At 41.2% G+C, this 135,199-nt stretch overlaps 21 protein-coding genes and 1 pseudogene across 28 annotated transcripts in view; 9 read left to right on the top strand and 13 right to left on the bottom strand.

Moving 5' to 3' along the window:
• The first annotated feature begins 6,349 nt into the window (after positions 1–6,349).
• LOC102710317 (sugar transport protein MST3) lies at positions 6,350–10,714 on the top strand. Its single transcript, XM_015839683.2, has 3 exons — positions 6,350–6,574; positions 6,666–6,988; positions 9,429–10,714. Exons 1-3 carry the CDS (start codon positions 6,442–6,444, stop codon positions 10,533–10,535), a joined length of 1,563 nt encoding a protein of 520 aa, XP_015695169.2. The 5' UTR covers positions 6,350–6,441; the 3' UTR covers positions 10,536–10,714.
• A 46-nt stretch (positions 10,715–10,760) lies between these two features.
• LOC102715403 (probable serine/threonine-protein kinase DDB_G0278509) lies at positions 10,761–15,883 on the bottom strand. Its single transcript, XM_006657331.3, has 5 exons — positions 15,716–15,883; positions 13,693–14,099; positions 12,082–13,555; positions 11,835–11,981; positions 10,761–11,506 (listed from the first exon to the last, which is right to left on the bottom strand). The coding sequence occupies exons 2-5, from the start codon at positions 13,747–13,749 to the stop codon at positions 10,986–10,988; spliced, it is 2,199 nt and encodes a 732-aa protein (XP_006657394.1). The 5' UTR covers positions 13,750–14,099; positions 15,716–15,883; the 3' UTR covers positions 10,761–10,985.
• A 93-nt stretch (positions 15,884–15,976) lies between these two features.
• On the top strand, positions 15,977–24,200 carry LOC102715125. The gene is made up of 16 exons (XM_015839334.2): positions 15,977–16,292; positions 16,979–17,388; positions 17,531–17,756; positions 17,849–18,097; positions 18,188–18,303; positions 18,445–18,540; positions 18,630–18,717; positions 18,980–19,209; positions 20,112–20,296; positions 20,446–20,645; positions 21,036–21,368; positions 21,471–21,572; positions 22,092–22,389; positions 22,903–23,051; positions 23,149–23,433; positions 23,562–24,200. The coding sequence occupies exons 2-16, from the start codon at positions 17,087–17,089 to the stop codon at positions 23,757–23,759; spliced, it is 3,057 nt and encodes a 1,018-aa protein (XP_015694820.1). The 5' UTR covers positions 15,977–16,292; positions 16,979–17,086; the 3' UTR covers positions 23,760–24,200.
• A 297-nt stretch (positions 24,201–24,497) lies between these two features.
• LOC102710037 (probable disease resistance protein At5g45440) lies at positions 24,498–26,072 on the top strand. The gene has a single exon (XM_006658140.3). It carries the CDS (start codon positions 24,560–24,562, stop codon positions 25,892–25,894), a length of 1,335 nt encoding a protein of 444 aa, XP_006658203.2. The 5' UTR covers positions 24,498–24,559; the 3' UTR covers positions 25,895–26,072.
• A 2,044-nt stretch (positions 26,073–28,116) lies between these two features.
• LOC102714841 lies at positions 28,117–30,615 on the bottom strand. Its single transcript, XM_040526435.1, has one exon. The coding sequence runs from the start codon at positions 30,583–30,585 to the stop codon at positions 28,147–28,149; it is 2,439 nt and encodes an 812-aa protein (XP_040382369.1). The 5' UTR covers positions 30,586–30,615; the 3' UTR covers positions 28,117–28,146.
• A 4,264-nt stretch (positions 30,616–34,879) lies between these two features.
• LOC102709755 (kinesin-like protein KIN-14N) lies at positions 34,880–39,376 on the top strand. The gene is made up of 16 exons (XM_006658139.3): positions 34,880–35,139; positions 35,592–35,736; positions 35,819–35,928; positions 36,013–36,132; positions 36,231–36,434; positions 36,534–36,743; positions 36,816–36,890; positions 37,010–37,156; positions 37,239–37,362; positions 37,463–37,572; positions 37,859–38,020; positions 38,099–38,298; positions 38,443–38,524; positions 38,604–38,708; positions 38,806–38,910; positions 39,012–39,376. Exons 1-16 carry the CDS (start codon positions 34,933–34,935, stop codon positions 39,177–39,179), a joined length of 2,274 nt encoding a protein of 757 aa, XP_006658202.3. The 5' UTR covers positions 34,880–34,932; the 3' UTR covers positions 39,180–39,376.
• Positions 39,377–39,664: 288 nt separating this feature from the next.
• Positions 39,665–40,680, bottom strand: LOC102709476 (photosynthetic NDH subunit of lumenal location 3, chloroplastic). 3 transcript variants are annotated; one of them, XM_040526158.1, is made up of 2 exons: positions 40,306–40,680; positions 39,665–40,222 (listed from the first exon to the last, which is right to left on the bottom strand). In XM_040526158.1, exons 1-2 carry the CDS (start codon positions 40,571–40,573, stop codon positions 39,807–39,809), a joined length of 684 nt encoding a protein of 227 aa, XP_040382092.1. In that variant the 5' UTR covers positions 40,574–40,680; the 3' UTR covers positions 39,665–39,806. The 3 variants fall into 3 exon arrangements, with proteins under 3 accessions (XP_040382092.1, XP_040382093.1, XP_006658201.1); XM_040526159.1 differs by having other exon boundaries at positions 39,665–40,219; XM_006658138.3 differs by having other exon boundaries at positions 39,665–40,207; positions 40,306–40,677.
• An 848-nt stretch (positions 40,681–41,528) lies between these two features.
• On the top strand, positions 41,529–42,343 carry LOC102709190 (leucine-rich repeat extensin-like protein 3). The gene has a single exon (XM_040526440.1). The coding sequence runs from the start codon at positions 41,554–41,556 to the stop codon at positions 42,046–42,048; it is 495 nt and encodes a 164-aa protein (XP_040382374.1). The 5' UTR covers positions 41,529–41,553; the 3' UTR covers positions 42,049–42,343.
• A 1,278-nt stretch (positions 42,344–43,621) lies between these two features.
• On the bottom strand, positions 43,622–45,613 carry LOC102708911 (annotated as a pseudogene).
• A 6,962-nt stretch (positions 45,614–52,575) lies between these two features.
• LOC102708633 (mavicyanin-like) lies at positions 52,576–53,276 on the bottom strand. Its single transcript, XM_006658135.1, has 2 exons — positions 53,114–53,276; positions 52,576–52,991 (listed from the first exon to the last, which is right to left on the bottom strand). The coding sequence occupies exons 1-2, from the start codon at positions 53,274–53,276 to the stop codon at positions 52,576–52,578; spliced, it is 579 nt and encodes a 192-aa protein (XP_006658198.1).
• Positions 53,277–57,619: 4,343 nt separating this feature from the next.
• Positions 57,620–58,980, bottom strand: LOC102714568 (peroxidase 39-like). The gene is made up of 3 exons (XM_006657329.2): positions 58,606–58,980; positions 58,362–58,527; positions 57,620–58,268 (listed from the first exon to the last, which is right to left on the bottom strand). The coding sequence occupies exons 1-3, from the start codon at positions 58,978–58,980 to the stop codon at positions 57,856–57,858; spliced, it is 954 nt and encodes a 317-aa protein (XP_006657392.2). The 3' UTR covers positions 57,620–57,855.
• Positions 58,981–61,571: 2,591 nt separating this feature from the next.
• On the bottom strand, positions 61,572–63,580 carry LOC102708353 (peroxidase 1-like). Its single transcript, XM_006658134.3, has 3 exons — positions 63,173–63,580; positions 62,884–63,049; positions 61,572–62,437 (listed from the first exon to the last, which is right to left on the bottom strand). The coding sequence occupies exons 1-3, from the start codon at positions 63,578–63,580 to the stop codon at positions 61,935–61,937; spliced, it is 1,077 nt and encodes a 358-aa protein (XP_006658197.1). The 3' UTR covers positions 61,572–61,934.
• A 5,637-nt stretch (positions 63,581–69,217) lies between these two features.
• Positions 69,218–70,210, bottom strand: LOC102714301 (peroxidase 1-like). The gene has a single exon (XM_006657328.1). It carries the CDS (start codon positions 70,199–70,201, stop codon positions 69,218–69,220), a length of 984 nt encoding a protein of 327 aa, XP_006657391.1. The 5' UTR covers positions 70,202–70,210.
• Positions 70,211–73,473: 3,263 nt separating this feature from the next.
• Positions 73,474–75,120, bottom strand: LOC102714023 (peroxidase 1-like). Its single transcript, XM_006657327.3, has 2 exons — positions 74,736–75,120; positions 73,474–74,607 (listed from the first exon to the last, which is right to left on the bottom strand). The coding sequence occupies exons 1-2, from the start codon at positions 74,976–74,978 to the stop codon at positions 73,828–73,830; spliced, it is 1,023 nt and encodes a 340-aa protein (XP_006657390.1). The 5' UTR covers positions 74,979–75,120; the 3' UTR covers positions 73,474–73,827.
• A 5,829-nt stretch (positions 75,121–80,949) lies between these two features.
• Positions 80,950–85,544, bottom strand: LOC102708074 (gibberellin 2-beta-dioxygenase 5-like). The gene is made up of 2 exons (XM_006658133.2): positions 85,360–85,544; positions 80,950–81,978 (listed from the first exon to the last, which is right to left on the bottom strand). Exon 2 carries the CDS (start codon positions 81,967–81,969, stop codon positions 80,950–80,952), a length of 1,020 nt encoding a protein of 339 aa, XP_006658196.2. The 5' UTR covers positions 81,970–81,978; positions 85,360–85,544.
• Positions 85,545–94,935: 9,391 nt separating this feature from the next.
• On the top strand, positions 94,936–98,705 carry LOC102713475 (DDRGK domain-containing protein 1). Its single transcript, XM_015839702.2, has 8 exons — positions 94,936–95,129; positions 95,208–95,289; positions 95,373–95,500; positions 96,117–96,218; positions 96,301–96,462; positions 96,855–96,911; positions 97,958–97,994; positions 98,118–98,705. Exons 1-8 carry the CDS (start codon positions 94,998–95,000, stop codon positions 98,318–98,320), a joined length of 903 nt encoding a protein of 300 aa, XP_015695188.1. The 5' UTR covers positions 94,936–94,997; the 3' UTR covers positions 98,321–98,705.
• Positions 98,585–104,546, bottom strand: LOC102713751 (glutamate receptor 3.5-like). Of its 3 annotated transcripts, XM_040525675.1 has the most exons (4): positions 104,018–104,546; positions 103,607–103,917; positions 99,356–101,385; positions 98,585–99,250 (listed from the first exon to the last, which is right to left on the bottom strand). In XM_040525675.1, exons 1-4 carry the CDS (start codon positions 104,110–104,112, stop codon positions 98,789–98,791), a joined length of 2,898 nt encoding a protein of 965 aa, XP_040381609.1. In that variant the 5' UTR covers positions 104,113–104,546; the 3' UTR covers positions 98,585–98,788. The 3 variants fall into 3 exon arrangements, with proteins under 3 accessions (XP_040381609.1, XP_040381611.1, XP_040381610.1); XM_040525677.1 differs by lacking the exon at positions 104,018–104,546 and having other exon boundaries at positions 99,356–101,430; positions 103,607–103,694; XM_040525676.1 differs by lacking the exon at positions 104,018–104,546 and having other exon boundaries at positions 99,356–101,435; positions 103,607–103,686.
• A 4,326-nt stretch (positions 104,547–108,872) lies between these two features.
• On the top strand, positions 108,873–111,798 carry LOC102707788 (la-related protein 6C-like). 4 transcript variants are annotated; one of them, XM_040526164.1, is made up of 9 exons: positions 108,873–109,390; positions 109,550–109,644; positions 109,745–109,816; positions 109,949–110,028; positions 110,277–110,358; positions 110,539–110,586; positions 110,725–110,793; positions 110,902–111,072; positions 111,153–111,798. In XM_040526164.1, exons 1-9 carry the CDS (start codon positions 108,937–108,939, stop codon positions 111,447–111,449), a joined length of 1,368 nt encoding a protein of 455 aa, XP_040382098.1. In that variant the 5' UTR covers positions 108,873–108,936; the 3' UTR covers positions 111,450–111,798. The 4 variants fall into 4 exon arrangements, with proteins under 4 accessions (XP_040382098.1, XP_040382099.1, XP_040382097.1 ...); XM_040526163.1 differs by having other exon boundaries at positions 108,874–109,384; positions 111,141–111,798; XM_040526162.1 differs by having other exon boundaries at positions 108,875–109,390; positions 111,141–111,798.
• A 4,004-nt stretch (positions 111,799–115,802) lies between these two features.
• LOC102707508 (tobamovirus multiplication protein 1-like) lies at positions 115,803–118,889 on the top strand. Its single transcript, XM_006658131.3, has 10 exons — positions 115,803–116,074; positions 116,166–116,256; positions 116,443–116,495; positions 116,586–116,678; positions 116,769–116,840; positions 116,993–117,111; positions 117,213–117,276; positions 117,984–118,037; positions 118,288–118,365; positions 118,472–118,889. The coding sequence occupies exons 1-10, from the start codon at positions 115,928–115,930 to the stop codon at positions 118,562–118,564; spliced, it is 864 nt and encodes a 287-aa protein (XP_006658194.1). The 5' UTR covers positions 115,803–115,927; the 3' UTR covers positions 118,565–118,889.
• A 457-nt stretch (positions 118,890–119,346) lies between these two features.
• On the bottom strand, positions 119,347–122,976 carry LOC102713196 (RNA-binding protein L-like). The gene is made up of 7 exons (XM_006657325.3): positions 122,716–122,976; positions 121,933–122,371; positions 121,128–121,183; positions 120,906–121,036; positions 120,447–120,543; positions 120,299–120,367; positions 119,347–120,213 (listed from the first exon to the last, which is right to left on the bottom strand). Exons 1-7 carry the CDS (start codon positions 122,911–122,913, stop codon positions 120,211–120,213), a joined length of 993 nt encoding a protein of 330 aa, XP_006657388.3. The 5' UTR covers positions 122,914–122,976; the 3' UTR covers positions 119,347–120,210.
• A 2,419-nt stretch (positions 122,977–125,395) lies between these two features.
• Positions 125,396–130,488, top strand: LOC102712917 (uncharacterized GPI-anchored protein At1g61900). Its single transcript, XM_006657324.3, has 8 exons — positions 125,396–125,527; positions 125,717–125,887; positions 125,981–126,565; positions 127,588–127,833; positions 128,019–128,030; positions 128,862–129,002; positions 129,710–129,754; positions 129,920–130,488. The coding sequence occupies exons 1-8, from the start codon at positions 125,491–125,493 to the stop codon at positions 129,997–129,999; spliced, it is 1,317 nt and encodes a 438-aa protein (XP_006657387.2). The 5' UTR covers positions 125,396–125,490; the 3' UTR covers positions 130,000–130,488.
• Positions 130,489–131,298: 810 nt separating this feature from the next.
• Positions 131,299–135,199, bottom strand: part of LOC102712644 (leucine--tRNA ligase, cytoplasmic-like) — a 5,489-nt gene continuing 1,588 nt past the window's right edge. The window contains exon 2 of the mRNA XM_006657323.3: positions 131,299–134,778. Coding sequence (XP_006657386.1) covers positions 131,487–134,774 — 3,288 coding nt within the window. The 5' untranslated portion in view covers positions 134,775–134,778 and the 3' untranslated portion in view covers positions 131,299–131,486. The remainder of the gene's footprint in view (positions 134,779–135,199) is intronic.

Raw genomic sequence — 135,199 nt, 5'->3', positions numbered from 1 at the left:
TAGTTAACGTCAATGTTATCGTAAAATTATAATTTATAACTTAAAAACACAATAGTAGTAGTTTTGTGATAAAGATTTTAAATCTGTAGTTTTCTAATAAGTCTGTGATACACAATATTAAATATATGGTTTTACAATAATTCAGTCAAATATGTGTAGCTTCGTAAAATTTACTCCAAATCATACTTAAGTAATTAGTATTCTGCAGGATCATCGATCGATCGATCACTGTGTGAAATGGTAGCACCTAATTTAAGTCGCAGCCTACATACTATATTACTTGCTAGCTGACACAGCCTTATATCATGGGAAATTATCATCTAGCTCATCTTGGTGACGCATGCCTTATCCACCTTACATGTCTGTATCTCTAGATTATTGCTGTTGCTACCTTATTTTGCGCTGGCGTGCTTTGGTTCAACGGCTAGGCATCCGCGTTGCTATGGGTCCGTTTGACACAGCTTTAGCTCCCAACTCTAACTTATCTGGAGCCGTAGTTATGCCAAACGGTACAGATTCTACTTTTTTTAGCGGAGCTAGCGGAGCTGCTCCTAAAAAATGAACTACAAGGGTGGAGGTGGGTTTTTGCAACTCCACAGCTCCACTCCACACAAAAAACCCACTACTCTTTGTTATTTTATTATAATTACTTGAATTTACCACTCATGTAAGACTATATATTATTACTAAACATTTATATTACATGTTTACTGTCATATAGGATTTTGTAACCATATAGTTGTGTTGTTCAAATTTAAAAAATAATCGGTATTTAATTATATAAAAAAGAAACATAATTAAATTATGGCTTAATCATGACTCCATATGATCCACAAGTGTATTTTATCAGTATATTCCGTATCATCTCTTTTAGGAGTTCTGGAGCAGAGCAAGCTAGCCAAACAGTTCTGATCTGCTCTCCAGCTCCCACAGAAACAGCTCTCACTGGAGTTGGAGTTTGGAGCTAAGCTCTACCAAACGGGGCCTATATATAATAGCTCACTAATAATCTAAGCCATGAACCATCTTGCATCTCCTAGCCGTTCTACATACTAGTATACTATTATGTTTTTCGATGGATGACATTGTTAGTCATTATATGTGATCATCTAATATGCCCCTCGAAGGATTGTAATTCGTTTATTGTTTTAATTCAATGATCTGATTTTATTATATTATATCGAGAGTATGTGTAGTAAAAATTTTATAAGAGTAAAATTGAAAGTAAAATATATAACTTTGCAATAAATTTATGTGTTATATCTCATATTAAAGATAAATTGATAAATATATCTTACAAAGTTTGAAATAAAATATTTAATATACTTATAAACATAAATAGTTAAATCTGGAATTTATACTGACAGTTACCATAATTAAACATCGTACCGACAGTCAATGATCAGTACGATTTTATCTATTCAAAAATGAAGACAGTATTATATTTATTTATTCCATACTTGACATATAGCTTGTCCTGATTACCTGCCGCATGAGCTCCGTGATTCGTGTAATAATCTCTAGTGTTAATAATTAGTATTAGCAAGCTTCAACGTCAACGCATGGTAATTAATTGCCCCACAACTAGCGCATATATATGTGCTCTCCATCTCCAATCGTATCTGTACCTGCAGGCTGCAGATCATGCCTTATATATATATATATATATATATATATATATATATATATATATATATATACACACACACACACACACTGCTTCCATGTTCTTCTGTTTCAAAATATAAATAAATAGAGAATTTGATTTTTAATATCGAAATATGAATCATTTTCATTCAAAATTCTTCAAATTTTATTCTCACCTCTCCTCTTACCCACAATCCCTCCATTTTATCAAGGGCACCACAATCTTTTCTCTGCTCTACATCCTAAAAATGCTTACACTCTGTGACGAATGTATTATTAACTATCTACCGGCTGACTGTTTCATATCAGAACTTAAGGGAATTAACTATATATTCAACGAGCTATTTTCCAATATTAAATAATTAATACTACTGCCTTTTTCTTTTTCGTTTCTCTTGGTTGGTTGGATCGACAAACGAAGCACTAACACTCACCAATATTTAGCTAGGCACCGTACGTGTTGTTTTAGAGATGGTTTTATGTCTTACATATTCCTTAACTACAACATTTTGGAAAATGCATATACACCATTGTATTGTATAAATCGAGAGAAAATATATGCCATTGTATAAAATCTTTGATTAAAAGAAAAGGCAAAGAAATATTTGCTAGTGGAATCGATTATTAATTATACTCTCACCTATACATTAATGCAATGACAAAAAAGAGTTCCTTAATTAATCATTGCATCATTATTCTGTGATACCATGCATGCATGGTGGATCAAGAGAGCTTTTCGAACGTTAGCTCCACTGGCCAAGTAATTAAACGATCGACTTCCAAATCTTGAATACTACTCCATGTACATGCATGTTCATGACTTGCTAGTGCTTGATTTGTTAATCTATGTATCCACATGCATGTCGGGAACCACGAACAGTACAGCTTTGCAACCGGGTTGGTTTGAGCTGGCCGGAGCGATCGAGTGACCCACCAGGTTAAGGAATTAATTAAACTGGCGCATGTTGGTTGACAAATCTAGATATTTGTTGGCCGTTACACATAACTTTTCTGGTAGCCTGACCTATTAATTTAGCTATCTCCTATGTTAATATAATTCATATGTCATTCGATCCATTCTCCACTTCCTTGGACCATCTTATATAGGGCTTGTTTGGATCCAGAGATTTAAACTTTTTAAATCCTTTTTTATATCGAATGTGTTTGGATGTTAATTAGGAGTATTAAATATAGACGGATAACAAAACTAATTGTATAAATAAATGTTATTTCATTAGACAAAATTTTAAGCCTAATTAATTCACAATTAGCAAATCTTTACTCTAGCATCACATTCGCTAATCATGGACTAATTAGGCTCAAAAGATTCGTCTCGTGAAATAGTCCAGAGTATGGGATGGGTTTTATTAATAGTCTATATTAATACTTCTAATTAGTGTCGAAACATTCGATGTGACACAGGGACTTTAAAAAAAGTTGGAGGAAAAAAAACACCCCTATAGTGTTGTTATTTCAATCGATGATAGGGTTAAAGTTTACACTGGCGAACCTGCATGCACGGAGGGGTTCCCAGTAACCCCTTTGAAAAAAATTAACTAAAGTTTATGAATTTTTATCATATATTCATTCATCCGATCTAAATTCAAATACCCATGGCACCCCCTCTATTTCGCTCTGGCTTCGTCCTGAAAGTTTATGATTTGCTATATATATATAGAGTATGGAGAAGCGGCTAAATGCCTAAATGTGACAAAAAAATGGGTGGTACCACACTGAAACCAATACAACCCTATGTGTTTCATGTTCTAAGATGATGTCTTGACGTTTTCTAAGTCATTTTTTTCAAGTTTAACTAAATTTATAAAAAAATATAGCAATATTTTAAATATAGAATAAATTATCAAAATGTCTTTACTAATTTGTTACATGTTGATGGTGTCGTGTAGATATTGCTATATTTTTCTAGAAATTTGATAGAACTTAAAGATATCCGACTTAGAAAAAAAGTTAAAAACGATTGAAACGGAGGATTAGCTGATATATCCCATTCTTTGGTTTGGGATTTTCCTGCTGCATGTAATTTTGAACATATTAGCACTGGGCCATATATAGATGATTAATTTTAGGTTTTTATTCATCCATTGATATCTACTTCAATTCATCCATATAAGACATTCTAGTTATGACTAGATTTATCTATTAATCAATATATATTGTTTATATGTATGTCTAAATATAGGCAATGCAAAGTTTTATATTGTGATCCCAACTGATGTAATACTCTGTTTATTTATTTGACACAGTTGCCTGTTGGATCTATATTTAACTTTTTTAATATAATAGGATGGTCAAATATAAACCCAAAAGTCAACGGTGTCAAATAAAAAAAAAGTAGAATGAGTATTTTGTTGAATAGTCCCACATTGGTTGTGGAGGTGCAATGGACCTAGGATATAAGTAAGAGAGCCCCTCACCTCAATGGCTAGCTTTTGAGGTGGGAAAGGCCCTTTACGATCCTACAGGTGGTATCAGAGCCTGACTAGTTTAACATCTCTGGCCCGATGGACACAGTGGGTGAAGGCCTGATGGACCGTAGGGTGCCTGGTTGTGGAGGGGCAATAGACCTAGGATATAAGTGGGGGAGTCCCCTTTACGATCCTACAAGTGGTATCAGAGCCTGGTTAGTTTAAGCTTTTGAGGTGGGAAAGGCCCTTTACGATCCTACAAGTGGTATTAGAGTCTGGCTAGTTTAACATTTCTGGCCCGATGGACATAGTGTGTGAAGGTCTGATGAACCGTAGGGTGCCTGCGGGGATGCGGGACCTATATACCTGATGGACCGTGGACCGTGGGCTGGTGATAGCCCGGATACGGTGAAGGGCGGTGAAAGGCTAAGGGACACCAATATGTGAAGAGGAGATTGTTGAATAGTCCCACATTAGTTGTGGAGGGTCAATGAACCTAGGATATAAGTGGGGGAGCCCCTCATCTCAATGACTAACTTTTGAGGTGGAAAAGACTCTTTACGAGTCTACATATTTATGAAAAAAAATAGGAGTATTTATTTCAGAAGATTAATTTGGGTGGAGGCGCGGTGTGGCTCGATCTGACCGAGATGGAGGAGGAGGAGGGAGTTGATTAAGATTTTTTTTTTTGCCGTGAACTAATAAGTCGTCGTAAGTGAGACAATATGATGGATATGCTGTTGGGTTTTCTTATCGAACGGATATCATTATGTATTTATCTGTTGTTGACTCATGATTATATATCAAATTAACAGGAATGACAAACAAAAGGTTCATACGCATCCATGCATATGCAGGTAAAATTGACAAAATTAATGTAAACAGAGGAACACGTACGATCCTTTTGCCTGACGGAAGAGCGCGTCGATCATGTCATCATCTTCATCAATTGGAAAAAAAAAACCAAACACACACATGCATATATATGTACATGTCACCATCTAACCTGCTTTTTTTTCTCAGTACACGCACGTAACTACTATCTAGGAATCGGACCCTTTTTGAGCTAGCGTACGTATATATATACAGACCTGCCTTTTGTCATATACTCTGAAAACCTTTTCTAAGAATTAAATAAGCTAACTTATTTGCTGTACATGTTCTGAATGAGAACAATCACTTCAATGTGAATATTGAACGAATAAACACGGCACGATGGATATATACTATATATATAGATGTTCAGATTTTCTATATTCGATTTCAATAGAGCGGCCGAATTTTTGGACCTTATACCCGCCGGTGGACTTGTATTAGTATATATTCTAATTGTGTTAAATTAATCGAACAATTTAATTTGTCCATGTGAAGGAAAACGATGATCGATCGATCGAGTTGTTTGTATGATCGATGTATCAATAAACTTGATGTATGTATATATTGTTTATAAGTAGGGGGAAAAGGGCAATCGGATTATTGCATATTATAAGCGTCAAGTTGGAGGTGCAATTTGAACGGATAGATGGATGCAGCATGGATGTGTGTGATCGAATTATATAATGATCGATTTTGCAAAATATATAGTGGCTAGCTACTAGCAGTATACACGCATGTGAAACCAACGGGCAAAATGACGACGGTTGAGTCAAAGCCTGTTACTAGTTTGCGACGCAACTAAGCTAATAATTAACAAGCGGCGCCAGGATTGGATTTGGATTAGATCATTGCTCCAACTCAGCATCTCAAAAGTACAGCATATACACGCACCAGCTCACACTGTACGTTAATTTAGCTAGCAATTAATATGTGCGTGCAAATTAACATGAATGCAATTGCAAGCAGCATAAATTCATGGTCGGCCCTGATCTTAATTAGTTAACATGCTACAGTGTTACTACTCCAGTAAATCAAGCAAGCAATCAACAAGCAGCTTTTGCATTGCTAGCGCGTCGTTGTTAGCTTGCACTGACCTCCATCTCAAGCGTTGACTTGATTACACAATTGCTTGGATATACTAACTGTGTATGTGGTATCTAATTAATAAACAATAAGTTTGAATTATCTGCTCAGATGCCATGATGCATACACACAACGCACTGACGCAAATTAAGCTAGCTAGATAGAGAGACAGACAGACGGAGGTGGCAACACGAAATATTAATCAGATGATTGATACAATTAATGAGATGGCTAGCTATGAATTAGCAGCCACAGGCAGCATCTATAAAAGGGGGAGCCCGTCGTCGAGACCCTCTCATCCCTCTTCGTCTCAACGAGCCTCTCTCTCTCGTTTCTACTAGCTAGCTAGCTAGACAGACGAGTGAGAGAGGTACGTAGCTCCGATCTAGCTGTCAGTTAGTTAGGCAGGATGGCCGGCGGCGCGGTGGTGAGCACGGGAGCGGCCAAGGACTACCCTGGCAAGCTCACCCTCTTCGTCTTCTTCACCTGCGTCGTCGCCGCCACCGGTGGTCTCATCTTCGGATATGACATCGGTATCTCAGGTAAACTAGCTACTTTAATTAATTAATTTGTTCATCGATCGATCTCGAATTCTCGATCATATATATATATATGAGAATCTGTCTGGTGCAGGCGGTGTGACGTCCATGGATCCATTTCTGAAGAAGTTCTTCCCGGAGGTGTTCAGGAAGAAGCAGGCGTCGAACAAGAACAACCAGTACTGCAAGTACGACAACCAGCTGCTCCAGACCTTCACCTCGTCGCTCTACCTCGCCGCCCTCGTCGCCTCCTTCTTCGCCGCCACCGTCACCCGCGTCCTCGGCCGCAAGTGGTCCATGTTCGGCGGCGGCCTCACCTTCCTCATCGGCGCCGCCCTCAACGGCGCCGCCGAGAACGTCGCCATGCTCATCATCGGTCGCATCCTCCTCGGTGTCGGCGTTGGCTTCGCCAATCAGGTACCCTACCCTACCCACCTGTTAATTTGGTTTACCTATTAATTAACTACTTACTTAATACTGATCAGAGTTAATTGCATGCATATACGTATTATATCAGTTTAATTAATCATGAAAATACTTAGTCTATATGTTTTTACTTGGGTATCAATGAGAACACGCAGACGCTCGAGCGGTCTCGATCGTGTGATGGTTACATCGTGAAGAAAATTAATAGATGTATATACATAAATTAATTAAAGGTAGCCGGCGTCTCACATGTGTTAAGTTAATGGAGCAATCCATCCAATGAAACAAAAAAAGTTAAATAAACCGGCCAGTTGCATGCACCACCAGCCATCATTATTCTACTGTTATATGACATCGATTCCTTCCTTGACCATGACTATGTAATCCTATAATATACTATATACTTTTCCACAAAGGAATCAACGAAATATCCATGGGTGAGAGATTTGGTAGCTGCTGCTAGTTTTGAACAATCAAATTAACATATATATATATATATACTATATATATGCCTTAAACTTTATATCATGCCAAGCTGGGCATCACCTTATTACATGTGCAAAGTCCAAAGTGGTAGGCTAGCTAGCCATGGATTTCATTTATGTGAATTAATTAATTTATCAAGTACTACTAAACGTCCCTAGCTAGTATCTCATTTTCATAATAGTCCTTGTGAGAAGGAGGCCCACTGCACCCAATTGTTGGATAGATGGATGTTGATATATATGCATATATATAATGTGTGTGCTTCCCAAAGTCCAAGCTGGGGGTACACATCCATGTTTACTCTCCAAGCTAGAGAGGTTGACTGATTTGTTTGTTTATCACTCTCTTCATCAGTAGCTGGCCATGATTAGATTACTTGTTCCTATGGCCACTTGTGCTCATATGTATGCATCATACATATTGCTGCTTTGTCTCTTGCTATGAGCTGTGATTTTGACTCTCTTAGCATATTACTATACACCTCACATGGAAGATATTAACTAGGAGTACATGGCCATTTGATGAATAATTAATATATATTGGCATAAATAATTTGTCTTCAAAATAAAAGAGCGGGTATATATATATCTTGCCCGAATTATGGGCAATGCATGCTGGCATATCCACTCTTAATTAATAAATGAGAATTTGTTTAAGTAAGGTCTAACGTGAGGTTCAACCGTAAGATTCTTTGAGTCCCAAATATATAAATTAAGAGATAAATTAATTAAAGCCCTCCATTTCCGTAGCATCATCTGTTCTTAATTAGTATCTTATTGTTTAAGGCATCGACACAGTAGGTAAAAATATGAATATTACTTGTAGCATCACCTTTTCTAATCACATATTCATAAAAATATATTAAAAATAACTAAAAGAAAGTGATTTCCTGGTATGTGTCTGTATATATATACTACTACTATAGTTTTATCAAATATCCATATATTTTTCTTCGCATATGATCAATTCTCGCACTGAATGCATCGGTGGCATGCAAGCTGTTAGTTTGATAGTTCATCCATGATCCATTCACCCAAGATTCCCGTGGAACTGAAGCCACCTTTTCTCTCCCTTTTTTGTTCAATTAATCAAAAGCAAAAGAGAAGTACGTACGTGTTGATGCATGTGAAGCTGATATCTAGTATACGTACTAACTTTGAATTTAAGCACGCATCGGTAGCAAAAAGCTAAACTTATCCAGATAACTCAAAACCTTTTTTTTCCCATCATCGATCTGGCTAGCAAAAAGGAACTGCATTCATCTTAGTCAGAGGCTGCAATTAATAATCAATCAATTTGTAAATGTGGACGTCATTGTAGGAAGGAATAGTAGTACAATGTGCATTATATTATGGGATAGATTTGGACTAGTCGTCTCTAGTCTAGTCGTAGTACAGTACTATCTTGGAATTACGAATTAGAATTGTACATCACTTGCAGTAGCAGCCATTGCTTGGCTTTCTTAGATTGATCGCATCCGGATTAACGCAAGACTTGTTGACTTGCATATGTAGTTAGTTACAGCCAGCTAGCTAGCGTACGTCCTTTTCAGCAACGAACAAGACTCGATCTCTCTCTGAAAATGAATAACAACATTGGAGTATTAAACTTTTGGAATTCAACAAAGTGACATAATATCGATCGAGATATGTTGAATCTAGGGATAATATAAAAAAAATTATATATGCTCTTTTCTGTTAAAATTTTCATGTCTTTGTCAATCGAGATCGTCATATCGCTTGCTAGGTAGCGAACACAACATTAATTTCAGTTCATTAAGGCAGACAATTAATGAATATATAATGTTGTTAACTAGGTACTACTCGTAGCTAGGCAATACTAGCAAAAATTAATTAATTACAGTATAATGAAGAATAATATGGTGATGGTGATGAAGTAAGTAGGTAATTAATTGAGTGAGTACGTGTACACTGATGTGATGCAGTCTGTGCCGGTGTACTTGTCGGAGATGGCGCCGGCGAGGCTCCGGGGGATGCTGAACATCGGGTTCCAGCTGATGATCACGATCGGCATCCTGGCGGCGGAGCTGATCAACTACGGGACGGCGAAGATCAAGGCCGGGTGGGGGTGGCGCGTGAGCCTGGCGCTCGCCGCCGTGCCGGCCGGCATCATCACCCTCGGCGCGCTCTTCCTCCCGGACACGCCCAACTCCCTCATCGACCGCGGCCACCCGGAGGCGGCGGAGCGCATGCTGAAGCGCATCCGCGGCTCCGACGTGGACGTGTCCGAGGAGTACGCCGACCTGGTGGCGGCCAGCGAGGAGTCGAAGCTGGTGCAGCACCCGTGGCGCAACATCCTCCGGCGCAAGTACAGGGCGCAGCTGACCATGGCCATCTGCATCCCCTTCTTCCAGCAGCTCACCGGCATCAACGTGATCATGTTCTACGCGCCGGTGCTGTTCGACACGCTCGGCTTCAAGAGCGACGCGTCGCTCATGTCCGCCGTCATCACCGGCCTCGTCAACGTCTTCGCGACGCTCGTGTCCATCTTCACGGTGGACCGGCTGGGGCGGCGCAAGCTGTTCCTGCAGGGCGGCGCGCAGATGATGGTGTGCCAGGTGGTGGTGGGGACGCTGATCGCCGCCAAGTTCGGGACGAGCGGCATCGGCGACATCCCCAAGGGGTACGCCGCCGTGGTGGTGCTGTTCATCTGCGTGTACGTGGCCGGGTTCGCCTGGTCGTGGGGGCCGCTGGGGTGGCTGGTGCCGAGCGAGATCTTCCCGCTGGAGATCCGGCCGGCGGGGCAGAGCATCAACGTCTCCGTCAACATGCTCTTCACCTTCGTCATCGCCCAGGCCTTCCTCACCATGCTCTGCCACATGAAGTTCGGCCTCTTCTACTTCTTCGCCGGCTGGGTCGTCATCATGACCGTCTTCATCGCCCTCTTCCTGCCGGAGACCAAGAACGTGCCCATCGAGGAGATGGTCCTCGTCTGGAAGTCCCACTGGTTCTGGAGCCGCTTCATCGCCGACCAAGACGTCCACGTCGGCACCAACCACGTCCACGTCCAGACCAAGCTCGCTGCTGCTTAATTTTAGTTCATCATCTACCTCGTCTTCTCTTCTCTTCTGTCTACCATCAATTCCTATTTGTTGTGTACAGTAGTAGTAGATGCCTCTCTCTCTTTCTACCTGCGTGTTTCTTCGATTCATCCTGTCTCTGCCTTTCACTGTCAGCTACCACTATTAATTGTTATACACCGCAACATTAATGAAATGAAGCTTCCATTTCATGTTTTCACTGCGACATTACACATATGTTCCTTCCATTCAATTCAGGACAAGAATAACAATAACAGTAGCAGAGTACAGTGTTGTGCCAAAGAAAAAGATTGCTTTTTTTTCCCACAATAATCAGGGAGGAATTATTCAGCAACGATGACCGCACCATTTAATTTGTCTTCAAATGCACTCACTCAACAGCAGCATATATGCTTGAGCCATAATAAGGATATTCTTTCTTACTGAGCCTTTCCCTCCATCTCAACCGGCATGCTCCATCAGTCTAGACCCTGAAGCTGCCGCGGCCATGCTTCGCGCCCTTGGATGATGCTTCAGAAAAGAGCCCGAGGAACGCGCATGCCGTGAACTCTGTGCCTTGTAGGAGGATGTGCCTGTGCCGGCCACCAACCTGGAAGATTTACGATCCAATCTACCGGTACGGTGGGAAGAGGAAATTTTGCGGGTATGACGGTCGGAAACCTCTTTCGAGCCAGATGCTCTGACAGGGTTCTTGTTGTAGACAGCAAGGTTTGGCAAGAGACCTAGCAGGTATTTCTTCAGGTGCTCATCACCTACATTCTTCTGTGCTGGATTGCCATCTAGGTTTACTGCCTCAAGAGAATTGTAGTTTGCAGCCAGCTGGCCCAGACCCTTTGATGTGGAAATCTTGTTGTGGCGCAAGTCCAGAACCTTTAGCTTCAGAAGACGGTGAAGACCATCTACCTCACTGATCTTGTTACCACACAGATACAGTTCCTTCAGAGAAGAACAGGAGGCCAGACCTAACAAACGCTCAGAGCATTAAGTCAATAAGAAGAGAGGAAATCCTGTTTAATAATATTGTCATAACACAAAAGTTGTGATGATCCTTTTCATTTTTCAGATTTTTTAACAATCAACATAGTGAGCAGAGTATTACAACGCTCAGTAAGAGCACACTAGGATGAGTCTTTGTATTTCAGATACTCCAACGATCAACGTTTGGTTCATTACTTGGACAGGCCAAATTAGACTCCGTCTACCAACGCATGAAGGAACATTTGTCATACGGCATATAAACAAAAAATGCATATAAATAATGAGAGGAGTAAAAGATGTTAGTATCAATACCGTGGCCAATTCTGGATATCCTATTATAGCTGATGTCCAGTAAGCGTAAGCGTGTTAATTCTCTAAGGCCTTCAATTGTTGAGATATTATTCTTTGACAGGCTTAACATGTGAAGACCCCTTGGAAGAGCTCCTGCAGTTATTCGCACTGCACAGGAATACTCAAAATGTTAGATTCTTATGATCATATATAACAACTAAAAAGCACATTGCAGTGACTAATGAAGCATGGAGAGAAAAGAACACACCGATAGAATTCCCAGATAAGTTCAACAGGCGTAGGCCTGAGAAAGTACTCAACCTTGGGATTGCAACCAAGCCAAGGTTTGCTAATTGCGCTGATGAAGAAGTAGAAGTCAATTTTGAAATATAAGTATAAGCTATCTCCATTCCAAGAGGACTTTTAGCATCAGGCCGGATAGCAGGAACACCAGTCACCGGCTCACTATATTTTGTCAACACAGAGTTTGAATTTTCTCCTTGCTCCTCGACAAGGATGCCATCGTCAATATCGATTTGGTTGATCCAATCTTCGATCCTTTTAATGCTAAAAGTTCTTGGGGTGAGTTGATCTGGGTCCACAACTAAATACTGATTGACATTAGTTTCAGTTTCGTTGTGCTCAACTTCTTTGCTAATGTCCCTTGAATCACATAACTTTAGATCACTCACATCAATGACAAGTGATTCATGGTAGGGAGTGCTATCTCTGTTACACAAGTTATCTTTTCTCTCTTGATCTAGAGATTCATTGATGCTGCAATCATTATTGGAATGGTGACAACCATCCCCTGTACCTGAGTAGTAGGGGGTAGCTGGATCAACAGATTGATCACCACTTACATATTTCTTATCCCAATATTCATGAATTAGCACCCCATCCCTAACAAAACTTTCTTCTGCACTTGCAGAGGACCTTTGACCTCCTTCAGCAGCATCAGAGCAACCTATTGAACCATTCCCCTCAAAATTCATTGTTTCATAGACATCTGGGGAAGGTCCACCAAAATGTATATCCAAATTTGATTTAGAGTGATGTGGCTCATCGCTATTCATGTACTCGGCCTTCTCACAACCCACCAAACACAGATCTTCATAAGACCTGCAACGAGGCCCTAGTATCTCAGAATCAGCAGAACCTTCTGTACCACAATTGGAATTATTCTGAAATATAGCAGATTGTGATCTTGGAAATTTGGTTTGTGTATAACCTGTGTAGTGGCTATCAGAGTCAGCAGCATTGCCAACTGAAGGTTCACAAACATCATGACTGATCAGGTCAGATGAGGCATTCTCTTTGCCCTTGGTGTTCAAGTTAGCAGAATCTTGAACAGCTGAATTGCTTTTCAAACTAGAGCAATGACATTTGTGGTCACAGTCAATAATATCACATTTGGCACCTTCACTAAGATGATCATGATCCTTGTGAAGCATGTTTCCAAGAGATTGACTCTTCTTTAGGTGACCAACCTCCTTGCCATCATCAGAGCATGCATATCTATTCAAATCTTCAGAACTCCAGCATTCTTGATGAGAAGATGGGCTAGTATCATACTGCCTATTAACATCTGAATGACCATTTCTGTCTGTCATCTGGCTTGGACTTGCTGATCCAGAGTTGGACTTCACTGTTTGATCCTGAGAATCCATCTGTGAAACAGCAAGTATGGTGTTCTTCTGTGAAGCACTAAGCATGGCTTGTTCAGCTGGCAGAAAGCGCTCCTATAAAAAGTATAAAGAAAAAAAAAAGGAGTTGTTGAAGCCAATTAGTCGAGACATGCCAATCAATACAATGTTTTCTTCAGGGAAAAACAACGAAAAATAAAATAAATTAAAATGTAACAAGTAGTTTTCTATACCTTTGTTCTATGATGTGTGGTACTGGTCGAGGATGAGAAGCAGAAAAACCTAACCATAAGTCAACTCTGACGGCAATCACAAGGACAGCACAAATAGAGTTGACCTAATCACATTGCTAAATCAAAGGACTATCTTGGAAGAGAACCAAGCTCAGCAAATGTATGTGTCACATCTCAGCTATTGTTGGAAATTAACCATAATCAAAAAGACCTTCCAATGCTCGGCGTAATCTCCAGATGTAAGATGGGCTTTTCCCCAAAGGCAAGGATAGGCTGATTGTACAGTAGTTGCAAACCCACACCCACTCAGAGGTGCGAGATGTGCCTGACCTCTTGATATCTGCCAGGCTGGACGAAAGATTAAGAAACTAGACAATTCCAGAAGGATGCATGCAGCTTGCACAAACCTGCAAATAGATAACACATTGTGTATTACTATGAGTGATCAAGAAAACTTGATGAGAAATTTCCATGACATTCAGCTTTTACCGTATTAGCCATAAAACAATAGCCCAAATTGTTTTGTTCTTTTTTCACTGGGCTGGTGAAGAAGCCGACCAAGTTTATTAAGATAGTGAGAAAATTGGTATTACAAAGATCAACAACATGGTCGCTGAGAAGAAACTCCCAGCATTAGAACAATGCTAAGAGACATAAATCACTGTCACAGGTTGGGAAAACCCCGGCAACTACCGATATTGTTTTGTTCTATAATGCTTATAAACAGTGGTGATTATGCTTAGCGAATGTTCAATTATTAAAGGAAAGCACTCTGTATTGGCCTCAATACCCAATAATCAAAAACTAATGCTCAGCTGAAACTGAAACCAAACAAGTCCAAATTTACTCTGATCACTTGTAGGGGTCCAGACCTCCACAAAGGGGGAGGGAGTCGACTGAACATCTCAGCCATTGGCAGGAATTTCTCCCACATCCGATTCCCAATCTTGTTCACCCCAGATGATCGTGCTGGGTAAATTGTGAAATCGTACGATCGTATAAGGTGAGCAAAAGCCGCTTGCACGCAAGAAAAAAAAAATACACTGCCATAGAACGCAGATTATTGTGAACTCATCCTAAGACAGGTGCTAATTGCAAAGTGCTGACCCACTAAATCCTTAGCAGTATGAGATATAAATGAAAAGGGTTTATATTCTTATTGATTCCATCGTTGGACCCAATCGCAATAATTAACGAGATTTGAGAGGTTCTGGACCGAAAGCTCCCCAACACTGTCTCATCTCGTGAGCACATATATGCCTCTCCCCCTGAGTGGCTGCAGATGCGCCACCAAACAGATTGTCCCGGCGATGGCGATGCCTTGGGTCCATCGACCTCCCCGTTCCTGATCACTGGCCACTAATAGCGATTTGCACGAGTGGTGCACTGACAATCTCATGTACAGTACAGTAAAAAAACAACACCACTTTCTTTTGGTACAGTGGTTACCATCATCATCATTATTAGGAAGGTAAAACACCTTTCTCAACCTCAAAATCTGATCATGAATCAATAATAAGTTCAAAAGCAGATTCTTTTTTTTTGTTTACATATGTGGAATTAAACCAAGAGAGACATAGATTTGTACTGAATAAAAAGCTACTCCTAAATCTCAATGATTCGTCCACGAAAAGGTGTACAGCTAGATCCAAAAGTTTCATGGCTTAGACATGGACAAGGAAGAAAAGTGACGAATTTGCGCCAAACCCACTTAAGCTGCCCTCTAAAAATTCGATGCGATAAGGTCTTGGCATTTTGTTTCCAGAAAACAAAAGAAAGATTCTTTCTTCTTTCTTGGCATCGGTTCAGGGGGAATAGAAGTACACGCATGGTAAACTGGCCTGAATCTGATGGTGGCAAAATCAGTGAGAGGAGAGACCGCGGATCGATTTGTGAGCAAACAAAACACAGGTCCAACGAAGCAGATGAAACAGAAATCTGGAATCTAACAGCACAAGTCCTGGAAGAGGAAGAACAAGGCAGAGAAGAGGGAGGGAGGAGAGGCCCGAATTTCTGTACATACCTTCCTTCTTCTTCCCCCTTCCTTGCTCTCCTCTCCGTTGGCTTTGCTAGTCGGGGCTGGGTGTGAGGTGGAGGACGGGGACGCTCGCGGGCAGGAGAGGAGACCCTGATCGATCGATCGATTGGATGTTTGGATCTGTAACCAAGCTTCTTGTTTGTTTTCTGGGCAACGCGAGGACACGGAGGGAGAGAGAGAGAGAGAGAGAGACCGGGTAAAGGAAGGTTTTTTATTTTTGGTGGTGAGGAGAGGACGGACTGAGGGCGTGCTTTGGGCTGGGCCGGATGGCAGGTGAGGTGAGGTGCAATGCAAAAGCATCTATCTAATCTGGCCTTGTGGATATTCCCTTTCCTCTCCTCCTCGACTCTTCTTCCTCCCTTGGCCAGCCAGCCTCTCTTCTCTTCTTCTCTTCGCATCGCATCGCATCCCATCCCATGGAAAAGGCGAATCAGTCGAGATCCCTCGTACTCCCAAATCAAACGCCACCCACGCGGACGCAGCAACCGTCCCTCTCTCCTGCGGCCTCCGCCATTGCCGCCGATCTCCCACCGCATTCCTGCGGCTACAGCTCTCTGCTCAGGTGCTCTATTTTTCCTTCACCTGCTATACGTGCCTTCTTGCATTGCTCCTACGATATAATCTTGCGCGGTTCATGTTGCAATGCAATTTTGTCTCGGATGCCATGCCTGACACACCCACACTACCACTTGTTTTTCATTTTTTTTCCTTCTTCTCGCTAAATGCTGGTTTCAGAATTCCTAGGCGCCATTTTTAGCACTATTGTAATTAATATTAACCCCAATGAATGAATCTGGTGTATTTTGTGAGATGACACCACTCCTTTTGTCCTTTGGCCGGTAACATGCGTATAAATTATGATGTTTTCCCCCTTCCGAAAGAGTTACTACTAATTAGGATGGATTGTGTTTTTTTTTTAATCTCTTCGTACAGCAATGAAAAAAATAAGACATATGTTCAAACTTGAAACTGAAAGAGTTGCTTCGGTAAAGCAAAAGGCATAATAAGTTTATTATATGCTCTTATTGATTTTGAGTAGAAGCACAGTTCCTTGCTTTTGCCCGGTTGACTCTATCTACAGTCTGGCAGTATCGTACATTGCGTTTCTCTCTCTTTTTTTTGGTTTGAACTTGCGTATTTGCGCATCAACGGTTGCACTTGGATTGGATGCAATCATGCAACCAACTACGAACTTCAATCATCAACCTTGCTTTTTGGCTGAAATCTTACATTGTTTCATACGCACAGAACATGATTTCAGCATCAAGCTTCCAGTCTTGAAGGAGAAGTTCTAGCGCAACCACCACATTTCTCTGGGTAAAAAAGCTATATATTGTTTAAAGCAAGACTTATTCGATGGGTTCAGACAAGCAGAGTGGTAGCCCACTACTCGGAACCCTCAAGATGAAGAGGGTTCGGACGATCCTGACACATACATATCCATATCCTCATGAACACTCAAGGCATATCATGACTGCAGTCATAATTGCGTGCCTCTTTTTCATCTCGTCTGACAATATGCATACCCTCATACATAAACTGGACAACAATATCAAGTGGTGGTCCATGTATGTTTGTCTAATTGGTTTCTTCTATTTCTTCTCTTCTCCTTTTCTTGGAAGAACTATTCAACCGAGTTACTCAAATTTCAACCGATGGTATGTTGTCATCTGTTTTATGTCTCAAGGACTAAATATTATATTCTTTGGCTTGTCTTTATTGCTCCACAGAAACTTTGTGCAAATGAATAATTAAGTTGTTAGGGTAAGTGATTCTGTCACTTATATTGCACAATTGCAGGTATGTTGCTTGGATTTGCTTCGCATCGTTGTATCATCTTCCTAGCTTCCAATCAATGGGAGTTGATATGCGCATGAACCTTTCACTTTTTTTGACGATATATTTCTCATCTGTCCTTTTCATCATCGCCTTTCATATTGTTTTTATTGGTCTCTGGTACATTGGACTGGTTGCTCGCATGGCAGGAACAAGACCTGGAATATGGACCATATTCCAGAACTGTACTGTAAGTTTACTGAAAATTAGTTTTGTTACTTTTTATTGAAAAAAGTTCTCTCAGATTTCTCATTGGAAGATTATTTGTTGCATTTGTTTCAGGTAATCAGTATTGCTTGTTGTGTGTTCTACAGTCACTGTGGGAATATTGCTGTGCACAAAAGTAAATCTTTTGGTAGGAATTCCGATCCAAATTTGCTTGCTTTTCTTGAGAATGAAAAGGGAACCACCTGGATATCAAATTTTCTCCGTATGAATGAGTTAAAAGATCAGATATGTTCATCTTGGTTTGCTCCAGTTGGATCTGCAAGTGATTATCCTCTTCTATCCAAATGGGTTATCTATGGGGAGGTACCGCTGGCTTCTCTTCATCTATTCTTTCTTTCATGTTTCCAGCTTACAATATCCATGTTACACTTATTTGATCATGTTATTCTCCAGTTAGTTTGCAGTGGATCCTGTGCTGGCCCTTCAGATGAAATATCTCCCCTGTACTCATTGTGGGCTACATTTGTTGGCCTTTATATTGCTAATTTTGTCGTGGAGAGATCAACTGGGTATGTGTTTATTGTTTTGCACTGTGCATGTTCTTATTGATGCACTATTTCTTAAAATGGAAATTAGTGATATGTTCTTTCCAAAAAAAAAGTTGCTTCCATATATTCACTCCTTTTAATTATGCACCACAAATGTTTCAGATGGGCTCTTACACACCCATCCACTCTATTAGAGGACGAGAAGCTTAAGAGACAAATGAAACCAGATTTCTTGGACATGGTACCTTGGTATTCAGGGTAGGGCCTTCTATGTTCTGACAACAGCTATTCAGGTTACAGGTGAGTCCAATGGGAAAATCTGACATCTTTGGCTTTGCTTTATGTAGGACATCAGCTGATTTATTCAAGACTGCATTTGATCTTATGGTCTCTGTAACTCTTTTTGTTGGGCGATTTGATATGCGCATGATGCAGGTAAGGGTGCTTGCTCTGAAACTTTTGCTCAGTATAAGATGCACAACATGAATGTAAGTTCTAAGGTGCTCCAGATCACAATTTCGATTCATTTCCTTGGTTCCTTTCACTGATCTTTTTTTGTTGTTGTTGTTGTTGGTCATGGTTGTCTGATTTTAACACTTAAAATTTCACCTTGTATTATGCCACTGTGTGTGTGTGTGTGTTCAAGCCTGATGGCATGTAGTTGGTCTCTCAAACTTTTTATAACATTGTCTTATAGGCCGCAATGAAAAGAACAACAGATGAAACTCAGAATGATGACCTTTTGTATGACTACTTCAATGAAAGAGAAGACCTTTGGTTTGACTTTGTTGCAGACACTGGTGATGGCGGAAATTCATCATATACAGTTGCCCGATTGCTAGCTCAACCATCCATTCAGACTGTAATTGGTGGCTCTATGCATACTCTTCCACGTGGAAATTTGCTTCTTATTGGTGGAGACCTTGCGTAAGTTTACAGCATATTTATCAGATTTTTTTCCTTTGTCTGCAGCCAATTAATCCATACAAAATCATGATGCATTGTTGTTTAGCCAGTCAAATCACATGATTGATTTCATCCTTATACCATGGGAAATCATACAGGCTAAAGCTCTTGTTAAATGTTTGGAGACTCAGGCTGTTAACAGCATGGATGAGTTCTGTAGTTGTTTTTGTATGATTTTTTTTTTCATTTTCTCATTGAAATATTAACTGCATCCTTAGTACTGAACTCCTTACACTTCATGGTTGATAAACTCAATTTGCCGCCTGTTGGTGGTCTCGTTTCTTATGTTCTGTCCAAGTAACAGCTTCTAATGGATAAGCTTCTTGTAGATGATAGCAAAGGCTCAAGTTTTTTTCTAATATTATGATTACTTGTGCCTGGTGTCTGGTTAACTCTCACCCTCTCCATCTTCTCCATACAACTAAGACTCATGGTAGTTTCTGGTTCACCATCAGAGATAAGGCTTCACCTTATCTAGGCACATCTCAGCATTTTTGGAAGCTCTATAAATCGTTTGGACTGTTTCTTATCATTTGCACACCATAACGGCGTTATCACATATTTCATTATCAATCTGGGGTTGGCTCTGAATTCTAGCATTGAAGTCACGTGACTCCAATGAATCCTCCTAGACCTAGTACAAATTCTTTCAAATTAACAAATGGATAATTACACAATTTTTTTTCCTGAATTCCAGTGGTCCACCATGAAGTATGTGGAACTTAGTCCATTGTAGTAATGCAATATACAGTGACCCAAACCCATCGTCATTTACATATCGATAAGTGGTTCTTCGTTCAAATTAACAAATGGATCTTGTGGTTTCTGTTTCCTTTAACTTTCTGTAATTTTGTAATATACAGATATCCAAATCCATCATCATTTACATATGAGAGGCGCTTCTTTACTCCTTATGAGTATGCTCTGCAACCTCCACCTTGGTATAGAGCTGAACATATAGCTTTGGACAAGCCTGAGGTTCCTTATGGTGTATCAAAGATGAAAGATTATGATGGACCACAGTGTTTCATAATTCCTGGGAATCATGGTTTGTGCATATTTAACTCTTAACTTGATTAATATACTACACCACATTCTGTTTCCTTTCCTTTGGTCTCTATGACAAGTTTGTAAAGCAGGTACTGCATGCTTATTTATACGAAGTTCATTTCATGATTTTCGTTCCATTTATCACAGACTGGTTTGATGGGTTGCACTCTTTTATGAGATATGTATGTCACAAAAGTTGGTTAGGTGGGTGGTTTCTGCCTCAGAGGAAGAGTTATTTTGCATTGCAGCTTCCCCAGGGTTGGTGGATATTTGGACTTGATCTAGCTCTTCATGGTGACATTGATGTATACCAATTCAAGTTCTTTGCAGAGCTTTGTCGGAACAAGGTGCATTGACTTTTGTTCCATTTATATATTCTGTTTAAGCTGGAAGCATGCATTTGCTTTTATTGCCATTACATCTGGTTTACTGTTGTACATGGCATTCTTTTAAAATTGCTTCAACCATGTATACTGCCATTAGGTGGTTAATAAACACAAAAAAAAATGTCAGCATAATTTTTATTCATGTTTTAATCATAGGCCCTTTTGCTTTTTAGGTGGAGAAAGATCCTTGCATATTACTTTGTTATCATTTAATTTTGGTTAGTTTCTGATTAATGAACTGCTAATCATTTCCAATATTAGTTTCAAGAACATCAGAATCCTTGAATGTTGGCACTATCTTTTTTTCATTTCCAGATTTTGTTGATTCACTACATTCCTGAATTTCTGCAGATTGGAGAGAATGACTCTGTGATTGTGATGACGCATGAGCCAAACTGGCTTCTTGATTGGTATTGGAAGGAGACTACAGGCAAGAATGTTTCACACCTAATCCAGGAATACTTGAATGGAAGATGCAAACTTCGTTTGGCTGGGGACTTGCACCATTTTATGAGGCATTCAGCTAATCAGTCAGACAACCCTACTTCTGTTCAACACTTGCTTGTGAATGGATGCGGTGGCGCCTTTTTGCACCCAACACATGTTTTCAAAAATTTCAAGCAGTTCTCTGGCACTACTTATGAGTGTAAGGCTGCTTATCCATCATACGACGACTCTAGTGGGGTATGGTGTTCTCTATGATAATGGAATCTCTGAAATTTATAGCTTAACTTTGTGTGTTGTGCACAAGTGAAATAAAGGAAACTATATCAACTAAATATGCAGATTGCGCTGGGTAACATACTAAAGTTCCGCAAGAAGAATTGGCAGTTTGACACAATTGGTGGTTTTATCTACTTCATACTGGTATTCTCAATGTTCCCACAGGTCAGTTCCATATTCCATTCACTCATAATTTTCTTCCTTGATTCATTTTGACTTACAAATCTATAAAAGAGGGGCTTCCTTTTTAAGAAATTAACCCTGGAAGAATTTATAGGAAACCTGCTGCTGGATAGGTTTGAATTGGTTGAAAGCGATCTTATTGATGCTTCACTCCGTTGCTTTCTCTCTTTTGGCAAATTTACTTGACTTTTGTTGTTGACCCAGTTGCTCAACATACTCAATTACTATAAAATGTTTTGCTGTGCAAATCTCAGAACAGCAATGTTGCATTGCTTAAATTGTTCTGCTACCCTCCATGCCCCTTTAACTGATTCCATTGTTATGCTCCTTTTTTTCAAAATAAAAAAGAATGCATTTAACCACCTGGTAATTACTTGGAAAATAAATTGACCAATATTACAAATTCTACTCAAACTTGGTGACAGCAACACATTGATACTCTTTCATGGTAATAATCTTTATATAATCATGACTAATTGATCCTGTTTCTGTTTGTTCCAGTGTAATCTTAGTCACATCTTAAATGAAGAAACCTGGTCAGGGCGTATGGCAAGCTTCTCAAGTACAATATGGAGTGCTTTGCTTTATATTTTTGAACACTCCTATGTCTCTTCAGTAGGAAGTCTAACTTTATTACTGGCATCATTTTCATTTGTACCATCCAAGCTCTCACGGAGAAAAAGAGCTATCATAGGTGGTCTGCATGTTTTGGCCCATCTCACAGCAGCTCTGCTTTTAATGTTGCTGCTGGAGCTGGGCATTGAAATTTGTATTCGGAATCATTTATTGGCAACGTCAGGTGTTCCATCTCATTCTCATATCTACTTCCAACTTCGTATTTGCAGATAAAAATTCTTATCGCGGGTCAACATCAAATTGCATGTTCATGCTTAGGATATGCCTTTTAATATATGTAAAAAATGCTTATGGAATCTTTCGAACTCAGGATACACTATTTATGGGTTTCTACTGTATTAGACTGTAAACATTGGATATTTCATCCCTGAAAGCCTTGTAATTTGATGTGTCTAGAGGAAATTAAAGGCATAAGAAATTCCTATGCAGATATGCTGGTTGTGCGTGCAGACATGTCATATGAGTTTATTTGACAAAACTATGATGCCATATTCGGTGTCCCTGATAATATACTTTGGCCTTTTACTCTAAGCACTGCACAGAAAGTCTAGTGGGTGATGCAGCTAGGATCCTATTATTTGTCCCAAATTCAGAGATTTGCTTATGTTGTGTTTCTTTGTCCAAGAGAAATTCAACTTAAAACTGAAAAATTAACTGTAAATCCATTTTGTTGTAGGTTATCACACATTATACGATTGGTATCGGTCAATGGAAAGTGAGCATTTCCCAGACCCAACTGGTCTTCGTGCTCGCTTGGAGCAATGGACACTTGGATTGTACCCAGCGTGCATAAAATACCTTATGTCAGCCTTTGACGTTCCTGAGGTAGTAAATAAAGAGTCTCAGCTTGGAAGCAACTATAGTTTCCATGAACATTTTGTGTATTTTACTTACAATTATGAAATCATGTATCTTTGTACAGGTCATGGCTGTGACAAGAATTAATATATGCAAGAATGGGATGATGTCTCTTTCTCGGAGTGTTCTGATGATGTACTACACTTCCGTGTTTATTTATTTCTGGATTTTCTCAACTCCAGTTGTATCCCTCATATTTGGTAGTTACCTATATATATGCATCAACTGGTTCCACATACACTTTGATGAAGCCTTCTCTTCACTTCGTATTGCAAACTACAAATCGTTCACAAGGTTCCATGTTAAGAAGGACGGTGACCTGGAAATATTCACCCTTGCAGTTGACAAGGTAGCAATTGTGTTGATGTCATCCATTCAGAACTTGAATTTCAAAACCAATTGATCCGTATAGCCTGATCATATAAGCGTTGAACTGTGGATAAATGTTTCTGTACTCTGAAACAATTCGATGAACAGGTCCCAAAGGATTGGAAGTTGGATCCCAAGTGGGAAGCAGAGGAAAGAAGGCCTCATCAGCTGAACCATCACCGGAAGCACCCCAGCAAGTGGAGGTCATCCTCTTCTCCAGATCCTGTGACGTCGGTACGGGTTGTCGACCATTTCACCATTGCAAGAACAAGAACACAGCAGATCCCAACACCTCTTGCTGATTAGATACCGCAATTGCTACAGAACGTAATTACTATACTAGCTGTGCGTGCGCGATGCTAGTCTTTTGGATCCCAGATCCAGCTGACTTAGGCAGGTGAGCTGTGTAGCCTGCATTTTAGAGAACTGGAGAATTACAGAATACATAGAGTTAGTAAAAGGAGATATGATTGGTAGATCATCAAAACTGTAAGCCCTGATTTTGTTCTATGCCTTCAAGTACACTGTTGGTTGCTTCACCTAGCTAGCATGGTAAATAAAGTCTGGTTGAAAACTAGACAGGAACTGAAGTGACCATATGAGCTGCTGATCGATCCGTTGCTTGGATGCTACTCGTCTTATTGGTGACCACATTTTGTACAAATTAAAGTTGCATGTTGGACCAAAGTGCTGACGCTGTAGCCGTGTGGCCTGTATGTGAAGAGAGGCATAAATCATATAATCATGGCAGCTGCATGCAGAAAAGAAGCTAGTAGTTTGCCCGGGACTCTTGCTGTTGAGCATCTTAGCTTTGCTCGTGGAGCGAGCAAGCATCTCCAAAATTAGCGATGCTATCTTAGCTTGTTCGACATTCTTGCTGGTGTTGAGCTATGTTGCTTGTTTGATCCGCTATAAAATGGGATCGAATGCTGCAAGCTCCGAATTCAATTGAGCTCATCTCCACAGCAGCAGTGCAAGTGTGCAAGCAGCTACACCTGAGGAAGAGAGAAGTATATATTAGTAGCTGCCTGAGCAGAAATTCAATGGCGGGCGAGCAGCAAGTGCAAGCTGAAGGTGGCAGCAACGAGCAGGAGCTGCAGCGTAAGATGGAGAAGCTGGTCGCGGACTTCGACGAGGAGGTTGACAAGCCGGAGTTGCGCCACCAGCAGGAGCTGTCGGAGCTCTTCGGGATCCTCAGGGTCAAGAATGGCGTCGTCTCGCAGCTGCCCCAGGACATGAAGGACCAGCTTGCCGCTCTGCTGCCCGAGATCGACGCCGCCCTCAAGCAGTGCGTGCCATCGCAGGAGGAGGCCGCGCCCGGGAAGAAGACGACGAAGATGAAGAAGGCGGCGGCGTTGAATATGGCCGACTGCATCCCCTGCAAGCCGAAGACTCACGAAGACGACGACGCCTCGCCGTCGTCGGTGGTGGCGCCGTTGCTGAAGCGGACCAGGGACATTCTTGGCGACTCCCCTGCTCCTGCAGCGGCAGCAAGGGCGGAGGAGGACGTGTTGTACGAGTGGACGACGAGCTACGTGGACGAGGAGAGGCTATACGGGTGGGACGAGGAGGCGAAGGACGTGGCGGACGGCCTCGCCGGCCCCGAGGACGGCGGCGACGACGACGAGGCGCCGCTGTTCAGGGCGGCGGGCATCTTCGGCATCCACGGCAGCGGCAAGACGGCGCTGGCGCAGAAGGTGTTCATCCACGACCGCATCAAGGACACCTTCCCGCTCCGCCTCTGGGTGTGCGTCGGGCCGTCGGAGCACGAGGACAGGTTCAACCTCCTCTACCGCATGCTCGACAACCTCGGCCTCGACACCTACAAGGTCGAGGAAGTCGTCAACAACTCGGAAGCCGTCAAGAAGCACGCCGACGCCGGCAACCACGCCGCGGCCGAGGAATCCAAGATCGGCGTGCTGCTCTTCATCCTGCACGCGACGCTGGCCAAGACGTCGTACCTGATCGTGTTCGACGACATCCGCGCCTACAGCGACTGGTACACCAACCTGTTGCTGCCGCCGCCGACGGACGGCGAGTGGACGGAGCGCCTGGCCTACGGCCTGCCCAAGGTGAAGAAGAGCGCCGTGCTCATCACCTGCCGCAAGGAGGAGCACGCCAGGAAGATGGTGCGCACCGGCCGCGTCTTCCACCCGCCGCCCCTCCGAGGCAGCGAAGCATGGATGCTCTTCGAGCGCGAATACGTGGTGGAGGCCAGGAAGAAGTGGCAAGGCCGAGGCGAGTACAGCAAGGAGGACGACAGGCTGTACGAGGAGCTGGAGGGGATGCAGAAGGAGATCGTCGGCAAGTGCCTCGGCCTGCCGGTGGCCATCGTCGAGGCCGCCAAGGGCTTCGCCCTGCTCGACATTGAAGACGACAAAACTCGACCGCGCGCTGCTACTGCTAAACCGATAGACGATGCCGACGCCGGCGAAGCATGAAGCGTGACTCGCTCTGATCGATCCAATTTAATACTCCCTTCCCTGCTTAATTTGCATGTTCCTCGCTCGATCATATCCTGCCTCATCTTCCAGCTACTGTACCCAGCGATCCAATTCTCGCTACTCTGTATTTTGTTTCTACGTACGCATATTGCATGAAAATATTTTTTTTACCATCACCGAGAAAATACCTAGATGCATAAAATTACTAATTTAAAATTTTGGCAGGTGCTGAGTTCTATACTAGTAGAAAATATGATATATTCTTCGGTATGATAAAATTCACTTTGGATTTATGAGGTTTCGCGTTTGTGAGGGATAAGTTTAGAAGAAAACTTATCTTACGTAACTTTTCTTTTTTTAAAAAAAAAAGCTTCTAGAGAATCGGTTTTGCTTTCACTGAAAATTACGAGTTCTGTAATCAAATTTCAATCATCTAGAAATTAATTAATGTAATGATTTGTAGTTTGGTATGCATGAAATCGATTAAGGGTCTGTTTTTTAATTAAGCTACTAGATAAAATGTTTTGTTACTGACTAGTTTTTTTAATTAAGCCCGGATCCTTAATCAACAAAATAGCACCTTAATTGTTTTCATCTTTATTGGACCAGATTGGGTTTGTTCGTCTTGTTTGCACAAAATGATTAGGGCCATGTTTAGATCCTTCAAATGGCAAAAGTTTTGTATTTTGGAGCACTTTTTGGCAAAATGTATCTAAACACTAGAGTAAGAAAATAACAACTTTGCATTTAGCATTTGGCAGTCTAGAGTAGCAAATTTCAAAAGACGCATAGGGACGCGGACCACCTCTCACTTTTGCCAAAAAAATGACAACTTTTGCATACCTCTAAACACTAACTTGCAAAAATGCAATGACAAAACTTTTATCACCAAAACTTTTGTCATTTACCATTTGCTATTCCAAATGGATCTAAATAGGTCCTAGGTTTGTTAGCAGCGAATGATTATTTTGTATTTTGTCATCACAGAGTAACTAGTTTTGATAGAAAATCTGTAGTTGGGTCTGGGGACGTAGTTTTTTAGCACACGGGTAGATGTCCACCCGTTGATTGCATGTCATCTAAATAGTCATAAAAAATTTGATAAGATATATTAATATGAGTTATATTACTCCACAGACATGCAAGTTTAAATTCGACTTCTACGTGTAGTAATAAAAATAATTATGAATGTGCATATACTAGTTTTAATTTATTTTTGTTTTTTTTTGCTACAACTTGTATAAGTTGAATTTACACTTATATGTTTGTGGAGTGATATAACTCATATTAATCTATCTTATTAATTTTTTTCATATTTCTATGACTATTTAGATAACATACAAGCATACTGTAGTATGTAGTATGTGTGCTTAAAACAGTTTCTGTTGGTCTGATGCCATCATAAAATGCTTGGCTTTCCACTTGCCTTGTTTTACTGGGTTCTACCGATACTTTAATTTGCAAAGCTTCCACCCCCAGCCAATAGAACTATGGGCAACCTACCTCTGAATCCTCTGCATGATATACATTTGCACTTTTTATCATCAGGCAGGGATCTTCTTTCTCCTTTCTGTAAAATAGTACGAGAGGTCCGGCCTAGCTAGCTGGGTTTTTTTCCTACTCACTACAAGATGAAAACAATTAATGTCCAACTAGCTATATATGCACCCAAAACAAAAATAGCTCGTTATGCCACCGTCTATCGATCATTAGTGTTCTACTGTAGATTTTGAATTATTATAGACCTAAAAACATGTTAATTCTGACTAATTACATTCCTCTATGGCTAGTAGAACAAAACTGATATTTTTAGGCTTTTTTGTTATTATAAAACTAAAAAAAATCAGCCAAGTATCACATGGGGCCCACATGCAATAGGATACAAAGAGAATTGTTGGGTTCTTTTGGGTCAGATTATTTCTCAGCTTTTACGCGTAAACTTTCGGAATGGCCAAACGGTGTATTGTTTTTTGCTATGAAATTCTATATAAAAATTCATCGTCCGTAAATTTTTAATTTTATTGAAGTTAATTTTATCGTTTATACTATTGAATATTTATCAAAATGTTAAATGATCTTTCATCTTTCATATATAAAAAGTAAAATAACACAACCAAAAGACACACAAAACGAAGGCAGAGATAAAATAATATTGATCAATATGCATGGACACACTCGTTGGTGTACGATATAAAACTGAATGGAAAATAAATAGATAGATATGCAGGCATGCATGGTATGGGTGGTGACTACTGGTCGTGGACAATGAGCTTGGCCTTGGCTTCTCCCTCATGGATCCGGTACATGTCACCTATCCCCATGTGTGCCATGAGAAACCAGACGAGGGTGATGAGCTCGCCGCCGCGGCTGAGCTGGCGCACGTGCGTGCTGCCATGGCACCTTCCGGCCGCATAGGTGAGCATCTCCATCCAAACTCCGGCCACCACCCTCCACATGGTGTCGCCGTCGAGTTGGCGGAGCACCTTGGCCAGGATGCAGGCGTCGAACAGCACCGACTTGCTCAGGTCGCCCTTCACATCCGCCGGCTTCTTGGAGGTGTTGACGGCGAGCAGCATCCGCTGGGTGTCCTGGTGGCCGGGCTCCCACGCCGCCGCCGACTTGAAGAGGCGTTTGGCCTCGGCGCAGGTGTCCCGGTAGCGCAGCAGGCCGATGCCGGCCGTGGCCGACAGCATCTCCGGCTGCCTGACGAGGAGGTACAGCATGTACTCCGATAGGGTCTCGCTGATGGATCTCAACCCATCGATGTCACCACCCGTGTCAGCGCCTTGCCGTTCGGAAGGGGAAGTGGAAGGGGAGGAGCAAAGGTCGGTGGCGATGTGCCACAGCAGCAGAGACTCATCAAACTCCCTCCGCACACTGTCCTGCAGGACGTGTAGCAGCTCCTCCACCACCGCCTCTCCTCCTCCAGCTTCATCGTCATCTTGATCTGGTGGTTGTGTTACGACGACCTTGCAGGTTAGCTGCTCCTTGATGATCTCCTCCTTTTCCACGAGGGTCCCTTGGCCACGGTTGTCGCACAGCTTCTTCATCTCGGTGTAGTCGGAGTCCTTCACTGTTTGGGCCGTCTTCTTCAGCCCATCGAAGACATGTTCGAGGATGTGGACGACAGGCTGCTTCGTCTCCTTCTGCCACCACCAGCAGCAGCAGCGCGACCTCTTGTCGTCGTCGTCGTTAATATGCCTGCAGCTCACTGGGCGGCGCTGGATGAAGAAGAAGTCATCCAACGTCTCCCTCAACCCCACCTTGTCGGCGACATAGATGAGAGACGGCATCACGCGCGGGTGGGTCGTCCACCGGCAGCACCACCACCGGCCGGCAATGTCCTCCTTGGGCTTGCCTAGGCAGTAGCTGATAAGGTTCAGCTGCGAGGTCCGCTCCGACCACCGCTTTGTCCGCCGCCGCACGGCCCTAGACACCCGAGCAAGCCATTTTACAACAAGCTTATTATTCTCCTGTGGCGGCTTGCTCTCCTCCAGGTACACCAGCATTCGGCTGGAGGACAGCAGCATGAAGAAGGCGGCCGCGTCGAGCGCCAGCCCGCCGAGCAGCAGCGCGTAGGTGATGCCGCGGTCCACGGGATGGATGCCGGCCTTGTCCAGCAGCACGAACAGCACGGTGGCGACGACGAGGCAGGCGGTGGCGACGGCGCGGAGGACGCAGCCTCGCCTGGTGTGGGACACGGGCGCCTTGGTGTACACCATGTTGTAGATGAAGTTGAGCTCCACCTCCACCACCTCGAACGCCGTGCTGGCCGTCACGTCTTGGCGATCCAGGAAGTAGGCCTGGCTGATCCTGCGCTCCTTGTAGCTGAGGATGAGGTTGACGAACAGCACCCGGAACATCTGGAAGAAGTCGTACGCCGTGGCCTCCAGGCTCTTTTCGCTGGCAATCACAAGCCGGACATCCTCGCCCTCCTCTAGCTCAGCCTTGGCCTTGCTGGCCTCTCCGTCGGCGATGACGACCTCGACCAGCAGGCCGGCCTTCTGCTTGGAGTCGAACTCCGTCATGAGCTTGGCGTAGTTGGGGCCCGGGTTGGGGTCCCCGAGGATGTTGTTGCGGAATCCTGAGACGCTGCCGGAGTAGAGCGAGAAGGTGCGCTCGCCGTACTTGATGATGCCGACGACGAAGATGAGGGCGGTGGCCGGGATCATGGGGTTGCTCCTGATGGAGCAGGAGAAGACGACGAAGGCGGAGAAGAGCTCGAAGAGCAGGCCAATCAAGTGGCGCAGCCAGAGCTCGTTGTCCTCGAGAGAGTAGGCGGTGATGGTGTCGGGCCCGCCGAGGTGGAGCAGCAGGAACGGCGTCCAGAAGGCGAAGATGGGGGGGCTGCCGCCGCCGCCGCCGCCGCCGCCACCGGGCCCGCGCTTGAAGCCGCCGGGCGAGGACAGCAGGTGCGCGTTCTGGGAGACGGTGGAGGAGGGAGCACCACCGTTGCTGTTGCCGCCGATGTTGCCGAGGTTGTTGAGGAGGAGGCCGAGGCCGAGGTCGGCGACCCAGTCGGCGAGGAGGTAGCAGGACCAGACGGCGAAGCGGGGCAGCGGGTGGGAGGAGCGCTTCCGCATGGGCCCCACGAAGATGAGGAGTATCTGCAGGGCGAGGCTGAGCAGCATCGCCACCCGGATCTCCCAGTCGCTGTCGTTCTGCGGCACCGGCGGACTGAAACCCATTGATGACGTCGCTTCTTCTTCCTCCTACAAACTCACTCGATCGTGCATGCGTCCAATGCCATCCATGCACATCGATGCACCCATCCATATATATACACACACAACACAATGACACAGAGTGTGTTGTGTTGAATAAATGAATTAATTTACTTGAGACCCAAGCGATCCGCGAATGATTTTTGTTTTTTTACTTTTTCGGACGCCAAAAGGAAAGCGATTCCCACTGCGCAAATGATCGATGCATGGCTCTAGCTTACACATCATATATCGAATAATAACTCCCTTTTTTTCTCCAAAGGAAAAGACAAAGGGTAATTAAAGTGAAAGTAACTAATTAAGATATTTTAGACCACCTCCTGCCGCTGCTGCTCCACTTGGACCACTTTACTACGTCGTACGAACTAGATTAACTCATGCGCACCACACGACTAATTAATAGACTAATTTTAAAATCACTGCAATATCAAATTCATAGTTGCCAGGATAGTTTTAATTAAATATTTTATTCATATTCATAGATAATTTAAACTCTATAAAGTTAAATTTAATGAAAATCATTTTTATACAAATATCATCATATGCATCTTTCTGTCTTCTTATAATAAATGGAATTTTGTTGACCCTTGTACATATCAATGGAAGAAATAACAAAGTGAAATTACTAATGAAAATTTTCATTAGTTGTGTTTATTGTTCGCTATTATCAGGAGGTGCACGTATCTTTCAATGATTTAAAATATATTCTACAACAATTCATTATTTGATATATCAATATATTTACTTATTTCACATGAAACATGGTGTTAACAAAATATTCCTAGAACACTAGATGCTCAATTCTATATACAAAGATTTATCTCTAATATTACTTTTAGTGATTTGACTATTTGAGCGTCCAACAATAATGGTCTAGACCCTCGGTCGATCTTACGTTTAGCGCAATTAAAAAATTATGATCAATATACATTGCATATTTGTATAAGTTTTAGAATTCAAAATTATATATTTATCTTTATATAAAGCCAAACATATAGAAAGTGCTTCTAATTGGAAATATGTATATAACATACATAAACTCTATAATTGACCAGATGATTTCTAATTTAAAAAAAATATGTTATATGGAAAGTTTTCATATGGAGATGATTTTAGCCGTTGAATTTGAATAATGATGAATGAAGGATATAAGAATGAGTAAAACATGTTTGTGCTCTAGGGTAGAGGTGATATATGGGTTCGAGATAGATAAGATGGTAAATTATTAAACACCACGTTAGAGAGCGGTAAATTCTTAAATACCTCAGTACTCCTATGCTAACCAATCCATCATTTTCTTTTTTGAACCTGATCAATCATTCTGAAAGAAATCTTAAATACTATGTCCCCCTTTTCTCGCGTATCATTTTAATAATTATATATTTTTTAAAAAATATGATAAGATGAATTAATATTGGGTATGTCTCTCCACAAACATATAAGCTCAATTATAATTTCATGTTGTAACCTAAAAAATTAAATTAAACTAAAACTAGTATAATACTTAGGCCACGGTCTTCTCCCCATTTCTAACTAGATTCGCTCGTTTTTCGTGCGCACGATTTCCAAACTACTAAACGATATATTTTTTTACGAAAATTTTCTATAGAAAAGTTGCTTAAATCATATTAAGCTATTTGACAATTTTTATAGCTAATAATTAATTAATCATATATTAATCTATTACTATATTTTCTGTGTCGGATAACTAACCTCTATTTGAATGCAGCCTTACCGTAGAAGTCAAAATTTGAACTTGCATATTTATGAAGTAATGTATCTCATGTGTAATTCAAATTGTTATTTTTTAAAAAAAATATGATTATTTAGATGACATGTAAGAAACAAGGGATGTAAACACTTTGCTCGTACTAATATACTAGTAGTAACTAGGAATGTGTGTGATCGCTGATTCGACAGATCAATACATATCAAATAATTAAAGCATAAATTACTGAAAAGCATGGTAAAAAATTTAGGACAAAGCTAATTTAACTCGCAAAGTGGAGAGTAATCTCCACGCATGTACAATGTACTCTCGGCAAAGAAACTTAATTTGGACAGAGGTTTGTCTAGATTTGTTTATACAGGGGACACATTCTCTCATATGTTAAAATTTTCCTTTGTACGGAAGGAGCACGTATAGCGTGCTGCTATGATGCGTGTTCTTTGATTTGGTTGCTTTCATAGGTTTCTTTTTTTGAAAAAAAAACTTTTTTTCTTTTTAGATAACTTCTCGTTTCTGTTTGGAATTTTTCTTTACAGCACTAGCTACATCTGCTATTCTAGTCGTGTTCGCTACAAAATGCAATGGCTCCCTTTTTTTACATCCACCGTACCGCTCTTGTTTCAAACACACCATTCAAACATTTCTTAAAAGTAAAACTTGAAAACTTAAATACATTACGGTGTACATGAAAGTACTATGTAAGGGCTGCAATGTTTAATTGCATACTCGGTATTAGTGTGGGTCATAGCGTCGAACAAATGTTGTTTCTTGTAGGCTTCACATTATTTAGCTACCAAGTGATAAATAAAGTGGGGTACATGTTAAATATCATGTGATCTAAAAAATATATGAATCAGTGAAAGGGATAGTAGTATAATGGTTACAAGGACTTTAGTAGCACCTGATGTTCTGAGATCAACTCCCTCCCTGTTGGCAATTCTATTATTTTAATGGCTTTATGTTTTCAGTGGTAGTCGACGTATCTATCAAGCGAACATCGAAGAGGGATTTGATGGTCAGTCGCCGGACTTAATTTGATAAAAATTGATGTATATAATATTTTGAATGACACGTGAGAGGGATGTCCTCGACCCATTCGATCCATAGGCCAAGACACCTTTAACCTGTCGGCCTCGTTCGCAAGACAAAAACCACTTTGATCAGGTGAAGACGGTGTCGGTTAGGCAAAGACCATTTGGACTATGCAAAAGACCATCCAAAGTGGGCCATTCAATTTGCTATAGAAATATTTCTATATATGTGTGAGTGATATAGATATAACATATCTCATACTAATATGCTAACGTATTCGTGAAAATACCATATATCCTATTTAATACGGATAAGTATTTTAACTTTGATGATAGAGGAAAGTATTCACGCTTAAATAAGAAAATATAAGCTAGTTCAATCCAAGCACGGTCCAACCTACATAGCCATATTAGTAAAAGCACAATTATAATTTTTACTTGGAGAAGTCGTAACTGATGGTTAAATACTAAGGCCTCTATATAAGTTTTGGGAAAAGATAGACTAGTTTGGCTACCTACTTACCGAAAGCAAAAATAGGTAAACTTTTATTTAAATAGAATTTTATTTGAAAAAGTTAGACATGCAACTAGGGATGACAATTTTCCCCGCGGGGTGGGGGGTATTTTGGCCCATGGGGATACGGGGTTAGGGCCTGGTTTTGGTCTGGACCGGGGCCGGGGAAGACTTTACATCTGCTAGTAACCCACGGAGACCCAAGGATGCATATTAGACCTTGAAATGAATGCTCAATAAAGCAACAACCCACTTAATCAAACCCTACCCCCACTCTCTAGGTTGCTCTACTTCCTCTCTCTCCGTCTCACCACTCTCACTTGGCGGTGGCGGTGGCATGGAGGGGCGGCAGGTGGCGTTGGGACAACCTGGTGGTCGATCCGATGGTGGCATCGTGGAGGGGCGACGACTTGATGGTCGTGGTCAAAATCCTCGTCTCCGATGACTTTGCAAACTATCCTCGTGGGTGAGCTGGAAAGAGGAGTGAGTGACTTTTCAAGCGGCCCTTGGGAGTGTACAAAACATTCACGATGAGAACCTTAAGTGTGTTGCCTATAAAATCAACACCCTCTCAAACACTCACGACTTGCCGCTGTTATCAACAAGCTTTTGCCATACTGATATGTCGTCCAACTAGTGAGCGTTATATATATATATATATATACTTTTTTTAAAAAAATATACTTTTTCAAAAAAATATACTTTTTCTTTAACTTTTAATAAAAACCATATAAATAAAAATAAAAAATTGGGCAAAGTTGAGGCCGTTATCGGCCCAACATGACATGGCAAAAGAAAAAAAGGGGTAATGTAGTCCACAATACTATTGTGGCTATGGCCGGGAGGCAAGAGGCCCAGTTAGAGGAGCGTCGGTCCCGGTCCCACCCAAAATTTGAAACCTCCGCCCTTCCCTTCTCTTCTCTTCTCTTCTCTTCTCTTCTGTCGCCGCCCCGCCCCATTTCCCAAATCCAAATCCTTCCTCTTCTCTTCTCTTCCCTTCCCTTCCCTTCCACCGCCGCCCTAGCCCTAGATCCGCCATGTCCACGCGCTCCGGGATGCTCCACCTCAAGGAGAACGCCGCCGACGCGCAGCCCGGAAAGCGCCAGCGCATGGGCGCCCGCGCCCCGCTCGCCGCGGCCGCACCCGCGCCCGACCCCGACCCCGCCATCCACTTCTCCAGGAGGGACGATGTCCACGCCCTCCTCAACGAGAAGATGAAGGGCAAGAACAAGATGGACTACAAGGTTAACCATTCCCCCCACCCCCTCCTCTGCTACTTACTCTCTTTTCCCCTACCATACCATTCCCTCCCTCCCTCTGGATCTCCTCTTCTGCTGCTTACGGATACAAATCGCTCTTCTTGCTCTTGCACTGCTATGCTACTTTGGTAGTTTGGGCCGCCTCATTTTCTATACACTCTCCTCACCTCACCCCACAAGGGCAAGCTAGAGAAAAATACAAGAAAAACCTTCCAACAGTCTACACGAACACTTTTTTCTGTTTTCTAAATGGGAAATTTGCAATTGGGTGGATAATCCCGAGGAGGCCACCTTGTTTACCATAATTGAATTTGTCTACCTTCTTGTTACCACTTCAAAATGTCAACTGCTCTTTATAGCGCTGATTTCATATACTCTTGCTTGGTCTACCCTGGCTGATTTTTTTTTCTTTTCGCATGCTGTGTTTAATTCCGCAGGGAAAGAGTGAGCAAATGATGGAGTACATAAAAAAGCTACGGGCTTGCATCAAGTGGCTGCTTGAGAGGGAGGATGCTAACCTGGCTGAGATTGGGAAGCTCAATGCTCTACTTGAGGCTGCAGAGAAACATCACTCTGAGATTGGTACCGACCTTTTCATTTCATCGTCATCAAACCCCTGTGTTCTTGTTCATTCTACTCACTGAATTTATGCCCTGTCATCTAGTGGCTCAGCTGAAAAGTGCAATAGAAGAATCAAAGGCAATAAATGAGGAGCTTCAGAAACAGTATGCTTCCTTAGAGGACAATCTAAAGAGAGTGGAGGCTGAGAAACTGGTGGGTCATTTGACTTGTGTGTTTGGTTAAGCTCCCTCTTGTTGCTCCAGGAGTATTCTGTGATACCAATATTTTTAAATGCAGGATGCCCTTAGGTCTTATGGAGATGAAAAGGAGGCAAGGGTTGCTGTAGAATCTTCCCGAAATGAGCTTTTGGAAGACCTCAGAAGAATTAAGTTGGAGGAAAAACGTCTGAGTGATCAGGTCTTACTTTCTTTCTAGAAAGCTTCATTGGACAATAAATAATGGTGCGTTTTCCATTAACTATCAATTGCACTTCATTTGTCTTTTGGCTCCTTTAGATCAAGATGCTTCAGGACACAAATAAGAGGCTTCAAGAATACAACACTAGTTTGCAGCAGTATAATAGCAACCTCCAGGCCGATGCAACCAAAAACGGTGAAACAATAGCAAAGCTTCAAAAGGAGAAGAACACTATGGTAGAAACAATGAATGGTTTGAAGGATCATGCTAACTCAGTAAAGATGCAGCTAGATTTGGCAAAGGTAAGTTTCAGACTTGCAATAGGAGTATCAGTACATTTTAAAATATCCTGCTGTGTACATGTATTCTGTGGTAACAACCAATGCTGCTACTCCTTGCAGTCTTCTCAAAATGAAGCGCTAAAACAGAAGAATGATCTGTTAAAGGAGGTTGATAGTCTCAGGAGTGAACTTCAGCAAGTAAGGGAAGATCGTGATCATAAATTAACTGAAATACATTCTCTGTTGGGTGAGATAGGAACATACAAGGAAATGACAGGAAAGTCTGTAGTAGAATTGGATAATGCCATGACAAGAAGTACTGTCCTTGAGGTATGATTTCCTGCTCTAAATTGTTGAATGTTAATTACCTCAATCCAAGTATCTAAATTGTTTTCAATGCAGGAAACTTGCTCATCCCAAAGAGAGAGGATTAAAACATTGGAGCTGCAGCTTGCATCAGCTAACGAAAAGTTAAAGGTAACATTCAATTATAATTCCTATTTTGTTCACATGGGTATCTGCAAGCTTAAAGCTTTTCACTGTTTCAATGTATTATATGCAGACTTAACCTAAGGGCTTTTTTTTTTTTAATGTAGAGATCTGATTTAACAACTATGGAGACAATGACTGAGTATGAGAAGCAAAAAAGAGCGTTGGAGGATCTGCAATCACGACTTGAAGAAGCTGAGCAACAAATTATGGATGGAGAGAAATTGCGGAAGAAGCTCCATAACACAATACTTGTAATGACTTTTTTTTTTACAAAAAAATTGCCGCTATACTTTTAGAGTTCCTACTGTTGTTTACAAGAATATTGTGCTTCAGGAGCTTAAAGGAAACATTCGTGTGTTTTGTCGAGTACGGCCTTTATTGCCAAATGAGTCAGGAGCTGTTGCTTATCCAAAGAGTGGAGAAAATTTAGGTCGTGGCATTGACTTGACCCACAATGGTACGGTAACAATTGTCATGATCCTTTTGTGCTCTGTACCTTAATATCTGGATATCTTGGAATATTTATCTCATTCTAACAATTTTTGTTTTTTCTCCAGCTCAAATGTATTCCTTCACATTTGATAAAGTGTTCGATCAGTCAGCATCACAGGAAAATGTGTTCATTGAGATTTCTCAGCTAGTACAAAGTGCGCTTGATGGATATAAGGTAACATTACTTCTTGCTATGTTATGAAAATTGCAAAAACACAACCTAGTTATAGGGGAAGGGAAAAAAGGTGCTAAATCTCTTCATAAAAAAGCTACTACATTACATTTTTAGGGAGACGGACAAAATGCCATGGATTATGGAGTTTATGCTTTCACTTGTCTACCTGGAACTAGGATATAGAATTAAAGTGCTACTAAATCACATTTACCTTAGGAAAGCAGTGTCATTTTTTAAAAGGCTTCAATATTTATAATACATTCTAACTAATCTGAAAATAACTCAGGTATGCATATTTGCATATGGCCAAACTGGCTCTGGAAAAACATACACCATGATGGGACATCCAGAGTTACCTGACCAGAAAGGATTAATACCAAGATCTCTTGAACAAATCTTCCAAACTAGCCAGGCTCTTATTTCACAGGGTTGGAAATATAAGATGCAGGTGAGCTTACTCATTTCAGCCTTTCTTTATAAATTAGTAAAGGTGCCGTCACCCTAATATTTTCTTTTGGACTTCTAGGCCTCCATGTTGGAAATCTACAATGAAACCATACGTGATTTGCTAGCCACTAATCGCACAGCTATTCAAGATGGCGGAGCTTCAAAGTACAGTATTAAGCATGATGCCAATGGTAACACCCATGTGTCAGACCTCACAATCGTCGATGTATCAAGTATCAACGAAGTTTCTTCACTCCTCAGGCGGGCTGCTCAAAGCAGGTTACACCTCTAGTTCTTTTCAGTGTCTTATCCTTCATTAAATTCGAAAGAACAGTTTCTTCCAAAAATAAAAAAAAATCATAAGAACAGCTGTATAGAAAGAAACCGCTCAAGCTGAAAAATAGCTATATTATTTGTTTTCAGATCAGTTGGAAAGACACAGATGAATGAAGAATCATCGAGAAGTCATTGTGTGTTCACGCTTCGGATTTTTGGTGTCAATGAGGTAGACCGATAATCTTGTGGCGCTAAACTGACGAATGCTTGATATTTCTTTATTCATATGTGGATTGTTTTCTCTTCAGGGTACAGATCAGCAGGTGCAGGGAGTGCTCAATCTAATTGATCTGGCGGGTAGTGAGCGACTTAACAAGAGTGGAGCAACTGGAGATAGGCTGAAGGAGACACAGGTGATTTTTCTATATCAGCTTTTCTGTTTTACTCGCTTGTAATAAGTTGTAGTCTGCACTGTATAACCTCTGTTCTGTTCGGAATTCCGTTGCATAGGCTATTAATAAGAGCCTGTCATGCTTAAGCGACGTGATCTTCTCCATTGCAAAGAAAGAGGAACACATTCCATTCAGGAACTCAAAACTGACATATTTGCTACAGGTAAACCGTCAACACTCAGCTAAGAACATGTGCAATATATACTTTTGCACGGTTAGACTTATATGCTAACAACCTGAACGGTTTTGTTCCCTTGGAAACAGCCGTGCCTTGGAGGAGACTCGAAGACGCTTATGTTTGTGAATCTATCCCCGGAGGTGTCATTCACAGGGGAGTCGATTTGCTCGCTTCGGTTTGCGGCTCGAGTGAACTCTTGCGAGATAGGGATCCCTCGGCGTCAGACCCAAATGCGTAGCTTGTCACAGGGATGAGTTGTCGAAGAGTGGCCATGACTAATGTATTTGCGTGTGTTGTTCGAGGGAGGGATGCAATGGATCATTTGCATCCCCTCCCCCTGTTCTGGTTGTGATTGAAGCAATTTGTTAAGAGGTGTGTGGGCGTGTATATTCTGATTCTGATTTGATTTGTGTTGTGGGGTGTATGAAGATTGCTTGCAGATACTATCTAATTTGTGCCTGCACCAATGTTGTAGACATAGCATGCATTGCGCAAACATGTGATTGAGGTTGTTTTTTATTTTTAAAAATATTGCTTGGCTGGCAGAGGCATTGCTGTGGATGAAGAAGAAACAGTATACTCTTTTCATTTATAGTTTTTTTACCATTCGTCTTATTCAAAATTTAGTGCAAATATAAAAATTTATAAGTAATACTTAAACTACTTTTAATAATAAAGAAAATAATAAACAAAATAAATAATATTTTTAAATTTTTTTTGAATAAGATGAGTAGTCAAATATCGTAAATCACTTATAATCAATCTAGGACAGGACAGAGGGAGGAGGGAGTACATTTCATTCATATGTCTAGTAGATTCATAATGTATATTATATGTAGTAATATAGTGTAAGCAGTAGCAGCAACAATGAAGAAGAAGGGCTAGGCCATTTTGGCCATGACCTCGTGGAGGATGGTCTTGGTGTGGGCGTAGGAGGCGGCGATCTGGGCGTCGTCCTTGGTGGCGGTGGCCCGCTGGAGGGTCTCGAAGCTGTCGAAGAGGCGGGTGGCGAGGTCGAGCAGCGGCGGGCGGAGGTCGGCGGCGGCGGCGGAGAGGAGGGAGTCGAAGTCGTAGTACATGAAGGTGGACTTGAGGCGGAGGTACTTGGTGACGTAGTTGGCGCGGTCGGCGTGGTTGCCCAGCAGGTCCTCCAGCGCCAGCAGGTCGAACGCCGTGCTCCGCAGCCTGTACGCGTGCGCCGCGTAGCTCTCCCCGATGTCCGCGATGTATATCCCGTTCCTCACGAACGTCCGGCTCCCCGTCTCCGCATTGTTCAGCTCCTCTGCCATCCATTCTTCTTCTTATCAACTCAACTAACCCAGCCCAGTCTACTATTCTACAAGAATTAATGATATATGTACTGCTACTACTACTACTCACTGTTTACAATCTTCTTCACCGGCAACGGGAACTCCGTCAGCCACCACCCGTTGTTCGCCGGCTCCTCGTCGGCGGCCAAGGCGGCATTCTGCTGCTGCTGGACAAGTGTCGCGGCGAGGCCGAGGCCGAGTCCTAGGGACACGCAGGCTGACCTCCGCCCGGCGGAGGCGTTGCAGTTGCACTGGCACACCACCAGGAGAAGCCGCCTCCGTGGACTTGGCCGGAGCGGGCTGGCGGCGGCGGTGAGGCCTGGATACGTGGTGGCCATGGGGAACGGCGGGACGTGCACTCCAGCAAAGGGAATGGATAGCACGCGACGAGAGGATATGGCAGTAAACAACAATATCCACCAAAACTCTCCTTCGTCTGCCTCGCAAAAGTGCACCAGATATTTCTCTCTCTCTCTGTTTTTTTTGTTCTTCTCCGGAGAAGTATTTTCCTGATTTTTCTTTAAGTTATTGACCATTGTAACATTTGTTTAAAAAAAAAGAAAAAAGTCCATCCAAATACTTATTTCCGAAACCACAGTATTGTTTCTGATTTGTCTTCTCGAGAGGGTTTTGTTATATCAACAGGATAGGTGTGGCAGATCATACTGCCACACCAGCACACAAGATGAGATGTCCTGATGTATATTTTAAAAATAGTATCCGAATTATTTATTGTAAAATATATATTGAATATTTATATTTAATAAAAGAATTCTATTTCTCTGTGAGGCTTTGGCAAGAGACGGTAGTAAGCTATCAGACCAAACGAAATATTTGTAAATAAAAAAATAATTTATAAATGATACGTTTCTATATATGTTTTCACATCAATCTAACAGTGAAGACGGAAAAACAAAATATCAAAATCTCAAAATTTATCTTATAAGTAAAAAGTTAAAAGGACAGGGGCGCTACAAATCCTACAATAAAAGCCAAAAATAGTGTGCTAAAATGCTTGCTAATCCTAATGTTCGGTACTTGAAGTAGGTACAGCACAGGTGTTGAGCGAGCGACACATCAACACCAATAAATCCATATCGTATTTATTTACATCTGTTGTGCTTACTGCAACTACACAAGTAACCGTGGCCGCTCGTTTGCTCCATCTAACGGCCGCACTTGCTCCTTTCACTGGAGTATACTACAATTACACCGCACCGCACCGCACGGGAGGAGCATTGAAGCGGCCGCCGGTGAGACGCCGGCCACTGCACTCTCTTCTGTTCCCTCCCGGTGGCGGTGGACTGCAAGGAGAGCGATGGCCATGCGGTGGTGCTTTGTCGGCAAGGCCACCAAGATCTTCTTCGCCGTCTTGGCCCTCCTCGCCGTCGTGGGCGTCGTCCTCGCCTTCCGCGCCGTCCTCCACCGCGCCAAGGCGCGCTCCAACTCCGCCTGCGCCGCCGCCGACGAGTGCCAGCCCATCCTTCCCGAGCCCGTCCCGCAGCCCTCCACCGCGGCCACCGCTCCGCCGCCACCTCCGCCGCAGCAAAATCCCACCTTTCCTCCACCGGACGCCGCCTTGCCGCCGCCGTCCCCGCCACTGATGGGGCCTCCCCCTCTGCAACCGCCGCCAGCATCGATTGCGCAGCCCCCTCCGGCATCCGCGTCACCGCCGCCTCCCGACGCGCTGGTTTTGCCGCCGCCTCCACCGGCGTCAATGCCGCCCCCCGCTGCGCTGGTGCCGCCACCGCCGGCGGCGTTACCATCGCCTCCGCCGCCGGCGCCGGAGGCGCCAAGCCCGACGGCGCCCTGATGCATTGCATGCCGCCGATTCTTCATCTCAGATTCAGAGTGAGTACTGTAGTGTGTGATGTACTGGAGATTCAGGCTAATCAATCTTGGTGGGATTCATTTCCAAAATTTTGGCTTGCTTAGTTGAGTTCATCTCTGATGTTGCGTTGATTACACTGTACAAAGCTGCCTGACAATTTTTTTGTTCATCCGTCAAATTCAATTCAGTTGTTGAAATTCTGTTACCTGGGCATCTCACCTGGTTGTATATTGATTGAATTGCCCAATTATTATATCGAGGCGATGACTGATGTCTGACCGGCATTGACAGTCCTTGGATCCTGGACATCCCTGTCCAACATAAACAGTATAGCGTGCGTCAGTTGCAATTGATCTGAAATGAAAATCGAGGGCATTTCTCTCTCAATTCTCAAAGAAAAGAAGGCAATTTCAAGTAGAAAAATGAACTGTAAAACCATTTTCATACCTGCAGTTGCAGATGCTGCACAGTAAAAGTCAGCAATATGTCATGCCATTTCCCGGTTCTTCTTCCCCACTTGCATGGTGGATAGCATGAGCCTACAGGGTGGCCACTACACTAGTACAAAAGTGAGATCCATTCTCCATCCATTATTTTCCTTGATCTGCTTCCCACCCCTGTAAAATTTCAGTTACAGGTGAATTTTTCTGGGAAGAAGTGGCAAGAATGGGCCAGTGGCTTTCCTTTCACTCATCGACTTGTCTCATGCTCTTGAAGAATCAAGAACAAAACAAGCAGCCAGTGCACACATGACATGTAAGGATGGAATCATTTTCTTCCTCGCAAAACAACAGAAGTTGGTGTCACTTTTCATTAGTTTCCACCAGTGGATGAGATGCATCACCTGTAGCATTCCCTCTGTTTAGCTTATTCTATACATCCATCGCATTCTAGGATCGTGCAGTCATGAAAATGTAGAACCATTTCAATGTATTTTTCCATAATAAATCTACCAGTGCAATCCCAATTCAGCCAACCTGCATAGAAAAAAAAACACACATAATGGTAGAGAGAGTTTGAAAAAGTTTTGACCAATATAAAACCATATATACCAGTACTACCAAAGTGTCATATACAGTTGTAAACAGAAAACATGCACGCATGCTGTATCTCCTTTAATTTAAGAACCTTCAGTTCTTCACCTCTTGTCCCTCGAAAAGCTAATCAGCACAAATCAGGAAGGCATAAGAGGTCCATTTTTGCAAAGGAAGCCAGTACGCATGCATGCACAAATCAAAGGGCAAAACCAACCGCCGCCTGCCCCTTGTAAGTAAGATACAGATAATCTCATACACAGTACTACATAACAAAAACAGGGAACAGTAATGCTAAACAAAACTTCTTTGTCCTTTTCTTAAAAAAATAGTCTTTTATCATAAGAGTTCATAAAACACTACTGTCGCATTGCATTTGCATATGCACATATGCAAAGATATCTATCTGGCATCATCTACTAGCCAGATCGATCGATAAGCAAGCACGCAGACACATGACTGGACACCAGCAGTTGCAGGGAAATAAAATGTAGGAGAGGATGAATCGTTCGAGCTGGTCGTCATTCGTGCATCCAGGGCTGCGAATTAACTAGAACGTACGATGCTAGGATAAGCTGGGTGGAGCTCCAGTCGTTGCCCAAGACATCGGTGACACCGAACTGGTCCGGGTCTATGGAAATGCATGAGCTTGAAAGCACGAAGTTGATGATGCTGATCTCGTTGTGGTTGCCGGTGAAGTTGAACATGAAGAAGCGCCTCAGGTGGCTCAGCCGGCCGGGCATGTCGTCGAAGAGGAACTCCGGCGTTTTAGGGTACTGCTCCCGATGCACATCGATCGATATATCCATGGGATGATCCAGCTAAGATCAACATCATCACAATTGTACGTTAATTGCAGGTGCATTATGCATGCTGTAGCCATGTAGTAGGATATGTACTATGGCCCTGTTTAGATCCTTCAAAATAGCAAAAGTTTTACCATTTTAAAGCATTTTTTGGTAAAATGGATCTAAACACTAGAATAATAAAATGACAACTTTGTATTTGGTATTTGAGAGTAGCAAATTACACCAAAAAGTATATAGGGACATGGACCACCTCTCACTTTTGCCAAAAAAATAATAACTTTTACACGCCTCTAAACACCAACTTACAAAAATACAATGCTAAAACTTTTGCCACCAAAACTTTTATCATTTGCCATTTTAAATACCTCTAAACAGGACCTATATAGATATAACTTTTTCCCTGTCCTTGAGAAGGTACCATTTTTTTCTACGTAAACTTTGATATCTTTAGATACTAAAAGATATAAAAAATAGTAGTACCTCTCGGTATGTCTTTTGCTCAGATGATGACCGACCGACCTCGTTGGTGATGAAAAGGCTCCTGAGGCATGGCGAGCTGCGCAGGAGGTGCAGGACGATGCCTGCTTGGCCTTCGTTTGGCCACATGCCCTCCACTCTCAGTGTCTGAATCCCCAACTCCGGCAGCTCGATGCAGTCCACGATCCTCGACAGGTACTGCGTTGCAATCATCATATATAGATTACATGTGTCAATTAATTAACACAAATACAGTGACTGACGCAACACAAGCTAGTACGTAACGTACTTCGATGCACCAGCCGGAGATGGCGAGCTCGACGACGCCCTGGAAGCCGGACATGATGCGACTCATGTTGCTCCCCACGTTGAAGAAGGGCATCACCTGGAAGGATGCAAACATATGGTAGAACCACGTCTTGTCGTCCATGAGCAGGCTCACCTTCCTCGCCGCCAACCTCCTCACGCCGCCGCTCTCGAGGGCCACCACGTTCCGCCCGGAGAAGACGAACTCATCCACGTTCGGGGCCGTCACCTCGAACGGCACCGTGCCGTACCCGCCGCAGCCTTCCAACACCACCCGCCGGAGCGACGGGCTGCCGATGACGATGCCCGCGGTGTCCTCCCTGTGGGCGAGAGCGGTGAACCTCAGGTGCAGCATCTCCAGCAACGGGCAACCGTCGATGAGATTCTGGAAGTGGGTCGAGCTGTTGAACCCCGTGTGCTCCAGGGAGAGCCGCCTGAGCACCGGGAGATGGACGGCGCCGTCGTCCAACCCACGAACGGCGGCGTGCAAGTCCAGACGCAGGTCCACCAGCGTCGTGCACCGGAACAGTGACGGCGGCGTGTACATGGCGGCACCGATGCTGACGTCAAGCCTCTCCAGGAGGTGGTGGTCACGGGACGCCAGGCGGTCCAGCCAGGCAGTCACCCTCCGGTCACCGTCGGTGTCGTAGCGGGTGTGCTTGAGCGACATGAACTTGATGCCAGGGCCGGAGTGGTTGAAGACGACGCGGTCCACGTGGGCGGCGAACGCGGCGTCGCGGTCGACTAAGTGATGAGGGATGCTGGAGGCGTCGAGGTCGTAGGCCTCCATGGTTCCATCCCCATCCACGCGTCACGGAACATCCTCGACACCGCGGAGGTGAGCACGGCGTCACCGAGATCAGGCAGGAGCATCATGATTAACTGCAGGATGCACAGAGGCAGATCGTTGATGGACGCCATGATCGAGTCCTGCATGCCAACGCAACACAAGTGTATTGATTAATTCTCACCACCAACCTGAAAATAATCAACACCAAATTTCATAATGTAATTTGCGACAAGTAATGTGGATATGTGATAACCAACCACGTATGAAATCTGTGATCAGTGCATTACAAATTTAAGCAAGGGATCATTGCAGTCACTATATCATAGCTGATTAACTGATATATAAGCTGGAAAGAAGAATGATACTTGTTACAAATTCGAATGCATGGTAATTGTCTACATGAATTTTATACCCGTCAATGTTAACGTACTAATCTCTCCAAGAAAATGTAGGATTGTTAGAAGCCTAGCCATGCCATACCATGCCATGTCACCGATTTTGAAAAAAAAAACTTGCCTTTTGGCTAATTGCATAGACAACCATGTTAAGTTGTTACGGGCTTATTTAAGCTAAGCTTGACTTGCCTGACCCGGCAGCGTACCATGATAGGCTTGGGCCTACATTTTAAGGTCAGAAAACCCAAAAGTCCTTGAATGGTAAAAAAAGTAGTCAAAAGCATGAAAAGTGGAGAAAACTAGGCCTAAGAAAGCCCGGCATTTGGGCAAGGCTTGGCTTCGTCTTTTAGGTTGCCACTGGACTCAAGTTTGACTTTTAGGTTAGGCTTTTATAGGCTTGGTCAGGTGACATTTGAACATGTATGTCTCGTCCACTTTAATATTATGCTAGGTTGGTGTAGCCATATGGCGTCTTGCCTCAACGTAGCCATTGGTATGAAACCATCATATCAACAAACTGGGAATGGGCTACCTAGAAATCTTTATATGCATGTTCACAACTTTGAGCCTTGTGTTGTGGACATCACATCCTCATGCTCCATTTCCCATATATATGGTACATATTATATTGCTTCTTCCAAAGTAAAGGTATATTCATTATTAAGGAAGCTTCACGTTAGTTCATTAAGAATTAGCTTGTTTTACCACCAAGTTTTCTTCATTGTCCATTAGACCGTGCGCCTCTTTCTATTGTTTCCAAGTTGACATTGATGACGGTTGAATACATGAAGGAAAGTATCTAATGTATGCCGCCTATCTGAAGAAAAGAACTTCTCAATGATTTATCCTTTCGTGCATCCATGGAATTAGGTGTAAATAGAAGAGGGCTCACAATTTCATTCATATGTCTTTGAATTCTACTAATTTCCTTTTATGCATTGCTCCTATTTTTTGCTCAAATACAATCTATAGTTATATGGTTTGTTTGATAAACCCTCAATATAGTTTTTTTTTGCAAGCCCTACTATATATTGCACATCCAAAATTTCTACCTCTATCATTCGATAACTTTATATTTAGATATGGGAGAACCCATATGGAAGGCATCCTATAATATTTTTCTCCCATAGTTCAAGGTGTAAGGAACTCAACTAAGGTTAACCTCAGGAAATTCCTAATTCACTTTGTTTTGTATATCTTATTGTTTCTTCTTGTATCAACAAAGTGATAATGAGAAAGTGACGTCAACAATGTACATTCCATTACTATACCAGACACGGTACAAAAAGTCTTACATGGGGATTGGAAACCCTCAATTTAGTGGTATTGACGATGGTGGTAATATGAAACCTAAGGAAGAATGACAAGGACTTGAATTTCTTCGAGTGATACAGAAAATGCTAACTATACATTTTTGTACAAAGAGTGTCGGTTTTACCAAAATACCCTTATTTTTTTTTGCCTCAAGACATTGGAACTAAAATGCCTCTCTATCGTATTCTCTATAGTTGAGCTAGATATCATGTGTGCTTATGACCATAGGGTCTAAGCATGTATGTATTTTCTCTTTGTGAAATACCTTCTTGGGCTTAACTTAAACACATCATCTTGCCAACATGTTGCTTGATCATTCGTGCCAACATCACATTTCCTTGATTGGTTTGGCCCCACACATGTAACATTTTAGTTGACTTCAGATGCACATTTGGCCAAACAATTTTTGTTGGTAAATGTGTCTAAGATGCTTACCTTTTCCTGATTGAGGGGAATCAACCATGATAGGAGGACTTGATAGGGGGGGGGGGGTGTCAGGGTTCAGGGTATCGGGTGCACATGCTCGATATTCTCATTGTCGGTTCCTTAAGAAACAACTCGACAAAGCAACCAAGTACAAAATGAATTCATGTTTTTATTAAACTTATGTGTACTTCATTTTTCTTGGTTTTTGAGTGGTATTCATGAAATGAAACCACTTGGAAGTGGTATTTGGTCGATGAACAAATTTTGAAACCTTACTTCCTCTATGAGGGAAGAGTACATCATGTGATCCTAGTGTATAATAATCCTCAATGCCCTTATTTTCATAAAGAAACTCTAAGGACTAGAAATGTCTTTATATCATTATCTGTCGGTAGTTGATCTTGACGGGAGGTGTGCCTAACACCACCAGATTGAAGGTCTTCGTGCGTCTTGCTCATCTTGACTTCATGCCGACATTGTCCTTTTCTTGATTTGTTTGGCCCCATATGTGTGAGAAATTACTTGGCCACCATAGGAAAAGCAACATCCTTTATGAAACCTCAAATCCATATATGGTCAAATGTTCTTCGATGATTTCAACGTGTGTATGTCTGAGACAAAACCCATGCTAGGGGATTGTTTGAAAGCTAGCCCTAGGATATACTTCTCTTGGTTTTATGGTCAAGTGAAAGCTTTTACGCTTTTCAACCATAGATTCTGATAAGCCATACATGTACAGTGGGCTTAAAGATTGAGTTGGGACTCATCAGCAACACTGGCATATGAGTTGTCCTTTAGGTCTTAGGGGTGGGCCCTATCTTGGTCATGGCCCAATAATAAGGCACTAGGCTACTAGACCAATCAATGGAGTACCCTAAATTCATCTATTAGAGTGTAATGATTGGGCAAATATAATAGAATAGACTATCCTCTAAATACACAAAATGAATCATGGAACACATGTTACTTATTCTTCATATGAGACATACTTTAAGGGTTTCTTGATTAGACACCTAAAATTTTAATGAGCATGCATATGGCTCCATAGTATATACAACTTACCCCTATCATTAATTTGTGCAAGAAAGAAATTGTGTATATGTTATTGAAGGAAAAATGAGGCATAATACAAGTACACCTACAGATACCCAAATCTAGTTGCAAAGAGTGTGCACAACCACCTAAGATGAAGCAAACAATTTTCTATGCATTGCTTTGATACACAAAATGAGAGCAAATCTAATTAATTGAAAGTATAAGAAAGCACTCGGATGTAAAGTGAATAAATTACGAATTAAATAGGATAGACCTTATACCCAGCTGTACTTTATGCATGTTCAGTGGCCTTTTATGACTAAAGTAGCCAAATTTGACTCAATCAAAAGATGCTAAGAACTCATGCAATCAATAAGGTATTAAAAACAATACTATAAATGTAGTGCCAACACATATTAATAACTCACTATACTGATGTGGATTGCATGTCATTTATGGAATATTTTCTAGATACACATATTAATAACCCATTATGCTGATGCGGATTGCATACCATTTATGAGATATTTTCTAGATACACATATTAATAACCCACTATACTGATGTGGATTGCATGCCATTTATTGGATATTTTCTAGATATGTCAAGCATTTAATTCCAAGATTTCGAATGAATGGTATAGATTACATTGGAATTAATACATTCCTATGATAGAATTGTATGCATTAATATTAATACTACAACGTGTATACCTCGTCAGGTCATTCATTACGTATATTCCTAGCCATTCAATTAATTTATGTATAGAAAAATTATCACATAATATTTTGTTATAGATGAAAGAAAAAAATGATAAGAACATTAATATATACCTTGTATTGGTAGAATTGGGCAGGGCTGATCGGAGAACCCAGACTTACCTTAGGATCTCATCACCTCTTAGTGGGTTCAGCCGACTCCCTTCTTCTCCGTGACTGCCTCTCTTCTCCCCCTTTCGTGCATAACGCAAGGGCGGCACAACACAATGCAAACCAACCCTAGCTCATCGGCACCGATGGATCTGCAGCATTCGAAACCCATCAGTATGTCTGTGCAGGTGAGGTCCACTGCCCCCTCTCTCTTGATTATGGAAAAACTCCACCGAACGTTGTCATTTTTCTATTTTCTTTTTGATTTTTTGACAAGTTGGTAGGGAAAACACAATAGGCATCATCATGCAAGATCCTACTTGTGTTTGGAGTTCATGAAACTCCATCTATGCTGGTTCTTGCGGATGCGTGTACCTACACACAAGATGATCAAATGATTGTAGTATGTTTGTATGATCCAGATTCAAACCATGCTACATCTGCAGATGATGGATAACTTGTTTGTTTTCAAAATTTCTTTTACATATTCTAACCACTCATGATGAGGGGCAATTTGTTTTGCTCTATGCTAGCTATATTGTGGCTTAAATTTTGCACCAGCATGATATAATACAAATTTTATATGTGTTGCTCTAGATTGTGGAATTGAGATATCACTCAAGCCAACGGATGTCATCCAGTGCAGTGAATGTGGTTGTCGCATCTTCTACAAGAAGCGAACCTGCAAAGGTACGATAACTCTAAATACCATTACTTAATTTATTATTGTGAAATTTCTTGTGTTATCGTTGGCTAGCTTCTGCACATGTGGAGTATATTTAATGGAGTAGTACATGATACATTTTAAAAGACATGGTTGTCTTTTGCAACACACATACATGTAGATTAGCTTTATAACAAGTGCATGTAAAAATTTGATTGCGAGCATCAAATTAATTTATATTCAACTGATATGAAGGCCAAGTGATCTTACTATGATCACAACGATTTTTCAAGATTCTTATCACAACTATTACATATTTGTATGTGGTATTCTACAAGAAGAATGTCCTTGGAAATGTTAAACTGTTGTAAGCATGCAAACCATGACAATCAATTCCAACTTAACATGGAAAAACATTGAAATTAGCATATCGTATATCTTTCCTAATTGCTGATATACTAATATACTATCTTCCCACATTGCTCTAGACCTCTATGTTTTTAGTTTGAGCTATCAAACCATCCTGGGGTGAGTTGGTCTATTATTGGATTATCCCATTTTTTCTATTTGTGTTTAGTTTTCACCATTTTAAGAAAAGTATGGAACCTGCAATTGTCATCTGCTCTAAATATATATGCCATTTTTAATAAAACATATTCTCCATTTCTCTTTTTCTTTTTGTTAAAATTGATAACAACCAACCATATGTTTGTCTCATATAAAAACAAGACATTTCTAGCTCTATGTCATGCTTTGTTCTTACCTTGGTCATAATGCTTAGACTAAGTTAACCGAGCTGTCAGTGAGATACCACTCTGAAAGAGCTCGGATTTTAATCTTATGTTAGACCCGCGGCCAAGGGACAGTCTCAGGTAGACAATTTCTATGGGGCGTAGGCCTCCCAAAAGGTAACGGAGGCGTGTAAAGGTTTGCTCAGGCCAGACGGACATTGGTCCTCGAGCGCAAATGCAGAAATTGAACGGTATCATGTTATCTCTAAGGTTCAACAAGCTCAGTGGCCACACAAGAATCACATAAAAACTGAATACTGATGTTTTATTGATGGCTTGTTTAGTTTGGACTGAAAAATTTATTTAAAAGGAAAATGGCAGGAGTTCTGCTTATTCTATAAAGAAGGTAGAAAAACAAGAAATATTTTTACAGTATTATAGATTCAGAACATATATAGTTTACATCTGGCTCTTTGTTTGTGTGATGCATTTATCCTTGCCTTGCTATGCTGCCATGTCAAATCATTCATTTTGTGTCTTCTCATTTTGGCAGCTGTTCAGTATGAAGCGCGCTAAGGACATGGGAATCAGTACCATTTGCTATTAGTCATGCTCTTAAGCAAAGTAATGACTATTGAGTGTCCTTAGAAAAATAAGCATGGAAAATTAATGTGGTGTGCAATACTTATATGTCGTGTGTCTCCCATGGACTTTGGCTAGAATTGAATATCTTGAGCTCTGGAAATTAATAGATTGTGGATTTATATTATTGCTCCTAATTAGATTTTGCAGGTATTTAGTTTTGCCTGCTAGGCAACAAGCCAACAAAATGGTCTCTAATTGCAATGCAATGTGAAGATGTGTCGCAGGCATTGAATGAATGTTTTCCATCATTTGTGTATTATTTACACTAGCTATTTAGAGATCTTGTCTTTGATCCTTCACTGATCAACATTAACTTTTAACAAGAGCTGAAGAGCATATATATTGAGCATCTCGGGCACACATAATAGTGCATAGACATTCTAGTGTAAAAATTGAAGTAGGTTAGCATCCTTGAGAAAATATCTCAGTGTAGCAAAATTTAAACTAAAAATTTGGTATTTTGAGATACTTTCTCAAGTCCCACAAAATTTTATAATTTCCAAAATTTCTTTTTTTTACAAGCGATCCTTGTAAGAAGAGGTTCTTATGCTGAAATTTCTTTTTTTTTCCCGAAGTTTCAAAAATTTTGGAATTTCAGTCACCTTAGGTATACCCATTATGGAAAATTTTAAGGTTTCAAAAAACTCTTCTGAAATAGTAAACCTATACATAGACCTGGAGCACATATTAATTAAGTGATGTAAACTGCATGCACTGCAGGCTTATAATGATCAATTGAATGATCATGTATATGTTGAAAGAATCACAATATGTCGATTTATTCCGTCGAGAGAGATAACAAATTAAACATTCATACACTAATAATTAGATACACACTGGATCAGAAGGCAAAGAAAAAGAAGGAGCAAAAATGCCTGCAAATTTTGTCAACAGCTAAGCAAGCATTGACAATTTTCTCAACATCTAGGGGAGTGGCATGATTATGGAAGGGATTAAGCAGCCCAAAAAATAAAAATAAATTGAAGATGCAATTAACTAATTAATGGGGGCGCCTCACATGGCAAAGAAGGCCAAGGCCATTCCTGTGGCGACCGCCGCGGCAGCCTTGGCGCCGTTCATGGAGATGGTGGACGCGCCAGACGCCGCCGGCGCCGGGGCCCCGGTGGGCGAGGACACTGCGGGCATCTCACCGTTGGGCGAGGATGCAGCGGGAGGCATTGACGGGGCGGTGGCCGGAGCGACGGCCTTCTTGTGCCTGGGCTTGGTGGCGGCGTCGACGGTGACCTCGAGCTTCATGCCGGCGGCGCAGTGGCCGGGCAGGCCGCAGATGAAGTAGCGCTTGCCTGGGGCGGCGAGCTTGATGGTGCTGCTGCCGCCGGTGTAGGAGGCGACAGCGTTGGCGGGCGAGCAGGCGTCGTAGTCGGCCTTGCTGACCTCGAGGACGTCGTGCGAGGGGGGGTAGGTGAACACTGCATATTTGCATTTGCATTTGCATTTGCATGGTGATTAATTAGTGATCGATCGATCGACATGTCATCTAGCTCCTATAGTATTAGTACGTAGGTGTGAATTAATTGGTATGATAGCTTACAGATAGAGTCGCCCTGGGAGAACTTCTGGGAGGCGGACCAGGCGTTGTAGTTGCCGGTGGTGTCCCAGGCGCCATTGCCGCCCACTGGGTGCACCACCGCGGCGGCGAGCTGCGCCAGAGCTGCCATGGCGACCACGGCGACCAACACCTCAGTCTTCGCCATACACACGGATCGATCGATGTATAAATCTCAGCTTGCTAGCTTGCTTGCTGCTGATCGATCGAGACGACTGATTAATTACTAGACTTGTGGTTCCTCCGGGCTCTCAGGCTGCAGCTAAGATAATAAGCTTAACTGTATATATAGAGTGATGCAATTAACTAACTAAAGCGCGAGGTGGTGGCTGCTGAGAAACACCGACAGATCGATCGATATGATATGCCAACTGCATGGGATGGGGGTTGGTACACATACGCGGCATACTGCATTGACCACCCTTATTGTCTACAGTACTCTCCTATGTCAGAAGACTACGGAACGGCTACCGTTCTACCATGAAATAGGCATATCAAAGTCTAATACATATGTGTATTAATTCTCAATCGACAAACACTGTTCATGTGAGCAGCGGATCTATTAACAGAGGACAGACGAAAGAGAATTAAAAACCCATGACATTGATGTCTACTTTTGACCCTTCCTTCTCTTCAATAATACTAAAAATTTTATTGGGGAGGGGGGCTAAGGGGGCTTCAATGGCGTAAATCGGGTAGGGGGTTGAAGCCCCCTAGCCCCGGTGATAAATCCACCCCTGCATGTGAGTGAAACAGTAAAAAAGTTCCATGAACAGTGATATAAACACCACAGACATATTATTTTTGATACTGTAGCACTCAAATATGGTCCGTCCAGTTTTGATCCAACGATCGAAAAACATTCCAATTCCATCAGATCAGTTTGATATCTAGATACCAGGCTATCTCGTTTCAACAGTACGCCGTTTTCTAACATCTTTGTATTACACAGTACTATGTTACTAGCTCACATGTTGAACTTAATTTTCCTAACAGAAATACTATGGTGCTCCCTACCGATACTCGGTAGTCAGTACAATCGATCTAGACTCAATTTATATGGGTATTTTAGTACTTAACTAACTCAGTGATTAAGGATAATATTGGTATTTACGATTTTACCAATTCTCGTAAGATGTTTTATTAATTTACCCTATCGTATTGATACCTAGCATGTTATCGATGGTATATTTTTCTATAGACAGACAAATGTATGATTTTACCTCTCTAAGCCTATTTTTTAGATAATATTATGTCCCTTCGAATTTCTACTGCTGAAGATGATACGACAGTAAGAATAGATTTAAACCGTTCGATAAAAATAAATTAATAGTTCAGATTTATTTCTGCTACTGGTAGTAGAGATTACCGTAACGGGGTTCTTTTCCTAAATTAGGAGTATTGAATAACACTGCATATATGTATTAATCTGCGCAGACACATATATATGTATTTCTTCTTCCACCCGGCTACCGGCTTCCACTTTAATATATATAATTCCTTCCTTCCAGAAAGGCAGGCATATGTAATGATCGATCCATGTGCATATGCCTGCATACATGATGCCTAATACCAAACCAACATGGAGTATAAAACATGTCATCCCATTAATTGTTAACATAAACACCAATTAATAGTATTGACCTACCATACAATGTATATATCTAATAGATATAATTAAACCGGTTATTATGGTCTGCAAATTGATTTACATTAATTATTCTTTAGTTTCTACTCCACCGCGGCCGGCCGTTTGTCTGGGGCATAAACATATACATATGCGACATATATATGTATATGTGTTTCAAAGTCCAAACCCGACCAAACGCGCTAACATGGAGACCAGTTAGAGATTATAAAAACTATAATCATATTGTCCTTTTGTTTAAATGTTCCCACGTTAGTTAGTTTGGTTAATTTCTTTTGGGCATACATGCATGCATGTACGAAAAAGTTAATGCCTTCCACAAATCTGCGCTGAAAATTAAGAGCTAAACTTGACCTAACTACTAATAAACTAACAATGCAAAAAAGACCAATAAATTAACAGTGCAAATTGACCAATATATTGGAAGCCAGGCAGCTGAGTGCAGGAAATACATGGTGCTGTGCAACTACTTGTTAAGGACTATACTAGTGCAAGTGTAGAGCAGGGTCGTCGTTGATTATAATTAAGCACCCAAATTTGGCGCCACGAATTACTTGCCTGCAATAACATATAATATAGGCTTCGTTGGCATATATCGGTCCCTAAATATTTGATGCAATTGATTTTTTTTATATATATTTGACCATTCGTCTTATTCAAATTTTTTATAAATATGTAGAGCTATATATGCATAAAAATATACTTAACAATAAATAAAATAATATAAAAATAATTAGTAATTATGTATATTTTTGAATAAGACAAATTAATGGTCAAAACGTTTGCTGAAAATTAATGATGTTAAACATTTAGAGAAAAATGTAGCACTATGTAGTAACAAGCAGATTGATCATGCATGTGAGTGGCGATGCTGCATTGGTATATATATACTCCTATAAACGTGTCAACTCGATTGATCAGGCTGTGACTGTGAGATTATTGGATGAGTAGTTACGTTAGCTAGAGGCTAGAGCTGCCTTCATTGCATTGGCTTTTCTGGGGTAGGAAGATTCCTCTCCAAATGAAACATAATTAATTAACAATACAGCTGTGAGTTGTTAAGCCAGACAGACAGACAGCTAGCTAGCTGCCTGGGTGATGCATGGACCTTAATGCAATGAAATGGGAAAAATTTTTTGCCTGACATCCATATGCACACATATATAATTTTCCCTTGGCCTGAAAACTTCAGGTGCCAATTTTCTGAAATTAATGTGCCGTCCACTGATTGAAAAAAGAAAACAAATTATAATCTAGGAGTTTAGTTTGTACATGGAAATAGTTTATGATTGTTGTACACACATATAATTGTTTATACATGGAAATAATTCTAGTAGAATTTTGTGTGAACATGCAAAAGCTGGCTGGCTGCCTGTAAGCCTGGAAAAGGCAAATTAACGATTATAAATAACGGTTGAGTGAGCTGACACTGACAGTATACATTGTAATATTCTATTTTTTTGTCCGTACATATATGGAGGCCCATTCTATGCACAAATTCGTGGACACGCGCGTGGCCCAACCCAACTCACGCGTCCAACAACAAGAAGAAGGTTGGGCCTCGAGAATTCTCGCAGAAAAGCCCAACAGATTCCTTGCACATTTTATTGGGCTATATCGATTGGGCTCATGGTTTTCCTTACTGCAGTAACCGGTGTCCCCACGAGGCCCCGGCATGGGTTACCAGCGGTAGCACCCTGTGAATTTGAACCAAATTTAAAATTTTGAAAATCTTTGTGGAAAAATTACAAAAATTCCTAGGAATAAATATGTATTTGTAAAGCAATTTGGCGTTAAACTTTTTTGAAATAATAGTCATACTATCAAATTATAAAGCAGAACCGAGTAAATAGGAAAAAATTAAAACATTTTAGGAGACCACCTGCGTATGCGGCATGTTCTCACTAATATTTGTGACCAACCATATATATATCTCTATTCGCGTCATGGAGAATATTTGGTTATATGATTTTTTTCCTGTCGTAGACAGTATAAACCTTGTACTAATTGATATCATATTATGGTCCATGCATGAATTGCAAATTTGAATTCTAGTTGGACGATTTATCCAATGTAGCCTACACCCGTTGGCTTCGGTCGGACGGACGATCAACGATGATTAACCAGAGTAGGGGGCTTCCTGCAAAATGTACGCATTTGTAAGCACCGGAGAGAGGTGGGAGATTTTACAAGGGCCCCCTTAAGTGGATAAAACACCCGCCTGCGTTAAGGGGGCTGCCTGTAAAATCAGCAGCCCATTATATTTTAAATGCTCATGACTTGCCATGGTGTCAACAATCGTTTGTCGTGTTAGATATATTATCTAATTACTGAACGTTTCATATGTATCACCCACTGGCTGGCTGTGAGAGGTCTAGTTTATTAAGTCTTTTCAAGGAAGAATCTATTTCTACTCATCTGGGAAAACAGAGTGATTATTCCTTTTTGTTCACTTATTAATTGCCCCACGCTTTGTATTTTTCCTAATTTTATCTGAGAACAGAGTACACCTTCCTAATTAATTTCTGGTGTCTCAAACATATTCAATATTGTCCTGGAATCGCTGTAATTTTAGTTGGGAAAATATGGGCATATAAAGGACGAGAACATTCCTTCCACACCCTTAAAAATTTTAGCCAATGACTTTCACGCCCCCTGAGTTTGGTTTTGTTCCTTACGTATGCATCATGAATTTTGATTCTGATCCTTCCATACTCTTAACAGTTAGCCATTAAATGGTGTAGAAAGATCAGCTCTACCTTGGATATTTAAAGAAATGTAATAGTGAATGGACCAAATTAGGTTATAGGAGGAGAGCCATATCTTTGTTTTGAGCGTGGAAAACAATATAGAAATCCGGGAAATTAAAATCGATTACCAACAAACGTGGAACCAACTAATACGTTCCAAAATGTCTTTAGACTTTTAAAAGTAGAAATCCGGCAAAACAAGAGATCGAGGCACAAATAATAATGATGATCGTCGAGCGCCAGAACACGACGTACGTCAATGGTGGATTGGCTAAAAGAGAAATGAATCAATCCAATTCCAATCAATCTTTGATTAATTGATGGGAGGATCAGTCGACGTAGATGCCGCAGGTGGCTCTGATCTGGCCGTCGGTGCCGGTGAGGACGCCGACCCTGCCCATGTTGACCATGGAGACGGCGAAGTCGGCGAAGAAGGTGTTGAGGTTGGTGTCGTTGGTCATGAGGCGGACGTAGGCGCCGGCGAGGCTGTCGTCGAGTAGGGCGGCGTCGGAGCCGAGCAGCGCCTGGTGCGCCGCCACCGACTTGTAGTAGCCGTTGTCGAACTTGACCGGCGTCAGAGGGTCCATGGGCTCCACGCTGGCCAGTTTCCCGGGCTTGCACACCGCCGCCAGCTGCTTGGCGTACGCCGGGTCCAGCGACGGGTCCTGGTCGCCGGCGCCGGTGAAGTTGTAGAGCCGCTTGGAGAAGGAGGAGCAGTGGGCGACGCCCAAGGTGTGCGCGGCTGCGTGCGTTATATATAATAGATTGCATGCATATATATTAGTAATTCATTCGATGGATCCGTTTAGCTAGCTGGAGGTTCATGCGTGCGTACCGGAGAGGACGACCATGTCCTTGAAGGTGAGGTTCTTGACGCCGAAGTAGTGGGTGAGCACGGTGACGTTGCCGTCGGACGGCGGCAGGTCGCGGAGCGCCTCCGCCAGTTTGGACACGTTGCCGTCGCGGCGTCCGGTCTCCACCTGGTACAGGGGGCCATCGCTCTGCAGGGCACGGACAGCTCAGGTCAAGTCGAGCCATGGAGTATAGTCATGGAGAAAGAAAGACAATTAAAAACGTACGAAGTAGACGGCGTCGCGGGCGGCCATGGCCATGATGTCGGCACAGGAGACGAGGAGGGGGCAGGCGGCCTCGACCTTGGCCTTGACGGCCTCGATGGCCTCGTAGCCGCGGACGGTGAGGTTGGGGTCGGCGTCCTTCTCGGCGGTGGAGTTGTGGGAGTTGAGCATGAGGGAGGCGTCGCAGCCGCGGACGAAGCAGTCGTGGAAGTGGAGGCGGAGGAGGCCCGCGCGCAGCGTCGTGTCGTTGGCGAAGATGGACTTGAGCTCCGCGCGCACCATCTCCTCCACCCCTGGGCACGACGCGTTGTAGAACCCGTACTGCAGCTGCGCCTCCGCCCCTACCACCACCATCATCGCCGCCACCACCACCACCATCCTCCTCACTGCTGCTCCTGCCATCGCCATCATGCCCTTCCTTCCTTCCTTCACAATTCTTAGTGATCTTGTGTGATATGCATGCTTGGTTGCCTATTTATAATGTTTGCACCTTCATATCTACACCTAGCCTTATTAATTAATTAATTAATTGTTAATTAATGATCGAAAATGCCCGGCCGGCCGGTTCAACCAGAACTATATATATGTTCACTATTTCGATTAGATCAATGGAATTAATTAGAAACTAACTGTATATATATTCCGTCGATGGCAGTTGACTTTGATGATCGTTCGATTATTTGGAGAATATATACATACAGAGTTCATGGTCGCCATGACATGAACAACATGCAAGCCATTATGCATGTGCACAACGGAGACTCCATCTAAATTGGCCTCAATATTGGGGGATGAATTACCAGCTATACTAGCTAGCACAATGCTTACCAGCTCGGGATTAATTAGACACACTTGGTATGAGCAAGCATGCAGCCCCAGTAATATATCTATCTAATGTAGTGGCTTGCAATGCTCGCTGGATTATGTCCTGGATTTCGTGTTGTTGAGGCATTCTCTGTTCATAACAGCTGCCCTGTCGTGCTACATGCATGTTTGTTCTTGGACTTCCTAACCGATTGTTACGGAGCCCACGAACAATTTTATTTTTAAAATAAAAATATGTGGATTTTCTTATTCCTACAATAGTACAAACGCTGTTCTTCAACTTCGCTGTTACAATTTTTATCGTTGGACATTTATTTTGGTCTATCTATGTACATAGAAAAGTACTATGCATGTATATATCTGTCAATACAAAAAATAAATTAATATAGTTTTGGTTTATAACTATTCTAGTGGCAAATGTTTTGACATTTAACATTTATCTTCTGTATAATTCAGAGATAATTCACTTAAGAGAATCTGCCAAGTGAATTTAATTAATATGTAGTCCACGGTTGTGATATGGAGTACTATGCATATGCCCCTTCAACTTCAACGCCAAACAAACGAGCAGAGGAAACAGAGGACATGCTTGTGAGAACGAGAACAACAAATCTGTCATGCTTACCAGCTCTTGCTCGGTCCCACGTTAAGCTTTTTGTTTATACTTATGTATCTCGTAGGTCTAAATTTAACTTTTAAAACTTATAATTAAAATTGGTTTTAAGGTTCTTTACCGTACCTTATTTTTCAATCTTCACCTAAGAATACATATATATAAAATTTTTAACCATGAATTACTTTTTAATCATTAATGAGTCGATCAGTTTTTATCATAAAGTTTAATAGCCAAACATCCACACGCCGTTAACCCGTTCGGATTTCATATATATATAATTTTTTATCATATCATCTTTCTAGCTACAACTTATAAGATGATTATTTTTAAGTAAATATTTTTTTACTAGATACATTATATGTTAATTTTTATGTATACATTTACTTATATATAAACTTTCTATATATTAAGAAAGTACGGCTTGTCTGCTATGTATGTATACAAGGCTTCCGCACGTACGGCTTGATGGGGCCCGACGATGCACGTATACATATACATACATCCTTATCACATATACGCATGCCCTCCACGTACCCTGTGACATCCCTATCTTTTAACTTCTGTTTATATTTATTAACAAAAGATTAAATTTTTAATATTAAATTTGAAGTTAATTTTAGTGTTTTTCCATCGAAATTTATATTTCTATCTTTAAGATCGCTAAAAACATACGTATATAAAGTTTTATTCATATTTTTTGTTTGCAAATATGTCAGCTCTAACTATGGTATGGTTTCATCTTGTTAGTTCCACGAGCTTCTTCTGATTTAGCATATCTTTGCTAACGAAAAATGTATTTATTTATGGAGTTTTCAGTGTTGGCAGTTGTTGGATAAATTGGCCTAAAATGTATTAGTGAAGGGTTTGGATCGTGTTGATTGAAAGCCGGATCGTGTCGTCTGTGTTAAGTTTTGCTAAATTGATAGTTACCATCACTTGAAGGAAGATCCGACACTCCGTTGTCATCGAGTTGGTTTAAAAATTTTCTGATGAACCTATATGCGGTTGATTATTATATGCTTGTCTCGAAGTTTGGGCTCTCATCTCTAAGGGCTGTCACGTGGGGCCCCCAGTACCAACGTCGGCCCCATAACCAGGAGGAAAATTTCTAGCACCAAGTGGCTAGGCATAGAATTAGGCATGCATGCAGGCAGATCGTTGGTTTACTTCTGTTAGAGAGTTAGTTTCCTTTCATCGTTGGTTCCGTTTTGTTAGAGTTAGTTTCATTTTGTTAGCAGACCACGGGCCAATATAATCCATGTAATCAACGCTCTTTGGGATCAAGAAAAATAATTTCAATCCTAATCTCCTCCCTCTCATCCGAATCTCGCCTCCTTCGTAATTAGGAAGCCAGGCAACAACCCTGACGCCTTTAACCGTCTAGACTATGAGCTCCGTAGCCGAGGACCCGCTGTCTTGGGCATCGACGCCCTTCACAAGGGCACTCGCCAAGGTTGTTACCGTTCAAGAAAACAACCTGTTTTCAATAATAATATATCCTGTAAAAGAAACTCTGAAAAAACAGCAAACGAGTGGCTGACGGGCCCAATTCATTATTCCCAACAAGTTAAAGCAGCAGTACGTACATCCACGAAGTGTTTGGTCCTTAATTGCCGGCCAAAGGCTACAGTCACAATCAGAAATTTAATCATCTCCCCCCAAAAACAAATTTCTCCCTTTGAAAACTATATAAGCAAAAGCACCCATAGATATATAATAGATTAAGGGAAAGACAAGGAAATCATTTTGTGTAAAACAAATAAATCCTGAGCGACGACGAACGAACAGTACGTTTTGACAGCAGCATGTAGTTTGTCCAAATAATATAAAGTCGTGCAATATATGAGCAGAGGCGGCAGGATGAATATATATGATGTGTGATCGGTCGAGATCAGAAGAGCAGCACGAGGGCACCCGCGAGGAGGAAGAGGAGCGAGCCGGCGAGCGAGGTGGCGATGGCGGCGGCGGAGGTGGAGGGCGAGGACGAGGGCGGGTTGACGGCGGAGCACTTTTGCCTGATCTCGCCGTGGGAGTGCGTGAGCACGCCGATCTTGCTCATGTTGACGAAGGAGACGATGAAGTCGCTGAAGAACTCGTCGTCGGAGGTGGCGTTGGCCTGGCGGAGGACGTAGGCCCTGGTGTCGGCGTTGAGGAGCAGCGCGGCGTCGGTGGAGAGGAGGCCACGCTGCGTGGCCACCTGCTTGTAGTAGTCGGTGTCGAAGGTGGCGGGGCTGCCGGGGTCGAGGTCGACGAGGGTGTCGGCGTCGCCAGGCTTGCAGAGACCGCGGAGAGCCGCCGTGTAGTTGGCGTCGAGCGGGGGGTCGGGGACGGAGGCGTTGCCGTAGAGGCGGGGGGAGATGGTGGAGCAGTGCGCCTTGCCGATGGTATGCGCACCTGCCATTCCATTTCATTCCTTTTTGATTTAAGCCCGGCCCATAGTTAAGTTACGACACGATGGAAGCCCGGCCCAACAGGAAGCCCTCAGTTGTAGTTGTAACCACAACTGAGAGATATTTGATTTAATTCATTATTATATAAGTGGCGTGGGTAAATCAGTACTACTACATAACCAAGATCGATCCTTGGCTGGCGGTGAAATGAAAATCGATTTTTATATTATATATATTGGGAGGAGTATGTACATGTATAAAATAAGAGCTTTTTTTTATCATTTTTAAAAATATACTCCGATGATGTACCATATTTTTTAATTTATTATTATTTGTATTTAAGATACTAAAATTCTACATTAGAATTTTTTAAAAATACCTCAAGATATTTTTTTAAATATTAAAAAAAAAGACCCATATAATAATAGGAGTACGCGCGCGCGTATATACCGGAGAGGACGACAAGATCCTTGGCGGTGAAGTTGAACTTGGCGAAGAGGGTGAGGAGGTCGGAGACGGTGGCGCCGGGGGCAGGAGAGTTGGGCCCCACATCGGCGGCGTTAGAGGTGTTGCCATCTCTCCGCCCTGTCGGAAGTGGGATGTACGGCCCTTTCCTCTGCAGGTAGTACATATCCATCCATATATATTATATATATATATGTATCATTAGCTATAGCTAACTAGCTAACTCCGACCAGGTACGCGCGGCGCGCACTCGACTCGATCCGGCAATACGTACCAGGCGCACGGCGTCGCGGGCGGCGAGGGCGAGCGTGTCGGAGCAGGAGACGATGCCGGGGCAGGCGGCGTCGAGCTTGGCCTTGATGGCGTCCACCACCTCGTAGCCGCGGACCCCCTTGTTCAGCGGCGAGTCCTTCTCCGCGGTGTGGCCCGGCGTCGAGTTGAGCAGGATGGAGCCCTCGCAGCCGCCCACGAAGCAGTCCACCGAGAACAGCCTCAGTATCGCCCCGCCCACCTCCGGCGACTTCCCCAGGATGTCCGTCATCTCCTTGTACACCATCTCCTCCGCCTGCGGGCACGTCTTGTTGTACGCCCCCACGAACACGTGCGCCGCCGCCGACGACACCAGCCCTACCACCACCACCGCCACCGCTATGCCTCGCAATCCTACTACTCCCGCCGCCATTGCTCCCGACCCGACCTCGATCGATACCTACCCAGTAGCTAGTAATTGCTTAATTTGGATGATTGATAGATCGATGGAGACCTTAGGTTGTGGCAGGGGGGAGGTATAAATAGTCCACCATTCCAACGACTAATGCTTTTAATTAATTTAGCCCATATACTTATATATGTATATGCGGCTACTTGTTGCAACCAAGGATTTTATAAACCAATATGTACATGCACCCATTATCCACTTCAGTATTGATCGATGTACCTAGTACCTATCTTATCATGGCGTCATGCATACGCATGCAGCGCCATATACATGGTTTCAAGATGAGAAATCAACTTATTCAAATTTAGAAACTGATCGAGTTTTCTTTACCTCTAATAACTTCTAAATTATTTTCTGAATCATAACTACGCATTCACACAACTTAGGTGAGAATCATGCCACTGTTTAGGGAGCCAAAAAGTTTAGGAGAAACTCCTAGCTAGGTGAGGAATTTAGAGGTGATTTAGAGGTTCTTTTTACCTAAATTTATTTTTTTAGTTTTAGCTTTTATATCCGCGGGGGATACATACATCCACCATCGGCGTTCTTCGTTGTCGACTGATGAGGCGGTGTTCCTTGTCGGACATATCCTTCCTGCGCTCCGAGTTAGGAGATGCGTACCCCCACAATTAGGTGCAGAAATTTATTTTTCAATATTGATATTTTATACGGTCATATCTGTAGATAGATTTTAGTTTTATCATATTAAGAATCTTTCATATCTGTAAGCCATATTCCTACTATATAAGGGGGTACGGGGCACCCTAGGGGACACGCAATTACACATCATCAAATACAATCTCAGTAGGACTAGAGCATTATCGCGCCAGCCAAGAGCCTGGGTAAATCTTCATCTTCAAGTATATTTTTAAGTATGTGTATATAAAAATTTTATATAAAAATCAGTTTTCGTTTTTAAGTATGTGTATGAAAAAGCCAAACAATCAATGTCTAGCTTCTGGAAGCTAGACAGACCCATAAAGTATATTTTTAATTTATTGGCTACCTATTGGCAACTTATTTAGCATATATGCAGTCATATATACTTAGCTAGCAGGGGCGGATCTAGCATAGGGATGGTGAGGCTCGAGCCCTCACTATGCCTGTTAAGCTATTGGAGTCACATAAAGACTCGTCTAAAATTTTATAACAAAGATCAGTAAAAAGGGGTTGAAACTCTGTTTAACTCGTTCGGACCGTTCTAATCTCGTTGTCTAGATCTGCCACTGTTAGCTAGCTAGCTGGAAATTAAATTAATTAACTCGATTGGTAGCACTAGCAGCAGTTGAATCAATACGTACGAATGGCAATTGGTGTACGTAGTATGTAGGTACGTACGTCTGGATGGATGATCGAGTACGTAGTACTAGGTACTTCGCTTTCTGTACTTGCAGCTTCTCTCGCATTTGTACTACACACGCATCTTCATATATGATAGGAGAATGTCAACGAGAACTGCTCCAAACAAATTAAATACACCAATTATATGTGCGTACTTGCTATTACCATATGGAAAACGATAACCTTGTTTAATCCGGCCGATGACCGTGCACCCAGGGCATGTTCAATAATAGAGTTTATTACAGACTCTATCTCAAGCCACGTCAGCAATAAGAGTTTATTTTAAAATAATATGTATGAAGGTAAAGTCAGGTGTGGTCTTTTCATTAATACAATAAAATATTTTTTATTAAGCTAGTTTCCTTTTTATACATTCTTATGCAGGAAAGTTTCCTTTAATAAATACTAAGAGTCAACTCTAAGCTATTGTCACGTATGACAACAGCTTTTCTCTCTTTCCTTCACGTCACTAAATTTGCTTACGTGGCGATTGAGAGAGTCAGCTAATAGACACCTTTATACGTGCGCCCTTATATTTGTTGTAATAGTATTAACCGTATCGAGTGTCGACATAGTACATATTAATTCTACAAGAAAAATATCTATTTATTTATAGCTGCAGGGCAATTATAGAACACACTTATTTAATATACAGCATGAATATATATTAATTTGGCATGCAATTTGTTGCTAGCTCTGCGTGGAATTAAACAGTTAAATATCAAGTTGATCCCAACATCAAACGCTGCACGGCTGTAGGTCAGCTCCCGTCCATTTCAGCTTAATTATCCAATCAGCTGTACGTCTGCTCGATCGTTCCTATTTAACCTGATGACTATGGATGAAGATCTATATATGTCGACCTCCCGCTCTAAGGATAATTTTACCGTATTTAAAGTTGATGAGTATGGGTGAGATCGGTCCTTCCAAGCTTTAGGGTAACATATATTGATTTTACCATCCCTTAAAAAAAATAATAACATCCGCAAATTTATTTTTCTAACATAAAACTTTGATGCATATAGAAGAAGGAAGATACCTAAAGTTACAGAATATTTTTATAACCTCTTGGTCCTTTTAAAGATTGTAAATTTCTGTACTGTAAATTAATTTCTACTTGGATAGATACTAGATGCATATGTACGTACACGTACGTACATCAGCATTGTGCAGCTTTAATTAAGAAACTTAATGGTTAGTACAGTAGCAATTATATATATAAGCACACATATTATTATATATGTTTCCTTCCGGCAAAAAGATTCAACCATATCTAGCTATTTTCTTCGTGCTGGTCAGCTCCCATCCATTTCAGCAAAGTTCAGCTTAATTCAATGGATCGATATATACTAAACATGCATGACGTGCGCGTATATACAGGCTAGAGTACTTAACCCTAGCTATCAATGTATGTATGTATCTATGAATCTATATTGATCGATTAAATCAGCACCCACGCGCGCGCAGCCAAGTTCACAAATAGAGCATTTTTTAGTAGATATTTTCTACGTAAAATTTAGTATCTTCTGCTACCTCCGTTTTAAAATGTAAAATGTTTGACTTTTTTAATTGCAATGTTTAACCATTCGTTTTATTAAAAAATTTAGTACAAATATAAAAATAACAAATTGTGGTTAAAGTTATTTGATAATAAAGTAAGTCACAAGCAAAATAAATGATATTTTCATAATTTTTGAATAAGACGAATGATCAAATATTGTAATTAAAAAAGTCAAACATCTTATATTATGAAACAGAGGGAGTAGTATCTAAGGTACCAAAAGATACCAAATTTTATAAAGAAAACAATATGATACCTCTCCTGGTACATTCTCAACAATGTTAAAATTGCTTTAACAAATATCTTACTTCATGTATGTATTTTCACTCGGACGGAATATGGAAATAGACAGATGAGTATATATGGTGGCCGCCACCCTCCAAAATAGCTATATAATTAATATATCTATCAACTTCAAACCATCATTTTCTTATGGAGTCATCTATTGGTGACAACAACTTTTTTACTAACTTGCCATGCGTAGTTATTTGACCGACCGGCGAGCACTCTCATGCGTGCGTTTACCCGCCAACACATTTTTCCTACGTACAAAATTTCCATATACAAATTAACCTTATACATATATTTTTTAGTGAATATAAATTTTTAATGTAAATGTTTTTTCTACTAGATGCTTTATATGCTAAATTTATATGATGCCCTGTTTGTGTCCATCTAACTTTTTTCTAGTTCCTGTCACATCGAAGGTTTGGACACTAATTATAAGTATTAAATATAAACTATTAATAAAACTTATCCCATACTCTGTACTATTTCGAGAGATGAATCTATTGAGTCTAATTAGTCCATGATTAGCGAATATGATGCTACAGTAAATATTTGCTAATCATGGATTAATTAGGATTAAAAATTTATCTAATGAAATAGCCTTTATTTATGCAATTAGTTTTGTTATCGGTCTATATTTAATACTATTAATTAATGTCCAAACATCAGATGTAATAAGAACTTAAAAAAAGTCACTGGATCTAAACAACCCCTAATCTAAACTATTATACAGCGCTCTGAGCGCTACGTAATACATAGCGCGTGACACACCCCAACCAACCCAGGCCCCACCACCCACCAATAGAGCAACCACCCGCTTATACAAAATGCAGTTAAATTTTAACTATTTAAATTACTTGCGGGTGCTTTGAATAAAATGAGTTAAGTTTTGACTCTTTTCGATCAAATTTCAACTAACTGAAGCACGAATACAGGCCAGTGAACATCAGTTAATTTTTAATTAAACAATCAACATATTGTGCAATACCTGGGCAGTTGGTTTTGAGTTAATTTTTGACTCAACCGCAACACCATGCTACTTGATATGGCACAACGCGATTGGATAGTCAGTTAATTTTTAACTCTTCAATCAGTAATAGCACACATTCCTTTCATGTTGTCATCAGTTAAATTTTAACTCCACACTATATCGTACTAAACACCCCACGCATATATAAGTTATTTTTTTTTAACTCAACACTCGAATATGTCAGTTATTTTTTAACTCAACTAGCTTTTTGTTGGGGGTGGTGGTGGTGGTAGGGAGGGTGGACTGACGTGGAGGGTGTATTTTTTGTGGAAGTTTTCTATAGGAAAGTTGCTTTAAAAATCATATTAATCTATTTTATAATATTTTATAATTAATAATTAATTAATCATATACTACTACTGTGTTTTCGCGCCAGATCCTTCTTGCCTAACCGAACACGTCCTAAAATACTGACGATGTTATTACTAATTGACAGTATTTTATTAGTTAAGGAAGCCTATTTATATGAATGTTGTTAAATAAAGGCCATGAATCAGAGCTGGCCTATAACAGTACAGGGAGGTAACATAGATTGTTTGTTTCCTTCCCTAAATCAAATCAAATCATGTAGGCCCATTTGAGTGCACCACGCCGCCAACTCTATCTCTGTGGAATGTGGACGGGCTTTCTTTGGGCCTTACAGAACATGATATCCTTTATTATATATACAAATGAAAAAGTTAATTGCGATCCTCTCGCCTATCGATCGCTCTTCAAATGAATCTCGATATGTCGGATTCAAGTTGGCCGGTCCTTGCATCCATCTTCTTCCCACAAATTTTATTAATTAACGGTAGTACCAAATGAAGATAAACATATTCATCCATCGCTCAATAAAATAAATATGTTTTATATGTGTTCATATTTTTTTAGACTAACAAGAACTTATAGTGAATGCCAAAATATTTTATAACATGAAAAAGAGATATTTTTAATGATTATAAAATTTGTCATATAAGAATATACATACTATCCGTTTCATAATGTTTGCACACACACATATATAGAGAGAGATTAATAGAAAAGTTAGAAATAGCTAACAGTTTTGGAATATGAAACCGAGAGACCATTATAGTACTTTGTCCACACTCTCTCAAAAAAAAAAGGATCATGTTTCCACAACACAAGTTTGATACTCTGGATTAACAATAGCTAGTACAAACTACATGTCACAATAAAAGGAATACTAAATCAATAATTATTAATCCTTGCATGCAATGCATACAGGTCGACGGAATTAGGAGAAAAATGAATTGAAGTGAATAATCCGAAGGAACAGTAGATGCACTAACTAATATACTACTGGTAGCTAGGCTAGCTAGTATTCATAAGCAAATTTAAGCAGAAGAAAGATCGATCGAGTAGTCCAGCTAGCTGCTAGCTAGCTTGAGTTGACGACGTTGCACTTGAGCCTGATCTCCCCCTGCTCGCCGGTGAGCACGCCGATGCCGCCCATCTTCACCATCGACTCGCCGAAGTCGCGGAAGAAGTGGCCGTCATACTTGCCCGTGCTGGCCTGCCGGACGTAGGCGCCGGTGAAGGGGTGGTCCATGAGGCACGCGTCCGACCGGAGCAGCGCGCGCCTCCTCGCCACCTGCCGGAAGTAGCTCGTGTCGAACGTCGTGAAGCTCCCGGGGTCCATCTCCGCCGTCACGTTGCCGCCGTCGTACCCCGTGCACTGCTTCCGCAGCCTGTCGGCGTACGCGACGTTCAGCGCCCGGTCGGCGTCGCCGCCGTACAGGCGGTCGGCGAAGCTGGGGCAGTGCGCCTTCCCCAGCGTGTGCGCGCCGGAGAGCACGACGAGGTCCTTGACGTCGAGGCCCTTGGCGGCGAACGACTCCACCATCCGCGTGACGTTGCCGCACAGCGGGGGGAGCTGGCCGGCGCAGCTGGCGGCGGTGGAGGAGCGGCCGTCCCTCCGGCCGAGCGGGACCTGCCAGAAGGGGCCCTTGGCGAGGACGACGGCGTCGCTGGCCATGAGGGCGAGGAGGTCGGCGCAGGAGACGGTGGCCGGGCATGCCTTCTCGAGCTTGTCCTTGACGCGGGCGAGGGAGTCGAAGCCCCGGAGGGTCTTGTTGGGGTCGGAGTCCTTCTCGGCGGCGTTGGCGCCGGTGGAGTCGAGCAGGACGGAGGCGTCGCAGCCCTGGACGAAGCAGTCGTGGTAGTGCAGGCGGAGCAGGGCGGCGGCGAGGTCGGGGGAGGCCCGGATGATCCTGGCCGTCTCCCTGAAGATGATCTCCTCCGCGTGCGGGCACGTCTCCCGGTAGTACCCCGTCCGCAGCTGGGCCGCTCCCTGTGCCACTAGCACTAGCAGGAGCAGCACAGCTACCATCACTACTGCCATGCGTCTGAGCGGCGACGCCATTGATGAGTAGCGAGCTTGTTAGCTGCTTCAATTCAGTCGATCTGCACTGCGCTCACTGTGTGTCAGTTAGCAAGTATAATATACTGAGATCGAGTTAGGTGGTGTGTAGATTGAGAAAATTTTCAGGAGAAGTGTCACGTTAAATGTTTGATTGGATGTTGGAAGGGGTTTTCGGACACGAATGAAAAAATGAATTTTACGGCTAGCCTAGAAACCGCGAGATGAATCTTTTGAGCCTAATTAATCCGTTATTAGCACATGTTGATTACCGTAGCATTTATAGCTAATCATGGGCTAATTAGGCTCAAAAGGTTCGTCTCAAGATTTCTTTCATAACTGTGCAATTAGTTTTTTTTGATTCATCTATGTTTAATGCTTTATTTAGGTGTCCAAAAATTTAATGTGATGTTTTTAGAAAAATATTTTGGGAACTAAACCAGGCCTTAATGCATGCTCTTCGTTCGAGATCCATCAATCAGTTGACTTTGCTGATTTAACATGAAGGAATGGAAGGCCCTCCCTGCTGCATATGGTTGGCTCCCTACTCTTGGCTGGCAGAATCATATCAAGATAATAGCTACAGAATTGATAGAGTATCTTTGCGTTGCCGTTACGCTGGCCGGTGATCTAGTTAGCTATCTACCTACCTAGGTTTTAGCATGTTAACATAGCTAATAACAATTAACATGTTGCTAATTAATTATTAGGATGGTCTGCTGAATTATACCACCTCCGTTATAACGTAAGATGTTTGATTTTCTAGTTGTAATGTTTGACCATTCGTCTTATTTAAAAATTTAGTACAAATATAAAAAATGACAAGTCATACTTAAAATTCTTTTAATAATAAAGTATTCCCTTCGTCCTAAAAAAACCAATTTTTTAGTTTTTGTGTCGAGAGTTTGACCATCCGTCTTATTTAAAAAAATTCAAGAAATTTAAAAAAATAGTCACACATAGAGTACTATTCATATTTTTTCATCTAATAAAAATAAAATTATTAATCATAAATTTTTATGTAATACTACCGCTTTAAATTACATTACAATACAGGTATATTCAGGGAAGTACTGTAGCTTTTATATATTGGGCCCTTAGCCTGCACAAAACAAGATAGGGCCTGCTGGGCCATACTGGCAGCCTACCTATTATAATGTACGGCCCGCGTGTAAGCCCATAAACATGCTTGCAGGCCGGTCAAATCAGTGTCACGTACCTGAAGAGAAATAAGTTCAAATTTTACGTCTAATCCCTAAACTCCAATAAAAAAAATCTTCACCCCACCGGTGGGAGCACTTCGTTATTAAAAAAACAGTGGGAGTACTTTGTTATTAGCTCCTGAATGTGTCATGGTTATCCTTTTTCATCATGAGCTCATTAATAATTGTCCTAAAAAACATAGAGTAAGTCATATAAATAAATATATAGAGCAACACTACTAAATACGTTGCAAATTCCAATTTGCCATCACCGGTAACGACCGACTTGGATTTATTAATGTCAGATTAATAAATTACACTATAGCCGGGCAGTACGTAATTTGAATTAGACAAGCATAGACACACACAGTTTAAGCAAGTCAAATTTGCATGTGGTGCTCGATGCATGCATGGTTAAATATGTTACCATGCATGCACAGATATGCACTAGTGATATGATATCGATGGGATCGATGCATTGATCGAAGCATGCGAGGGAGGGAGGTAGGCAAGTTGATTAGATGAAATAATAGAGTTGTGGGGCCGGCTAATCCAGTCGACTTGACCGCAGCTAAATCTTCAAGTCAATTACTATACACACTAGCTTGCATATGCATGCATCCACCAAGCAAGGCTAGCTGCATACTGGAGTTCTTGCAAATAATCAATGTACTAGATAGATAGCTCGGCTAATCGAAGGTCGTGAGGCTGCCTGCCGGGGTCCATCTCGGACAGCACGACTCTGCCGCCGTTGCACCGCGCCCTCAGCCTCGCGGTCGAGTGACGGGTCAGCTTCGCCGGCGCCGGCCGGTGAAGTTGTAGAGGCGGTCGGCCGGCGTAGGATGGGCAGTGCGCGATGCCGATGGTGTGGGCGCCGGAGAGGACGGCGAGGTCCTTGGCGGCGATCGAGCTGCGGGATGGCACCGTAGGAGGGGGCAGGCATATATGCAGCTCGGCGGCAGCTAGCGCAGGAGGCGCGACCGTCCCTGCGCGCGGCCGAGCAGGACGGGCCGGTGGAGAGGACGACGGCGTCGCGGGCCATGAGAGCGAGGATGTCGGCGGCCGGCCTCGAGCCTGGCCTTGACCCTTTGGAGCCCCGGAGGGTCCGGTTGGGCGGGGCGTCGCGCTCCGCCATGTGTTCCGTGGGTGAAATCAGGAAGGAAGGAAGGAAAGAAAGAATGGATGAATGGATTAGATTTGGTTGGGTACCCTGACGAAGCGCAGTCGTGGAAGTGGAGGCGGCGAGGGTGGGCGCGTCGGCGATGATCGAGGACGACCATGGGGCACGCCCACGTCCAGCCCAACCCCAACGGCCAACATCGGCCGCACTACAAGATGTTAATTCGGATCATATATAAAGCCGCTCGAGACGGCCATTGCAAGCAGCAGTAGCAGCATCGTCTTCGACGCCGACTTGGCGGCCATGTCTATATATCGATCTATCTATATAAATTCAAGTCGAGGAAGTAGTAATTAAAAGCTAGCTAGCTATAGAAATGGAATGAGAGATCGACAGATCGAGAGGATATTGTCGTATCGTACATGCAATGCATACGTACATCCCTCTGATCGAATCGACCGGCCGTACGTATTTATTCTGTAAATACAGGTCGCGCGCGGGCCAGGAATTACGTATAATTCACATGCCGTTTATTATTCCACTACTGTTCTGACACTCCTGATTTATTGTACTGAGTACAGCTCTTCACTTGTGACTTAATTAACTGCACCCCAAGACTGAGGAAGCGCCCTAGCTCTAGCACAATTAATTAATTCAACTGCTCGAAACTAAATTAACTATTAATTGATCTAAATCTACATGCATGTGCAACTGTGTCCAGTTCATTGGGTTGGAAAACTTAATTCGTACTAACCAATTAAGTAAGCTTGGGATTTTCTCTAGTTCGGAGGAGACGTACCGAGCCAATTCAAACGACGTGAGATTAGTAGAGCAGTGAGTACGTGGAGTGGAGTGGAAGGCAAAAATTCTACCAGTTGTGCCAAAGTACGATTAATTTTCTAACCTTGACTATTGCTCGAGTATGATTTTACTCCCTCAACCTCAATTCAGCACCAAACATTTGAGGTTTGTATTGAATGTTGTTGTGATGTGAATTGGAGATGAGTGTTGCATGCTAACAGAATATATACTAGTGACAAATTGCGAAAGTATATTTTGTTGTCACGTTTGTACTTATTACATACATTGATTCATGAATCAACAGAGAAGAGTTGAACAACATGCATACCACGGACGCACTCCAAAAACAAATTTAAAGCCAAAACATGAAACCCGGCCATCGTCCGGCAGTCTATACGCACAAACCAAACCAACCAGATTAATAAACATTTGCAAATTAATTACGTCGAAGCATTAGCGTTCATGGAGATGGATGGATGGATGGATGGATGGATGTAGTCACGTCGTCAGTGATTATTGATGGCGTAGCACTTGGTCCTGATCTCGCCCTGCGACCCGGTGAGCACATCAATGGTGCTCATCTTCACCATGGAGTCGGCGAAGTCGCGGAAGAACTCGTCGGCGAAGTGGCCGGAGGCCTGCCGCTCCACGTAGGCCCTGGTGACGGGGTCGGTGAGCAGCGACGAGTCGGAGTGGAAGATCCCCCGGCGCTTGGCCACCAGCCGGTAGTAGCTGGCGTCGAAGGTCAGGAAGCTGCCGGGGTCCATCTCTCCCAGCGTCGTGTTGTCGCTCAGGCTACGGCACCTGGCCTTCAGCTTCGCCATGTACGCGCTGTCCAGCGCCGGGTCCACGTCGCCGTCGTTCTCCAGGCCGGTGAAGTTGTACAGCCGGTCCGAGAACAGCGCGCAGTGCGCCGTGCCAAGCGTGTGGCCGCCGGAGAGGACGACGAGGTCCTTGACGTCGAGGCCTTTGGCGGCGAACATCTGGGCGAGCTGGGTGAAGTTGGCGGTGGGCGGCGGCAGCTGGTTGGTGTCGTTGGCGATGGACAGACGGCCGTCCCGGCGGCCGAGCGAGACCGGCCAGGAGGGGCCCTTGGAGAGGACGACGGCGTCGCGGGCCATGAGGGCGAGGACGTCGGCGCAGGAGACGGTGGCCGGGCAGGCGGCGTCCAGCTTGTCCTTGACCCTCTGCACCGTGCCGAAGCCGCGCAGGGTGAGGTTGGGCTTGGCGTCCTTCTCCGCCACGTTGCCGGCCGTCGAGTCGATCAGCACCGACGCGTCGCAGCCCTGCGCGCAGCAAGTCATCAATCATCCATCATGTATATCAAATGAGTATATTAATTATGATGCCTTGCAAGAATATATATATATTAGCAAGCAGTGATCAATCGACCGACCGATGAGTAAGTACGTACCCTGACGAAGCAGTCGTGGAAATGGAGGCGGAGGAGCGGGCCGGCGAGCGTGGGAGTCACCGTGAGGATCTCCTCCATCTCCCGCCGGACGATCTCCTCCACCTTGGGGCACGTCTTGCTGTAGAAGTCCATCTCCAGCTGGGCCGTCGTCACCGCAGCACAGCTGCACAGGGCCAGCACGGCGGCCGCCATGATTGCCGACATCCTGCTGTTGATAACCCGGCCGCTGCTCCTCCCCGCCATATTAATCGCAGCAGCTATCTATATACTGGATTAACTTCTTCTTCTTCAGTGTACAAATTAAAATGTTGGAGAGACGATGGCTCGCTGGATATAGATGCAACGAAGCTGCTTCTATATATATACACACTACACTTGCACCCATGACAGCCCAGCTAATCGAACTAGCTACTAGCTATTGATGATACATACATATATCTTGATTGTACAGTATGTCTTCCTATCTAATTAACGACGCTGTGTCATGCATGAAAAGTTACTCTCAACTCCAAATTATATTAAGTACTGTACGCGTGGATTTTTCCATATATCTCTCTCTTTGTCTGGTTAATTAACTAATACTTTGTAGATTGAACGATGGATGCATGAATGCATGCAGATATAATTTAATCGGAAAGAATATATAGGAGTGACTGATCTTTCTTTGCATTTGCATTTGCAAGTTCAATAGTATAGCCAACTATTAGCTCCAATTTATCTATAGTTAATCTAACAGCCAATTCATACAATAGTTACCTACAAAACATTAGTACATAGTCCCACATGTTATACACAGACTCTGTCTTAGAATCCGTGTGCAGCTGGCTACAAATTAGAGCAAGGCTAATAATATAGCCAACAAACTGGCTATAAGACTTCTTATATTCTTCTCTTAGCCGACCCATATACTAGTTAGTTTTTCATCATTAATGCATGACCCACATGTCACTGTCACAGAGTTTTTTTGTTTCCTGTGCCCGGGCTAGCTACAAGCTTACAGCCTGTTTACACTCTCTCTCGTCCCCTCTCTCCTCCACATAAGTATTTAGCCAGCTTATAGCCTGCTATTATACTTCTTAGTAGCCCACCTCTCTTCTCTCTATTCCCTTATCTCTTTAAAATATGATTATAGCTGGCTTATAGCCTGCTAATGTGTCTGCTCTTAAGAATGACGTAGTATACGGCCACGAAAACCATATAATGCATGTTTTTTTTCTAATTCGTATAGATCGAATTTAATCTTGCATATTAATTTGTGAGTGATAAATCTTACGCTGATTACTCTATGTTACTTGTTTTTTAAGAAACAAATTGATGAATACATGAAAAAAACAAATAATTAAGGGACATCTGGCAATTAATAAGATAGAAGAATGAGCTATATATGACGGGTGGGCAGAAGAATTAATATTAATATGATTGACGGATCCTATACTTTGGTTGGTAACCTGAAGCGATCGATATTACTTTGCAGGAGGGGTTTACAAACAAATTAATTAAGATGACGAGCAGTGCAAACTAAGATAGATACGATACGACGCATATATGCAGCTACAGTTTTTATTTCTCGATCGGTTGATGATATGAACTCAGGTAAGGTAGGTATAGGTCGTAGGTAGCACAGTTAAGTCGTTGGTTGAGATGTCGGAGGAGAAATGAAGCGTACGTTTACAGTGAGAGTGAGATGGATGGATCGATCGAGTTCGATCACGTTATAGCAGGCAGGCGCAAACTGCATGCAAAGGCAGGCAAGGCAACAAATTAATATGGCGATGCCCCAGCAGAAAAAGAGAAGGCCGGCCGGCAGGCGTGCGAGATCGAGATCGACTACGTTAAGCCTGGTTCTAATTGCGTGCTGGTTGGTGCCACGTACGTACCTTCCTATCCAAATTTCAGATTATACTAGTACGTACTAACTAACTAGCAGGCTTATACGTACACGCCTATCAAAATACAATACTAAAATTTGGCAAAATTAAGAAACAAAAATTGCCCTCCAATGAATTTGTCATACTTTTGTCCAACTCCCTTGTTCACTCGATATATAGATTTGGCAAGCTAGAATTACATATTATTTATCTTTTATTTTCTTTTTTTTTTTAAAAAAAGAATTATAGTTTAATATTAGAAAATTAAATATGCATAATAGACTTCCAAGATAGTGGTGGTATCAACAAAATTAATGATCCAATCCGTGAGGTTACGTACGTAGGTAGCAATCCGTGGGCTTGGACTTCCCGTGCCCTGCCTGCGATCTCATGCATCTTACCAGCTGATCGATCAGAGACCAGCTACCTACTCCTACTCCTACCATATGTCTGCACGTACGTACACTCTTCTGTATAGTTTGGTGTCGATATCGATCCATCTGTTGTTTCAGGCGACCGCCGGCCGTAGCTTCCAAGGAAATACACCAATTAATATAGGGTCCGTCTAGTAATTAAATATTTGAAAATTTTAAATCCATCAACCAAACCAAATTAGTTATGTTATTGGATGATAATCTGAAGCCATACACGCAAATCAAAAAATCTCATACTCGCCCTTCCCTCCAGCCCCCTCGTACATTACGCGTGTGTTTGACGGAAGAAAAAAAATCAAACGTTTGATCAATAATAAAAATAATTAATATACATCCTTAGTATTTAATTAACAGTAATACCGAGTAAGCAGGGTCAGTGCTTACCACATGAACATGAATGAAGAACCAGCTTACACATCCATGACTAGCATGTCACATGAATTATTTAACAAGAACAAATCATCCGTAACTAGTTCAAACATGAATGCTTTAACCAATAGGAATCAAGAATATTAAAATAGGAGTAACACTGTGGGTATGATATAATCTCGAAACAAGAATAGCATGAAACCATGATCAAATATAGACAATTACATGATTATATAATAGGGAGTAAGTTAGGCAAAGCAATCCATCACATTTAAACCCTCCACACCTGCGGAGCAAAACATTATATAAAACATCTATATACTACCTCCTACCACTACTTAGAACATTTAAATTCAACAAACCGAGTTAATTTTTAATGTTCCATCGACCCATATTAACATACGTATGGTGGTCCATATCTTGTTTTATAATAACTCATAATCCATCTAATGACAAGTGACAAATGGTAGCACTTTGTATATTTACAGAAATTTTCTACATCGTTTGTTTTGGAAAGAAAATCATGTTAGGCCTCTATCAATCTCAGTTAAAGGAAAATGAACTGTTGTGCCGGTTCCTGACCCAGTCAGCAGGACATATTTTAACATTTCTCCTAAACCATTGATCCTAATCATGTGAAACCAGCGCCGTTATAAGTATAACGACGATGAATACAAACTTCATTTAAGTTACCTAACCTAAATCTCGATGACCTGATCCTAGATTTAAAAATACAGTCCAAGAATTTAATTTGTGGTACGAGTGAACAAAGTGATTTCTATTTCAAAAATAAATTACTATGGAGTAATAGAAATTTACCCTTGCAGAAGAGAACCCAATATCGAGATAGAAAAACACATATTAAAAACCACCAAAAAATATCTCTAATTGATGAGTCGGCGCGCGGACGACGGGACACAATTAACGTTGACTAGTGAAACATCCATGTTAGTTTGTTCTCCATGCCTGTGAACCATTTGCAACAATTCTCTTTCGTTATATAATATAAGACTTTCTAATTAATATATAGATTTATTCATATATTAATATATATATATATTATATGTGTATATATTTATTAGTACAAATATAATAAGATTAAAATTATGTTACGTGGAACAGAGAAAATACTGCACTCCATCGATCCGACTCCCGCCTACGTTGGCTATCAGCTGACACGGAGAAAAACTCCTTAGTTCAGATTATTTTATTTTTTTAGAGGACTACCCTTCACAACTCACCAGAACTTTTTTTGTTTCCTATCGTTTATACCATGCAAATCAGGTATTGCTACTGGGTTCCGATCGAACGCTCCGAAACATCGAATTTCTAACTTTCCAATCCTTTGTTTTGTATATGAAATCCTACGGTATTAATGTGTTTTCCTAATCCTACATTTTTCCTCTTATAGTTTCCGAATGAGCTCTAAAGACTAAGGTCTCTCTTCGTATGTTACTATTCCTGCATGCAACAACGTTTTCTTTATTAATTAATGCACCTCTAAACGTTTTCCTTTTTTATCCATGGCAAAAAAAAACTAAAATCCCTCGTTGACTACCTGAAAAACTATATATCTCGTATCCTTCGGGTAATTTGTAATTTTGGATCACGCTGTATTAAATATGGAGTTTTGAAATATTTGGTCAAAGTTTATATAGTTTAAAGCGAAATATATCTAGCTATAATTCTGATTACAATATAATACTGATCCGATTACGTGGCCGCATGATTTCAACTTATGGCTTGCTAGCTACTCTGAAGTATACATAATTAATTATTTTTTACCGTAGCAAGTTGCTTGCTAGTATAATTTAGTGGTTATTACAAGTTGCATGGGCTGATCGATTGACCGTCAGCCAAGTGGGCCTCCGCCTGACGATCGTGCTGGGCTTTTCAATTCATTTCTGCCTGGCAGGCCTAACTTAAATAGTCTCTCTAGCTAGTTTGGCCCACATGACAATGTAATAATTTTTCTTTGAAATAAGTCCACCAGAGGTCTATAAACTTGAATACGAGTTTGTTTTTCGTCCCTTAACCGCTTTCTGAAATGTGTACCTCTAAACTTAGAGAATCCATTTAAAAAAGGTCCCTCGACAGTATTAACCTATTTTTTGACCGGTTTTGCTGACGTGGCGGCCAGTGGGTCCCACAAGTTAGAATTTTTTATTTTTACTCTCTCCTTCTCTCCCTTCCTCTCCTCTCTTCTTCCTAACTTCCTCCTCCACAGCGCGTCGGCGGGGGTGGGGACGGTCAGGCCGACGGCGACGGCGGGCAGAGGCCTCGCGGGAGGGAGGGCCTGTGGCGGCCGGGCTGGCGGCGCGGGAAAGCACCAGCCGACGTGCGCGTCGGCAAGCGCAGGAGGGCGGGGGCGGCGGCAGCAGGCGAGGGCGCATGCGGCGGCGGCAAGCGTGGGCGTGGGCCGCTCGGGCGCGGGACGACGACTATTGACGCTGAAAATAACAACAACGATCACACACGTAGGCCTGGGAGTCGTTTCTCAAAATGCTCTAGTGCAAGATCTAAATTCTTAGAATGTACGGGCGTGCTAATCAGTTTGATCCTGTAACTGACAAGATAAACACTAAAGCAAGCCGATCGGCTATTGAGCCGATAGGTAACTAAATGTTCAGCCGATCAGACGTTGGTGTAACAGCGTTTAGCCGATATGCTGAGCGATCAGCTGTGAAAAGCTTGGATCGGCTAGAAACTTGATATAAATAGACTTGAGTCAAATATTAGACCAACGCAATCCGCCAAGTTACATGTTGATCTTAGTCTATCGGACGACCTCATATAACCAGATCGAACCAAACATACATAGATTGGACTTAACCAAGACAATATGCAGTTGAGCACGATATAAATATAGGAAACACGAAGATCAATAAGACTAATAGATAAACTGATGAATTAATTACTTGGAATAATTTAAATTAACAATGAATGCTTTGCTGCGATCGGCTAAAACCAATTTGCGTCTAATTCTCGCGAGCCGATGCAACATAAATAACTGCCGATCTAACTAAATGAAGCTGATTGGTATAAAAATAACACAGTAAGACAATCCACTACTTTATTGATGTAAATATGATAAACATGTAGATCGGTAAAGATCATCGGCTATAAACGAAGGACGATCAATCGAGATCTATAAAATATCTAACTTAGCTTACTAGGAGATCGGACCAAACCGAGACAGTTCAAGATTACGCCTAACAATGTCAAGCTAGATACTAAACAAATCTAGATCGCTATCAAGTCAATGAGCCGATGATTGATAACTTATCGGTTGGTACTCCGATATAAACGATGAACAAAATACATCGATCTCATATAAACCATCTAATAAACGCAATCTAATAGATCGGACTGAACCGAGACAGTATTGGATTGAATTATCAAATAGCACATATTAAACCAACATAGATCGTTAAAGTGATCGACCAGATCAACTTAAGATATCGAAGTAACTCAAACTAAAACGAATGAGTAGGTATCTGGTGATGCATGAGATGATGATGCATAATATGATGGATGGATGGATCAGGAGGAGTGAAGGCGAAAGCGCTGCAGGCCAAACTTCCGGCCATTGCTCCTCACGTCCTCCGTGATCTGCTTCCTGTACTCGCCGAAGGTGAAGCTCCGGTAGAGGCCACCGCCACCGCCGCGGCTGCCGATCACCGTGTCGTAGGAGGGGCAGAGGAAGAAGGCCATGGAGAAACGCTCCACCCTGGCGTTGGCCATCACCCTGTGCTCCACGCTCCTGTACAGGTCGTTGCTCCACGCCTGCAGGAGGTCGCCGACGTTGACGATGAGGGCGCTGGGGTCCGGCTTCACGGCGACCCACCGCCCGCCCATGAGCAGCTGGAGGCCGCCGATGGTGTCCTGCTGGTGCAGGATCGTCAGGAAGTCGCTGTCCGTGTGCGGGCACAGACCGAAGGCGGCGCCGCTGTCCATGGCGCACGGCGGGTACCGGTTCAGCCGCAGGAAGCACGTCTCCTCCCGCATCGTCTCGCCTCCCACTCCCACCCCCAGTCCCATGCCTCTCGCCAGGATCGTCGCTAGCTTCTGCGCCAGCTTGTACATCGCCGTCGACACGTCCTCGATCACCGCCCTGCAGCTGCTGCTCCCGTGCTGCAGCTTGTCGTTGCCGCTGGGTGCCGGCGTCATGGGGATGTGATAGGCCTCCGACCACGACAACTGCTCAAGGCACCTGGCCGTCGGCGTGCCCCAGCGGTAGCTCTCCGGCGAGAAGTCGAGCAGCCTCTTGTTCACCTTCTGTTGGAACGGTCGCCGGAACACGGCCACCTGCGCGGCGTGCAGCTCGCGGAGGAGCGGCTGCGGCACGCCGTGGTTGGTGACCTGGAAGAAGCCCCACTCCGACGCCGCGCGTACGATGCCTTCGCGGCACCGCTCCGCCGACTCGCCGTCGCCGTTCAGGAGTGCGAGGTCGATGACAGGGAGGTCGCACTCGTTGCCGTCGACGGCAGCGTCCAGGCGAGCGTCGACGAAGAGGTGCTTGTACGTGGCCATCAATGGCGGGTTGGAGTGGTCGTCTTCCATTAGCTCCGCCTGCAATATTCCGACGGTCATGTCAAAGATTAATTATATATATATTCTTGCACATGCTCTACATATATATACACACACAAAAGTATAATATGAGTATATACGATCGAGACATATATATCGTGCTGTGCCAAATATAATTCTAACAAATTAAACAACTGCTTAATTAATTAGGAGAAAGGCATCAAGCAAACTTGCATGCATGCATCGCGCGCTATATATGGTATGTGTATTTGTCTTGTTCATTATTGTATCATCGTACACGTCAATATAATTAAACATGATGCATGTACTTATATATTATATACAAGAGCAAGTATAATAGTAGACTATAAGTTGGCTATAAGCTGGTGTGGAAGAAAGAGGTAATAGAAAAAAAGTGGGGTTGGCTCTCATGCAAGAGCTAGCTATACACCAACTCCAAGAAAAATGAATTAAATATAAAGGTAAGAGAAAGAGATAAGAGATAAAAATTATAGCCAATCTATCATATGTGTTGAATGTAATATAAGCTTATAGCTAGCAAGTTGGCTTTACTATTAAACTTGCTCTAAGTTGGCTATAAGCTGATGTGGAGAAAAGAGGTAATAAAAAAATGATGGGGTCGACTCTCATGCAAGAGACAGCTATTCACCAACTCTAAGAAAAATACACTAAATATAAAGGTAAGAGAAAGCGATAAGAGATAAAAATTATAGCTAACCTTATAGCCAATCTATTATATGTATAAGTTTATATATATTATATGTATAAGTTTATAGATAGTAAGCTGACTTTACTATTAAACTTGCTCTAATATATACATGCATGGTAGGGACTAGGAATATACAATTGCTAGCAGAATCTCTCCCAAATGTGTTTTCATATGTAGGCAATTAGGAATAGTATAATTAAGGTAAGAACAAGACGATATCGTTGTAGGCAACGTTTCCCAGAATCTACGCCAATTCTTCAGTCTGGTAGAGTATGATATTAATTCTTTTTTGTCTCATAGGATAAGAGCAGGTACCATAACAGGACTATAAGCTAATTATAAGCATATTTTAAAGAGATAAAAGGGAAGATAGAAGAGATATGACCTACTAATTTGTAGCCAGCGGCAGCACGGACTCCAAGACACATTGTTGTATGACATGTAGGACTATGTATTAATGTTTTGTAGGTAACTACTATTATATAAATTGACTATTAAATTGACTATAGATGATTGAGGTTATAATAATGATCAGGTCCGTTCTATCGGTAATAGCCAGAGCATGCAGCTGCTCCTATGCAGGCAATGGCAGTACCGCCCGTTGCTACACATGCATATATTAACTAGTCCTAGTTTTCGACTTTTTCGCCAATCTAGATACTAGTGAGGTCGATATATATCGTTGATTCGTTGATATATATATCATGGATTCATGTGATCACGTACGATCGAATAAACAGTTATAATTAACCTGGCTGTACTTAATTACTATCTATGTTCTAAAAATATAAGCAATTTTAGCTTTTTAACATATATGGAGTACTAAAAAATATCCCCTTTTAGTCACTTCGGTGGTCAACTTTTAAATTTTAGATTGATTATATTCATTGGAATGATTGAAATCACGAAAATCAGTGCAAAAATATTTATAAATTGGCATAAAATTAAATCCTATAAATGCTTATATTTTGAGAGAGACATCGAGATCCACCAAGCATGCATATGCATGGAACCTAGTTGTACCTAGTTAACATGTACCGGTAGTATATTCGCATGGATCATGACGCTGTTGAATTTTTGACATACCTTTGTGCATTCGTCTTATTCAAAACTTTCGTGAGAGTATGCAAAAATGTAAGGTATAACTAAAATAAATTTAGCAAAGAACTTGATCACAACATAATAAATACTAGCTAATTACATAAGTTCTTAATAAGATAAATAGTTAAACGTGTGTCAAAAGTCAACGATGTTATCAATTAAAATAAGGAAGCAGTAATTCTTCTCTTTGTCATAAGGAATCATGTCTATCAAAACTATATATATCATATCTATGAACATCAATAATAAATAAGTAAATATTAAAATTACTAGTTAAATATTCATCCGTTGCAACAAAATTGGAGATGGAAACAAGATTTGGTTTCTTTCTATGTTGTTTTTCATTTTAGGATTGGTCAGGTGAGGGGGTTTCTTTCTTCTAAATGATTAAATGATTAGGGCATGTACAACGGTAACTATTAGTTGTCTCTGCTCATTGCCACATGAGCAAATTAATACGATGATATGGAGAAAAGAGAAGTGAGGAAAGAGAAAAATGGTTGTTATGCATGGCAATGACTTATAGTCAACTCTTAGCATTTATTTACAAAATTTTTTATGAAAATATATTTATGAAAATGGTTCTTTCCATTGCATGGCAATGGAAAGAGAATATTTGCATGTCCTATGAGAAGTGTGAAAATATCCCACCCCCATCTACAATATAATCTGTATTCAAGTTAGGAACCTGGAAAAAATGTTCTTGTCAAACCGAATAGAAGAAGCTATGCATAAGGCCTCCTTTGGAATGAAGGATTTTTGTGGGAATCAAACTAGCTAATTAAGCCCTACCGAAATCCTATAAATTCCGTGTGTTCCCAAGGATCCTAGGCAATAGACGTGGTGCCAATACGGAGTACTAATTAAAAGAGAAGCATGAAATAACATTTGGAAAACAAATAAAATGATGTTCATTAATTCATTCGATCGTGTCAATAGTTCCCATTTTAAGTCTACAATGATATTTTCAGTGTTACACATATATAGAGTTTCTAAAAAGTTTTATAGGTTTTGCTAGGGCAGCAGACATATGAACTTCAGAAATAAGGTCTTAATTACGTAACTATAAAGTCAATTTTACTGTTCTAATTAAAGAAGATATATTGAAAAGTGTCATATTTTGGTATGTAAAACTTGGTACGTCTCTCTAGTATGGAGTATATGGATCTAGGTACTAATACTAAACCTTTTTCACTAAAAATCGAACACATATAGTTATTTTCTTTAGCAGTGTAAAATTTAACGGTGGCATGCAGCAGGGATAATGACAAGATAGGTGGCATATATATGCAGCTGTTGTTGCAGTTTGCAGCACATGATGAAGAGCAGCAGCTAACCTCCATGCTGACTGAGTATATATACTGTATGTTTTTGTTCTCAATCCACACATGTAGCAGTCCATGCCAAGTGAAAATATACATACACAGTAGTATTATGTGTGCACAACTGAAGGAAAATATATATAAATTAACATGGACAAACATATACTCCACTATGCAGCTAGGGAGAGGGATTAGATCGATGAATAAAATAAACTTAATTAACTGATCAGATGTAGGAGTATTGGTTAGTAGTAGTATGGATCAAACCTGGGTAGCTGCAGCTGGACGGCCGGCCGGCCGGGCGGGGTGTAGATCGATCTAGCTGTTCGCTATCCTGCAGGTATATACTATATACATATACATACATACACTGGAAGACTATGCTATACTGTACTAGTTAGCATCTCATATACGGCCGGACTAGCTAGATCATCGATATAATCTCATCAATCCTTGCATGAGATTGTTGTTGTTAGCTACTCCAGGAAGCTACCTATGTACCTGATAGAACTGGCTTTGTTTTAATTTGTGTGGTACGTAGTTTCAGGTCTGTCGTCGTCAGGTGTATATATAGGCTATAGCTAGCAGCTACTGTAGGATAAATCAGATGGTGTTTAGTTGCTAAAATTTTTTGGCAAAAACATCTCATCGAATGTTTAATCGAATGTCGGAATGGGTTTTCGGACACGAATGAAAAAACGAATTTCACGGCTAGCCTAGAAATCGCGAGACGAATCTTTTGAGCTAATTAATCCGTTATTAGCACATGTTGGTTACTGTAGCCCTTATGGCTAATCATGGACTAATTAGGCTCAAAAGATTTGTCTCAAGATTTCTTTCGTAACTGTGCAATTAGTTTTTTGGTTCATCTATATTTAATGCTTTATTTAGGTGTCCAAAAATTTGATGGGATGTTTTTGGAAAAAAAAATTTAGGAACTGAACAAGGTTTGAAGGAACGAACGAATGTTCCAAAATTTTTTTTCCAAAAACATCACATCAATTTTTTGGACACCTAAATAAAGCATTAAACATAGATAAACCAAAAAACTAATTGCACAGTTACGGAAGAAATCTTAAGATGAATCTTTTGAGCCTAATTAAAAAGTAATTAGCCATAAGTATTACAGTAACCAACATGTGGTAATGACGGATTAATTAGGCTCAAAAAATTCGTCCCGCGGTTTTCAGCCGGAATCAGAAAAATTATTTTGTAATTAGACTATGTTTAATATTCGAAAACTCGATGGAATGTTTTTGTAAAATTTTTTTGCAAAATAAACATCACATGAATTGAAGCAGCAGCTAGTAGCTAGTAGCTAGCTAGCAGCAACCAATAATTGCAAGGTACGTAGTACGTACTAGCTCACGAATGAATGAGCTAGTGAATTCACATGTACAGTGGAGGAGGAGCAAATTAATTAAGGCACCCCAGCTGCAGGATGCATGGGAGGTGATTGCATGGCTGAAAAATGAATGAATGAATGGAGAAGGAAGGAAGGAAGGCAACTAGAGTAGCTAGCTAGCTAGTTTAAACGTGTGGCTTTCCGCCTGCGAACGTTGATACCCGCGCATCCTCTCTTCCTCCATCCCGGCCTCCCGATATATATCATCCTCGACTTTTATTATTTAGTTAAGTATTTTCCTTCATTATCGATATTTATATTTAGTTAAGTACAACATTATAGAGGTAAATTAGTTATATGAAGAAATAACTTAAATACCTATCTTTAAATAAGTAGATGGTACTATTCTATAGAATAAGATGTATATATGTAAGGTCAATTGGGTTGATAGTTGAATATGAGATTGTTGATGAGATAATTTTCAGTATTATATAAATTCACTCTTTGTAAGATTAATTTGAATTTTAGAAATATACTAATTATAGATGGGGTAGTTGCCCCTAGCTAATTAATTGCCTTTAATTTACTACTCCTCCTGCTCATGTGCAGTGAATATATGTACTTACGGGTGGGAATTTACAACTCTATTTAATTTTTAAAAAATAGCTTAGTTTTTATATTTTTAATCTGACTCTTAAATTTTATAGGTAAAATGGTTTACGTCGTTACCACGCCTACTCGTGCTCCAGTATATATCTTGTTCAACTCGATCCGTGCATCCATGGATTTCTCAACAATAAGACCAATGTTGTGTCCGTCTAAATTAATTACGCCATACGTATATTGGATTTGCATATTATAGTAATCGGGGTAGGAGCATTATATATGTCATTGATTAATTAGTTGGTCACTTTAGCAGACGTCTCATCACTCAATCACATCGGTCCATCATCGATCAGCTACTCCTGCCTTCTAGTATCTATCTTCATCCAGAGCGCGAGCCGGGTAGCTCGGCTATTAGCTTTTGCATTGGTGATCAGCTATCCTTGATCAGATATAAGTGGCTGTTAATCAGTCTCTTAGCTATACTCTACTGGATATGTATGTCGTCATGCCGACCTAAATTGACCCTTTTTCTTCTACCATTGGCCCGCCCAAGATATTCTGCATATGCATGCAATCCACATTACTCCTATTAGATAGCTAAAGCCTACTCTTATTGTGTAAAAAAAAAAGCCTACGCTTATTATTTTACCTATATTTATAAGTCAAAATTCTATTTTATAACTTAATTAGAGTTTATTTTGATACTTTTATCGAATGTTATTTTTTTGACTTTTCTTTTTAATTAGGTTATTATAAATAAGTATATAAAAGGTTTTACCTATAAATTATTTTCGTTTGTAAATATATCGTTTACTCCCCGCGTAACAGTGCACCTTACCACTTCACTCCTACTGTGACCGTGTTCTCTTCCTAGCTAATTATTAACCTCGAATCGATGACATTTTTTGAATTAAGTATTTATCAATAGAAATTTTTAGATTTTCTCTAATTCTTAACCGCAAATCCAGCTGGTACATCAACTTACTAACTAACTGGATCATATCTCTCCATGGTATAGCACATATTGTATACTATATTAATTCTGGGTGATGCATCTATATAGCCAGCTCATTAATTAATTAGCTACCAAATGAGAGCTAATCGATCACGTGAGAAATGCTCCGACAACACGACCTAGCTCGCTCCCTAATATGGGTACCTTTGCAGTCATTACTGTAAAAATCGAAAAAAATAGGAAAAGACACATGAATACCTGCAGCATCTGCTTATAATGTACAGTAATATGTTTGTGTTTGGTTTATTTGCTGACAAAAAAATGTTGGGTTTGCCGACACATGTAGAAGATGTGACTGCATGCTGACAGCAAAAGGTCGATAGCTAAATAAATATTCGCGGTAGCTTGGTATTTATCGTTTGATTTTTCTTATTACCGACTAAAGGTGGATAAGGAGAGGACAGCATTTAATCAACATATATATGCTACTTTTATATTTATTGATAAAGGTAACACAGACACTAGTAAACAGAAAAGCTCTTTTATACCTTTAAAAGAGAACAAAAGGCGCACGATTTTCCGGGCCCACGCATATATATGAATACATATATGGATAAGCACGGACTTCCACACGTAATATGTGTATGATAAGTAATTAAGAACGGATATTAATAGTGTAATATATGTTTGATAGATAACTATGGTATGAATTGACTATTATACCTATTAGATTGACTATAAATGATTTAGATATAGTAGTTGGCTATATTATTGAACTTGCTGCAAGGCAACCAGTAAGAAATATCTGATGTTAACCTTACACCAACTCTTATCCATATAAAAGGAGTCTCGTTGTATGAGGGTGGGAAAAGGTAGAAATTAACGGTATAAGAGTTATTTTAGTTGATTAATGGCTAGTGCATTATTTAATACTTTCTCTAATTAAAAATATTTGTTGTTTAGGGTAAAGTTTGGTCAAATTTCTAAAATTCCGATCATCGATAATTTCTTAAATGCTTAATTAGTTTAAATATAAGACAAATGATATACATAGATCATGCTAGAAAGTATTATCAATTTAATTAATTTATTATAACACAAAATTGATTGTCGAATTTTGAAGTTTGACCCAATCTAGTTTAAACAACAAATATTTTTTAACTGAAGTGAGCATCAATTAATTGTTGTAAAGGAACAATATCTCTAGACAATGGTACTGCCTAGCTAGCGCACAGGAGCCCGTACTATACTAAGGCCACGTTCTTGATTACGCCAAGTAACCGGCGCAAAAAATATAGCAGAGAATTAATATATCATTAATTTATTAGCTATATAAATTTAAAATATAGATTGATATGGTTTTTAATAAACTTTTCTATAGAAAATTTTCGCTAAAAATACACTGTTTAGCCGTTTGGGATACATGCACGTGAATAACGAGAGAACCTGGCTTATTAAGGCAAGCAAATGAGCGTGGTCTAAGTTGTTCGCTATATTATATTAATATTATTTTTAGCAAGGTTAAAAAACCCATGTTCATTCTCAAGAGTATAAATTACCTTCCCAAAAAAAGAGAAATTACCGTGATAATTAATGCCAATGAAACAATCAAATAATTTGCAAAAAATTCTTGTGTGCTTCATAGAAATTCTTGAACACATATATACATGGTTGTAATGGCAGATCATTGACATGCATGTTCAACATATATACATGGTGTTTCATCTGCATGTGTTAACCCTTCAAAGCTAAAGTTTATTTACTACTGCAGATTAGTGGCCACAAAAAGACGTGCTTCGCAAATTAAATTAACTTGGTACTTGATCTCCCAAACCACACACAACTAGGGTAGTATGTCACTAGGATTTGGACACGCGAATGTCATTATCTTCACTACATCACGCACCAATCGAGTTACTGCTAAAAAAAGCTTCCATTATTATTCCTTAATTACCCCTTTTATGACATATTTCACACTCTCATTGGTTCCTCAATTATATATATCCATCCATTGATCGGCTTAGGTCATCCCTAACCCTCCATATCATCTAGTTTTCATAACATTAAATACATTACCACATAAGCAAAAATTTTACGTGGCAAGGGAGTTAATGAGGAGAGAGGAAAAAGATGAAGAAATCATTTCTCATATAAGAAATCATCTCTACACAAGAATCAAAAAAAAAACAAAGTGTAGGTGAATAAAAGGAGAGAGAAGAGAGATGATTGGATGAGAATTTAATTTGAAGACATCATCCATTAAATACATATTTTCTACGCACGGTGTCTATATGACATAACAAGTACAATAGTTTTTGGGTTGGGAGTGGCCTTAAGATTAATTGGTGAACCGTTGAACCATATGAGAATGCATTAATTCACAGTCAAGCTAATTAATTAAGCCAGCCTTAGTTAATTATATATAGTAAATGGACTCAAAATTAGAGAAAGCTAAAAAATGATTTAAAAAATTTAATAACTTTATCTACTTTGACATCATTTAATTAACTATATATATTTAACTAACTAACTAACTAACTATATATATATATATAGACACACACATCGCTATCACTTTTATTCATGCAATCATGTGTATATATATGTGTCAACAAAAATGTGTACGACCAGTAAGAAACATAAAAGGCTATGGTTGATGGAGGCCGAGAGGCGAGGTGAGGCTGAGACGAAACAACATTTTTCGTGGAAAGTCAAAGGTCCTCTTAAATGTTTTATGTGACAGCTAGCTAGCTTAATTAGACATGCATATTTCTTCCAATTACATTAATTCTGGGTAGCGATTGCCGACATATATATGCATCCAATCTCGCTCAAGATCGAGTATCTGTTGTAGAGGTTCGAACAAGGCAAATTACACATCGCCCACATCTTTATCGGTCGATCGCAGCCTGCCTTTTTACATAATTAATGCCGCTCGCTGTACTCATTAATGCAGAAAGCCACAAATCACCCATTACAACCTTTAATAAGATGTGCACACCTTTTATCGGTCTAACTGCGCTGAGTTACAACTCACGGGCTGCTCCATAAGTCGGTGTCCAAAAACATATCAAATCACCTCTAAAATTTGATTTATATGACACACTAGATTCTTGTAGCACGTAAAAGAATTTTATTTTTAGAGATTTTTAAGTATTTGTTTGAGATTTTTAAAAGTGTCTGTACTATATTAATAAAATAATCAATGTGTTATGTATCACTTTTAAAAATCTCAAACAAATACCTAAAATCTCTAAAAATGAAATTTTTGCGTGCTACAAGATTTTTTGATACAAAGAATCTAGTGAGCCATATAAATATAAATTTAGAGATGATTTGATATGTTTTTGACCCTGACTCACGGAACAACCCATGAGTTACAACTCACCGTAGCTTATATATATATATATATATATATATATATATATATATATATATATATATATATATATATATATATATATATATATATATATATATATATATATATATATATATATATATATATATATATATAAAATGCCGAACAAGAGAGTACTGAATCGCAAGCAAGCTAGAGCAGTGTAGGAAATGAAATGTAAGACTCCATTTTTCACATATACCCTAATATTGCTAATGAAGTCTTCATTCGTGCATGTCGAGTAAATACCAACTAGAGATGGATAGAAAAAGACCACGATCGATAAATTCAGTCTCAAGTGGTAATTGACAGAGAATTTTAATTGTTCAGCCGGGTTACCCAATTAAACTGAATTTTGGCTCAATAAGAAGCATAGATGGCATAGTAAATCATATAGAGTGCAGATGCAGTTACATTGTGCTATATTTTCGTCATCCTCCACCTCCACCATTCGGTCCCTGTTACATGTGCCAACGCATTATCCTCTGACAGTCGATCGACGCCCATGACTCATATCCTTTTGGTTGAAGCCCACGCCGTCGACTTCTATCATCTTTGACTCTATCCTACACTCAGAAAAACGATAGACACTAGTTAGTTGAGCAGAGCATCAATCTGACATAAAAAAGGGCGTGGGCCTAGCTATGACAGAGGATGACGAATCCATCTAGATTCAATGGCAGCTAGCATTAGAGGTGGTCGTAGACCTCTAGATATTCAATTGTAAGTTGCGATGGAGTTCTCTAGTCTAGATCTAACATCAACAAAGGAGTTTACATGCCTTTCGATCCAGCACCCCAACACCTTAGAGTGTTGACTATTGGCCCCATGCCTCTTCCTCGTTTCCAGCCAGTCTCAGCACCTCTCCGACGCTCATGTGATTTTTAATGATTTTTGCTATTTTTTATCTATAAAATTCTTATGTAATTGTATTATATCCTGAAAATTTTGGTTACGACCAATCAGTCTTTAGATTCTGGTGACCAAAGTTTTATAAAGACCAAAATATATACTTAGTCTAACAGAATGCCCACATCCCTACTCCTGATGGTACTCCTCTCCAAAGTATGACTTTCCCCAAGAGCTGCTCTCATCACATCTCTCGATAAAATAAAGACTAAAGGGTTGTCCACTCTTTTACGAAAATAAAGTAGACGACTATCATAATTTGGCTTTACCAAATATAAAAATTGGTGCAAGTACGTATAAATATCAGTCATGCTTAAGGTAGATTTAATCATAAAACACACAACAAAATAAATACACAGTTTTTTGATGTATATATGTTGAGACACCGCGTCTAAAAAGTTGACAATGTTATCTATATATGAAAACAAAGGGTACGTGCGTGCGAGTGTTATTTGGGCAATCAATTTGATGTTTACTTATTTGCAAAAGCAGGTGTGTTGAATTAAAAAAAAACGATGATATATATGCCAGCTTATTAATTACATTTGGCATGCATAGTCTGCTCACACACAGGTGTATGGCTGTGAATATATATAAAATAAATTAAAGGAAATTATAGCTTGGCTTGTACTGCCTCTATATTTTTTTATATGACACCGTTGACTTTTAGATCACGTTTGACCTTTCGTCTTATTAAAAAAATTATATAATTATTAATTATTTTGTTATAATATGATTTATTATTATAGGAACTTTAAGTATGTTTTATAATTTTGTATATTTACATATAAATTTTGAATAAGACGAACGGTCAAACGTACATTCAAAAGTCAACGGCGTCATATAAAAAATACGGAGGAGTACTAATTAATTAAATCCAAGAAAGAAAGAAAGAGGCTTGCGGAAGCAGTGATGCATTGCACCGATCATCATCATCATAAATTTCGGTTCCGGTCGTTTTGTGCATATATATGCACTGATCGATCGAATGGAAGAAGAAGAAGCTCAATTAATTTTCAACCACAAATGAGTATATATATGTATGTGGATTATTGTCAATAAACAGGGCTACTGAAACTAAGCATTGATCTTGTTCGTCCAAGGATAAATATACTAATACTACTAGCTATGAGTATATACACTCATATGTGCGTGTGTCTTTAATATAAGCTAAAAATAAAATATTTTAGGAACAAATAGAGTACCATATATACTAGCCTCTCCAGCTCATTGACATGTTGGGCCGGTATACAAGTCAGTAGGTACTGTGGATGAAGATCTAACTTCATTTTTATTAAGGTGGTGTTTAGTTTAAAAAAAAATTTACAAAAACATCGCATCAAGTTTTCGAATATATATTTGAAGTATTAAACGTAGTCTAATTACAAAATAAATTTTAGATTCCGGCTAGAAACCTCGAGACAAATTTTTTGAGCCTAATTAATCTGTCATTAGCACATGTTGGTTACTGTAGCACTTATGACTAATCACTCCCTTTTTAGGCTCAAAAGATTCGTCTTAAGATTTCTTCCGTAACTATGCAATTAATTTTTTGATTTATCTATGTTTAATATTTTATTTAAGTGTTCAAAGATTTGATGTAATGTTTTTGGAAAAAAAATTTAGGAACTAAACAAGGCCTAAGTTTTCGTCGAAGACGTCGTATATAAACGATGAGAAGAAGAATATGCATAGAGGGCTCGTACGGTGTTTAAGAAAAAAAGAATTGTAAAGAAGGTGGTTGGTTATATATAACATCGAGACATCGAGTGACTAACGAAATTTATTAATTAAATCTTTTAGGAAAATAGTGACACAAAGAAACACGGATTTTACGTGAAAAATATGTATAGAAAAAAAGCTATAGACATTGACTAGCAATAAACATTATTTAAAGATAATTATAATGCAGAGAAATACAACAAATCGTCTCACCCTTTTCATATTATTGCTTAGAAGAGAGGCCACCACATCCGTCTCGTGCTACTTACCAGAAGAGATAGAGAAATAAACAAAGGTCACGTTGGTCCAACTGGATAAGTTAACTTATCTCTCTCGTTTTCGCGCACACGGTTCTCGAACTGCTAAATGATGTATTTTTTGTAAAATTTTTCTATAGGAAAGTTGTTTTAGAAAATCATATTAATCTATTTTTTATTTTTTTTAATAATTAATAATTAATTAATCATGTACTAATTTATTACTACGTTTTCTGCGCCGGATAAGTTAACTTACACCTCGTCTCCCTAAACACGGCCAAAGACTACTAATAAGAAAACAACCAAAAGAATTATAGAAAACTAATCCGGCTCATAATACAAAACAACTAAGGGAATCATAATAAGAAACTAATCTGAATATAATTTCAATCAAATTCAGATCACACGATTAATAAAATTTTTAATGCCCACATCTTGTCCTGTGTTAATAAAGTGATATATAAACGAGAGTTAAGGTTTCACATGTTTGTAGCACGCAGAGTTGCAGATGCGACTTCTTCTTTAATTTTGATGTAAGGTCTGAATTGGGCCGGGCGTCCCGTGGTTGAAGGAAGGCCCGGTCCGGCCCATCTTAAGGTCCACACGGCTTCTTCTTCTTCTTCTTCTTCTTCAATTCCCCAATTTCTTCTTCGATTCGACTCGACTTTTTTTAAAAAAAGAAGAAAGAAAAAACAGAAATCGATCGACGAGATGGACGCCGGCGGCGGCGGCATCCTGGGCGCCGTCGTCTGCTTGCTTCTGGTCTTCGCCATCTTCCCCCTTCTCCTCTGGCGCCGCCGCTCCGACCACCTTCTGCCGCCCCAGCCCCAACCCCCGCTCCAGGTATCTACTTGCATCTAGGTCTTTTCCAACCCCCCATCTCTCCCGCTAACCTTCCCTCCCAAATCTTCATCTTACAAGGACGAACGAGTGCTGCGCGGAGGCCCGGCGCCGCGCCGCATGCGCCGGAGGCAGGTCACGCCTGCCTCCACCAGCCGCGATGGTATCTACTGCCCTCTCCCCCTTTTCCTTAATTCCATCTACACCCGCGTCTTTGTTTTAAACCCTAGTTTCGCTTCCATACAGCCGCCGCCGCAGAGGATGACGCAGAGAGTGACGACGACGACGAGGGTGACGTCCACGATGGCCAATATGTCCCCAAGGGTTCCAAGAAGAAGGAGAAGAAAAGGCAAGAGCGAGAGGCACAGCGCCAGGTTGGTATTCAGTCACATTCTTTAATCAATACAATTTTAGCCTTCTGGTTACATCAACATGTCTAATTCTTAGTCTAATATGTCTCAAAATGCGTCCTGATTCCTACTTTAGCTTGGTGGTTTGTGTGATTGCTTTCTTACACATTGAAACCATGTTCATAGTATGACAAGATTGATAGCACATTTTAAGACTCTGTATTGTTTTCCAATAAACATATGTGATGGCAACCATTACGAAAACTAAAAAAACATGGTTGTACAAAAGGGTACCATCAAGTGATCATTTAGTGTTTACACTAATATCATTATATCTGATAATTATTCATGGCTTGAGAGATACTTAACTTATTAATATGCATTCAGACCACTACTCCAGTTTGGAAGCTAGTGTCATTGGTTCTTATTCGTCGAAACCAATTTCATAGTATGACAAAGATTGATAGCAGATTTTAATGTCATGGCAACCATTATGGAAAATAAAATGAAAACGTGTGATGGCCAATTTGGTTGTTCAACTCAGGATATAATAATTGACTGAAATTTTCATATGCATTTCTTTGTTTGTTCACTAAAAATACAAGTTTTGACACACGTGCACACAAATTGTACTTGCAAGGCTGAAGAAGCGGCACGTGATTCAAGGAGGACTAAACAAGATCGCTATGCAGAAATGAGGAGGAAGAAGGATGAAGAGCGTGAGGCGCAGGAGAGACTTATGGTTGGACGCCACTTAACTGCTCATCATTATGTTTGATGTTGTATGAATTTCCTCCAATTGAGTTGATTATTAATTGTTTTAGGAAGAAGAAGCAATGGCAAGGAAAGCGAAAGAGGAGGAGGCTGCTGCCTTGGAATTTGAGAAATGGAAAGGAGCCTTCTCGGTTGATGCTGAAGGTACAACAGAGAGTGAGACACAGGATGATGGCCAGGGTTTACTCCACAATTTCGTAGAATACATCAAGGTACTTTGTGTGTGTGTGTGTGTGTGTGGAGACAATATTGTGTTGCGTTCTAGCCTTTGTAGACGATCCATTATTTCATAAAAATCAGGTGCCTCTGCCTCTTATGATTGTGCAAGGTTGAGCATATGCTTACTCATACAGTTGGCATGATTTTGTAGCATTGTTGCAGAATTTGGCAAACAAATAATTTATTACCTCTCATATTTAAGCTTGGCAAAAATTCCTCATAGCATGTTATAGAGACTATACACTACTTCTCTAGTTTGCTACAAAAGGATCTTTTTCAGGCTGCAGTAACATCTTGCCGCTCCCTTGATTATTTTAGTACTTAGGTAAATCTGCTTGGCTTTAGTAAACTGATAATGTGTGTTCTGTTTTCATAAACTTTACAGAAGCAGAAGTGTGTTCCTCTAGAGGACCTTGCAGCAGAGTTCAGGATGAGAACACAGGTAATTAAATTAAAGAGCTTGTATATGCCAGAGGTACTGGTGTTACTACCATGCTTAACTCATCAACACGTGAGTTGTAAGATTTTGTAAGGAACAATGTACTCTGCTATGCAAAAATTATTACAGGCTTAATGACTTGACATATTTTGTTGTAAGATAACTAGACTTACCCTGGAAGAGTGGGGATCCAGATAGAGTAAAGACCTCATCTTTTTGCTTTTGCTTATGCTTATAAGCCAAAATTTATTTTTTCAACCTTAAATTTATAATTGATTTTGGTTTTTTTTTCATAGTTTATTTTTCGGCCTTTGTTTTTGAATAGCTAAGAACATATATATATGTCTTATTCACAAATTATTTTTGTTTACAAATATGTCGTTTGGCTTTTTCATGAGGGTGTAAGGCATAATAAATACAATAGATAACAGCTGATAGATACCCTGTTTGCTAACCATGCGAACATGAGTGCAGCGCCTAGCTAGCTCATTTGTATTTTCTTAACCATGTGCCTACGCAATACTGCACTATATATTCTGTTTTTATTTGAGCAATGCACACAACATGAAACAACCAATAAATATGTTCCCTATTTAGATTATCAGCATCTACGTGTTAGTTTATTCACTTGGTGCATAAAAGAAATTTTCGGATCAGTTGCAACACACTGGCATTATATTATTATCACTAGTGCCAGAGATTGGAGTGCTGGGCTTCCTGCACTGCAGTCTCCACTCTGTGTTTCCCCAGAGCTGTGACTATCCAGTGTTATGGAAATGGTTAGTATTGATAGCTTTTCCATAAATCCATTAGAACAAATGATTTTTCCCTAGAATGGCTATCAAAAGCATTGATGTGAAGTGTTCCCTGGATGTGGAAACGATGTGTCGTGTTCTTATTGCATGAATTTATTGGTCGTCCCTAATCTTTTGGAACTATTTTTTTTTAACTACCTTTTGACGCTCTAGTGTCGGAAGAAAAACCTTCCCTCCATTCATTTCTGGCATCATATTTTTGCTTCTCCTCTGATTACCTTTCTGATTTTCCAGGACTGTATCAACCGGATCATTACACTTGAAGGCATGGGTATGTGACTTACAACTATTCTCTTATCAGCCTTAGTGGCATATGCTTGCTTTTTTTTGGCATGACTTGATACGGAACTCTGCAGCCCTGTTTGGTCTGATGGATTGTCTTTGAATATCACAGACAGGCTATCCGGTGTGATGGATGATCGTGGGAAATTCATATACATATCAACCGAGGAGATGAAGGCTGTCGCAGATTACATCAGGAAACAAGGGAGGGTCAGCATATCACATTTGGCAAGTAACTCAAATCAATTTATTGATTTGGAACCGAAGCCCCAATACGATGAGGAGAGCCATATAGATGAAATTGCCGCAACGTAGCAATCTGGTAGGTTGGGTGTCCTTGCTCAAAGTTTGCTAACCTCAGCGAGGACTAAGGATTTGTATGAGTTGGTTCTCACATGGTAAATATCATGAAGAACAACAGTATGGCTGTGCTTTTGCGGTCTTGTGCTGCCTATTTTGTGGTTCATAGTGTTCTTTAGGAACATGTACTCTGCAATGCACAACTTGTTACAGGGTTAATGACTTTGACATATTTCGTTGTAAGATAGGCTTAACCTGAAGGAGTGGGGATCCATCAGATAGGTAGTAATATATCATGGATTGACGTAATCCGATGGCGATCCAGATGGAAGTGTGAAACTCCAAAGTGAAGATGTTATAATATTGGGCTACATTGGTTAGTTGCCTAAAATTGCAGTTACAGGCTTATCTTAATTTGATCGATGTTGGTTAGTAGAGTAAAAATTAATGTTGGGCTAGTATCTACCAGTAATTAATTAATTGTTAGACCGAGGAGGAGAAGGAGGGAGCGGCGGTGTCGAGGCGGCTGCTCCTGCCGGTGTCTTGCCCCATCTTCTTCCTCCGCTTCACCTCCGCCTCCTTCATGTCCACGAACGTCATCAGCTCCCGGATGCTGGCCAGCCGCGCGGGCCGCCGGGAGCTCATCCGCCCGCTGCCGCCGTCCACCGGGAGCGGGAGCGGCGGGTGGTCGTGGTAACGGAAGTACTGGCGGAGCGTCCTGAAGAAGAAGATGAGCAGCGCGACGAAGCAGGCGACGCCGCAGATGAGGAAGAGGCCCCAGAAGCTGGTGAGGTTGAGGCGGTCGGCGCCAACGTCGCTGCCCTGCGACGCGCACTGCCCCGGGCTCAGCCACTTGTCGTGGATCCTCTGCAGGTCGCCGTTCTCCGACAGCGTCAGGATGGCCGTCGACAGGTCTACGGCCAGCGGGGAGTCGCGCTGGAACGCCTGCATTGCATATAATAACATCGATCAGTTCATCAGCTGTTGGAGAAGAGAAGAATTCAACTCAAGAGAAAGAAAAGAGAAGAGAAGAGAAGTTCAATTAATTACGAATCCCCATCCGCTCTTGGTGAACTCCTGCCCCACCGTCCTGAACTGGCAGTTGGTGGAGAGGAAGAGCTGGACGTAGGGCAGCTCGTCCACGATGGCCGCGACGCCGCCGTTGCGCGGGCCGAGCTGGAGGCTGGAGGCGTAGTCGCTGATGGCGAGCTCGCGGAGGCGGGAGGCGGGCACGCCCAGCTCCTGCATGAGGTAGCTCCGGGCGAAGGAGCCGACCTGGAAGCCGATGGGGTCGGAGCTGGCGATGAGGCCGTCCAGGCCCTGGATGCCGGTGGACAGCTGCTGCACGGTGAGGATGGACGTGAGGCTGGCGGTGTAGCTGGAGTTGATGATGAGCACCACGAAGAGCCAGATGATGAGCACGAGGCGACCCAGCGTGCTGACCGTGTTCTCCCGGTGCGCGAAGAACATGGTCGAGAAGCTGAACCAGAACACCGTCACCAGCTGCTTCCGCGGCGACCCCCTGAACTCGGTGTTCGTCCGGTGCTCCAGCACCCACACCACCGCCCCCACGAACAGGAAGAACCCTCCCGTCACCGCCCACATCTCCGCCGTGAACGGCTTCAGGAACGCCCACGCGCTCGACGCCTTCTCCCTCACCGCCGTCACGATCACCAGCCCGGACTCCACGTACGGCTGCGTGAAGTCCACCACCCGCGTCCTGTTCGTCACGATCGAGATGTCCCCCACCGCCGCGTCCAGCTCCCCCTCCGCCACCCTCTGCACCAGCTCGCCGTAGCTCGGGTTCTTCACCCCGTCTCCCACCAACACGTACGTCACCGGCACCGGGTACGCCAGCAGCGCCACCGCCGCCTTGAACACGTCGATGCAGTACCCGCTCGCGCCGTCGGGCCCCCTGTCCTTGGACACGAACTGCTTGTACGTCGTCCGGTACGGCACGCCGATCCGCAGCGCCTTCCCGTTGTTCGGGAACACCCACCCGCGCGGCGTCTTCACCGTCTCGCCCGGCCAGATAACGCTGTACAGCTCCTGCTCCTTCTTCTTGCTCTGCCCGGGCGCCGTCACCGACAGCCGCGTGCGGTTCGACCAGTACCCGACCCGCCGGACTCCGCTGCCGCCCACGTTGAGGACCTCGTAGGCGGGGTCTCTCAGGCTCCTGTCGTCGCCGAACTGCACGCGGCCGGTCACGCCGGTGAAGTTGAGGAGCGTCATCTTGCCCAGCAGCTGCTCGCCCTGGTCGAACACCTTGAGGGCGCCCAGCCGCAGCGTGCTCCCGGTTTGGTTGTCACCACGCAGCCTCGCGTCGTCGGAGAAGGTGACGTCGGAGCCGTCGGCGAGGAGCTGGTCGATGGCGCGCGCCGCAATCCAGACGGCGTCGTACGCGAAGAGGCCGTAGGCGTTCATGCTGGTGCTCTGGTTCTGACGCACGGCGAACCTGGACATGAGCGACTTCTTGGCGTCGGAGTCCGGGGTGTAGTGGCGGAGCGTGACGACGCCCTGCAGAATGGACGTGGTCTTCCCCGGCGGGGACGAGTCGAGCACCGCGGTGAGCCAGTCGGTGGCGAGCCAGACGTAGCCGCTGGACATCATGCCGAGCGAGTGAGCGGCGGCGAAGATGTCGAGGCCGGAGTCCGGGCTGGCGTGGACGACGATGACCCGGGACTCCATCATGCTGACACGCAGGAGCAGGTCGGAGATGGTGGTGCGGTCGGCGCCGGGAGGGAAGGGGGCCCGGTAGGAGACCCTGGAGCGCTTGGCGTCGAGCTGGTCGCCGAGGGCGTCGAGGGCGGCGCGGCCGTAGTCGTTGTCGACGTAGATGAGGGTGAGCTCGCGCCAGGCGAAGTGGGCAACGAGGTCGGCGAGGGCGGCCATCTGGAAGAGGTCGCTGTGGGTGGCGCGGAGGAAGAAGGGGTACTGGGAGGCGGCGAGGGTGGGGTCGGTAGCGGCGAAGGAGAGCAGCGGGATGTGCAGCTCGTCGACGACGTGCGACACCACGTGGGCGATCCCCGACGACTGTGGGCCCACCACCGCCACCACCTTCTTCTCCATCAGCTGCAGCCCTGCATGCACACCACCACCCGCGCCTCATGCACCTTTATTACCTCCTTTCCTTTGCAATAAACATTTTCATATTCACAAAACATTAGAGATTTATCCATGGTCACGAACATGTCCCCCTTTATTAGTAGGTTGTAAAATTACGTGGGCACAAACGGTGCTGAAAATATCAAAATTACTAAAGTTAATTATAATGTAACTTGGTTTAGCAAGACTGCAAATGTGTCACTCAGGTAATTACCTGTGGCGCTTAAGGTGGTGTCTATATAAGATGAGGTAACAAGTGAGTAAACGAAAATGGAACTAGGTCTTAGATGAGATTTGGTTTCTACATTTGTTCCAAGACCGAATAGAAGAGAGATAATATTACATTCAAATATAAATTAATAGTATTTATATTGAAATAATGACTTTTAATATTAGTTTCTATATGACGTGGAGGTTGTAGAAATTACTATAGTTATATATAGTTATAGTGTCTTGCATTATAAATGCTCTTGGACTACATACATAATGCATTGTTTTGGCACACAACAAACTTATAAAAAAGATAATGACGAAGCTTCATTTCACGGTTTTCAAAAGTATCATGTCTAGATATTTAAATCGATGGTTGAGAAACACCACCGAATGCACATTTCATTTTCTGGTTTCATAGGCTATGTCATTTAATAATGTTGCATATTTCATAGGCTATGTCATTTAGGGGTTGTTTAGATGGGGTTAAATTTTTTAGCCCTATGTCACATCGGATGTTTAGACACTAATTTGAAGTATTAAATATAGAATAATAAAAAAACTAATTTCATAAATAAGAGCTAATCCACTAGACGAATTTTTTTAACCTAATTAATCCATAATAAGCAAATGTTTAGTGTAGCATCACATAGGCTAATGGATTAATTAGGTTGATTAGATTCGTCTCGCGAATAAATAATAAGTGTTCAACAATCCGATGTGATTAGGGACTAAACTTCAGTCCACGAGAACAAACACGCCCTTAATAACGTTGCATGTGATTAGTTGGATAAATAGAAAATAAAACACTGTAGCCTCCCATGTTAGTTTCAAGCAGATCTATAGTACTGTAAATAGCGTATGCTTAATTTCGTCTAGATGGAACTTATTCCCCTCTCTTTTCATAATTAGTTTGCTAATTTGATGACATAGTATTATCCTAGTATACGTAATAAGAATGAAACTTCCATGGAAAATGTTCTTATTGCATCCCTCATTAAACATATGCCGTTTAGAGCTACCATTCTACCAATAATAACATTGTAAAGTGGGTAATTGAAATGGCAATGCATGTCACTGGCAGTAAATTTGGCTGTGAATAATCATCTATTAGGCACCAACCAATCAATGGTACCGTTACCTCTAGCTAGGAATGAAAAACAGAGTAGTGTAGAGCATCTTCTGAGGGAAGAAAAAAAAGTTAAAAACTTGTGTGCATGGTCATATAAGTACTTGGGAATTCATGCGTGTGCTTGGATTGGGTTGTGGGGAATGAATAAGGTAAGGCGTGCAACACATGAATCTGACTAATCATCCAACTGACTATTCTAATCCTGTATAGTATCTCTTCTCTCTTTCACACAGCCAAGCCAGGCCAAACCAAGTCGAGAAAGAAGAAGAAGAAGAAGATATACTACTTATCATGTAATTCCTATGTTTATACAAGTTTATTGTATGTATGTCGAGAGGTGAGGTGAGGGTCCACCTCCAATTCTCCGTCATCAGCAACAGCACAGTCAACCAATTACGCACTCACTCACTCCATTATGGAGTAATCAGTCAATCGGCAAGTCAAACAGTACTAACAAACTATTATTATTACTGCTCACTCCATATTTTTTTTAATATGACGCTATTGACTTTTAGGTCATGTTTAACCATTCGTTTTATTAAAAAAATTATATAAGTATTAATTATTTTGTTATAATATGATTTATTATTATAGAAACTTTAATTATGCATTATAATTTTATATATTTGAATATGAATTTTAAATAAGATGAATGGTTAAACGTGATTCTAAAAGGTTAACGGTGTCATACATAAAAATATAGATGAAGTATTATTATTTAGATGAACTATCTCTAGTAGAGTAGCCGTAATGATCACTTAGCTAGTAACAATAACAATAAAGTAGAGGGGGAGGAGGGGGGGGGGGGGCAACGAGACTACCAGAGGAGAAGGAAGGGAAGGTAAGGTAATTACCTTGGATGATGCCGATGAATCCGCTGCACTTGGTGTCCTGCTCCACGACGCTGAAGTACGTCCCGTTGAGCACGCTGCCGTCGCGGTTGACGTCGGCGACGGCCAGCTCGATGGCGGTCTTGGCTGACCTCCCGATGACGGAATCGAAGGTGATGAGAGCTCCGATGGTCACGTTGCCTGGCCTTCTTGCCCTTGCCTCCACCCCCAATACTCCACCTACTGCCATCAGGATCACCCACAACACCCACCGGAGGCTCTCCATCAACCAACACGTACCACTGCTGCTCGATCGATCTACTCCTACCGATCCCCTTCAAGAAGAAGAAGAAGAAGAAGCATCCTGTCTGACTTGTTGGTTTTCAGAAAAAAAAAGTGAGGAGCGAGCAAAAGGAAAGAAGCAATTCTTCTAACCTGTCTAAGCTGCAGCAGGTGGCACCGACAGACAGGACTCCTTGGTCCTCAAGCAAGCAAGCAACAACAAGATCGACCGACTTACATGCGTGCATGTAGTACTCCACAAAAGAAAGAAAAGATGAGAGCTTTGGATCGAGACGAGAGCACCTAGCTTCTTCCTTGAGAGATTGATTTGATTTGATTGGGGAGCCTCCTGCTGCTGCTGCGAGCAGAGAAGAGAGGAGATGGAGATGGAGGACACCAGCAGGCAGCTAATAGAGGTCTTCTCAACTGCTCATGGTCATGGCGGGATGAATGGAGGCTTTTTCTCACCTCTTGTAATCACATCAAAAGAAGATGGATCATGGATGCAACCAGCCAGCAATCTACTCCTGCTACAGTAGAAGAGTACCTACCTGCCCTCGCCCCCTTCCCTTGCTTGTATCATTCATTGATAATGATTTTATTATATGGCTTTCCTTTCTTGCAGAGTCAAATACTACTACTGTCATGCGGCAAAGGGTAAGATGCTGTCTCCCCTCCCGCCCGTAAAGATTACTAGTAGTAGTAGTTTGGTGCAATTTCATCCATCCATCCATCAATCCTATCCTAATGGCCATGGCCCTGGCCCAGTTGTTAACGGAACCCCCTCTGCTCTTAACACTAGTTAATTGCATTGCGTCGCATCCATGGATACATACATATTATCTGCTCGAGCAAAACGTGGCCAACTGCTCTCTCTGTCTCTATCCATCACCCATCTTACGGTTTGTTTTGTTGGAAGAACCAACAAAATAAACTGGAGTAACTAATCATTTACAGATTTTACTTTTACCAATTGTTCTGTTAAGTAACCATAAGTATAAAATTTGATGCCTTAGATCATGCTTTCTCAAGTACTGCTATTTCTTTCCTCGATCACAGCATGCACTGCCTCCTGGCGTGCGCAATAAATCTACAAGTGGTATTCACTCTATTGCCACCACAAGAGGCTCCTATTTTATTTCGTACTAATTTCTATTCACTCTATTGCCATCCAATCCTGAATCGAATCAGATGAGCTAATGAACTGATCGATCGAGGCTCCTAGTATTTTATTTCATACTGGTCCTGGCCTGGCCACACCAGACGAGACGAGATTAACTGAGGCCGATCGAGGTAGCTGCTCCCTTGTTTTCTTCTGTCACAAATAGTACTAGTAATAACCATTAACCAACACTCTGCTTGCCCAGAGCGATAAAACTAGTAGTACTTTTTGTAAAGATTCAATTTCAGACAAGACTCAAGAGAGAATGCAGCATTGTTATTATTAGTTGGTGCGGAGGCAAGATCCAACAGGCCTGCCAATGGAGTTGCTTTCTTTCTTTTTCATCCAATTTAATTTCAAGATCAGAGATACAGCAACTAACATATATATGTTGCTTTCCATGTCTCTAGCCAACTTACAAACTATTCGATTGATCGTCGTCGTTCGTGGTTGTCGACCTTTTGTACAAGAACTCAAGATTCTCCTAGCTACCAAACCGCAGTATAGTAAAATTCACATGCATATGGCTTTGGACGCAAGCAAAGAAGTCGCCTTTGCGCATCCAAGATAACAGAAACAGCTGAACACCAACCAACGATTCCTTCTTTTTCGACACTGCATCTGCATGCCCTACATCATCTGTAGAGGGAAAAGACACAAAGTATATCTGTAAATGAAGAATAACATGTAAATAAAACGTTTATACACTTACTGTTAGCGATCCAAAACTAAGATTGAAATAAACTTTGGTGAAAAACGACAAAATTAACTTCAATTTTAGAGTTGAAAATTTAAATTTTAGTTTATAAGTATAGATAGAAGTGAAAAAAAAATGAGAGAGATACATACATAACTCTGCTTTATTAACTCGATCGATGCCTTTTCTGTAGCACCATATATAGCTTAATTGCTTGCTTTGTTTGCTCTTTTTTCTCTCTTATTTGCGAGAATATATAAGGGAGGCTACCCAAACCCAGGTAAAGGTGCTTCTTCCTGCTAACTGCAGTTTACTCTCTCTCTCTCTTTCTTTCTTTCTTTCTTTTTTTTCTTTTTGAGACTGTCGTTTACTTAACTGGAGCACCTCGTTAACGTAAAAATATCTGCTAATGAAAAGCTGTCAATTAAGATCGAGTTAAGTGGGACGTAGGAGTACGGATTTGATAACATCACGCAGCAAATATACTGTTGGTTGCTACCTTCATTGAATTTAAAGTCTTGGCTAGTACAACGACGACTCAAATCAAATTTCAGACTAATTGATCACTCAAAACCACAGAGAAAAACAAATATTGCTATGCCGAAAGGTGATTAGAGTCAACTCGGTCAAGGTCTTCCTGATGCTTGGCAGGTGCGACCAGTAGTAATTATTCCTGTACTAGAGCGAGTAATTAAGGACAGCAGCTCTACGTTGACGATGCACGTACGTAGGAGATAGAGACTAGTATTTTGTTTCTTTGTGCCAATTAAATTTGGTGGTTCTCTTTCAGTTGGATTAGATGTGCCTGTCTATCATACATTAAAGAGTTTCCCTGCCTAAAGCTATAATTAACAAGAAAGATAAAAATAATTTGATTAAATCGAGCAATCGATAGGCCTATGGGTGAATGAAAGGTGTTGAGACCAGCTGATTGGCCCAGAAGCAGAGATTTTGGACAATAAACTATATTTTGTGTAATTTGTAAATAAAATAAACGTATGGAATTTGTAAGAACCATAAACTATATATAATCAAATAATAGCAAGCACATACCTGCTGTGATATTCAACCTAGTTTTTTAAGAATAATCTTCATATACCGGGTCTAATCAAGACAATATTAATTATGTTTATTAAAGATAGATCTAGCAGTTAGCCGTTCAAAACTAACAATTAACATAGTAAACGAATGATTGATATTTTTATACAATAAAAGTATAATTATCGCTTGGAACTCCGATGAAACAATAAGCAAAACCTATCAACTTGATAGAAACTATTTGAAAACCGCAACCTAATAGATTAGATCTATAGTATAAGATTGATGATAGAAATGAAAAAATATCAAGTCAATAAGATATAATCATATCAATATAAGATACGAGGTAACTTAATTTAATCTGATAGGATAACTAACAACTATATAAGTTAATTTGATTCGGAATATTAAACTGAACTAAAAAGGTATTGATCTAGTCGATATAATCACCAGCTGCTGGAAACTCACCCCAAGTGCTAGAGTTTGAAGCCGATGTATCCTAACCGAGAGTATGCTCCATTTGTGTCCACAAACTTCTTCCGACATCCGGTCAAACGAGTGACACTCAAAAAATTTTCTTTTCGCGAACTAAACGGGCCGGCTGCGTTCTTTTCGGCTAAATTTTTTTTTTGGCTTTTGCGTTTATATTTTCTGTATCTCTAAATGGTGGAAAAAAATTATATAGAAGTTCATCTCACCTTTATAGATTAGATTTTTGATTTTATAAAAGTTAATCTTATTGTTTATGGTACTAAATAGCTATCAAAAAAATTAAAAAAATGTTTATCTTCCCTTTTTATCAACCAAAATAACATAGCCGTATGAAAGGTATTGATCGAATATTAATTAAGTGGGTATTATATAAATAAACTAAATATTAATTAAGTGGGTATTGATCGAATATTTGTACTCTTGTTTCGGTCATTACACAATCCTGATGTTTGCTTTGTTTTTTGAAAAAGGAGTGATCATGTCCTCGTCCTTATCTTGCAAGGAAAATATCTTTATTTCCATTAATATTAACCAAGCAATCATTGAAGCAGTGTCGCCCCCATCTTGCCACATTGGGGGGGGGATCTTGCGTTGCTGAGGAAGGATGGGAATTGGTAAGTTTGGGGCATGTGGGTAAAGTGTGAGCGAATTGGGCCGCAAGGCCCACTCATCATTCAGATTTAGAGGAGGGAGGCCCAAATAATGGCCTTTTTTGCTTCGTGGGTTGATGAATATGGCCTTCTTTTTTTCTCATGTGCATACATAGATATAGTTATTTTTTAAAAAAAATCTTGGATATCCGTCTGAATACCCTTGAAATTGTAAAACTGTAGCTTCTTCTTGGGTTCGGATTTTCAAAATAGGGCCAGCTTAGGGCAGGGGTGTTAACGGATCGGATAATATCCGAACCGATCCGATATTCCGAATCCGCTTAAATTGAGGAGGTGGTAGGAGTTTGTAACTATCCAGCAGATATGGAGTCGGATTCGGACAGTGAGTTGCGGATTCGGATACGAATACGGTATCGTTAATACCCGGTGGATACGGATTATCCGATTTTTCTTATCGGATAATCCGATAGTCATTTTGGTGGATAATCCGAGTTTTTTAGCCCATAAAACACTCAATCAAAAACCCATCAATAGCGCAAATATTTTTTTATCCAATATTAAATGGCAATGTATTGATTGCATGTACATATCACATCCGATTATAATAATCCGTTTTCGAGCCGACTCTGCACCATTTCCGACATCCGCAATAATCGGTATCTACATCCATACTCAAAAAGATCCCCATCCGCTCCACATCCGTTTAAAAATTATGGTTTAGAATATGGTATGAACACCATCCGGCTAAATACGCTCCATTAACAACCGCAGCTTAGGGTGTGAGAGTATCCATTTCTATTTCTTTGTTCCATTTTCTATTTTTATGGATTGAAATTCCTTTGAAGAGAGTAAGCCTTTGATTTCGCTGCAAGTCTAAGATAGTAACTAAATCAGTGTAACTAATAATAATAATAAATAATGAAAGGTAGGAGGAGAGGCGTAGGTGGTGTCCCTACATGGAAGCGAGTGGTTGTGGGGCAGCCATTCCTGGTTTGTGGCGCGGGAGAAAAACGCTCTCGCCTCACAAACTAGGACCTCCTCCACTCTCCATACATATATATAGACGGATCACATGAAATCGCGATGGCCTTGTCCAGAGGCATCATCCATGGCGCAGGACAGCAGCGACGACGCCAAGGCGGTGGCGGATCAGCAGGAGCCGTCCACGCCATCGTCGGCCTTCAAGTTCAACGTGCACGCGCCGGAGTTCGTGCCGATGTCGCCGACGGCGGCGAGCCCGATGTCGGCGCCGGCCGGCAGCAGCGGCTTCTACTCCCCCTTCCTCCACATGCAGCCCGACTGGAGCTTCTTCCACGAGCATGCAGAGCCCGTCTTCTTCATGCCCGACTTCGCCCACGCCAGCAAGTTCGCCACCGCCACCGCCGGCGCCCAGCCCACCAAGCCCACCTCCGCCGCCGACATGCCTCACAAGATCGTCAAGCAGGTCGAGTACCAGTTCAGCGACATTAATCTCGTCGCCAACGAGTTCTTGCTCAAGATCATGAACAAAGATTCTGAAGGTTACGGTAATTAAGCTACCTATTATATTAGAGATATATACACCTAGCTACTACGTACTGTTGTAACAGTTAATCTCCAATCCGGCCACTAATTCCTGCTGCTTCCTAGCTGGCAAGCTGTATATTAAAACTACATTGCATGTTTTGAACTGGCATGGTCATCAGTCCCCTTATCCGTGATTGCGTCTTGGAAGAAGATCAAGTCTCTTGGAGCAACCAACCAAATGCTGGTCAAGGCTCTTCGCACCTCCACCAAGCTGGTAATTATATATTTATATAGTCCAGTCCACTGATATTATATATATCCTTGAATGCTTAATAATTTGGTTCTGTTTTACATTAATTAATCGGTTTGTTCAGATTGTGAGTGACGACGGCAAGAAAGTCCGGCGTAGGCAGCCATTCAGTGAGAAGCACAAGGAGGAGCTTCAGGTACGTACGTACTCTCACTCTCATATATGCATGCATCGATCTCGATCTGTCGACGAGTGAGTGAGTGAGTGTTGCATCCAGCCAAATTAATTATGATCGATATGCTACTACTATACGTACGCATGCATGCAGTCGAGGATGATCATAGCTGAGAATTTGCCAGAGGACTCATCAAGAAACAGCCTGGAGAAGATCTTCGGTGTCGTCGGAAGGTCAGATCGATTGAGTTTAATTTGCATCTATTTTTTTCGGCAAGCGGCAGGAACTCTGCCAGTTTGGCACATGTATCATGTGTCTATTATATATATTATTAGTACATTGTTAGTAATTATGTAGACATGCATGGATCCTTTGACGCTAGCTAGCTTATATATACGTACTACTGATTCATGTACGTACGTTGTAATTATATATTTAATTAACGGGTCGATATATAATTGGTGCGCGTGCGTGCATGCAGTGTGAAGAACATAAAGATGTGCCACCCACAAGAGCCTACCACGCCAAGAAGTTCCAAGTCAGACACGCTAGTCAGTAACAAGGTACTAATTATTTAACTACGTACGTAGCACATACACATATATTTCTGATGGAGGGAGTAGTGCTACATGCATATATATTGGCGATTATTATAGGTTGAGTGTTTGTGAGTTATAACAAGACACAACTAAGACAATTACGTGCCATGTTGTTATAATTGTATACATGTTGTGTAAGTGTAGATGCATGCACTGGTGGAGTACGAGAGTTCGCAGCAAGCTGAGAAAGCAGTGAGTCGTCCATCCACTTGTTATTTGCAAGTAGCTATAATATGTAGCACATGCATATAAATGAATGCACGTACGATATATGGAGGATCGGAGGTAGCTGGAGGTTAATTTTGAACGTACTGAAATATATGCATGCAGGTGGAGAAGCTGAACGACGAACGGAACTGGAGGAAAGGGCTCCGGGTGCGCACCGTCCTCCGGCGATCGGTAATTAATTAATTAGTTAACTAACCCCGGCCGAATAAATATTAATCGTCTCGATCTTAAGTAGTATATATATATATATATATATATATATGTTGCAATGCAATGCAGCCCAAGTCGGTGATGAGGCTGAAGCGGACGGATTTCGACCACTTGGTGCTGGCCTCCGATGAGGACGTCCACTCACCGCATTCGCACGTCTCCAGCTCCGACTCTTCCTCGCCTATGGCCATGGCCATGGCGGACTACTCGCCGTCGCCGGACCCACCTCTTCTTCTTCACGTAAGTTAAGTTGTTGAGTAATTAATTAAGATGCATATGGATGGATGAAAAAAATGGATGGATGGTAGGCGGATCCTCAGGAGCAGCAGACGAGCAATAAGAATAGTAAAGGAGGAGGAGGAGGTTGGGCGCGGGGGGGCCCCCGCGGGATGAATAAGCAGCTGCAGGTACTCCCGCAGTCGGCCCCCGCCGGCAGCGTGGCCCACTTCGACCCGGCGAGCCCCCGTCACAATAAGCTGCCGGCGAGCCCCCGCCACAAGCAGTGCCCCTGCCCCTCCAGCCCTCGCCACCCGCACGGCCCCAGGATGCCCGATGGCACCCGCGGCTTCACCATGGGCCGCGGCAAGCCACTGCCCCCACCGCCCCTCCTCCTCTAGCTCCATTCCCTCCTCCTCACTACACCATCCATCCTCCTCCTCCTTAGCTTAACTAATTGTTCATCCATCCATCCACGACTCATCAACACTGTATGTATGTTGGCCATGGTTTAGATAGAACAGTTAGTTCAGGCCCTCCAATCCTCTCCTCTTTTTTTTTTCTTTTGATTTTATTCCATCTTAAATAAAAAGGAGACTGACTGACTGACTGGCTGTCTGTTATCAATCAAATCTATATTCAAAAACTACGAGCTTTTATTTTAATGATTGATTGTAATCAGTTACGTACTGAGATTTTATTTGCTGTTGACACGATCGATACCTACCTACTTATGAAACACGTACTACTTCACAGCTGTTGTAATTGTCTAACCTCAAGCGCGCTCCATCAATCTTCACGCGCATGCACTCTGCTCACTCTGAATTAACGGTTTTTCGGACGACTACAGTAACCTAACGAAACCGAACAACACTCATCTATATAACACCAATTTTCACACTCTCGATAACACTATGAATTAACCGGTTTTTTCTCACATGACAACTATTTAACTTTTTAAATAAAAAGTTATCGTGACTCGTCCCCCACAGTTCTAAAATATTTTATATTAAACTTATGGTATAATAGTGTGCACACTATTACACCATAACAATCGATGTGATTATATCATCTTATTATTGTTCAGCTTCAAACGACAATGTACCAACACGTACACACACATGAAAACTAGTTTAATCAAGCTTAGTATATCTTTATATAAAATCAGTGAAGAAATCAAAATAACTATTGCAAACGACACATGTTATTGTAACCGATGATGTCAGTATGTTGCCAATGGTAAAAGTGGCACTACACCAGGTGCTTGTCGATGTGCACTGCTACTTCAGACTGTGTCTGCATGCTGTTAGCCACAAAAGTGATGTTGTGCTAGTCGGCTACCGACGTTCCTTGTTGTTGAGGTTGAGGATGATGCAGAGAACGCCAATGTGAGACGCCAGCCTCTGATGATTTTGCAAAGAGTTTGTCTTGTGTACGGAACCTCTCCTAATATATAAATAATAAATGAATTTTATCCATCACAAATTAGTCATACTTATATAGAAAAAATCTTAATTAAGGATAGAAGATTTAAAAAGGAGAAAAATCTCAATTAGTGGTCCTACCACGATTGGGTGGTGGCTTTCCATATCAAAGATTTTTTGCTAAATGTAAACCTTTACATGTTATATGTGAGGATGATCTAGATCGTTGAACCACATACAAGTGTTTTGGACTGTTAGATGTGCCACATGATAATAATGAGTAAAACACGTTTGTGCATTGTAGTGTACAGTACTATACCCATGCTAACTTGGGTCAATTTAGTAATGCAAAAAAGATATCATAAAATTTTTCAAAAGCAATCATATAAACCAAACACTCAAAGTTGTTTCTCTATCGAGCATTTGTTAATATGACTATTATTTAAACAAACTCTGACAACATAGCAGCGAACCACCAGTTAATAGTGAATATCATAGCTTTACATATTTAGTTATAGGCTGTCATACGTTGCAATTACAAGTTTTTAAGGTTGGGCGGTAGTTTAGAACTTAAAAGACCAAGGTTATGCACTAATTTTAGAAACATAACAACAAACTGATACAGTAATTTTAGAAACAATACAAGATCAAGTTGTAAGGATAATTTTAATTAAATAATTTATTTATATTATCTCAATATTAACATAAAATTTAAATTTTATAAAGCAAAATTTAATGACACCTATTTTATACAAACATGTTTTGCATCCAATACAAACATCGCGCCTTTTGATAGTAAATAAAATTTTATTGGAGTTTGAATATATCAAATGAACAAAACTACTGTGCAATTCTCAAATACCAAGTAATTCAAAGACTAATTTGTTTATGAGTTTAAAAACATGCGTGTTTCTTCTTATATTACATAAACAAATATATATATATATATATATATATATATATCAAATATTAAGTGGAAATATAATACATATTTATCATACGAGTTTTTTCAGTTTAGAAAATATACGAGTTTTTAACAAAGTGAAATTACTAATGATATTTTATTGGTTGTGTTTATCGTTCGTTATTAATAAGAGGTATACATATTTTTCAATGATTATAAAAATATTCTGCAGTGATGTATTATTTGATAGATCAAGGAATTTACTTATTTTACATAATAAGATGATGCTAACAAATATTTATAGAACCCCAAATACTTATTCCTATTTACCAGATTTATCCATGATATTATTGTTAATGATTTAACTATTTAGACATATAACAGTAGTGATTTAGAGTCCTAACCGATCTTATGATTAGCACATTTGTATCATGGTGTTGAACATTAACTATATTGTCTTAGTGTCATTGGTGATGTTCTAAAGGTGTTTTGTCTTGACTTGTGCTAGTACGCATGCCACACCAATATTATGATTGAATTTTGATTCTAAATGTATATATTACATATTTGTAGGAACTTTAGGATTAAAAAAATATGTATTAATCTTTATATAATGTCTAATGTACAGGAAGTGTTTGTCTTTTTGTAATTAAAAATATGATTTCTAATATGAAAAGTCTGTATAAGGATATGTGAAGTTCGTCCTAGTAAATCGATCTTACGACGATGAATGGTGTAGACTGAGTAAGATGTGTTAGTGCACTATATGGTATATGGTGTAGGGTTAAGATATATATTGTAGATTGATGAGAAGGTATCAAAAATAAGCAACGTGATTACCACACAAATCAATAGGCAGCCGCACGTATGTTTAAAGTTGCAATAGCATATAGTATTGGAGGTAGAGACAAATAATAATAGAGCAGCACGTATATTAAAATTTGGTAGTTAACCTCTGCACGGCTCCTTTTTCTTTGTATTATATTGATAGTAGTATTTTGATTTGGGACGTCGACGTACGGTGCAATATGCAGCATTATCTATTTTGGAGTGAGGTGGTTGTTCTGTCCGCTTTCGGCCGCCCATATATCATTAGGTGATCATCAAATCACAGAAAAGAAATACTCCCTCTATTTTTCAGTAGATAACATTATTGATATTTTGACACACGGTCTGGTTATTAATAATTCTGTAACAAATGTAAATTTTAATTTAAAATATATTTCGGAGTAAATCAAATTCATAACAAAATAAATAATAATTCTATAATATTTTATAATAAGATAAATGGGACACTGTGAGTCGGGTGGAGTGCGCTGTAGTGTGAATGACAGTGGGCCCAGGTTGCTGGTAGAGGTACCCGGTCGGCACGTGGAGGCCACGTGTCCACGTACAATCTGGTGACGCAGCAGAAGCAAAGCCCCCAGGTGCAGGTGCACTGTTCTGCGGGCCCCACAATCTCCTCAATGTCCAAGGTGGGGCCAGCTAACAAAACTACCCATCCCCACACACACTGATGTGTGGGACCCCTTCTCTTCTCCCCGCTTATTGTTGAGAGAATTTGCTATGCAGCGCTAACAATTTGCTCGATCATTTTTATATGTCTCAACTTTACCCTATTCCTGGTGTACATATGAGTTTATCTATCTCCTTTATGCTCACTCCGTTAGTTGATTCAGTCGTCTTTATGCGTTGCGTAATCTCTATGTGAATTTATTAACTTATAATAAAACAAATGGATATAATTATTCAATGCTAAATTTGAAAAAGGCAAACAAAAAAATATATTGTGATTGAATCTAAACCTTAGTTTCAGCAGGACACAACACTGAGACCCAAAAATGTTGGTTATTTGTGTTAAATTGGGGAAGATGTTCAACGAATATCATTTAAATTTTATTGGAACATTTTAAATATCTTTTAAAATTTGTGATCAAATAATTTCATTCTTTTTACGTACTGTGGATCCTTTTTCCACTATATGTAGTGTAATTCATGAAATTTCATGTAGAGTTTTATTCTTAAATAAGTCAATGAAATTATGTTTCAGTTTTCTTAAAGAATCATAATGAATACATATTAGTTTATACTACATCTGTTTCATAACGGGATGCTTGACTTTTTTAGTATAAATATAAATAATGACCATTCGTACTTAAAGTTTTTTTATAATAAATTAAGGCACAAGCAAAATATGAATAAGACAAATGTTCAAAAGTTGAAAGAAAAAAATTAAATATTTTATATTATAAAACGGAGGGAGTAGTTTAGAATCCAAATAATTTATACGGGGAACATTTTATAACTTTTAACATTATAGCTGGAACAATTATATTATACATAGAGTAATGATCAACTATCCGGACCGAATAGAATACTGGTAAGGAGGTGGTAAAATAATGGATCCAAATAAATAAATAGAAAAAAAGGGAAATGGAGGAGCTCTAAAAGCAAATATGAGAAGAGGAATTTCGGGGGTGGGAGGAGCATAGGAACTCTAGCTATCGCGGCGGCCGCAGAAAGAGAAGAGATCAGATCGGATCGGGTCGAGATGGCCTCCTCCTCCTCCTCGCCGGCGCCGCTGCGGCTGCGACTGCGGGGCTTGTGGGCATGGCAGGACGGGGGCGGGGACGGCGACGGCGACGGCGCCTTCTTCTCCCTCTCCGCCGCATACGCCCTCGTCTCCTTCGTCGCGCTGGTCAGTCCCTCCCTCCATCTTCCTGCAGCTCAGCTCTGCTCCTCTCGCATCCGATCCGCGCGTCTCATCTCTCTCTTGGGGGCGCTTGCAGATTCAATTGATAAGGATCCACCGCCGGGTGCCCGAATTCGGGTGGACCACGCAGAAGGTCTTTCACCTCATGAACTTCCTTGTCAACGGCGGTAAGCCTACGCACGCTTTTTCTTTTTCTTTTTCTTCCCTTTCTTTTACCTAGTGCTGTACTGTACTGTACTGTACTGGACTTGATAATTACCCTTTTAGTGATTTGATATTATGTGTATGAAATTGGTGTCAATAATAATAATAATAATCATCATCTTCTCTTTGATGATTGATTGATTGTGCAGTCCGTGCTCTCGTCTTCGGCTTCCATCTCCATGTCTTCCTTCTCTCAACAAAAGTAAGTAACTTAGAAAACACTAGTAAATCATACTCATCAACGATTAACCGGATCATCCACCACAACATCATGTCCATATGCATGATGCAGGTGTATAAGTTGGTGCTGCTGGACCTCCCCGGCCTCTTGTTTTTCTCCACCTACACCTTGCTTGTTCTCTTCTGGGCTGAAATTTACCATCAGGTAGGTTCTTTTGTCTTGCCTTCCAATCCTTCCTTTCCTGTTCTGCTCATCTTTGTCCAGTTAATTATCTCTTGTTTCCTTTTTTTGCAGGCCAGGAGCCTCCCCACAGATAAGTTGAGGATTATATACATTGCCGTCAACACCATCATATATGTGATTCAGGTCATCTTCGCATATTGCTTGCTTATTCCCTTCCTCTTCCTCAAAAACCTATGTTCATCGATAGGATAGGACCAGTAGCCTTTTCTTTCTCCCAACTCATCTTTCTTAACTGCCTTCAATTTCTACATCTATCTGATTCGGGTTGTCCACAGGTTTGCATTTGGATATACCTCGGAATCAACGACAATCCCTTTGTTGAACTGGTCACCAAACTCTTCATTGTGCTCGTCTCTTTTGTTGCCCTTCTTGGCTTTTCGGTATACGGTGGAAGGTAACTCCACGTCCAAAGTCCTGTGCTATATTCTACTCACTGCCTTGACTCTTCAGTATTTGTACAGTGTCCTGCTTGTAACCTGTGTTATTCGGTCATAGGCTCTTCTTCTTGCTGAGACGTTTCCCAATTGAATCAAAGGGGCGAACAAAGAAGCTGTATGAGGTGACTGCTGCACGATTTCAAAACTAACTCTAAACAATTTTCATGTCCGGTGCTCATAAAGCTTCCTGCTGTAAACAACTATCTGCTTGGCGTCTTGTTTGAGCCTCCTGTCCTTTGGTTGATCTTTAGCCATACCAAAGATTGGTTATAACTCAATATACTAGAAATGACAATCATTCAACATTGAATTGTTTCTAATGCTCGTATTTCCTTGTTTAGGTCCTGTAACTGTAGTTATATGCTCTGCTGTCTTACCCTTTTGCATAACAACTCTTATTTCTGTTATAGCTATGTCTAATTACCATGATGCATTTGTTTGTGTGGGAGACTGAGAGAGAGCTACAACTCTAGTGCTTATGTTTTTAGTTGCAAATACAATTTTAATTGTCAGACAACTATATTTATATATATTTGATTAATGCACAATGATAATCTGGACCCACCTAAATTGATGGTGAATAATATTATCTTCTTTCTATCAGTTAACATGATTATTTGCAGCCCCTGATAGCAAGCACCATTCTTCTTATTATTTTTTATTTGTTCCAATGATTGACTAAAATAAAAGGTTGGAAAAAAATTTTAATAGCTATGTGTTCTACAGACTTTACATGGATTGTCACAGATTGCTACTTGGAGTGGAAACATTTAACTGTTTCATAGCTATAGAATTTTCATTCTACCTTCGTTTTTTTGAAACGCTGCAGGTTGGGACAGTGACTGCAATCTGTTGTGCTTGTTTCCTGATAAGATGCATTGTGGTAAGTACTTGACTCTTCATGATTCATTGATAGGCATTCAAGAACCAAGGATCACACTTATTTTTCTGGTTGGTCCGAAAGGGAGCTTTGATGTTGAAATATGTGATGACGTGAAACATATCAACTGATATTATGTGCAGATGGACTGTTGTGCTACGAAGACCACTATACATATTTATGCTTTTGTTTTTGTTCTTGTAGTAAGTAATAATGTTCGTTAGTTTCTCCTTATGGTTTGACTTGATTGTAGGTGGCATTATCAGCGTTTGATCCTGATTTATCTCTGGAGGTTTTGGATCATCCAATTCTTGATTTCTTCTACTATATGGTAAGTGAAACTAGATAGTAGTAGTAATTAAGACAATTGGCACTAGTACATGTTGATTACTGTCTGCCCTGGACTAGTGCTCATGTGCATGTAATATGTTGTACAGTTCACAGAGATACTGCCTTCAGCTCTTGTCCTTTTCATCCTCCGGAAGCTCCCTCCTAAGCGGGTGTCAGCACAGTACCACCCAATCAACTAGCTAGAGGGCTCCTAGTACTTAGTCAATGTGATGTTATATAGTACTGGAATATGTTAAGAGCTATGGGAAAACTTTGAATTCCCATAGCAGAAATGGGATGCTGGTGTTTGAGCTGTGCTTATAAATGGTCGAAAGCGTCAGCAAAGCCTTGGTACTTGATGGATGGAATCAGCTGCTGCTCCATTACTGAATTTTTGGTGCATGTGTATGGTAGCTCCCATGCATGTTTAGAGCACAGTAGGGAGGGTAAACAAGACCTTAATTCCAAACGTTTCCAATTGGTGATAATAATATATGATGATGCAATCTCGTTGGTTGTCCTGAAGTCGATTTCCAGTGTTTATTAACTGCTTAGTCGATCTTCATGCATCCATGGTCAATGCTGAAACTGAACAATACTCCAGTATGCTACAATCAATCAATCGTTGGATACGGTCTTGCAGGATCGAATTTGCTCCTCAGCTGATGAATTGCTCGATCGAGGAAGCTGACACAAACACAGACGGTAGAAGCAATAGTAATCCAGTTGAGTCGACTGGAGCGGGAACTTGGTTTATGTTTGGGTCTCAGTTCAGGACGGGCCTAAAGAAAGGATTGGGCTTTCTTTTCCTTCGGGTTACCACACACTGTGTATTTATTCACAAAATAATCCTTTACTAACACGAGCAAAATCTTTATTCATTCCAAGTTGTTTTGGAAATTAATAAATCATGAGAAAAACTAAATTAAAAGTTTATATATAAAATTAAAAATAAAAAACTATGAAGTCAGAAAAGGCGACCCGTATGAAAGATATGCGATGCAGCGAGAGAATTAAGAGTCGGGTAGCAGCTAGTAGGGCTTGGTTGGCCTGGAAGGAGATGATGAGCCATGTCCATATGTTGCAAGGACCATCCACTGCATTTACGACCATCACCGACCCAGCTCATGCTTACCAAGGACATGCTCTTCACACCCTGCCATCTCCATGCATCTTAATTATTTCCTCATCTCTTCCAACCCCCCTTCAACTAATTAAGCCACCAGCATATCGTCTGTCTGTTACATACTAGAGTCTTCATCTTGATCTTGATGTCATAAGGGAATAATATAATATATATACTGTACAATGGAGATTGCTACAGTCTTCATCTTGATAAAACAACCATCACTTGCTACAAACAGTACACTAGCTCTTCTCAAACACAGGCTCCGATGAACTCTCAAGCCAAATGTCGTTTCTTCAGTTAAAAGTAACAGAAAAGAAAAACAGACCAGCCAGGTGCGCCTGCAGCTGGTACAAACCACAGTATAAGCTTCACCCTGCATCTGTACAACCTCAACTCAACTCAAGCTAACCAATCCCAAAAGCTTGCTGCTGGCCATGCCCATAGCATAGCAAAATCCAAGGCATTTTTGACCTACTAAATTCTACATCTCTCTGTCAAAAGACTCAAACGAACGGTACCAATGGGACTTGAGTCATGCCTTGCAGCTGTCGCACAGCTAAAGTAGAAACAAGGCAACGCACAGCTATTTCCAAAACGAACGAAAAAAAAAAACCCTCCAAGTTTACGGCCACCAAAAATTCCTGCCACATCTTGACATTGAGATCTTCAAGGAGCACCATGCTATTTCCAAAACGAATAAAAGAAACTTCCAAGTTTTCACTGCACAAAGGTTGAATGCATTCAGTGCACCAGTGCCATTCACCAAAACGAAATGGAATGAGGTCTCAAGCAAAATATAATGTACCTGTACTGACACCTGCTGTTGGTCATATCCATATCCTTGATGACTTGTATAACTCTGCTTGTTAGGATCCTGAGAACACCAAACAAAGATAATGGCTTTAGGCATTAAAATTCCTAAAGTAGAAGATAAAACAATAAACACAAGCTACCTGCTTGTTAGAAAGCGGACGACACCATGAAACTCTTATGCTACGACCTGCTAGCTGACTTCCATTTAGCATTCTTATAGCCTCTTCTGCTGATGCTCTGCACAGTTATGTATTTCATAGCCAGTTTAATTATGGCAATTGCCAATAACTGGATTGCATTAAATGGGAGTATGGATGATCAATTAAACATATGCATTACATATCTGCAGTTTTATTTTCTTGCAATCGGACCAGTACCGCTATGATGGCAGATCTATGCTATGCAAGAACAACCTACAATAAAATCCAACACACAAGGCACTGATACAGGTGCCTTCTACAACAGAATATGTAAAGTAGAAGTTCTCATTTTATTTTTTGTCATATAATTTGAAATCACAATAAATTGATTAGCTGCCTAGGATGTACTGCAATCTTCTAAATAATAGTCGCAAAGAGAGTGACAACAAAAGCAAATACCTGCTTGAGTATTTGATGAAGCCACATTGCTTTCCCACTATCACCTTTACATGGACAAGATCTCCATAGGGACTAAAGGTTTGCTTTAGATCCTCATCAGTCACACTTGGATCAATAGAACCAATAAATAGCTGGAAACAACCAGAACACTGTGACATTGATGTTCTTCCATCTGATTCCTTTTAAAATATTTCTCTAGAGAAGAAAAAACAAAGGACCTACTTTTGAATTGTCTGGATTGCAATCAGAATCAGATACTTCTGTATCATGGGAGGGAACTGCAAAAAAGAAAGAAAGAAAGAAATGTGTGCTTAGAAATAATGGATGGAGACACTGCCAGCCAACTCATATGTTTAATTCCTAGATTGATTCTGAATTAGTAATCCATTGTTGAAAATCCATAGCTAGCACGCACTAAAGTAATGCATGTGCTAATATACCACCTCAACATGTTATAAATTCACATGTGTAAACACTGTCAATGTACAGAATCCAATATGTGTTTTAGCAACAAATACCATCACAACAGACCAACTGAGAGGGTGCGCCAAATTCATGGCAGGTAAAACAACATACATATATGTGAGGTATATGTTACAGCTTGAAATGCATCTAACAAAAATGTGGCAGAAACATCTGCGCTGATAACAAGCAATGACTTCAGGGGTGTATAGCACGCATTGAATACAGGGGAATGATGAAAATGTGGCCAAAAATTGAATGGATGATACTAAAGAACGCTTCCACATATATAATATATATATAACAATGGATGGCAAATATAAAGGGGGTTAGAAAACAAGAGAATCGGGCATCATGTAAGGACGATTAGAAGAGGATACACCACACAAGCCACAGCTAAAGTGACAAAAGGCGAAACTGGGATACCATAGCAGCCACTTACACCATAATAGCAAAGATAAGTGCAAGCATGATTGCCTTAATTGTAATGATACAGACAAAAAGGAAGCACACAGCTAGCTGTAGAAATTGGCTGAAAAAAAAACCATCGGATTGGTGCAGATACCTTTCTTGTTGGGAACAGTGCCGATACGCATAGGCCTAGTTGAGCAGTATGCGCCATTCATCTGAGTGATGGCTTGCCTGTGTTCATTAGCGTCCCCAAAAAAAACAAATCCATATCCTTTTGAGTGGCCAGTAAGCTTATCAGAGATAACTTTAGCGCTCTTAACTGATGGGTATCGGCTCTTGAAGACATGGTGTAGCATGAAGTCAGTGACGTCGTAGGCCAAGTCCCCAACATATATGGCGTGATTAGGAGCATTGGGCACACGGGCAGCAGTTGTGACCCAGTTGAGCCTGAAATCCCTATCAGAATTAGGCATCTCCTGGCCATTGTAGCTGTGGAGGATTTGATGAGCGGATGCATGGTCAGCAAAGTTAAGAAAGCCATAACCATCGGATTGTCCGGTCTGCTTATTCCTTTTGATGACAACCGACATAAGCTGCATTGGTCAGAAACAGTGTGAAACTAATGCATACGGTTGACTCGCGAGAGTAGATGAATGTTGGCTATCCTTATCCTTGCATGGAAAAATAAAATTATCGGTTGTGTTGTGGTATGATTTATATTGAGACATGGTCCAGTCCAATGGTAGTATTACAACATAATGGAGTATACTAAATGGTGTCATTGATTGATTTTGATTTAATTAAGTTGAATGTGAGATAGAGGCATCAGCATAGGCTCAATATGATATTGCTATCCTATTCCTATGATATTGCTTAGGCTAGGAGGTGTACGGAATAGTAAACATCAGGTAAAAAAGAAGCAAAGGTAAGGTATTACCTCCGGCGAGCGAGTGAAGCAGGTGGAGAGGTAGCCCTCATCCATCCAGGGCAGAAGGCCGCCGATCCAGAGGGACCTCGCCTGTTGCTGCTGCTGCTCCTCCTCCTCCTTCTCCTTTGGAGGCAATGGAGGGGCTGGGGGCGGGGAGCCGCCGTGGTAGTAGTAGGGTGGCGCCATGGCCCAGCCCTGCGGCGGCATCTCAGCGGATTCCGATTCCGATGGAGAAACCCTAGCCTAGCTAATACAAGAGGAGAGAAGAGAAAAAGGAGGGACCTTCTTCACTCTTCTTTTTCCCTCCAACAAAAATAATAACTTTACTACATGCGCGGAATATTTTGAGTTTTAAAAAAACTAAAATATACCACTTCGTAGATAATTAGTGTTACCAAAGTCTGTGTTCTTTTCTCTATTATTATCAGATTTTATTTCTTTTTAAACTGCTAAACAATGTATTTTTTAAAAAAATATTTGTATATAGATGTTCATTGTCTCTTCTTTATTTAAATATATTCTTTTAACTTTATAGTAATTAATTCTATCATTAATAGTTTACAAAATAATAATGTTTCATCTTTAATTAAAAATAACATAGCCCAAAAATATGTATGATATTAATCGATGTAATCCGAAATTAACTAGCATCAAATGTATTTCTTCATGTTTATACATCAATTTATGATGAACACATTGTGGATATGAAGCTAACGTGAAGGGATTCAACTGCCAATATGGATGCAAAATGACCGAGAATGTGTTGAGCTCAACCCTTTCCCAAATTCTGTTTAGTTGTTTGTACTTTTCAAACTATTTAGCAATGTGTTTTTTTAATATATAAGTTACCTTAAAAATTATAGTGTTTTTAAAACTTTTATAGCTAACACTCGATTAATTGTACGCTAACTTGTCACCTATTTTGGGCCAAGAAGAAGGGTTCTAACCCCTCCCCCAAGTGCACCATAAGGCAATTTAGTTGACAGAAGGAAAACTCAGCTTTTGGGTGCATGGACCAAACCAATATAATGCAGAACTGAACTTCAGACTATGAATTAATTAAGTATTAGCTATTACAAACATAAAAAAATATATTCATAAAAATTTGAAAGCAATTATTAGATTATTTTTTTTTAAAAAAGAAAAGCGCTAGTTAATAATATGGGAAGCATGTTAATAGCAAACAGGGGGAGTTATCACCTTACATCTTCCTCCCAAACTCTGCCTAAGTAGGTTCGATGTTGTTGGCACCACTAATAAAAGCCATAAATATCACTAATGGATCAGGATCGTCAACAAAACTGGCTACGACAAATAGACAAAATCCAATCGTTTTTGTTTCGTATTATAAGACTTTCTAGTTTTGTCTAAATTCATCGATTAAAAAATATATATAATTTATATATATATTTAAATTTACTATTATTCATATAAATCTAGATAAAACTAAAAAACATTATGTTATGACACTGGCGACTTCACTGCACAGTAGTACGGATAATCCCCGCACATTAGTCTAGCTTTCCATCCGCGAATGAGAAGCATATATGTGTTTATTTATATTTAGCATAGCTCAGTAGATTAGATAAAACAATACGATGGGTATATGTATATATATATAGAGAGACTGAGAGAGAGGGGTTATAATACAATAATTATATATACATCGTAATTTGTAATGGGTAATTCGGTTTGCAAGGCACGCAATGCAGGGCTTTGCATCCCTTGATCGCATATTAGTACCAGTAATAGTGACGCTGACTGGATGGGCCCACCTTGGTTAAGTGGGGTCGTGCAATGCAGTTACTCTAGTGGTAGTGGTAGCAAGGCAGTAACGGGTGGGGAGCGTGGGTCCCAGTGCTCAGCGAGAGAGAGGGGACAGGGTGGCAAGCCCGGAGTTAAGTGCAGTAATGCTCCGCCTGCCCACATCAATACACCTCCCTCTCTCTCTTTTCTTTATGTCTACTCTTCCTTTTCTACCCCAACAAAACCCTACCCTGTTTCTCTTCTACTACTAAAACCAGCATTATATATAAATCTTGGATTGATGATACTGTATTTGCTATTGTGGAAGTATAAAATCATTAAGTAGGAGTAGTTTCTACCATTAAATAATGCAAGGTTTTTAATTAATTACTACTACTACTTAAATGACTTGTTAAAAGTTTTAAATATGAAAAGTATTTAGTTTGTACAAAAGATCAATATTGTTTTCTGGCCTCCAACGGGACAGCATTTGGAATTTTTACTAAACTGCTGTTTGTGTAAGTGGAGTGTTTGTTTTTAAAATGAAGTTTTTTTTGACAGAGATAGTACTAGTATTAGTATTTGTTTGTATTGGACAAGAGGCTTAAAAATAAATATTTGCTCGAGTACTTTAAATGATATTAGGGGTATAGGGTAGAAGAACGGGACGAAGTATTTATTATTTAGTGTGTTAGTGAAGGAGAGAATGTATTAGTATTTTTTTTAAGTAGTGGAATGGGGTGGAGGTGGAGATACTTAATAAATAAATAATAAATAGTAGTAGTAGGAGGAGGAGGAGGAGGAGGAGGAGGAGTCAAAGGCCGCCTCCTAGTCCTTGTAGAAGAAATTGTAGAGTTGGGTGGGAGGGAGGGAGACTTGTGTTGTGTACGTATAGCAATATAGCTGTCTGCCTACTTTCTCCACTCCACACTACTACTTCTTCTTCTTCTTCTTCTTCCTGCTTCGGTTTTCCTTCCCCAACAACAACGACGCCGCCGCCGCCGCCGCCGCCTCCATTTCCCTCCTCGCCGCCGCCGAATGGGGCCCGCCGGGGGGCTCATCGCCCTCTCTCTCTGTAAGTAACTGCCTCTTCTTCTTCTTCTTCTTGTTGTTGTTGATCCACTCGCTCGCTGCCTCTGCCTGTCCTAGCTCACTCCTCACTCTGTTTCCCTTGCCCGTGCGCTGGCCCAGCCAATTCGTGTGTTTGCTGCTTGATCCTGAGGGAGGGAGAAACCAAATTAATCCTTGATGAATGCATGCGCAGGTTTGCAGGTGCTGCTGCCCGCATTTGCTCATGCTCTTCATCACCGGATCGACGACAGCGCAGGCGGCATGATGCCGGAGCTCTCACCCACACCCTTGGTTCCCTTCCTGGCGCCGGCCGGGGCCCCCCTCGCGCCATTCTTCAACAACACCACTCCTCCAAAGCTCTCAGGTGCTCTTCTCTTCTCCCTCGACAAAACAAAATTATATTGCTTGCCTCTTTTTCCTTTTGGTAATTAATTAAGCAAATTGCTCCATGTTGTAGGCAACTGCTCATTGAACTTCACTGCTGTGAATGAGCTCATCACCACCACCGCTGTCGACTGCTTCGCCTCCTTCGCTCCCTTCCTCGCCAATGTCATCTGCTGCCCCCAGCTTCAGGCCATGCTCACCATCCTCATTGGCCAGTCCAGCAAGCAGACTGGCTCCCTCGCCTTGGACCCCACCGTCGCTAACTACTGCCTCTCCGACGTCCAGCAGCTATTGTTGAGCCAGGGCGCTAGCGACGAGCTCCGCACCATCTGCTCGCTTCACCTCTCCAACGTTACCGAAGGATCCTGCCCTGTCAGCACCGTCGATGCCTTTGAGAGTGTTATTGACTCCTCCAAGCTCCTCGACGCCTGTCAGAAGATTGATCCTGTCAATGAGTGCTGCAGCCAGACATGTCAGAATGCTATCGATGAAGCCTCCCAGAAGATCTCTTCCAAGGATGCCGGCCTCACCACCTACACTGGTAGCCCCAAACTTGATAGTTGCAGGAACGTTGTGCTCAGATGGCTATCCAGCAGGCTTGGCCCATCGTCTGCAAAGCAAATGCTCAGGCAAATATCTAACTGCAACGTCAATGGAGGTACTCCCAAACCGCCAACTTCGATGTTCTACCTTTACAATCTCATTAACCACTACTGTATATTCTTTTCTTTAGAATGACAACGCACATATACATATGCACCCTGCTTTGAACACGCTATATGCCCACAATCATCATTTAACATTTATATAGCTTAGTTATTATTTAATCCCTCTACAAATGAATTAGTTAAAATACACCAGTCTGTTCTCACATCTTGCACATGTTCGTGTAACCTTTCTTTAACAAGCCATTATGTCATCCCTACGAGTTAGATTAATTTAGTTAAAGCTCTAATAATGTTGGTATCCAAGTATCAAACCGATAGAAAGATCATTGATCCCACTTGTTTGACTTTGGAGTTTACGCTGGACGAGCACCAAAGAGGCGAAAGACAATTCAAGTTGATGTATGCATAAAAATGGAATAGCCCATTCTTAGAGGACCATAAAGGTGTGAAAGTGCTGCAGACATATCCTTTTAGATTAAGGACAACAGTTGATTTTCTACGAAAGAAATCGCTGCAATTTAAAGCAATGCACTAAATAGTCCATATATCATTATCTAAAAAACAATCCATATATGGTTGCTTCAATATCTCTTGTGGCCATGTGGGTCTTTTGAACACTTTGCTGCCATTGGAAGTTGACTGCATGGAACTCAATACAAGCCTCAGTTCTTTACTTCAAGTATCTAGGTCAGTACTATCATAATATGCCAGGCTCTCAAACTGTGTGGGCAGTTGCCACTTATATTAGGTGTGTGGGTCTCAGATGTATGCACTGGATGTAAACAATAAAAATTTTGGTACACTACAACTGTCACGTAAGTAAATCAAGCAAATTTCAAAAGTTCGCTGTACCTTGCCTTTATTATTATCATAAATTGTGAAATGCATGGATATTTGTCTCTTTTTTGTGTGTATCATCAATCATTTGAACATAACTACATAAGTTTTGATCGCACTGTTCAGTGCTAGCGTTATTTATGCTGAGAAATTTGTTTTCATTTCAACTCTCCAGTTTGTCCACTAAGCTTTCCAGACACAAGTAAAGTGGCAAAAGAGTGCAGTGGAACTGTCAAGAACAGTACTTCATGTTGCAAGGCTATGGACAGTTATGTATCTCACTTGCAAAAGCAAAGCTTCATAACAAATTTGCAAGCTTTAGATTGTGCCCAATTCCTTGGTGGGAAGTTGCAAAAGATGAATGTCAGCATGAATGTTTACAGCTCATGTCAGATAACTCTTAAGGACTTTTCACTTCAAGGTAAGTTAGAAAAGAGCATTCAGTTGTATGTGCATTAAGATCATATTTGAAATTCCATTTTGTGTGCATTTGGATCATACTCTAAATTCCATCTGTGTATTTCTTCGAAACTGGATTGATGGAGTTTCTTTCCTATGTCAACTTATGTATTTGGCTGATTGGCCTCCTGCTGATTTGACAAACAGTTGGATCTCAAGGTAATTTGACATTTCCAATTATTTTTACTTGTCATATTACAGTTTATACTACGGGTCGAGGGTATCAGGATCTTCGCTTCTTTTCTTTTGTTAGACTTGCCTAGAATTCATGGTAGGTAAATAAAATTTGCTATGTGGGAACTATTTACCCAGTCAAAAGAAATGAAGTCCTTTTCACCTTGGCCAAAACAAAATCAGCCAAAGGAACCACACTCCCAATATGCTTCCTTGTTCACGAACCTAGCTAGGTGAGGATGGGCAAAGAAACCATATTTGCCGACATTTCTGAGTATGAGTGCTTGTTTTGATTTTCATTAAGGTTTGAAAAATGATCGTGATTTCCTTGATGTGGGAGTTAGAACAAATTGATCGAATTGTACCAATTATTTGAAATTGGTTAAGCCATAGACTAAATAAATGGAAACATATTCTGAGCACACCTACAACGTGAAAACATTCTTAAGTTTTTTTAAAAAAAACTACAGTAGCATCAGATGGTTTTGGATAGGGGAAGGATTTCAATTATGTGTGTATTAGTCCATTTACTACTATCTTGAGAGGGAAATCTTTATATGCTCCCAAACTAAAGAAGACACCCATACAACTCTTAGATTTATACCAGTTGTTTGAAAGAAAAGTTCTGCTTTGTAATCTTCATTGTAGATTTAAATTGTGTTACCCATCTGACAAAATTGTGTTATACAGACCAAACTGCATACGATAGCATTTTTAGACTTCAATAGCTACATTGGATTAATATTGTCAACTTACAAAGTTGTATCAATTGGTTATTTTAATTGGCCCTGATTAGTCTTTTACCATCTTGTGCAGAATCTGGATGCCTTCTTCCAAGTATGCCGTCTGATGCATCTTTTGACCCAGCTTCTGGGATTAGTTTCACATGCGATCTGAATGATAATATTGCCGCCCCATGGCCATCTTCTATGCAAGCGTCGTCTTCATGCAATAAATGTATGTTGTATATATGTTCATTCCTATGCACCAGTTGTATTTACATGTTTACACACCTGCTCCTTTTTCGTTGTTTCTTAGGCTCCTTTTGGAACATAAGAAATGTTTCCTGATCCCTGTGGGAATTAAACTATTTTAAGTTAAATTACTGCCAAACTCCTATGTTGCAGACAGGTGTGAAGTTAGTCAGTCAAATGGGCTAGTTGTGACCTTAAAAGTGAACCCTTTAATTCATCTACTGTGATTTGTCTCCCTTCTTGAAAAACAATATGCAACAATGTCTGAGTTGGAATTCTATGGTAGAGTTTTAAAACATGTTTTTGGCTCCCTCACCCAAAAAAAGGAGAGAAAACGATCTTCATGGTTCCATATTTTTGCCAGCATTATATGTTGATGCTTCCCCTTTTGTTTTTCCATTTTGAAGTAGGTCGTGGTTATATTTTTTTTCACTTGTTGGGGGTAGCTTCTTTTGCGTAAAGAAACCTCTTTGATCAATAAATTGCTTGTCTACCCTACAGCTTTCATCTTGGCTTTTCAAGCTCTGAATTCTTTTAGCGGTTCTGCCAAGCTAGAGTAAAATAGGAGTACTTAAATACGCCTTTACAGTTGCGTCGTGTCTCAAACTTCTTGGTGCTTGAATGTATATCCTTTTGTTGCTTTTATTTATTTTTAGGTTCTCACTGTAAGTTCCGTTATTTTGTATTCAGCTGTTAATATCCCGGAGAGACCTGCTGCGACATCAGCACAAAATGGTGAGATAACTACATGTCGATTGTTCTGTCTCCATTCTGTGGCATCAGTATTCAACAGTCTACATTATATAATTGAGCTATGATATATATCTGAATCACTTTAAGTTATAGAAGCTTTACATTTTGGGGGGTCATATGAATTAAAGCTGATGTTTCCTGTCACAGGTGTCAGCCACAACAGATTGGAGCTTAGCCTACTTATTTCTTTGGGCACCCTTCTTGTTGCTGTTTCGCTGCAAATGTAGTCCAGTTAGCCAATTATTGATTTCAGATTCAGGAGGGCTGATCGGAATTGTTAATTACGGAGTTTTTGTGCTTGATGATCACATCAAAGTGTTGTAGGTTACATGTGCTTTTAGTCCCTGATAGCTGTTAGTGTAATTTCTTGTAAGCTATATAATAGTAGTAATAATTTATTATGCCTTTGTATAGAGAGAAAGAAGGGACAATTTAAAAAGGTGTGAAATGCGCAGGACAATTAATTTAGCGAGACAACTGTTGTCTGATGGGAGTTACATCACATTGCGGATGGGCTCCATTATTGTTTAGCAAGCATCTATATTATTGAATTGTTGATTTTCTGACGATGTGTGAAGAAGCCTGCTTAATGATGACTGAGAATATCATATCCTCTGTGAATTTTGAGGTGGCTATGTACCATTGAAGAATTGGACATTAATTAGCAGATGGAGGGATTCCTGTGATAATGTGAAAGTGGCCAGTTGTTGGTCAGGGAACTTGCCTGACTGCCAGGTACACTGAAGGAGATTTTCCCGTGATCTTTGTTGTTGTTGATAGATTTTACAGTTTGTAGTAGATATTACACATGTCCTGCAATCTATCAACAACCCAAAGCAGAGTTTTTCTTGACCTCCGAGAATGGTTACAATTTGAGCTTTGCTTGAAGGCATGGAGAGCTTTCTGCTTTGGGTTGTACATCTAGTCGATCCTTTTTAGCGCGGAAACCAGTGCTGAAAAAAGCTCCGCCAAACTTTAGTTGAGGCGTATAGCTTGTATATAAGTTTGTCATCAAGAAGTAGTTGCATGTACAATCATGAGTACTAATTTATCGGGCATTTTTTTTCAACAGAGGAATTTTATGGAAACTAACTATTTCACTGGGAAAATGGGTATAGTCTAATAGTCATACTTGAAAATCTTATGATATTTCTACATACTAAAGGTGCTTTAGCGTTTGACATAGATAATCTTTGCCAATTGCCAAGTAACCCCACAGCCAGAAAGCTATTGTTACAAAAAGCTAGACATTGGGCTTAGTCAAATTAATCTAATATTCCGGTGTCTAATATAGACATTTATGAAGAACAAACGCATAGTCAGAGAGTTCCTAGGTCCTTTTTTTTCATCTCTGTGGTTTTGAATTATCTAATTCTTCACTGAAACTACCTGACAATAATATGCAATAATTCACGTACAAACATGTTAGTGTTCATAATGTTTACAATGAGAAGGCTGAAATCAATGCACTGCAATAAGTTAAAGCGAGATTAATTAAAAATGAGTAAGTGACAGATAAGTACAGCAAAGGTTCTACAAAATGGGGTATTGCAAAGTCATCACCCTGTTACAGGGAAGAACAAAACTGTTCATTTTCTACAAATACTGGAGTATTGTAGAAGCTGCAAGCTAATATAACTTTTTAATATGTCCATGAAAATGGAAAGGTACCTCGATGAGTTCCTGTTAACAATTTATCATTCCGAACTTGCGCTCAATGCTGGGCTTCAAACTCCTGCTTGCTGATGAAGATTGCTACTGGCTCACCAGGAGAAGGTGGGGTCTTATCCAGCATAGAAATATGCGAACCAGCCTTAGCACGAGCAATTTCATCAGAAGCTGACAGCGCCTCTACATGGTCAAGGCCCACCTGCCTCTTTATCAACTCCAAGTTCTCCTCAAGAACATTCATTTCACCAAAAGGAAGCTTCAAATTTAAAGCATGGGGGCCAACACTCCTCGCCTCATCTTTTTTCGCCTTGATGAAAGGCATGCAGAGCTTCTGGACTTGTTTGAAGTTAGTTTCCTGCCCGATGGAGCAATTCTTCAATGCTTCGTTAATCTCCTCGTCAGGGGCGAAGGACCGGACTTGGCCATTGAATTTAGACTGGAGCACCCTCAGACATTGCTCTTTCCATCCATAATAGTGTTCATTAACATAGATCAGACCAACAGTCAGCTTGTTTTCCTCAGAAGGAGGTGCAGAAGCTCCCTTCTTGGGCTTCTTGGAACCAGATTCTTGTTTCTGAAGCAGCTTTCTGAATTTAACTATAGAATCCTGTAAATATTTATTTGCAATTCTTAGAGTCGGATCTGGGCTTCCTGCAACTGGCCAGCCTGCTTTTATTGCAAAGCCTTCCTTCCTCAGGATCTTTTGCCACACATGTTCAGCATAGTGTGGACAAATAGGGGTAATTAGCGCAGTCTGGACTTCCATAAACCGCCACAGCAAATCACGATTCATGCCTGCTGCTCCACAGGAGAGTCTGTACTCATCTCTAGCCAATTGTAAGTCATAGAATCCCAGTTTAAGGGCATCTCGGAACATGAAGGCATTGTAGCTCTTCTCAGTTTCGATCACCGCAATGTTAATCTCATTAGCAAACACATGGTCAGCATAAGTAGAGGGAGGCCCAATTCTCAGAGACGATTCAGCAGCTATAACCTCTTCCATCCATGCAATTTCTTTTGTAAGCCTCAAAATAGCAGCATTTGCTGTTTCAAAAACAAAATTGGCATCATCCATACCATCACCAGCATCAGCAAGAGCAAACCTAGTGGCATCAGAAGAGAATTCTTCAATGGCCTGCCGAAGAGTACGGAAATTCCCTGTGGACTTGGACATCTTCTCAGAATTAAGCATAAGATGCCCATTGCAACGGAAACCACAGGGCCAATGATGCTCCGGAAGAAGTGCTGTATGATTGTAGATGCTGAATGTCAGATGGTTTTGGATAAGATCCTTACCAGATACACGGATATCAAAGGGATACCAGTACTCAAATTCTTGCTTCATTTTGCTCAAGAGGGCAGGAGGTATGTCAGTAGCAGGTGCAGGACCATCACAGAACACATAATCCCAGACTTCATCTGTCATTTGTTCTGGTCGAACAGAAAATATCTCTGTACCATACATGTTTCCATTTTGCAAAATATGAGCAATTGTGTAATATGCCATATAGAGGGTGGAATCGGACAGAGATTCTACAAGGAACTGCTCATCCCATGGAATGCGAGTACCTAGGCCAAAAGATCGAGAGCAAGCCCACTGGTTCAGCCAGCCTAACGTATGTTCAAAACCATTACGGGTTTCAGCTGAGAATGTATTCATCTTCTCCAAACATTTGACTGCTTTCTGCTTCCATTCGGTCTCACCATAAGTAATGTACCACTGATCCGTGAGAGCAACAACACACTCATCACCAGACCTTGACATAACCTTCTTCTCAGGCTCACTATACAACACTGCTGTGCCTTTGTCCAAAAGCTGCTTCTTTATCAGTGGCTTTGCTTCTTGAACCTTTCTGCCATTGAACTCCCCTACAACCATTGTTCCATCAGTAAAACCTTTCAGATATGTCATCCTTTTTGCTTCCGCAAGTTTCTCCTTGTCATTATGGCTCTTGATCTTGAGATCAATGCACACCTTCTCAGCTGATTTATCTCCGAATTCAGGAATGTTGATTATTGGTATAACCTTAAAGGGAAGAACCCACTCATCTTTGACTCCAAACATCTGTCTCCAAGCTGGCTTTGAGACTAAAGCTTGTAGTGCCATGAAATCATCCGGAGAATCACTTGGCACACTGGTCACAATGCCAGTGCCTTTATCTGTCAAGATAGTAAGCATGGGAAGTGAATATATGATATCATTGAAAGAAAGAGGAGACTTTAATGGCAAACCAATCAGATCATTGCCAGATAGCTCAGCTAAGCAGGTTGGCTTCTCTGGGACCTTAGATAGACCCTGATATGCAAGATTAAGGGCAGCCCTTGATGTCAGAACAAAGACATCAGTGTCATTGATCTCAAAAGCCCCATATTTTCCATCAGGCAACACCCAACAGTTTGTCTGCCCATACATAGTCTCAGGTCTTAAGGTAGCTGCTGCCAAATAAACTTTCCTTCCTTCCAAGGCCTTCAACTGGGGAGGAAAAGGTGGAACCACCTCCATTTTAATTAACACATACTCCTGAGGCTGTACACCTTCACCTGAAGCACGATCATGGTCAGCACAAGGTTGACCATCCAATGGAGAGTAGATTGTGTACCTCATATCTTTGACAACCTTGCCCATTTTCTTCAGCTTTCTCATCTGCCACTGGACAAAAGCATCATAGAATGGGTTCATGTCAGTAGTAATGAATGACCTCCTCCAATCACAACCCAGGCCAAATGCCTTGAGGTCCTCCTTTGCCAATGGAGGGAAGTAAGTTAACCAGTGGTAAGGATCCCGAAATTTAGCAATTTCTTCATCTAACAATCCAAAGCCCCTCATGATCTCCCACTGAAACTTTTGTAAGCCAACTTTTGAAGCAGCCTTAGATTTCTTGCTCTTAAATTTATCTGGGGCAACAGAAGCCCCCTGGTCAGCCTGGCTATCATTAGCAACTTCAGCACTTGAGTCATCCTCCAATTCGGGAAACACAGGAGGATTTCCATATTGTTGAGCCTCCCTTGCTAGTTTATCTGCTGAGGCCTTGATGGGCATTCCCGTACAATGGAAAGCAAATGGCAAAAGGACATTGGAACCATGGAGTCTATGGTACGCAGCACCAAACTCAAGCTTGGACAATGAGAAAGCATGGCCCAAATGTAGCAAGCCATTCATGTAAGGGTATGGAAAGTTGCCAAAGAATTTTTCCCCAGGGCCAGGTGTCTTACTCCCAGGTTCAGCCTCAAAAACATTGCCCTCCTCCCAGCGCTTTTGAGAATATGATTGGATCTCGAGTAAAAGATCTCTCCGGGCAAAACTTCTGCCTCCATCAGGATTTGATGACATTTTCCTGAAAAATCAACAAAAAAGGTTGATTTAAGTCATCTAGATTTAATCACTTCTTTCAATGTAAATAATAAGAACTAATGACATCATTACACATACACTGATCAATTATTTTGAAGAACAGTTGGTGCAATCAGCTCTGAAGTTTGTGCCAAGTATGCATAACAAACCCATGACAAAGCAAGACAATAGGACAAAGCTAGTATGTGACACAACTAGGATAGGATTGCATGATAACCAAAACATTTTAAAGACGTGAGAAGAGGGGGAGGGGCAGGTGGTCAGAAAAATTATTTCATTTACAAACTTAGGGGGTGATTGACTGATTGTTTAGGTGTTTCATGAAAAAAGCCAAACGGCATATTTGCAAACGAAAAATAATTTATGAATAAAAAATTTATATGTGTATTCTTAGTGATTTAAAA

Source organism: Oryza brachyantha, chromosome 7, assembly GCF_000231095.2.
Source record: "Oryza brachyantha chromosome 7, ObraRS2, whole genome shotgun sequence".
Taxonomy (NCBI): Eukaryota; Viridiplantae; Streptophyta; class Magnoliopsida; order Poales; family Poaceae; genus Oryza; species Oryza brachyantha.
This window is presented reverse-complemented; position numbering and strand designations above follow the sequence as displayed.

Coding starts and splice junctions, on each gene's coding strand:
- LOC102709755 (XM_006658139.3), top strand. CDS start 34,933: ATGTCCACGCGCTCCGGGATGCTCCACCTCAAGGAGAACGCCGCCGAC. Junction 37,573..37,858: donor GTGCGCTTGATGGATATAAG/GTAACATTACTT, acceptor AAAATAACTCAG/GTATGCATATTTGCATATGG. Junction 38,299..38,442: donor AGGCGGGCTGCTCAAAGCAG/GTTACACCTCTA, acceptor ATTTGTTTTCAG/ATCAGTTGGAAAGACACAGA.
- LOC102707508 (XM_006658131.3), top strand. CDS start 115,928: ATGGCCTCCTCCTCCTCCTCGCCGGCGCCGCTGCGGCTGCGACTGCGG. Junction 116,496..116,585: donor TCTTCCTTCTCTCAACAAAA/GTAAGTAACTTA, acceptor TGCATGATGCAG/GTGTATAAGTTGGTGCTGCT. Junction 117,277..117,983: donor GAACAAAGAAGCTGTATGAG/GTGACTGCTGCA, acceptor GAAACGCTGCAG/GTTGGGACAGTGACTGCAAT.
- LOC102714568 (XM_006657329.2), bottom strand. CDS start 58,980: ATGGTGGTGGTGGTGGCGGCGATGATGGTGGTGGTAGGGGCGGAGGCG. Junction 58,528..58,605: donor CCCGCGACGCCGTCTACTTC/GTACGTTTTTAA, acceptor CGTGCCCTGCAG/AGCGATGGCCCCCTGTACCA. Junction 58,269..58,361: donor GGACATGGTCGTCCTCTCCG/GTACGCACGCAT, acceptor TAACGCACGCAG/CCGCGCACACCTTGGGCGTC.
- LOC102710317 (XM_015839683.2), top strand. CDS start 6,442: ATGGCCGGCGGCGCGGTGGTGAGCACGGGAGCGGCCAAGGACTACCCT. Junction 6,575..6,665: donor ATATGACATCGGTATCTCAG/GTAAACTAGCTA, acceptor TGTCTGGTGCAG/GCGGTGTGACGTCCATGGAT. Junction 6,989..9,428: donor GCGTTGGCTTCGCCAATCAG/GTACCCTACCCT, acceptor GATGTGATGCAG/TCTGTGCCGGTGTACTTGTC.
- LOC102707788 (XM_040526162.1), top strand. CDS start 108,937: ATGAAATCGCGATGGCCTTGTCCAGAGGCATCATCCATGGCGCAGGAC. Junction 109,817..109,948: donor AGCACAAGGAGGAGCTTCAG/GTACGTACGTAC, acceptor GCATGCATGCAG/TCGAGGATGATCATAGCTGA. Junction 110,359..110,538: donor ACACGCTAGTCAGTAACAAG/GTACTAATTATT, acceptor GTGTAAGTGTAG/ATGCATGCACTGGTGGAGTA.
- LOC102712917 (XM_006657324.3), top strand. CDS start 125,491: ATGGGGCCCGCCGGGGGGCTCATCGCCCTCTCTCTCT. Junction 125,528..125,716: donor GCTCATCGCCCTCTCTCTCT/GTAAGTAACTGC, acceptor ATGCATGCGCAG/GTTTGCAGGTGCTGCTGCCC. Junction 129,003..129,709: donor GTCGTCTTCATGCAATAAAT/GTATGTTGTATA, acceptor TTTTGTATTCAG/CTGTTAATATCCCGGAGAGA.
- LOC102710037 (XM_006658140.3), top strand. CDS start 24,560: ATGGAGAAGCTGGTCGCGGACTTCGACGAGGAGGTTGACAAGCCGGAG.
- LOC102709190 (XM_040526440.1), top strand. CDS start 41,554: ATGGCCATGCGGTGGTGCTTTGTCGGCAAGGCCACCAAGATCTTCTTC.
- LOC102713196 (XM_006657325.3), bottom strand. CDS start 122,913: ATGCCGCCGCAGGGCTGGGCCATGGCGCCACCCTACTACTACCACGGC. Junction 121,184..121,932: donor CACTGTTCCCAACAAGAAAG/GTATCTGCACCA, acceptor TCTTTTTTGCAG/TTCCCTCCCATGATACAGAA. Junction 120,368..120,446: donor GTCCGCTTTCTAACAAGCAG/GTAGCTTGTGTT, acceptor TGGTGTTCTCAG/GATCCTAACAAGCAGAGTTA.
- LOC102709476 (XM_040526158.1), bottom strand. CDS start 40,573: ATGGCCACCACGTATCCAGGCCTCACCGCCGCCGCCAGCCCGCTCCGG. Junction 40,223..40,305: donor GGTGAAGAAGATTGTAAACA/GTGAGTAGTAGT, acceptor GTTGATAAGAAG/AAGAATGGATGGCAGAGGAG.
- LOC102713751 (XM_040525675.1), bottom strand. CDS start 104,112: ATGCACGCATGTAAGTCGGTCGATCTTGTTGTTGCTTGCTTGCTTGAG. Junction 103,918..104,017: donor ACCTGCTGCAGCTTAGACAG/GTTAGAAGAATT, acceptor TTCTTCTTGAAG/GGGATCGGTAGGAGTAGATC. Junction 99,251..99,355: donor CCAAGAGCGGATGGGGATTC/GTAATTAATTGA, acceptor TATGCAATGCAG/GCGTTCCAGCGCGACTCCCC.
- LOC102708074 (XM_006658133.2), bottom strand. CDS start 81,969: ATGGAAGACGACCACTCCAACCCGCCATTGATGGCCACGTACAAGCAC.
- LOC102708353 (XM_006658134.3), bottom strand. CDS start 63,580: ATGGCGGCGGGAGTAGTAGGATTGCGAGGCATAGCGGTGGCGGTGGTG. Junction 63,050..63,172: donor CCCGCGACGCCGTGCGCCTG/GTACGTATTGCC, acceptor TACTACCTGCAG/AGGAAAGGGCCGTACATCCC. Junction 62,438..62,883: donor GGATCTTGTCGTCCTCTCCG/GTATATACGCGC, acceptor ATGGAATGGCAG/GTGCGCATACCATCGGCAAG.
- LOC102708633 (XM_006658135.1), bottom strand. CDS start 53,276: ATGGCGAAGACTGAGGTGTTGGTCGCCGTGGTCGCCATGGCAGCTCTG. Junction 52,992..53,113: donor CTCCCAGGGCGACTCTATCT/GTAAGCTATCAT, acceptor GCAAATATGCAG/TGTTCACCTACCCCCCCTCG.
- LOC102714023 (XM_006657327.3), bottom strand. CDS start 74,978: ATGGCGGGGAGGAGCAGCGGCCGGGTTATCAACAGCAGGATGTCGGCA. Junction 74,608..74,735: donor TCCACGACTGCTTCGTCAGG/GTACGTACTTAC, acceptor TGCTGCGCGCAG/GGCTGCGACGCGTCGGTGCT.
- LOC102714841 (XM_040526435.1), bottom strand. CDS start 30,585: ATGGGTTTCAGTCCGCCGGTGCCGCAGAACGACAGCGACTGGGAGATC.
- LOC102715403 (XM_006657331.3), bottom strand. CDS start 13,749: ATGGTTAGGTTTTTCTGCTTCTCATCCTCGACCAGTACCACACATCAT. Junction 13,556..13,692: donor CCACACATCATAGAACAAAG/GTATAGAAAACT, acceptor TACTTTTTATAG/GAGCGCTTTCTGCCAGCTGA. Junction 11,507..11,834: donor GATATCCAGAATTGGCCACG/GTATTGATACTA, acceptor AGCGTTTGTTAG/GTCTGGCCTCCTGTTCTTCT.
- LOC102715125 (XM_015839334.2), top strand. CDS start 17,087: ATGGGTTCAGACAAGCAGAGTGGTAGCCCACTACTCGGAACCCTCAAG. Junction 22,390..22,902: donor TCATTTATTGGCAACGTCAG/GTGTTCCATCTC, acceptor ATTTTGTTGTAG/GTTATCACACATTATACGAT. Junction 23,434..23,561: donor TCACCCTTGCAGTTGACAAG/GTAGCAATTGTG, acceptor TTCGATGAACAG/GTCCCAAAGGATTGGAAGTT.
- LOC102714301 (XM_006657328.1), bottom strand. CDS start 70,201: ATGGCGTCGCCGCTCAGACGCATGGCAGTAGTGATGGTAGCTGTGCTG.
- LOC102713475 (XM_015839702.2), top strand. CDS start 94,998: ATGGACGCCGGCGGCGGCGGCATCCTGGGCGCCGTCGTCTGCTTGCTT. Junction 96,219..96,300: donor AGGCGCAGGAGAGACTTATG/GTTGGACGCCAC, acceptor TAATTGTTTTAG/GAAGAAGAAGCAATGGCAAG. Junction 97,995..98,117: donor CATTACACTTGAAGGCATGG/GTATGTGACTTA, acceptor TGAATATCACAG/ACAGGCTATCCGGTGTGATG.